General features: G+C 32.6%; 16 protein-coding genes and 1 pseudogene across 19 annotated transcripts in view; 10 read left to right on the top strand and 7 right to left on the bottom strand.

Annotated features, from left to right (window-relative positions):
- Nucleotides 1-17,048: 17,048 nt before the first annotated feature.
- On the bottom strand, nucleotides 17,049-21,900 carry LOC125874357 (protein trichome birefringence-like 10). 2 transcript variants are annotated; one of them, XM_049555234.1, is made up of 5 exons: nucleotides 21,248-21,900; nucleotides 20,388-20,777; nucleotides 19,035-19,193; nucleotides 17,230-17,611; nucleotides 17,101-17,155 (listed from the first exon to the last, which is right to left on the bottom strand). In XM_049555234.1, the coding sequence occupies exons 1-4, from the start codon at nucleotides 21,685-21,687 to the stop codon at nucleotides 17,245-17,247; spliced, it is 1,356 nt and encodes a 451-aa protein (XP_049411191.1). In that variant the 5' UTR covers nucleotides 21,688-21,900; the 3' UTR covers nucleotides 17,101-17,155; nucleotides 17,230-17,244. The 2 variants fall into 2 exon arrangements, with proteins under 2 accessions (XP_049411190.1, XP_049411191.1); XM_049555233.1 differs by having other exon boundaries at nucleotides 17,049-17,611.
- Nucleotides 21,901-25,822: 3,922 nt separating this feature from the next.
- On the bottom strand, nucleotides 25,823-30,366 carry LOC125873181 (small nuclear ribonucleoprotein SmD1b-like). Its single transcript, XM_049554070.1, has 4 exons — nucleotides 30,353-30,366; nucleotides 30,232-30,255; nucleotides 29,742-29,794; nucleotides 25,823-26,412 (listed from the first exon to the last, which is right to left on the bottom strand). Exons 1-4 carry the CDS (start codon nucleotides 30,364-30,366, stop codon nucleotides 26,135-26,137), a joined length of 369 nt encoding a protein of 122 aa, XP_049410027.1. The 3' UTR covers nucleotides 25,823-26,134.
- Nucleotides 30,367-34,597: 4,231 nt separating this feature from the next.
- LOC125872267 (adenylate isopentenyltransferase 3, chloroplastic-like) lies at nucleotides 34,598-35,918 on the top strand (annotated as a pseudogene).
- Nucleotides 35,919-36,556: 638 nt separating this feature from the next.
- LOC125874967 (pectinesterase inhibitor 10-like) lies at nucleotides 36,557-37,387 on the top strand. The gene has a single exon (XM_049556013.1). It carries the CDS (start codon nucleotides 36,567-36,569, stop codon nucleotides 37,089-37,091), a length of 525 nt encoding a protein of 174 aa, XP_049411970.1. The 5' UTR covers nucleotides 36,557-36,566; the 3' UTR covers nucleotides 37,092-37,387.
- A 68-nt stretch (nucleotides 37,388-37,455) lies between these two features.
- On the bottom strand, nucleotides 37,456-42,276 carry LOC125874968 (probable glutathione peroxidase 5). Its single transcript, XM_049556014.1, has 6 exons — nucleotides 42,062-42,276; nucleotides 41,892-41,993; nucleotides 41,516-41,577; nucleotides 41,222-41,340; nucleotides 37,956-38,123; nucleotides 37,456-37,625 (listed from the first exon to the last, which is right to left on the bottom strand). The coding sequence occupies exons 2-6, from the start codon at nucleotides 41,954-41,956 to the stop codon at nucleotides 37,593-37,595; spliced, it is 447 nt and encodes a 148-aa protein (XP_049411971.1). The 5' UTR covers nucleotides 41,957-41,993; nucleotides 42,062-42,276; the 3' UTR covers nucleotides 37,456-37,592.
- A 1,371-nt stretch (nucleotides 42,277-43,647) lies between these two features.
- On the top strand, nucleotides 43,648-44,739 carry LOC125875137 (EID1-like F-box protein 3). Its single transcript, XM_049556229.1, has one exon. It carries the CDS (start codon nucleotides 43,690-43,692, stop codon nucleotides 44,557-44,559), a length of 870 nt encoding a protein of 289 aa, XP_049412186.1. The 5' UTR covers nucleotides 43,648-43,689; the 3' UTR covers nucleotides 44,560-44,739.
- Nucleotides 44,740-45,316: 577 nt separating this feature from the next.
- Nucleotides 45,317-49,959, top strand: LOC125874879 (CSC1-like protein At4g02900). The gene is made up of 12 exons (XM_049555924.1): nucleotides 45,317-45,513; nucleotides 45,899-46,217; nucleotides 46,307-46,459; nucleotides 46,964-47,099; nucleotides 47,177-47,278; nucleotides 47,437-47,556; nucleotides 47,638-47,718; nucleotides 47,854-48,194; nucleotides 48,472-48,717; nucleotides 48,810-49,134; nucleotides 49,204-49,437; nucleotides 49,570-49,959. Exons 2-12 carry the CDS (start codon nucleotides 45,904-45,906, stop codon nucleotides 49,795-49,797), a joined length of 2,280 nt encoding a protein of 759 aa, XP_049411881.1. The 5' UTR covers nucleotides 45,317-45,513; nucleotides 45,899-45,903; the 3' UTR covers nucleotides 49,798-49,959.
- A 356-nt stretch (nucleotides 49,960-50,315) lies between these two features.
- On the bottom strand, nucleotides 50,316-51,711 carry LOC125872265 (heavy metal-associated isoprenylated plant protein 35-like). The gene is made up of 5 exons (XM_049552979.1): nucleotides 51,688-51,711; nucleotides 51,504-51,582; nucleotides 51,046-51,204; nucleotides 50,760-51,009; nucleotides 50,316-50,598 (listed from the first exon to the last, which is right to left on the bottom strand). Exons 1-5 carry the CDS (start codon nucleotides 51,709-51,711, stop codon nucleotides 50,316-50,318), a joined length of 795 nt encoding a protein of 264 aa, XP_049408936.1.
- An 843-nt stretch (nucleotides 51,712-52,554) lies between these two features.
- Nucleotides 52,555-56,453, bottom strand: LOC125874880 (sm-like protein LSM2). Its single transcript, XM_049555925.1, has 4 exons — nucleotides 56,362-56,453; nucleotides 55,515-55,581; nucleotides 55,138-55,296; nucleotides 52,555-52,888 (listed from the first exon to the last, which is right to left on the bottom strand). The coding sequence occupies exons 2-4, from the start codon at nucleotides 55,515-55,517 to the stop codon at nucleotides 52,769-52,771; spliced, it is 282 nt and encodes a 93-aa protein (XP_049411882.1). The 5' UTR covers nucleotides 55,518-55,581; nucleotides 56,362-56,453; the 3' UTR covers nucleotides 52,555-52,768.
- Nucleotides 56,454-58,498: 2,045 nt separating this feature from the next.
- On the top strand, nucleotides 58,499-66,459 carry LOC125874342 (E3 ubiquitin-protein ligase SP1). Of its 3 annotated transcripts, none has more exons than XM_049555217.1 (12): nucleotides 58,499-58,741; nucleotides 58,826-58,922; nucleotides 59,038-59,090; nucleotides 60,238-60,362; nucleotides 60,451-60,546; nucleotides 60,669-60,806; nucleotides 61,073-61,138; nucleotides 61,996-62,108; nucleotides 62,439-62,549; nucleotides 64,933-64,976; nucleotides 65,118-65,223; nucleotides 66,062-66,459. In XM_049555217.1, exons 2-12 carry the CDS (start codon nucleotides 58,849-58,851, stop codon nucleotides 66,162-66,164), a joined length of 1,029 nt encoding a protein of 342 aa, XP_049411174.1. In that variant the 5' UTR covers nucleotides 58,499-58,741; nucleotides 58,826-58,848; the 3' UTR covers nucleotides 66,165-66,459. The 3 variants fall into 3 exon arrangements, with proteins under 3 accessions (XP_049411174.1, XP_049411173.1, XP_049411175.1); XM_049555218.1 differs by having other exon boundaries at nucleotides 58,522-58,540; XM_049555216.1 differs by having other exon boundaries at nucleotides 58,499-58,922.
- A 17,882-nt stretch (nucleotides 66,460-84,341) lies between these two features.
- On the top strand, nucleotides 84,342-87,876 carry LOC125875047 (RNA demethylase ALKBH10B-like). The gene is made up of 7 exons (XM_049556113.1): nucleotides 84,342-85,033; nucleotides 85,683-85,810; nucleotides 85,925-86,042; nucleotides 86,499-86,609; nucleotides 86,746-86,861; nucleotides 86,958-87,112; nucleotides 87,304-87,876. Exons 1-7 carry the CDS (start codon nucleotides 84,586-84,588, stop codon nucleotides 87,770-87,772), a joined length of 1,545 nt encoding a protein of 514 aa, XP_049412070.1. The 5' UTR covers nucleotides 84,342-84,585; the 3' UTR covers nucleotides 87,773-87,876.
- Nucleotides 87,877-89,341: 1,465 nt separating this feature from the next.
- LOC125872999 (auxin-binding protein T85) lies at nucleotides 89,342-92,040 on the bottom strand. Its single transcript, XM_049553834.1, has 5 exons — nucleotides 91,809-92,040; nucleotides 91,369-91,475; nucleotides 90,983-91,186; nucleotides 90,471-90,538; nucleotides 89,342-89,836 (listed from the first exon to the last, which is right to left on the bottom strand). The coding sequence occupies exons 1-5, from the start codon at nucleotides 91,927-91,929 to the stop codon at nucleotides 89,728-89,730; spliced, it is 609 nt and encodes a 202-aa protein (XP_049409791.1). The 5' UTR covers nucleotides 91,930-92,040; the 3' UTR covers nucleotides 89,342-89,727.
- Nucleotides 92,041-93,805: 1,765 nt separating this feature from the next.
- Nucleotides 93,806-94,917, top strand: LOC125873392 (methyl-CpG-binding domain-containing protein 4-like). The gene is made up of 2 exons (XM_049554327.1): nucleotides 93,806-93,959; nucleotides 94,189-94,917. Exons 1-2 carry the CDS (start codon nucleotides 93,930-93,932, stop codon nucleotides 94,681-94,683), a joined length of 525 nt encoding a protein of 174 aa, XP_049410284.1. The 5' UTR covers nucleotides 93,806-93,929; the 3' UTR covers nucleotides 94,684-94,917.
- Nucleotides 94,918-97,467: 2,550 nt separating this feature from the next.
- LOC125874699 (histidine-containing phosphotransfer protein 1-like) lies at nucleotides 97,468-101,313 on the top strand. The gene is made up of 6 exons (XM_049555695.1): nucleotides 97,468-97,642; nucleotides 97,749-97,879; nucleotides 97,971-98,039; nucleotides 98,298-98,369; nucleotides 100,364-100,436; nucleotides 101,023-101,313. The coding sequence occupies exons 1-6, from the start codon at nucleotides 97,580-97,582 to the stop codon at nucleotides 101,071-101,073; spliced, it is 459 nt and encodes a 152-aa protein (XP_049411652.1). The 5' UTR covers nucleotides 97,468-97,579; the 3' UTR covers nucleotides 101,074-101,313.
- A 7,663-nt stretch (nucleotides 101,314-108,976) lies between these two features.
- On the top strand, nucleotides 108,977-110,423 carry LOC125875146 (LRR receptor-like serine/threonine-protein kinase SIK1). Its single transcript, XM_049556238.1, has one exon. The coding sequence runs from the start codon at nucleotides 109,169-109,171 to the stop codon at nucleotides 110,387-110,389; it is 1,221 nt and encodes a 406-aa protein (XP_049412195.1). The 5' UTR covers nucleotides 108,977-109,168; the 3' UTR covers nucleotides 110,390-110,423.
- Nucleotides 110,424-118,041: 7,618 nt separating this feature from the next.
- Nucleotides 118,042-118,584, top strand: LOC125873222 (histone H2AX-like). The gene is made up of 2 exons (XM_049554121.1): nucleotides 118,042-118,266; nucleotides 118,330-118,584. The coding sequence occupies exons 1-2, from the start codon at nucleotides 118,060-118,062 to the stop codon at nucleotides 118,549-118,551; spliced, it is 429 nt and encodes a 142-aa protein (XP_049410078.1). The 5' UTR covers nucleotides 118,042-118,059; the 3' UTR covers nucleotides 118,552-118,584.
- A 1,249-nt stretch (nucleotides 118,585-119,833) lies between these two features.
- The window catches only part of LOC125873165 (NPL4-like protein 1), a 3,945-nt gene continuing 604 nt past the window's right edge, over nucleotides 119,834-123,174 (bottom strand). Inside the window, exons 1-2 of the mRNA XM_049554052.1 lie at nucleotides 122,619-123,174; nucleotides 119,834-120,310 (exon numbers count right to left, since the gene is read on the bottom strand). The exon at nucleotides 122,619-123,174 is cut by the window's right edge and continues 604 nt beyond it. Coding sequence (XP_049410009.1) covers nucleotides 120,056-120,310; nucleotides 122,619-123,174 — 811 coding nt within the window. The 3' untranslated portion in view covers nucleotides 119,834-120,055. The remainder of the gene's footprint in view (nucleotides 120,311-122,618) is intronic.

The raw sequence follows: 123,174 nt of genomic DNA, 5'->3' as shown, positions 1-123,174 counted from the left end.
ATCTCTCAATAAAAAGAAAATGAATCAGCAGCAAATATTTAAAGGACAGATTATGGTCCTTTTTTAAAAAAAGCAAATATTTAAAGGACAGATTACAAAAGCAAGAAAGTAGAATGGATTATTAGTCTAACAATATTACATATATAAGCTGGTAATAATCAAGTTAATAAGGTCAAATAAAGGCTTTAGGGAAATTTACGAAAGAATGCTAATTGCTGCTAAAAATACATAGTTAACGATAATTTAGTTGTTGTCATTAATTAATAGACAGTTTAATTTCCACTCCTCCTTTTTGAATTATTTTCCTTCATTTTTTTAGCAGGGATGTATATTTAATTTTAATCTAAACCTTGAAGTAACATAATTTATTGTCATAGTGAGTGCGCGCGGATGCATATTCGCTTTCCACTAAAACTATATATATATATATATATATATATATTCTTCCGTACTATTTAGTTTTAACTTGACACAAAATTTAAAAAATTAAAGTAAAAAAGTCTTGAATCTTGTTATTTTATACTAAAGATATGTGGAATGCATTATAATGCCTTTTAATTTTGTCATGTGAAAAGTTGAAATTAAAGAATCTTTTGACAGGTACAGTGTAGTGGAGAAAAAGGTTAAGGAAAAATAAGAAACAAACATTGAATGAGAGATAAAGGAATTAAGTTGTTTGCTTCTTAGTGGTTAAATACTGCATATTAATGAGCCAACCAGATAACGCGTACATATTAATCAGATACTTATATCATCCTTTAATTTGTTGCACCTACCTACTAACTTTAAAAATAATCTTAATCACAATCATAACAGTCTTTTGACAAATGTTGATTTACGAATAAATTTTAATCACTCATTCGACAATTGTCGATTTTTTTCGAGCTGATGCACGATTCTATATTTTTTTAGATTATAGATGGACCAATAGCAAAAGCTTCAAACTAATTAAAAAGCATTTTATGTTGTTTTTGTTTGTGTGTGCCCCAGACAGGGCACAAATCAAACTTCTGCACGTCTTAAATTCTTCTTTTTAAAAAATTAATAGGAGAAAATGAAAAGAAGATTAATATTATATGGTCCATTTCTTCAGTAATTTGGTATATGTTTGTGCAGTTGGTAATTTAAATGTTTGACAATATTATCATAATATTCAAGAAAAGTGGTTGTCTTATATTTTTTTACGCATTAGAAAGAAGAAATATGTATATAATTTGTCTAAACAAAATAATCCACAATTATTTTTTAAATGATTTGATCATATAAACATTTCTACTTTATATCATTAGTCGAAGTTAAACTCTTAAAAACACAAACTATTGAGAAATCCTTTGTTTTGGAACATTTTGTTGGCTTACTAAGGAAGGACAGAAATATTTTTTCATTCTCTTTTAGTCTAAAAGTTCTACATCAATTCCTAATCTAACCAATCCGAATTTATCAATTATAAATAAGTTAAACTAAAGAGTCAAATAAAGTTTATGAGTTCAAGAATTTTTTAAAAAAAATTATTGAGTTTTAAATTAATAATTTATATACGTTCAAGAACTTCTTAAAATAAATGAAATTTAAATCAAAGTTATTAAGTTCAGTCAAATTTATTACCAATATCAATGCTAAAGAGTACCAAGGAAGCAATGACCAATTAGCTTCGTTCTATTTCGAATTATTCTTACATCCCACTTTCTTCGACTTTTCCTCGTCCGTATATTTTGTACATTAGTAGAGTAGTAACAACTGTAATAATCAGTATTTTGTCCGTTTAGAGACTCAAACTATCTTATTCATATTGTGATTTTTCCATACGTCTTTTAAATATTTTGAATTATCAATTATCGTGATTAATAATATTTTGTATACTTTCTAAAAATGTAAATATTACTAAAAAAAACTTGAGGATTCCATGTTCAAATTTATAATTGAAATTTAAAAATTTAACTCGAATTATGCTACGAAGTTAAATTGATGATGTAAAAATTCTTAAATTCAGTGGCATCAAAAGTTGTGGTCCTGCACTTTGCATCATCCAATAAATCCGCCTCTCACAACTCTAGCCAAATCTTTTTCTATTTTGCTTTTTCATAGTTAGGACTTGGGAGTATAGACAATTTAAAAGGAAAACCATGATCATGACACTATTATAATTGGTATTTGGAACTCATTATCACAATTTAATTACTCTTTCTGTTTCATTTTTACATGACTTTAGTTTTTTATTATTAATTAATCCATTCTCAATATGTCTGGAAATAATTTAGTATATATTTTGATAAGTGACATGTTTAATAATACTACAAATCCTAAAAGTTTTACTTTTTCTCTTAAATCTTAGACGAATCAAACACCTTGACAATTGAGGAAGTAGGATGTTACTCATTGTTTCATAATGTATTGTATTCTATTGTATGGTAGATACAATATTTGGCTAGACTGTATTGTTTGTTGTTGTTTAATAACATTTTTATAGTATTTGGTTTGACTGTATCGTATTGTATTGTAATTTATAAATTTACTAAAATATCATTTATTATTCTAGGGTAGGAGGTTTGACTAGAATTAAATAAGGAGTATAGGGTAAAGGGTAAAATAGTATTATGAAATATTATGTAAAGAGAAAAAGAAATTAAGTAACAATAGAAACACATCAAATTGTTTCATTATTAGAGAATTTAACAATACAATATATTTTAAGTAGCAATCAAAACAAACATTGTAGCGGAGCGTATGATCCAAAGAGAACCACTTGTCTGTTGTATCTGACCAATTCTCAAGTACTTTTTGTTTCTATAAATTGAACCCTTGCCCTTTCACTAATTATCTTATGTATCATTCTATTTCTCTTCCTCCTCATATTTTGGTTTGTGATCAATACCAAAAAATATAACAGAACAAATCCTCTGTTTTGTTAATTTTAAAAAAACAAAATAAAAAAGATGGGGTCAAGCTCAACTGTGCAATCGTGCATGGAGGCAGTTGTGAAAGCATTGTGTAAAAAGGGAGAAGAGAGTGATGATTTGAATGAATTGCAAAAGAAGGGGAACAATAACATTATTGGCGACGGGTGGAGTTTGATACAACATGACCTTTGTAACCCGAAAAAAGATGATGATAACTACGAAAAACAAGTAGTGTACGTTCACCCTCTGGTGAAGCGCCGGTCTAACACCCTTAGCATTAAAAGCTTGGAGATGTGTACTGAGAGCTTAGGGAGCGAAACAGGCAGTGATCATATTAGTAGTGATCATAATAATTATTCACGACCATCAAAATGTGGTGGGAAAAAACATACTACTAACAAAACACTAGTAGTAGCTCATTTTCCTCCTCCTCTCACTTCAATTAATAATGGTCTTCAACTAAGGTCTCATCGCGAAGGTGATCGTTTAATCTTGAAAGCCACCACTATCACTGCCCCCAAGTCTTGCTTCAAAGCAGAACGCCTCGATGGCAGACTTAGGCTTTCTTTCTGGAACAACGTCGTTGATGAAAGTGATAGTAGAAAATTACTAGGATACATAAGACCAAGGAAGTGCAAGAGTGGGATCAAAGGGATACCAACTTGGGAGCCATTTTGGGTCTCCATTTCCTAAATGCTTTCTTTCTACCTATATTGATGTTGCCTTGCTACTACTTAAGTATTATGCTTCCATTTTGTATTTCTAACGTGATTTTGTAAGCATATATATATATATATATGGTTATTATTATAATTAAATTACTGCAATCCATTTACTATATACTCCATTATACTAATTATATTCATTGCATGCTCAAGTTTGTCTATAGAGAATAAGCCATAATATTAAAACTTATTTGAGGAGCAATATTTCAGATGAAATACGTACTAATAGTCTTAAACACCCTCTATATTTCTGTCATTGTCTGTTGAGGTTTCTTTTTGACAATAAAGGAAAGTTATTTTGAAGAAATAGATTGCCTATAAAGGGAAAAGGCCTAACTGGTGGACTGGTTTTCCACTTAACTATTTCCAAAATCCTGTCTCCTTCAAAATAAGACATGTTTCAGCACCTAATAACTCCTCATTAAGCATCCTAATTCATAGGGTGCATGTATTAACAAGAATGTTTGCTTCTAATTAATATAATCTTCCTTACCTACAACTAATATATTACTCTAATGGAGTACCATTTTTATACATAATAAGCCATGCATGCTATTAACAATACCAATACTCAGACACCTTATTCATTGTTATTTTTTATAACACAATGCATGCTAGCTAGCTATTTTTAGTGCACCAGTCGATAAAAAATAATGCTAGCATAATTAATCCAACATATTTATTAGTTGTCTTCGAACCAAATGATCCCCAAGTAAAATCTTAGTTCGTTGCACTTGGCATTCCCATCATAATCCATAGTAGTTACACTGAATCTTTCTTACAAACTTGGGTTTTTTTTTGTTTGTTTTAGGGGACATATCTAAATTCAATTTACGCTGGTTTATTTAAAGTGTCTGCCTCTATTGAGATTGGAACATATGACTTCAACTGTGACTATCACTAGCTAGTAATTACTTCTTTTATTTGGTATATTCAGAGATAACACATACATAATTTAAAATTTATGAGTTAAGAGTTCTGAAGTTTAGAGTTTTAACTGAATTTGTATTATGTAAAAATTCTGCATACATCACTGTCATATGTCATTAGGCAGAGGTATCCATCCTATATCAGAAAAAAATGAAGTGGTCCATCTACATATTACTCTATGAGCGTTACTTCAAATTAACAGAACACAGTCACCAGAAATGAGAAAGGGATCAAAATATGGAAGTTTGATCTTATTTTTGCACATGCTATAATTTGTGCATGGCATGTGAAGGCTGCAAGTATTGGGTGTGTTTCACATGAAATTAATTACCCAATGCATTTGCATTGAGTACCTCAAAGACTCTGCAAACAAATTTCTAAAATTGTACACCCATCACTTCCGTACTTTTGGTTTACAGATAATTTATTGAAAACAATTTATTTTGTCTCATATAAGATAAGAATAAGATTTGTGTATATTTTATTCTTTTCAAGCCCTATTTATAATATCAAAATGGGTTTATTAGTATATTATAATTTTTGAATCATAAGAGAAATTCGCAACCGCTATTCTGTGTGACTACTTTCCATTTGACAGCAAAGAGCAATCGACCCTGTGAAAGTGACTACTGAGAAGGTTGTCAGTGAGGAGAATTGATCCCGGGTCTCCCACGTGGGAAACCACTCATCCAACCCTTGAGGTTTTATTTGTTTTATTATGGCTTAATGATACTTTTGGTTAGTTGGTTATTGATACAATATACTAACGTCTAACTAATGGATTTGAAGAAAAAATAAAATACTAAATGCTTAAATATATTAAAATAAAATTCAGTTTGTCAAAACAATTAATACAGGAAACAAGTGGATCAGTACCAAGTTGTGAAAGATGAGAAAGTTACTTCTTCCGCTCAGTGTTTTACTGGAAATTAATGAAATACTTAAACAAGATGCAGCCACAATTTAAAAGCTGTCGGATCATTAGTTTCCATAATCAAAAGTAAATAAACAATCGAAGGAGAACTTTTACTAATTCCCAGTTGGTCATAGATAAAAAGTCTCACATCAGCAAAATGAATGTTTGATATATAAGTAACCAGACCTTCTAAATTAGTGATGTATTTTAAAATCATGCGGTCTGTCATCAAACTTTAAAGCTACTCATAAAATATCAAAACATGTTCCATCTCAATTCTTAGATTCTAATATAAATTGATCACGCATCAGATATTCTTCCTTTAGTGTGAGGGAAATTGGACTTCCTAATCAGCTTTTGTAATAAAGTTAGAACTAATAAGTTTTACTTATCAGTGGTAATATTACTTGAAATATGATATGAGATGATACACTTTGAAAGTGATAGAAAAAGTTGAATATGTTAGCCCAGCCCTCGTATGTATGTATGTATGTATGTATGTACATAACATAATAATAATATTCCATGAGGAAACAAGTAGAGTAGATAGGTAAAAAGTATAGGATCTGATGATATTATCTAGAGAAAGCTGAAGAAATTTGGAAGTTGATAAACTTTTTCTTTGGCGTTGGCCCATTTCAGGGGATTATGGTCTCAAATCCCCACACACGTGTCGACTTATGGCCCAAAGTTCTCCCACCATTTTCTTTGGGGTTGGCCCATTTCAATTTTCAGGAGATTATGGTCTCAAATCCCCACACACGTGTCGACTTATGCTCCAAACTTCTCCCACCATTTTTTCGGACCCTGCAGTGTGAATCCCCTCCTAAATAAACAAACTTATTTCAATAATGAGTAGCTATTTCTCTAACTATAGTTAAGAAGCAGAACTGAACTCCAGCAAATCAATAATCAAGATAGACCACCTAAAAAAAATCAATTGTTCAAAAACATTTGGAGTTAGTTGGGATGATTGACCTCTCTGTTCGCCAGAAATTTTCCCCATTATCAAAAATCAACAGTCAGTCCCCGTTTATGAAGAAGCAGAAGCCGAAACTTGAAACCCATACAAGGATTTAAGTTATTTTACAACTTGCAACTATGTGATGTTGTAAAACTTAAATCGGAGTCAAAATATTAATTAAAACTTGAACTGGAGTATCGTATCTTAATTTGATCTTCTTTGTTGTTTTAGATTATTATATTTAATTTTTTTTTATCAAAGATACAATAATAATCAACAAGAGAGCATTTTATTGCTTTGCTGGAACACTGCTTCAAATTATCATTTCAAAGACGAGTGAGTGCTCGTCTTCTTCTTTTTGTGAGACTCAAATTCGATGATTCTGTCTGTTTCTTTCATCTTTTTGCATTAGAGAAATCAATTGGTTTCTGCTCTACTGGGTCTTGTCCATGAATTTACCAGTTATGGTTATTGATTTGCTGGAGTTTTGCTTCTTAACTATAGTATAGTTAGAGAAATAGCTACTCATTATTGACCATTCATTAAATAAGTTGACAGGTGTTGTTTATTTAGGAGTGCACTGGAGGGGATTCACAGCCGGTCCCCATTTTTTATACTTTCTATAATTATTAACATACGTATCTTCTTCCTATTGGCCAACTTTCTCTCTCAATATTAAATATGTAATTTCAAATTATTTTAATATTATATGAGACTATTAATTAAGTCTTTAATTGTTGAATTATTTTTTAAGTAAAAAAACATACTATTGATAAGTATACTATTTTCATCCCAAATTAATAATTTTTTTTATAAAAAAATTGTCACTTTAAATATTTAATTTAAAATTATAATTATTTTTCACTATGAAGAATAACACAAAATCTACATGATAATTCAAACAATCTATTTTTATATTATAGTGATAAATTATTAAACTATATTTTTTAATGAGCATGAAAATACTTTTTGCAATGGTTCAAAATGGAATAAGGGAAGTAAATTTGTACACAAAATAATTGGATACAAGATGAAATTGTTAATTTAAACAATTTTTAGCTACACATAAACAAAAATATGCTCATTTTGAACTCCGTAATGCATTAATAGAGCATTATGGGAGCAACGTAATAGTCTTGAAAGTCGAGTATTTATGTAAAATTTAAAATTAAATTTTACGATAATGCATTATTTATTATATAATTGTATTTCATCAATGATTTCACTTTTATTTGAATTGTTTGTTAGTATGTATTATACATAATATTTGTTGTAATTTATTTTATTTAGAATAAAATATAATTTTATATTTAATGAAAATTTTGAAATATAATTGCATCATAAATATAGGATTATCATAAAATTTATTTTAAATTTTACATAAATACTCAACTTTCAAGATTATTACGTTACTCTCATAAATGTTCTATTAATGTATTACGGAGTTCAAAATGAGCATTTTTTCCTTATTTTTTTTGTGTGTAGCTAAAAATTATTTAAATTAACAATTTTATCTTGTATCCAATTATTTAGTGTACTAATTTACTTCCCCTATTCCATTTTGAACTATTGCATCAAATATTTCCATGTTCTTTAAAATTAAAAGTGTTGTTTAATAATTTATCAACATAACATAAAAGTCGATTGTTTGAATTATCATGTAAATTTTGTGCTTACTTCATAATGAAAAATAATTATAATCTAAATTACATATTTAAAATGACAAAAAAAATTAAAATTAAATTAGAAAAAATGTTAATTCGGGATGGAAGTAGTATACTTATCAGTAATATGTTTTAGATGTTATATTACTTAGAAAATAATTACAAATATTTGACTTAATTAATAATCTTATATAATATAAATAATATTAAAATAACTTTAAATTACATATTTAAAGTGACCATTTCTTTTAAAGAATAAAATAGAAAAATTATTAATTTGCGGAAATAGTAACTTATTAATAATATATTTTTATATGTTATATTATATTAGAAAATAATTACAAATGATAAAGACTCAATTAATATAATAAAAATAATATTATAATAATCAAAAAGTAAAATAGAGAGGTAAATAGTAGTTCTTCAATTTTTGACTAGTATAATTGAAGAATAGAGAGTGAAATAGAGAGTGGTTGAAGAACCCATTATCTATTTTACTCTCCAAATATAAAGAATGAAGAGTAAAATAGAGATGGATTAGAGATGGTTTAATTAAGGTTCAATTCTTTTATTTTATTTTATTTTTATCACAAATGCTTCTATCACATCAAATGCTTTGCTCTCTACTACGGTACTAAATTTTCTTTTGTTTTATTTTATTTACTTATACATGAAGAGAGTAATAATTCAAAGGGAAATCCTAGGACAAAGATACGATAGATCTCCAGCACTCACGTCACTTTCGAATGTACTTGACTACAATTGCCACCTTCAACTTGCTTACTTTTTTAGGCCTCATTTGATTCGTCCAATCAAGGATAATAATCTTGAGATAAATATGTCATGGTATATTAATTCAGATTTTGATATATTTTGCTAGAAATGGAACTAACATTCTATGTTTATGGGTTCTAAATTTCAAAAGATGTTATTTACTAAGTTATAGGTAATTTTTTAAACATAAGTATGAGGTTTGATTCAAAATAATTGAGTTCTATTGAATTCAGAAGTCTAGCTCTGCCTCACATTTCAAAATCAGACGGTAGATTATTTTTATATCATACTCAATGTGAAATAATTGATAACAGTCTCGAAATTACAAATCACGTGATATAAAAACACCAAAATAACAGATACTCTCCTAAAGAACTCACCAAAAGTCTTTAAACAATGTAGGCGAAATGGTCTGGGAGGCCGTTGTACTTGGCTCTGTTTGTATGTTGGAACCTTATACTTACGAATTTGCCAACTGAACCCTTAAACTCGCTGAAACACAATATATTAAACACCCCTGACCATTGATTGAACACATGTGGCATTAATATTGCTGACTTTGAATGATGCGTGATTCCACGCGTTTTAAAGCAAGTGTGTATCAAATTTATATGAAAAGTGACGTGGAATCCTACATGTCAATGAGTGTACCACACAAACACACATAGGATGAGGAAAATGTTTAAAATATTGTGTTTCAGTGAGTTTAAGGGTTTAATTGATAAAATTGTATGTATAAGGGTCCAACTTACAAACAGAGTCAAATATAAGGGCCTCCCAGGTCATTCCGCCAAAAATGTACAAACAAAAATTAGAAGTAAAGTAATAGTTTATTAATTTATCTGGTGCAACACACGTTCATATATATATATATATATATATATATATATATATATTAATTATACTTCACTTATCATGTTTTTAGTCTAATGGACTAAAACATAAAGTAAATCACCACTTAATAAACTCGTCATTAAATTTTTTTCTTGTATTATAATCTCGATATTATAGCAACTAGTGAAACTATCCGCGCATCGCGCGGCTATATGAAATATTTATAAGATAATAATATGAAATATGTAATATTTAGGTTAGTATCGAATATATAGATAATATTAATATTTCTCTTCATCTGTGATATCATAGGTTTTTTCATTTTTTAAAACATATAAAATATAATTTTTTTGTGTATATATATAATAGAACAAAATATTCACCTTTGTAAAGTAAATGGAATAAGAGATAATATGTTGAAATAACAATATATTGTATTACGTTGAAAATATTTTTTATGTTTTAATTTTCTCTATCTTTTGTAGGAGTACTAATTTTCTATTCAAACTCTAATTTCGTCAAAACAAAATTGATTTTTTTATTATGTCCTTATTATTATATTTGCTTATTATAATTTTTTAAACATTAATTAAATATTTATAAGATTTATGAAAAATGAAACATACAAAAGTTATGAATAATATTTAATATTAAAAGTTACAAGTAAGATGAAGAGACCTGAGTTATAAATAATTCAAATGTATAATTTTATTAGACATTAAATGTATTACTAATTATGTATTGATTTTATTTGTAAAATAAATAAATAAAAATAAGGGGTGAAAATACAAAAAATGAACAGAGAAAATATAAAAATTGGTGACTACATAAAAATTATAAATACATTTCAAAGCAAAAAGAACAGTGACGAAAACAGATTGTTACATACGCAGAAAATGGCATCATGAAAATAATATTTTATTTTTCAATTACTTTTTTATAATTATAATAAAAATGAAACTCCTAATCATCATAATTTTTTTTGTTGTTGTTAAAATGAGATAATTATATTAATTTTGCTCATAACAAAGAAAAAGTAGAATAATAACGGATCAAATGATTAGCATTGACAATATAATACATTTAGTTAAATTATTTATACAAATCAAAATTCAGAAAATTCTAGCAAAAGTAATTAAGTTGCTAATACAATTCAAAGTAAAAAAAATAATCTCTAATTATGCTTCATTTATTTTCCCTTCCATCATCTTCCTTTGCAAGTAGATCTGCCATCATGTTTTGATCCATATGTCAAACTCTTCATTATATGCAACCAACTGAATAAAAAAAAAATATCATATACCAATTAAAAATAATTATGTCAAAAGAAAGAACGAAATTTAAACGATATGTAATATATTTGTATATTATCTTTTCAATAGTACTAACAATACTAAATAATAATTATTTCTTGAAATCTATAATCAAACTATATTATATCCGGAAAACTAACTATAAGAAAGAGCAATTGCATACAAACAAAACATTGTTAAGAATTACATAGATTTTTTTTAATTATACTTGCTTGATGAATGATAATACAAACATTAAAAAATATTAAGAAAGCATGTCTAAGTACATAAAAATAAAAAGAAAGACTTGAGAATGACTTTGTATGTGAATCTTCATGAAAATAAATATGAATATATAGACAAAATAGAGGAAATGAAAAAATAAGGACTTGAGAATGATATATTTATTAACTTCGTGTACTTTTTTTTTGTTACATGTTAGTTTCATTCACAAACCAAATACGAATTTATATAGACAAAAATAGAGGAAATAAAAAATAATATTTTGCAATGAAATATTTCTTACCTTCATGTACTTCTTTTCTGTTACAAACCAAACCAATATGATGAAAAGAGAAAGGATAATTGTGAATGTGAATCTTCATGAAACTAATATGAATTTATAGGCAAAATAAAGGAATACCATAAGACATCATAAACTTACAAATTTAAGTTTGGAGGTTATGGACAGAAAAATTATGAGAGTTATGAATATTATTAAAAGTAAAAATTAAAGAGGGGCAAGTCATGGGTAATAACTCCTTGTGAATAAATTAAAAAATAAAGATAAAAATACTTAAAATGTAAAAAAAAATTATTATCATTTCATGATTCATGATTTGAAGTGAGATAAAAAATAGAAAAAAAATTGGAGAGTTTTTTGTTGTAAATGTTCCTACATTAATAAAATATTTATTTTCATAAATTAAGTAATATATTTTTACAATACAATAATTAATTTGAATTTAAAAAAAAAGTCAAAAAAAGATAAATTATGTTTCTCCTTTTATTATAAGTGAGACAAATAAAAAAAAAAAAGAATATGAAGAGTTTTTGTTATAAATGTTCCTCCATCAATAAAATATTTATTTGTAATAAATTTAAGTAATTTATTTTTATAATATAATAATTAATAATTTTTTTAAAAAAGCAAAAAAAAAAAAAAAAAACTAAATGCGAATGGAGGCCATAGAGAGGTGCCACATCACCTTGTCTATGGTGGCACGGGCCCAATATTTTATTTGTGGATGATTTCATGGGCACTTGGTAATGAAGAATAGCAATAAAGAATTTATGGATGATTTACATGGGGATATGGTAATGAAGAATAGCAATAAAGAATTAAAAAAGGCACAACACAGCCATGTAAAACATAGAACTAAAATTGCATTATATGAATGACGCAAGTGTAAAAATGGTTGAGCTATGGTTGATAAAGAGCTGCCGAAGTTAGTAATATGCATGTTGACAGATTGAAATGTACAACCAAAGTAATCGGTGCTTCTTATACTTTTGTATAGATTTTATCATATAGATTCTCTATTGTCTTCACAAAGTTTCTTGGCTTAGTCAATTTCTGCTTCTTTCAAAAAAGCTAGTATATCCTCCTTACTTGTACAATTTGTATGTGTATTCTAAAAAGTATACATTAATTATAGAGAAAATAAATTAAGCTCGACAATGAATCACACTTTCACTTTTCTGTTGATTTGAAGAGAACATGTTTATATATTAATTGAATAACTCGTTCAACTTTAAGTGTTGTCATGTTGCTTCTTGCAATGCTAGAAGTCGTAGTTTGAATGACCGTCTTAGAACAACTATTGGATGTTCTTTGCACTTTGCCCTCTTTGCCAAGCTAAAAATCAATTAAAGACTATTTAAATACTCCATATAGAACGGTGATAAAGTAAATAAAATTATCTATAGCATTGGCGAACTTTAGACTAATAAGCCTTAAAATATATTTCACCTTTTAGCTATTCTTCGGCTTCTTCAACATATACGACACGGAGAGTGGAAGTGCTGCATCTATTAAAGAGAAAGCAGAACTCACCAGATCATTTAAGTTCATGCATGTAGAATGAAGGCCAACCTTGTGTGGTTTGTTTTTATTCCATTAAAAAAATCAAAAAATTTATATTCAAAATATCAGTTGTACGCCTTCTCATTTTGATTCCACAGTTGGCAGAAATAAATGGGAATTTCATATGTTAGCAACAGCTTCTAGTGGGAGCATGCAAATTTATTTGAATGTTGCGCATACTCTTCACTTTCGATGCCGCACTCGTGTCAAATTCTCCAAAAATACATTACTTTTGGAGAATTTGATATGCATCCAATTGACATTTTTAAGAGTCAGAACAACATAGATTTGCTCAATAATAAGATGAGAATATTATTTCCATCGTGCACCATGCAAAAACGAAAAGAAGAAGAGATGAAGTCTAATCTGTTTTTGACATGTTTATCTCATCCACGTCCAGGTCTGACATGACATTAGAGCTCTTTCACTTAGTCATGAGTTTGAAACTTAAAAGATCAATCTAATTACCTGTATACAAAAAAGCTAAAATAGTTGTAGGCAAAGGTAATCTTAAAAAAAATGTTATGTTTTCTTCCTACTTTAATTTATGAACTGTTCTACCAACTACTTTTGAAACTCATGTCATATTTCATTGATATTACTCCATATTTGTACTATCTCTTGATGCATTATGAACTAAAAGAGGGCTCCAAATATCTTTCACATTCATCAGATTTTTTATTACCGTCATTAAACTTTCATAGTCATATAAATAATAAGCTATTATTATGCAATCTTAGATTTCTTATTCTCAAACCTCCAACCTTCTTGTGAATCATTACTTTTTGTCATTTAATAATTGTAGTTTTCTCTTATTAATTTGTGTCTTGCCTTTCCAGTTTCCACATGAGATCACTTTTTATGGTATTCAAATTTTCCTCAACATAACCATGCAACTTTAACAAAAACAATAAGTAGGTTGAAATTTTATTAACTGAAGTGAGTCTTCCATCGAAAGACAAATATTTTTTTTTTCAAGAATTCATCTTACTAAGACATCTATCTAATACTTTTGTCATTCTTCTTTGCACCTCAACAAAGTCGAAAATATGTTTAGGTAACTCTTTAACCTTTCATCTGATCCCAATAGAAAATTCCTGAGGTAAATACTCTATACAATGGTCTGCATATATGTTGTACATAATACTCCTATTAAATTTGCTCATTTTAAGTGCTTTTGAATTTAAGCTCATTTTTTGTAGTGTTTGATTGCCAGAAAAGGCAAAAAAAATAAAATCTAAAACTTGCTTATGACTTTTAGCTTTTAGCTTAGAAGTCATCCTATAAAAGCAATCCAAACACCCTCTTAGCCAGATTCACCCTAGAACCAGTTACTATCCCAAAAATTATACTATAAAATATGAGAAATTCTACATGGTGCACCTCCCATTCTATCAACCTGCAACCTCTTTACCCAATCCGAATAAAAAATCTCCGTCTTAGCACTCTAAAAGATTTTAAGATATCTTGAGGGTTCCCATTGATGAGAAATGAATTTTCACTATAGATATGCAGAATTCAATCTATTTCAGTCTTCTGCTTTTTTCAAAATTTAATCTATTTACTTTGTAGTATGCGTAGGAGTGCATCTTGCTTACCTACCCTTAAGTCTATCATATGCCAACATCATCATCATTTTAAGAAAAAAAAATCGAAAGTACATTTTATTGTTTAAAACATACAATTACATATTAAGGTTTTAAACTAAAACTAAAATTCCTTACCCCTATTTACGTCATCAAATGTTTTCGGCATCTTCATACAAATTACTTAACATTTACTCGACAAATAGCATATAAACCTATTTAATAAAATTTATATATAGTAGAGAAACTAACAACAATTAATTTTATCATTGGCCTAGTAGTACTTAATACACATCACTTGAGTTGAAAGATGAATAAATAGCAACTTGTTAATATAATATCTCTATTTATGAAGGTAAATGCTACTTACACTAACCTCACTTAGTTGAAATAAGTGAAAACATATAGGTAGACTTTTTCATGTCCTCCTAACCTGTACACATATACACAACAAAGTTTTAGATTATACATACATTTTTACTCATTTAAGTTATAAAAAGGTGATACATTTTGTTGTAGGAGTATCACCACTTGAACATCAAATATCTAGCTAACAAATATTTATTTAACAAAAATGATATATAATGCATATTATAATTATTGAATAGTTCTTTCTAGTGAATGTCAATACTCAATAATGCATCCTTGGAATTGTTAAATGAAAGATGATTTCCTAATAGAATCCTTAAGGGGGCATTTCATCAAACACCTTGGTGGTGTAAAAGTTCTTCCTTTAAATTCAGATCTCATAAAAGCATTTGAACACACACCCAAAATGCAAGTATAAGTCTTCTAATAAAACATGAAGAGCAAAATCCAATATGAAACAATCTTAAAATGTATAAAGCCTAAGAGAATTTCAGAAGTAAAATAATGGCTCCCAAGATGAAATCGAGCAAAATCAAAGGTCGATAATCTTTCGGCCTCGTTTTTTTTGTGTTTTCAATTGTATCGATCCCACAATTAGTAGATAAAAATCAAGATGGAGACTTCACTTTCTCAGGTGTTCAAATGAATTATTGGCGAAAAACACATGCTCTTAAGAGTATCCAACACACCTGAAATCCAAGAAATGCTACAGTACAAGTACAAGGTGCAAAAAAAATTCAAGCAACATTAGGATTTGGGAATAAGAAAAAGAAAGAACAGTTCAAGTACACCTGTTTTCATATAAAGTACACGTGTTGAAAGAAAAGGACAAATAAATAAATACTAGTACTATTACATTTAGGTACAATTATTTATTTAATGAAATAGGGTATAACTTGTATTACTTTTGGAACCATTCCTTATTGCATTGTTAGTACCATTTCTAAATAAGAGAAAGAAAGAATATAGATAGATATAGATTTCAATAAAATTTGTTGACCATCTTAAGTTGTAAGTAATAATTATATATAATATAATAAATATAATTCTTACACTAAGTATTAATGATTGTAACGGATAATTGCATCTCTTTTTGCTATTATTGTGTACAAGATTAACACTCGGTGTGATGTCAAAGAATTTGAAAGCATTCGGCTCTGGACAACGCATGGAACGAAAATATAAACTATTACTATGTATGTGATTCTTGTCCAGTACTACTACTCCATATTTTATTCTTCTCCGAATAAAAATACTTTCAATAAACTCGATGAATGCCATAAAATGACTCGAACTCATCATATTAGTACAACATTTATGTAACAATAAGACATTCTGAATTTATAGTTTTAAAACAATTTGTGTCCATAAAAACTTGGTAAAAATGCGAAGCTTAAATTTTAAAAAAGGATCATCTTTTTGGTTGTATAACTAAAAAGAATAGAGTAACATGAGTCTCTGTGATTTACAAGCTTAACATCTCTGAAATAGAAACTGATACCACAAAGGTGATTAAAATACTAGATTTATGCTAATGGGAATCTCCAAATGCGGCATAATAATTACAGAGAAGATGGCTCATATATTAGCAACAGAAGGATCACAAAAATAATTGTAGTGAAGTTTTTGATGGAACTTCCACAAGAGATAAATTCATATATATACTATTAATATTCTAGTCTGTAGTAACCTAGCTAAACAAGTATTTTAAATTCCATAGTATGGCCTCCGATCCTATGCATGCCACTTTTTGTGACAGAAAAAGTTGCAACAATTGCCTCTTCGTATTTTCTTATAAATAAAATCTTGTTTGACCTCCCTAAACAAAAAAAGAAGAAGAAAGGAATGAGGTATAAAAACGGGGAATGTACAATATTGGCAACTTGCCATTTTGTATAAAATTAGGTTAATGTTCTCTTCAGCTATACAACACATACATTTCAGTAATTTGGCGAAGAGATTCCAAATAATCCCAGCTGCAAAAATTGTATGTCATCAGCTCAGCAGAGAAAAATTCCCCAAATTTAATCTTGAGAAGGGGCACATTCCACTCACCATTGGCACAAGTTTTCCTAATCGAGTTTCCTTTCCAAGGTACGCGTCTTATAGTCCATGAGACTGCAAGCGTAGTAGGGCATTATGAGGTGTAACATTTGAAATGTTGGAGCAACATGGTTATAAGATCTCTTTACCTGCCACACGGGAGATTAAGAAGTAAGTTTGGAAAATTCCGCACAAGCCAACTCACGTTTGAGGAAGGTGGCATATAGAAGCTCGTTCCATGTATCAGGGACACCGGGGAGGCACCAGTGGCTGCAGTCTTGGCGGTGGAGAGGAGCTGGTCCAACCTTTGGACCTAAGTAATACAAAGATGAGTGACCGTCTCTTCTCTGAAATGTCATCCCTGTTACATTCAATAAATCCAAATTCCATGTTTTTGATTTGTTCTGTTTCTCCGACAGCACATTGATCACGGTGTTATATTCAAATGATGTTTTCAGCGACTCTTGGGATGATCCTATGTTAGGTAGCTTCTCAAGATGACAGTTACCGCCGGTCTTCCAGTCTCCACCTCTATACATTATATTGAAGTGATTCATTAGTTGGTTGTAACTAAGATATGTACTGAAGCAATGAACTAACTAACTAATCTGCATGTCTATTATCATCACAAACAATCTACAAATAACACCAATCTACTAAATCAATTCAACCAATGAAAGCTAGCTCACGAATTGAAAGATGCAAACATGAACTTGCCATCTGATTATTGGAACTAATGTAGTAACAGGCTGTATGTCCATGTTTGAAATTAGAAATTTGAACATAATCAATGCCACAGAATATGCATGTTTAGAGACGAGTTGGGTGAAGAGGAGGTCATGAGTTATGACAAACTAGGGTGGAGGACATTTCACCTATTATTTTCGTAAACTGTCTGTAAAAGCTAAGGAAACATACAATCTCGGGTAGAAATACACCCAAACTTGCATAAACACACTATGCAGTTTGTATGTTATATAATGTGGTGGTTAGACCAAGTATGTTGTATAGGGCGGAGTGTTGGAAGGTCAAGAACTCTTACATCCAACAAATGAGAGTAGTGGAAATGAGATTATTGAGAGGCTGAGATGGATGTGCGGGTATACTAGGAGAGATACATATAGGAACTGAGATATTAGAGATGAGGTAGGAGGGGCTTCCGTGGTAAACAAAATGAGAGAAGCGAAGCGAGATGGTTTGAGCATGTGACAAGAAGTTGCCCCCATATCCTAATGAGAAGGTGTGTAAGGTTGGATATGAGGGGTCTAAGGAAAGGTAGAGGTAGGCCAAAGAAGCACTGGGGAGAGGTGTCCGGACATGACATGACATGACATGACACTCCTGCAACTTACCGAGGACATGACCCTAGATTTAGAGGGGGGGGGGATGGGATGTAGAGGTCGGGGATTAAGGTAGAGGGTTTGTGGAGTCAAACGAAATCTAGTTTTCCAAACCGATATTATCATCACTATTCTTCTATTATCTCTGTAACTTTTATTACCACTACTTGTCTCCTTTGCTTCGTATTATTTGTTGTTGTAATTGTTCTTTTCTCTAGTATTTGCTGCACGGCTTTTTCATCACTGTATTTCTTTTTCAAACTTGCTTTGAATTATTTTACTTGAGCCAAGAGTCTCTCAGAAATAACCTCCATGTCTTCACAAGGCAGGGGTAAGGTTTGCGTACACACCACCCTCCCTAGACCCCATTTGTGGCATTATACAGGTTATGTTATTGTTGTTGACTTGTTGTACACCATGATTTAACCACTAGCAAAAAGCTCTAGGGGTCAACCTTCTCAACTTCTTTTTTAAACTTAAATTACCACTTTGGACTAAATATCTTCCTCACACTTGTAATATGATGTATTCAGCAACAGATCTCAACAAAATTATAGAAGTATGTTTCCTTACGAAAAGTTGCCTTCATTTAACAGATCAAGACCAAGACATACCTAAAGTGAACAGGAGCATAAGTTCGAAATACGACATGTGTCTTGGTCATATTCACTTCATGGCCTATCCAATCAACCAATGTCGATATTGACCTCCTGTATGCAGTCTCAATATTCATGGTCATATCCACTTCTCCACCTTGTTGAAAGTAGCATCCCCTATCATACAAAAATCGATCAGTCACAATTATATTAGGTTATCGATAATCAAGATTATGATTCAAAAAAGCAACAAACATTGATGTCCAAACTTAAAGTGCTTACTATTAATGCACCACTTAGTGGCGGGAAGCAACACATCTAAACAACTTGAGGAATAAAATTTACGTGATGAGGACAATACTTATCTGGAACAATTTTGGCTGTTTTTCTCCTAATAAGAATTCCTCTAAGTACATAATAGTTGTAGCAGTGTTTAGCTAATAGAATCCAACGACAACTACTAATCACTCATACCTCACTAAACCCTTTCAATTTCAGATAGAAGGCCAACCTAAAGACTAAGACAAAAAAGTCCAAATGAAAGAGCTCGAACATATTTTAGAGCTTCAATCTGCGGATATTCAAATTTACCACCTTCGGTTCTACATAGCATGATAATCGTTCGAATTCAAGATCTTATATTTTTCTGCAAAGTAACTGAGTCCACTACTGAACGATTTCTGCCCTGTCAAAACTTACTGTGCTTACATATCCACTACTCAAAGTACCTAGTCTAGATCAATTAGCTTCACTGCAAAATTTAACATCAGGGCATATCTGACAATGAATGAAAGGAAACCCCATTGGTATGCCCTCTCTACCCGCCCATTAGTTCATTTTTCCTTTCACAATGTGCAAAGAGAGCAGAGGAAGAGAAGTGAAGTGCACAGAAGCCGAGGTGCTTGCTAATGATTATCAGTTATTTCGTCTTCTGAGGCATACTATTCTTTTCCATGGAAAATTCTTTCCATAAAGTAGCTCAACAACTTTGAAGTTCTGACAATATGTTGCAAATTGTAAATGCTAGTTTTCTCTATGTACTACATATTTAGCGGTTAACTATTTTCTTTATGTTTTACCAATCTTCGCAGATATAAAATTAGAACAGTTTTTTGAAATACAAAAATCTAGAAGGGAGATATACACAACTATAGACTACAGCAACAATATGTACCTTTGCAACTTTTCGATGTATTGGGATTAAGAAAAGATACTAACAGTAGCAGGCTATAATCTATTTGTAGCCACTTGTGAGGACTTTGAGTTCTTGACACAACTCTAAAATCGCAAGTGTTCATTAGATTCATTCTATCAGTTAACAAGCAAGAAAAGTATGGGCTTAAATTGAAAAAGAAAGAAAAGAGAGCTTACTCTCTAATAGTTTTTTCATAAATCCACCAGTGACCACTGTTGAATACCAAAACATCTGCCCCTTTCCATTGAGCAGAGCTCCAATCCATTTGATCCAGTCTCAAAGTCAATTTAACATTTCGGGGAGCCCCTGAAGGTGGACGACCTTGAAACACTAGGAATGGAGCTCTATAGTACTCAATAGTGCAGTTGAAATCCTTGAACTTAAAAATCAAGAAACCCATGTGCTTTGTGATGGGATTTCCATTAACTTCATATATCTTACTTTTATCAGGAACTGCAGAAGATAACATGCAGAGTAGAGACTCCCACTGGTTTCTTCCAATTGAATCCCCAACAAACACAACGCGTCTGTTTCGCAACTTCTCTAACATAGTTTTTGCATCGAATCTGCTTAAAAGAGTAATTAGAAGACTAAAATTTGCATTCAATAATCATCGAAAAGACTATGAAAAGCTCTCCCCTACTACACAAAGTCTTCTTAAGAATAACAATAAAAAATTTAAGCATCAAGTTAACAACTTTAGACGATGCTCAATGAGAGCCAATATAGTAAGAGTTAAGTTCTATATGTTTTTTTACACACCATTAGATAAAATTGAATGAGAACCTGATGTAACCACTCAAATTGTGCACTGTCAGTGTATATAACTAAGTTCACCTAGTCGTTCAATGATTAAAATCTTAATCAGCTAAAATCAGTAGCAAATGGTATGCAAGAAAAACACATCATATGAAAGCCTAAAGTGTTTAAGTAATTCTTTCACTTTCTCCTCTCTTAATTTCTTTAGTTAAATTACCAGCAGAAACTAAACACAGTATATAGTAGTCACTATCAGAAGAATACAAGTAAAATTAACCTGGGCAAGTTGCAACCTTTAGGTTGCCAACGCCATTTAGTATAGAAATTGTCAGGCCTGCCATTCTCAGAACAACGAAAGCCTTCATCCAAGAAATTACAATCCTTTGATTCATAAAGTGGATAACTTTCATCCCAAACCCAATTTCCATCGAAAATATCACAACTTTCTGCACCTTTTCCCAAAAAATCAACCTTTTCACTCTTGTTATAGGACAAAGACGATCCATTTATCCCAATCCAAGTAGCAAACAAGGATGGCTGATGCAACCGAGGCACTTTGTTTACTGTTCTATAATCCAACAAGAAGAGACACAAGAATAAGCAAACAGTGAAAAAGAAGCAGCCAAGAACACCTGGTGAAGGCTCAAAAGGCTTAAACCCCTTGAGTTTCTTGAAAATCTTCAAGTTGAAGAATCTGGGAGATGGGTTTTCACTCATCTCTGCTTTAGACTAAAGAAGTACTAGTGGGTGTAGTGAAAAATCCAGTCTTGGGATGGAGAAAACAAGACTATCAAAAGCAAGTCTTGGAAAACCATAAAAATTGAATTTTTTTTGGAGGGTTATTGTTTTGAGAAGATGTGAACACACACAAATCATTTAAGTTGAATACAGCTAGGTGGGGCTTTCATTAGAGAGAGAGAGAGAGTAAAAGAGTTGAGGAAGATGTTGATGATGATGAGGTGGGGTCTTGTATGGACAAAATTAAAGACAAACAAGAAGTAGTCTAAAATGGCAAATGGGGACCAGGAGAAAATGCATTTTACACTTACTTATTGCTTCAGTAATAATTAGCGAGTTTTTAATCTTCTCTTCTGCTGAAAGAAAAACAAGTGAGGTTTGCTACTCGTATGTTTTGAGATTTGTGGCGGAGATGTCGGAAAAAGGTACAAGGCCGGTGGAATCGCCGTGAGGCTTAAGAGAGAATATATGGGAACGTGGGCTCAACGTGGGATGTCAACAATTTTCTCTCTAAATTCCCAAATTTCTCGCCTTTACATGCAAATATTATTTTCATTACATTAATACCAGCAGTTAAATGTTGTATTGTTAATTAAATAATTGGTACTGGAGGTTAGAAATGAGTATTGATTAATACACCTAATAAAACGAAGACGTGTGTCACCCTACTTAAATTCACCCCCACAATGCCGTAGATACTGATACCGAATTACTCTCTCCCCTCCGTTCAACCATATTTGTTCACTATATTAAAAATAATTGTCTAACAATAATTATTCAATTTAAAATATTAGACGTAATTTACTTTTTGTGCCTATTTTATCATTGCTATTAAATACTAATATTTTTTATCTAACACGTTTTTCAAAACATTAAATTTAATAAAATCAAAGGATAATATAATAATATTACCCTTATTATTTGTTTTTAAGGAATGTGTCTAGTCAATAGTAGATAACTATGATTGGACAGAGGGAGTATCAAATATCGACACAAAAAGATTTAATATTTGGTGAAAATTGTGCTAGAATGTCTAATGCACGATTCAAATTTAGTCGAGATGTTTCATGTGGTGAGACATCAAAAAATTAAAATAAAATAAATATACACACCAAAAAATTTAATATTGTGATTTTGATATTACGATTTTGAGGTATTCAATATTTAAACACAAAAAGAATATAATTTAATTGTTTGTACTTTCATATAAATCTTTTTATACTATAATGTATTAGTATAATATAATTAAGAGTTTTTAAAAAAATTATAATCATATTTTTTTTAATTATATTATGCGTATATATAAATCAAAGTTAAATAAACTATATTATGATTTACCTCATTATAAAATATCAAAAATCAAATTCGAACTTATAATGTTGAATCATATGAATTATTTTGATATAATAATTTTAAAAATCAAAGTTAACGAACCACAATTTTTAATACTATAACATGTCCACCGCTAAATGGAATATCAGTAGTTAAAGTTACTAGTCTTTAAGGATCGTTTGGTAGGAGGTATTAGGAGAAATAATTCATGTATTATATATGGTATTATTTAGTACTATGTTTGGTAGACTTTTTGGGCCTAAGTATAACTAATTCATGAATTAGTTACACACCCTACACGGTATTATAGGAGGTATTACTAATACCTTCCATGTGATGGTATTAGTAATACATTGGATTTAATACCATGAGATTATCTATGTAAAGACAAAAATATCCCTCAAATCATTTTATTTATTTTTTTGATTTTATGTTTTATATTTGTACTAGTAAATTTATTTAAATAAATTAGCTTACAATTTTTATTATTTAGAGAGAGTTGTTTGTTAATAAATAAATACAATATTTAAAATGTGAGTTGTTTAACATTTACTAATTGAAAAGGCAAATATATCACCACATGACGTTTGTGATCTTAATTGAATATTTTATTTGTTGGTTTATATGTGGTTTCTAATTGTTTGTATTTTGAACAATTTATAAATTGCATACATATTAAAACTACACCTTGCAATTTTTATATGTAAATATAGATGATTTATTCGATTTTACTATTTTTATCGTCTTTTAGATTTTAAAGTAGATGGTCTATCTATTTTAAATTGAAAATTAACATTTTTAAGTGATTAATTTATTAAGAGAACAATTGTTTACCCTAAAAAAATTCAAGTGAGAAAATAACAAACATGACAACAAATTTGTTCTTCTCCTAGCTAGTTAGAAGGCCATAAAAATATAATATTGTTCGACAATTATCTACATTGACCGATTACGTAAAATAGAAAATCTCATAATAATGCAAAGGTATTATTGGAAAGAAGTTTTTTGTAGAATTTTAATCCAAACATAGGATGAGGCTAGAAGCAATGAACCAAACACTTAATAAAAAATACATCTTGCACTATTAATCTATGCACTAGTAATCTCTGCATTACTAATCTTTGCATTACTAATCCCTGCATTATTTATTTTTTTGCCAAACGACCCCTTAATGTTTTGTACTTTGTTAAAAAGAGAGCTAGGCATTGCACCTAATACTATCCCCATTTTGTCGATTTGATCCACATACAGAATTTCAATCTATCTAAGTTGTTTTTTTTTCAACCAACTGTTCATTCACTTTGAAATAAGTACTATTTTCATAACCTAAAGGGGTTGAACATACGTAGAACTTTACTTACAAATAATGTTAGTATCATTTTTTTTTACAAATCAAATCACTCTTTTATCATTCAAACTAGAGATTTGTGGTTGAGGGTTGGAGAAGTGACAACAAACTAACAAAGGGTGATGTTAAGCAAGATTAATTAGTCTTGTGATGTGATTTATGAAGCCCACAAATCATGGTGAGATTATGAGAAATATGGTGTGAAAACATTTAGTCATATTCATATCATAATAATTAGCTAGTCAAATCGAATATAATAACACAATCCCTTCAACCCTATCTCTGGCTGTATTGTCATTCTCATTTGCTGCTATATGCAGTGTATCCACTGTAGATAAATTTTTATATGATAAATAAGTGTCAAAATCTCATTTTGAGTATTCATGTATAAAATACAAATAGAAATTGACCATATATATAAACAAATCATAGAAACAATGGTGCAGTTACTTGTCCTCTATGAAATTGCCTCTTGAATTGAATTATTAAACTTCTACCAATTTTATTTTTTTTTCTTTCACTTTAACCAACAAAATAATAAAATAAAATACAGGGTCATAATTTGATGGCTAGAAACTGAAGAAAAACAGAAATTAACATTCATAGATTATTTATTACCAAGTAAAATTCAAGCATATATATTTGGATTTTGGGGTTTAGAACCCAAATAAATATCAAACCAAACTCTTAAATTAGTTGTTTTTTTGGGGAGGATCAACATCCACATGAGACTTGCCAGCTTCTGAGCTTTGATCGGTTGTGTCATCGTCGGGGTCATGAGATGGGTCAGACTTATCAATGGAGGCTCGGGCCTTATCAAGCCACGGTTTGAAAGCAAGCTCAATCGCCAGCCACCCAAATGCTAGGGCTCCGAATACCACTGCGGTTGATTTCAACGAGTTGTTATTCTTCGCCATTGAGATCACAAGCAGCTACGTGCCGATGAGGGTTTAGTTTGCTACTCTACTTATACTGTGACCAGAAGAGGAATTAAGATATAGAACCAACCTCCCTTTGGGCCCTCCAATTACGGAAAAGTTTCATAAATAGCCATATCAACCTCTCATATCTCATTTAATCACGCTTTTGTTACGAAACACAATTTTGGACAAAAACTAAAACATGGAATAATTTCACAACTTTGATAAGTTCAAGTGTGGAACCCAAAGAATAATGGCATCACCGAAATTTTGCTAGAGTTTCAAGCCCCATAAACAATTTATGAAATTTATACTCTCTTTTTCTTTTTTTATGACAAACAATTTATGAAATTTATACTTTATAAGTTTAAACCCAAAAACGATTCCTTTGATTCAAAAATTTGATGGGAGTTTCGTTCAATCCTCATATCTCTGATCATCAAACTTAATATTTATTTCAATTCCCAATAGTATGCCACTCTATTCTGAGTAGATGCAAAAGTGACCAATATAGTTGAGTAACTTGACAAAGCAGAACAAAATTGAACGCCATACGAAAGTAATGTTAGCAGACAATATGATGCAACGACATAACATGCTCCTGACTTCAAAGATCCAAAATAAATTGTTGTATGAGATCTATCTTTTTTCCTACTAGAAAAACTAAGAGCAAATCTCTCAATCCGTACACATGTTTACATCAAAAAATTAGAGCAGCTGGAATGCATTTAGCGGCCTCGACCACGTCCACGCCCACGCCCACGACCGCGCCTACGACCACGTCCCATAGGCTTTCCTGAAGAGGAACAATCAAAGGAAGATGTTATTAGAAGGATGTCCAAGCAATAAGGAAATTTAACCATACACCCACAAGGCACAAAAACATCTGAACGTAGGTAGTCCTTAACAATATGACAATACCAGCTGTTGGCTTCACCCTAGGTGTTTCTTCCACCAGCAGCGTCTCAAGATTTAAGTTGTCAGGGAGGATGTAATAACGGATGTTGTTACCACTCACACTTAGGTGATCCAACGTCACTGGATTCTTCCCTTTTAGCGTAATTTTGACAGCCTTCAGATGTGTGTTCATGCTAACATCCACACCTGTAAAAATGTAACTGCCTTCAGAAACTTTTAACTCACAGCTCTCAATTTAGCAACTTCAATAAGGAGATGGATTTAATAGCCACTGTGCCTAGTTAATTTCAAAACACACTGATATGCTTGAATACATATTTCTATATCCCGAATATATCTAGCAATTTTCTGTAAGTATAAGCAACCCCTCAAGGAATAAAAGTCTAAAGCATTGAAAGGACAACCAACAGAGAAAGGTAAATGCTATAGGTCTCAAAATATGAGAACAGGACAAATATTTACTTCTGACTACTATCGTTATCTAGACCAGAGATAAACTCTTCAATACATAGATGGCTATTTTCCATGCAAATTTGACATTTTCAATGCAACCAGCACAAGCCCTGGCACTTGCCATAAAAAGCCTATCTAAGTTTGCTAAGGCATCTCTACTGCCGGACAAAGAAGCTACAGTATGATGATTTTTTCAGAGGATAAAGTAATTATTCTTTATAAAAATGTTTAGGTACAAAGCACACCTGTATATGTATACCAAAAAGCAGAAAGCCTACCTAAAGATATGATGTTCTATCATTCTATGAATGACACCCTATCTTCAACGCATAGAGGTAAATCATAGGAGCACCAAAAAGAAATAAGGGATAAATGGCTACTCCTCAATTGTAAAAAATCTACAGTACAATGAATTACATAGAGAATTCACAACAAGATTACAACAACAGATAAGAATTATAAATGCAACACTAGGTGTTGTTGTCATAAAACTTGGGTACAACAAAATAACTTGTAAGTTGATTGCAAGCCCGCTTAAGCTCAAGCATTCATGCATAGTGAATAACAGTAGTTCGACACAACTTTAGCTCCTCGTCTAGCTGAATTTAAGATTAGTTAACACTGCAGAGAAAAAGTGACTGTCGGAGTACACAACATCATATATGCCACTTACTTCTCACTCTTTGCGCTAGTTCTACATGCTCAAATATCAAATGCAACCAGCCTATAGTACTCCACTTGATGTGTCTACTCTTTCTGACCTAAGTACCTGGAACTTTAACCTCAAGCAGGGAAATAAGAACTTACTCACGCCTCACATAGACAATGACAATCCACAAACAAGTGGAGGCATCATGGTTTTTGCTTATATAATCAAAACAAGTGTTATAAGTTACGGGTATAGCAACAACTAGGTAATCAATACATTTAATATTGAACATAGGTTTTGAAGACAACAGGATTTTGCATAGAAAATAAAAGAGCTCTTGGACCAAATGATTCCAGCATAGAATATTTCACTTGTAGGGACCTGAGATGTGAGAACAATGGTGGCATAATGATCTGGAACCATGTGGAGATGACTTAAATTTCTGAAAAGCACTATGTTATCGACCTATTCTATCGACAAAATGATAGTGAAGGTCTTACAACAACAACAAAAGAAACAACACCACAGTTTCAAACAAGTTTAGTCCGGCTAAATGAATCCTTATTGACCATGTTACTCTGTTTAAACTTATCTCAAGCTAATATTACACAACACTGAAATAATAATAGCAGTATAAAAAGTACCAAAAATTCTTTATACTTTCTACTGATGTATCAAAATTAATGGTGACAGTTATCCGTGAAAATTTAGAAGTATTAGAAAATACTACTATCTCAATAGGAAGTCAAGAGAGATTCTACTGATCCATCTCCCTTAAGTGAATCATTGGTCACTGATTTACTCCCCCCTGATGTGGAGTATTTGTTATTCAGCAATTTTCCTCCCTTAAGTGGATAGAAGCAATGTAGTTCAGGTTGTTTGGTATGGTTGGAACAGAAGTAAGACAAATACATTTCCTTTTTCCATCAAAATTCAGATACACTGAAAAATCCACATAAAAGAATGCACAACCCATCTACTTTTGCTTTCTATCCCTTTTTTACTCACAAGGAAATTAACTTTTAACCTCTTACTTTCATTCCTCTTAAGCTTCTTTTTTCCACCCCAACCAAACATAGTTTTAAGTTTTAAAGCAAAGAATATATGAATGGGGTTAACTTATGAAAAATATTAAGAAAATGACAAAAAGATGATAAGAATCCCATGTTCACTCACATAATTTCTTAGTTTTTTGTTTTGTTTTTTAATATAGAGATTTGTATTTTCAGTATACGAACTGTGAATTAATGAAATGATCCGAATAAAGCAGAACAAATATAGGACACTCATATAGACAAACCAACTAGTTTGGGATGGAGACATCATAGCTGTATTTAAATGCATACAAAGTCATTGTAGGAATTGTTGAGTTATTATAGTGACACTTCAAATTTCTTCGAGTTGTGTAATAATCCAACTTTTAGAGCCACAAAAAAGAGAACGAGAGATGTTATTTTATTGAAGCAGAGTACAATTAACAGAGAGAAATTACAGTTCTCTAGAGTCTAGACATAAATTACAGTGATGATAGGCAGAAATAGCTCTGCACTTGAGAATGAATTCCTATTGATATTTGAAAGGAACTTCATAGTTGGAGAAAGAATGAAGCAGAGATAATATGTGCGATTTAGAGAGGATAAGAAGATAACAAATTCAGAAGGGCAGTGAGAGGAGTAGACAGATTGAGACAGGTTACCTCATATACTTTCTACAGCTTCTCAGCCCTAGTTTCCATGCATTTATGGACATACATAGTGACTCATAGTGGAAGTGAAGCGAACTATTGCAGTTACCATTCATCTGCTATGAACTAACTTAACTTGTGGCATAAACCAAAGTCAGTTTAGCAACTTGCTTTCGTTGTTGTTGTTGCTCCGTTTTTCCACCCCACCCCCAGGAGCCCAGAAGGATCAATAGTGTTCCCACCTATCCTCTGACCCAAACCCTCAACCTACTAGTTGATTGTGGAAGTGCTCAACCACTTGAGCAAAACCTCACTTGTCTGTCATGAGCACTTATTTTTGCATATCCTTTTTAAAATTGTTTGGAAATGCTTTATTTAAGCATGAGAATCTATTGGAAACAACCTCTTTAACTCTACGAGGTAGGGGTAAGAATTGCAAACACTCTGCCTCCCAAGACCTCACCACTTGTGGAATTACATTGGGTATTATGTTGTTGTTGTAGTTCAGCAACTGCCATATACCACCCAACAACTAGACTTTCAGTTAGAGACACTGCCAAATAACTTGTCAACCCAGGAAATCAAATTCATACAAGCACATTCTTTAATTCACATATTGGCGTGAGCAATTCAACAATTACATACGTGCAGATTGTTCATTTTAGACTTGACAGGGAAATACCTAAATATAGCTAAGAAAGAGATAGACAGAAAGATAGGGAGGGTGACCTGTAATGGTTCCATGAACAACGGTGCCGTTTTTGAGCTCAATTGAGACAGTCCCGTTGTTCAGCTTCCATGCATTTATAGAGATACATAGTGACTCACGGTGGAAGTGAAAGAGAATGAAGTAAACTATTGCAGTGACCATTCATCTGCTATGAACCGATTAACTTGTCCTATTTAGCAACTTGCATATCCCACCTAGCAACTACACTTTCAGTAAGCGACACTTCCAAATAACTTCTCTTCCGAATAAAATCAAATTCATACAGCACGTTCTTTAATTTACTTATTGGCGTGAGCAACTCAGCTATTACATAAGTGCAGATTGTTCATTTCAGACTTTACAAAGGTCATACCTAATACGTAAATATAGCAATACAGAATATCTACTGAGAACAAAATAAAAACGAAGAAATTGATAGAAAGGTAGAGAGAGTGATCTGTAATGGTTCCATGAACAACGGTTCCCTTTTTGAGCTCAATTGAGACAGTTTCGTTGTTCAGCTTCATCAAAAATCTGTACAGACAGTTACAGTTAAAGTTAAAGTTAAATCCATGGCTAAGCTCACTAGAAATAACTCACAGAGAATAAAAATTGAAGATGTCGAATGAACCTGACGAGCTTCATTGTGCCGAAGAAATTGAAAACATAGTAGAGTAGGGTTTAGAGCAAGGAGCGCCAGGGGTATTCATCAAAAACACAAGCACGCTCCCATTACAATGGCGTCGTATCGTATTTCATGAGCCCATAGCACATGGACCCGCCTAATCGTGGGTAGAAAACAAGAAAGCCCATTGGACTAAACGCGTGGGCTGTTTCATGTTTTATGAGCAACTTTCACATATAACAAATATAGAATTTATATTTATATGCTATAACAAAGTTTACATAATTGCGCTTTATTGCAAATATATTTATGTATAATTCGCTATACATATACAAAAAAAACAGTTGTATAATTCGTTATACATATACAAAGAAAACAGTTGTATACAAAAGATCAATTGTAATAATTTGTGTATGTATAAAACGAGAAAGAGAGAAAGGCAAAAAAAAATTGGACAGGAAAATATTTGTATTATATAATTATAAGTGTATAGGACAAAGATATATGTATTTGCATGTGTATATACAATTTTCTCTCGCTTTATACAAACAAAAGTGCAATTTATACATTTTGTTTCTGTTTGTATAAAGTGAGAGAGGCGAGTGAGAGAGCGAGATCTGGGAGAGGGGAACGAAGATATATGTATATATTCAATTTTCTCTCGCTTTATACAAACAGAAGTGCAATTTATACATTTCGTTTCTGTTTGTATAAAGTGAGAGACGCGAGTGAGCGAGTGAGATCTGGGAGAGTGGAGAGCGAGATCTGGGAGATGGGAGAGAGGAAAACGAAAATATATGTATATATATAGTTTTCTCTCGCTTTATACAAACACAAACACATTTTATACATTTGCGTTTTTGTATAAAGTGAGAGAGGCGAGCGAGACTGCCACCAAACGAGAGTGGTGAGCGAGATTCCACCAGGGAGAGTGGCGAAAATAGCGATAATTTGTTATAGGGTACAATTAAATCAAATATATTTATAACATTTAATTTGAATTAATAATTTGCTATTATATACAATTTTCCCATGTTTTAATGGTAGGAATTGCACCTGTTAGCCGGTTTCCACCGTGTCCTTGCTATTTAAGTTGTAGCCAATTTGGAAAATTTTAGTTAAAAGTAAGTCACCGAGCACCAATCAAGGATGTGTGCCATATATGAGTTTACAACTTTAATTTAAGCCAATTGGATCTAAAATTTGAAGCTAATGGTAAGATAAGTACACAATGTGTGATGTGCATATTCATATACTTTAATTTGTTGCAAATAAATTATGCCACATAAATTGAAACAGAGAAAGAAAATAAATTCAATTACGTAAAGATAAAAATAAAAGAACAGACCCTCAAAATAATTGATCATCGATCAATTATTAGGATGATCTAAGATGCAAAAGTTGAATCCAATTTTCACTATATTAGTAGTGTATCTTTTTGATAAATTGAAACAGAAAAAGAAAATAAATTTAATTACATAAAGATTAAAAAAAAAAAAAGAATAGACCCTCAAAATAATTGACCATTGATCAATCATCAGGATGATATTATAAAAAATTGTCCTCTTTTTTCGTATGAATAACCGCACTGGCTTCATCAAAACATCGTTGGGTGTCATTAAAACACTATATTTTTCTATTTTATTTTGAGATTCAACCCTTTTTGTTGAAGTGGATTTTTCGATTACATCCATAAAATATAACACATGACATTAGTACTAAATAAAACATATACGACATTTGTTGAAATATTTTTTCTTTATTCAAAATTATAACTCGTCATGGAAGATCATTTCCTCTATACGCTCGAAAAAATAATCCCTTTAGTGCAATGAACTAATTATTTTTGTGTTGTCCCTTCATACTTCAAAAGGCTAATTCGAAACAAGTTACAAAGTATAGTCGATCTAATGAATCTTTCAATTGTACTTCTTGATAGTGTAGATACCTTTATCGATAGGTTTAGTCCAAAATCCATATATAAAATGATCAAATTGTCATCCACCATAATCAAATTGGGGTGGGTGGGGGGTGATCAAGTCTGTTTTCTATGTATATCCAGAATCATTCTTTCCTTTATCTAGACACTAATACTCCTTTGTTTAATTAGCTTGTGAATCCTAAGATCGTGTTTGATTTCATGAATAGGAGAAAGGCATTATATTACTACGTAGAATATTAGATCAGCTTGTGTTTGTATTAATTACCATCAACAAATAAAACGAATGGTAAACAATTGAGATTCTTTTATCTTTAATTTTTTTTTTTCATTCGAGTTAGATAATATTTAGTATGATCGTATCTATGCACCGTTGGTTCAGTTTTCTATATCTTTAATCAGATTTAATAAAATGATGATGTTTTTCTATTTTTAAATCAAGTAACAAAGCGGAGTAGAAAATCACAAGAATTTTAGTCTCCAAAATGGAAATAGAAAATCATGAAGATTTTGGTGTCACACAAGCAGAAAGTAAGATGAATATAAAAATTATTAACATAAAATAAAACTTAATCTCGTACTTAAAGTTTAATATTATTTCATTTCAAGATAGAATGGATGATCTCTAACGAAATAGTCTAGTATCTCAGGCAAAAGCTAAAGCAAATTATTTTAAAAAACAATGTGAAAAAAGAGAGAAGAAGAGAAACTTGAAATTTGAGCGAACTCAGTGTTTTTTCAAAAAAAAAAATATATGGTAGTGCCTATACACAAAAGTCATGTGTCTGTTCGGAAAAATAAAACCTTTATTTTTCATTAATATAAAAAATCAAACATTATTTCAGTTACCAACACAAATTTAAATTAATTTAAATATAGATATTCGAAATACTAGATGCGATTAAAAATAGATCGATTTGTAATGCATCTATATAATTAACACAAGAAATTAGAAAATTGATTTTTCAGGCCACTCACTATTATTATATTCATTCATTAAGTATAAATGTAAAAGGCTATGGAGTGAAATCCTATTTTAAGTAATCAGCCTCCCACTTGGATAAATATATCAGATGTGAAAATATTGCTTTTAATTAGCTAAGATTTGAATATTTTTTTAAAATCAGAATAAATTTTGAATATTAAAATGTCACCGTCCGCATCTGTCTTTTTGTGTGTTTCCCGTGGTCATGGATAAGTTAATTCGGTCAACTTTATTAAGGTTGAAAAAAAAAACAATTAAGGATTATTCGACTTCCATTAGCACTAATTATTTATGATCATATCTCATTTTGTTCCTAAGGTATTTATTCTTATTGGACAATTCCTCATTTAGTATTTTAACCACCGCAAAAATACAGTTGTTTAGAGGCGTGTTTCCGTCCCATATTAGTTTTCATTATTAACTTTACATACTTCTTAGGAACCTATAAATATAAGGTTAATTTTATTATATTATTCTTTTAATATAATAAATACAATGTCTTGAAAAAATGTAATAAGGAAATGACTATAATTAATGATAAAGGGTAAATTAGGAACTAAGTGTAAAATTATCCATTGATTTCATAAAGTGGACAATTATTGTTGGACATTCCAAAATAATACTATAAAGTGGACAATTATTGTTGGACATTCCAAAATAATATAGTGCGGAAAACTATTATTGGACGGAGGGAATAACTTTTACGCGCTCATAATTAGTATTGATTGGTAACTTGAGAAAAGAATAGTAAATACTTACCCTTTATAACATGTTAAATTTACTACTACTCTTTCGATTCACTTTTACTTGTCATTTTTAACTATAAAAAATATTATTTTACTCTCAATATTAATTTATTTATTCGACAAAACGTTTCTCAAAAACTAAGATTATTTATTGAAGATCCATTGAATATTTAATCATATTAATAAACTTCAGAAATTATAACTGTAAAATCAGAAATTTATACTAAATTCATAAATTTAAAATCTAGAATCGGTGTTTTGTTTTTTATTTGAATTAGTGCATACATTTTATACTTCAATGCAATACTATAAGAATAAAAGTATTGGAACCAAATTTGATGGAAATGGTCTATGACACTCCACCATATATAAATACTCAACATATTGGCTGCAGAAAACAAGCTAAGTAGATCCATCATCCATGCATGGTATATCTAGTTGAAATATATCTACAAACATCTAAATTAAAAGAGTAACTTTCTTACAATTTACGTTGTACTCTATATATACAATGAAAATATCAACAAGAATGTGCAACCAAACGTACGTGTCCATTGATACACATTGGGCAACCACCACAAATGGATCATAAGGTTGTGGTGGTGATGGGAGCCACCGGCGCCGGAAAATCAAGACTCTCAATCGACCTAGCCACTCATTTCAAGGGAGAAATAATCAACTCTGACAAAATACAAGTATACAAAAGACTTGACATTGCTACAAACAAAACTACTGAAAACGAACGTCGTTCGATACCTCACCATCTTATGGCTGATCCTTATAAGGAGTTCATAGCCAAGAGCTTCTGTAGCATGGTTTCATTTGCTATCAACTCCATAAGTGGCCGTGAAAAGCTCCCGATCATCGTCGGAGGATCCAATTCGCTCATCGAGGCACTCGTTTATGATAAAACCTACAAGTTATGTACAAGGTACTGTTGAATTGTGTGATATTAATTCCCATTCAAAATATTTAGAGTGCATATGACATTTATAATACGAATGCACTTTTGAGGCCACACTTTAAATTATGTCCCGGCCCCCATTAGTCTAGTGGGCTTAATTTGTCTGGAAAAAAAAATAATAATCTACCAACGATATAGTTTTCATTTAAACGCAAAATCTAGTATTATTCTCCTTCCTTGCCCTTAAAATATGTTTTTAAAAGGGACAAATTTAAAGGTATTCACACAAATATCCAGGGGAATTCATTTGCTTTAATTTAAATCTTCAAATTTTCGAGAATGACCTTAAAAAGGCCATATGGGGCCAATATTCTCTTTTATTAGTATCACAAAACATTTAATTGTTCTTTTAACACAACCCGTTGCATGAAGTTTGATATATAACCCAAACACGTACGGAATCATATTATAACAATGTCACTAGATGGTTAAATTCTTCGAACAAGATATTTATTTAATCATATTTTCAACAGATACGACTTTTATTTCCTCTGGGTCGATATGTCCATGCACATATATACTAAATTCTTTGTTGTCCGAACGAGTGGACAAAATGGTGGATAAAGGAATGGTGAACGAGGTACGTACGGACTATGTTCAATCCTACAAATTCAGATTACTCCAAAGGTATTAGAAAAGCCATTGGTGTTCCAGAATTTGATCGTTATTTTCGAGCAGAATTATCATAGTCCGTCGACGAGGAGACACGTGTTGAGCTACTTGAAGATGCCATTAACGAAGTTAAGATCAACAACTGTAAATTAGCAAGCCAACAGTTGGAGAAAATAAATCGTTTGATAAATGTCAAGGGATGGAATGTACATCGACTGGATGCAACACAAGTTATGTTGAAAAAACGAGGAAAACAGGAGGGAGAGGAAATATGGAAGAATATGGTAATGGAACAAAGCTAGAAAATTGTGACTAATTTCTTGTGTCAAAATAATAATAATAATAATAATAATAATAATAATAATAATAATAATAATAATAAGAGCTCAATGGGTTATTGTAGTACTTACTGATGGGAGAGAGAATTGTTGTCTGTAGCACCAGCATCCTATAAGCTTTGATTTAACAAAAAGAAAAATTGAGGAAGTAATAACCAATAAGTCAAAGCATTATTTGATTGTTTAAATGAAATATCACATGGCCATGTATTAAGCCTACTACTATATACAACTATATATTGACATGTGAGCATAACTTAAGACCCTTAAACCATATTATTATACTAGTCAAATCACAAATGTGATTGAATTTTACGAGCAAATTAAAGAGAAATTCAATTTTAAGCATTTTCTTTTTTAACAAGGTTTGTTTACTAATTAATTACGCCGAAGCTATCGTCAGATAATTAAAGAAGCGTTGTTAACATAAAAAGAAAGAGTCGTCCTCACCCCCTTTTGTCTTCTTTAATTACTCAGATAAAAATAATAATATACCTAACTATGAAAACGTAACATATAAAGATAATGCATGCAACTTTTGTTTTCTTTACGAGTATATAAGACTAACATTGGACGATTAATGCTGAATATGTATATCATCGCTATTAGTAAACAACATCATAATATCAAGCAAAAATGAAGATGATCCAAGCCCAAGGAAAAGTTTCAACTTTGTTACTCCTAATTATAATTTACGTTGGAGGATCAAATAGCCAATTTGCAACTTGGCCCGGCCCTGCTGTCCCTCGTCCACTTTGTCTCTCTCAATTTTCACTTGTGAACAATGCATGTCAATTTTTGCCACTTACTCCTTTGCCTCCACCAGGACCTGCACCAGCACTTCGCCCAGTACCCACGTTCTCTCCAGCACCTGGTCCTGCACCCGCACCTGGCCTAGTACCCACGTTCTCTCCAGCACCTGCACCTCCTACGAGTCTTGGGTATACACAAACTCCAGCAGAAGAGGAATGCTGTAGGTGGATGAAAGCTGTCGATAGCGAATGTGTCTGCTCTCTATTGACTCATTTGCCTACTTTCCTTGCCAGGCCAATCCATCAGTATACTACTTTGGCTCATGCAACTTGCAGTGTAACTTTCACCTGTGGTTCCTCCGCAAGGTACCAAGAAAATGATCATCAGAAGTCACCACACTCTCCATAAGTACCGATTATCTTTAATTAAAACGCACGCTATATATAGTACATGTGGCATGGAGCTTGACGGACTCCTATATATTAATTACCTACTTTATTTACAATAAGTAAAGATTTTTAGGAGGGGATATGGGCCTTTACCTCCTAAAAGTTTAAAGTTTAAATGTACGTAGTATGTATGACTCATTGTATTACGTTTGGTGGTTATATAAGTATTGTATGTCATCATTTGAATATTTTAAGTTATTCTGTTACTTCAATCAACAATCTTAATCAATATTAGCTGCAAAATGTGCCCAAGAATAAACAACACCATGAAACAGACACCATATATTATTGTATGTAAATTACATTGAGGAGATAGGGATGGGGAGCTAGGTAGGAGACGTGCAAAAACTGAAACTTTGTTCCCCAGATAACACTATATATGTACAAGCAGAATATGCAAGAAATCTCCATCCATCCTCTTTTTATTTATGTAACTGAACTCATCAACTGATATAGCCTCTCACACCTTCCCTAGTGCTTTTTGGATATCAGTCTGCAAGTTAATCCAGGGAAAATCACCTCTGTACGTACATGAATCTCATAAAGGGCACTGAATTTGCTACTTGATTTGGAGTCATTAACAAAAATTATATTTCAGAAAATCTATAAGTTTTCCATTAGTACAAGAATTGTGGAGATCTTGCTTATCAAAAAAATAAGAAGAGGGTAAGGTGGTCTGCAATAGACCCTTCCCTGGAGCAGCCCGTACATGGCAGGAGCTTAGTGCACCAGGTTGCCCTATTTTATTATTTTCGCAACAATATTTACTTCTGTGTTACTAAGTTGCTGCCCCGAGACTCTAGAGAGAGAGAGAGAAGCCAACCTCAATTGCCAATGGTGCAGTAGTGGAGCCATAACGCTTGATAGCTTTTCCTTCCTTATCAATCAGAAATTTGGTGAAATTCCATTTGATGCTGGAACCGAGAAAACCACTTTTGCTTGATTTAAGGAATTGGTAAACTGGTGCTGCATCCGGACCATTAATTCGCACCTAGTTTGACTTTCAAGTTTGTTATTAGGTCAACAGAGTTGCAACAAAACGATAAAAGATATTCTCAATAACCAGCTGCAGATAGACTCTTCAAAATCTTGATATACAAGACCAACTAATACATAGAATGCAAAAAGGCCATATATAGCAGGATGATTGCTTCCAACTTCTGGTAAAAGGGCAGAAATATGTTCAAACTTCAATGGTACAACACAATTGAAAAACTAGAATTATTGCCTTTAAATTGAAATAACGAGAAAAAAGGACAAATGGCGGAAAGGTAAAGGTGCAGAGCAACAAAAGCATTTGCCACCTCACACATTCCCATAATACAGTTCCTGCTGATTCGTTAAGTCTACAGAATTAGATCAGGTTACAACAACGGCTATCATTTCCCGATACATTTGATCAGCTTTTTGATCTTTTAACAAGATTTACTCTAGCAAAATAACAAGTTTTCAGTAGGATAACTCTAACAGTCATTTATTTGTTCAACTGAAATACTCACCAGTACAATTAAACACATATACTAAGAACGAACTGATTTCTGAATGCTAAGATGAACATATGGCAAACAAGAAAGGATTCAAACGGAAACAATGTCACATGGTATAGAAACTTATACAAAAGGTAAAAAGTAGACAACAAACACAGATGAGGATTACTTAGCAAACGTTTGGAGACAGATGAAAATCCTTTCTGTAAGGTGGTCTCTGGCCACCAGGCAAATGGGCCACGACTATCCACTAGGTACCTATATCCTCTCACCAGTATATGTAAGTAACTCTTCAATAGGAAGATAGAATGAAATGATGTAACTTTTTTCGCCTTTGCTGGGATTCAAACCCCAGTCTCACGTGGTGTAGAATCCAGCTTAGCATGAAAGTCAGTTTATTACGGCCAGTGCTGTTGTTCCTGTTTCATTTTCTTCATCAAATGTCTCACCACACCCTTGGGCGCATGCAACACAGATGAGACTTATCGAAAATTAAACAAAGGTAAGAAGTAGATAACGAACAAGAAGTAATAACTGGAAATGATGCAATCATATACACTGGAATAATTGGATTCAAAATGCAGCAAGGTTAGACCAAAATGAGCTAAATGCTAAGCTAGCGTTTGGCCATAGATTTCCAAATATTATTTGGGTGAAATTTCACCATGTGTTTGGCCATAGTATTTGAAAAACATATTTCACTTTTTTAGAAAAAATATAATTTATACCCATAAGTTTTAAAAACTATCAAAACTACCATAAGTTTGTATTACAATTCAATTGGATCTTCGTTGCAACAAATAACAAGTAGTGTTTATGACACTGGAGCAATGTGGTAGTTTGGAGTGAGTGCAACAAGCATCATTCCATACATTGTGAAGTAGACAAGCACATGACTTTGTTATCTTGAGTCGGTTTTTCATCAAGAACCATATCATTTTTTTTTTTATGACAAGGGAAACCCGCAGCAGTTATCCTTTGGGTGCGCACAAGGTAAAACCCTCGCTCCTATGCAATAGCTCGCAAACCACATATGAGAGGTAACCCGCACTAGGCAAGCCCAGCACGACCCAGAAGGCAAACCCCCATCAACACTTTCATATTCAATGAATATTTCATCACTACTTTGGTGTTTACGTAAAAAATTATGTAATACAACGCAAACAACTACTATGGAGGATGTTTTTGTAAAAGATAAAAGTTTGGTGTAAAATTTCAATTTTTAAAAGATCCCAAATAATGAGATTTGGCCCAAATACTAGTATTTGGGATATTTGCCAAATAATGGCAAATTGTATGGACAAACACTATTTGCCAAATTTCCCCCCAAATATTACTTGAGAAATCTATTAATTTGTGGTGGAAAGGGGTTAGAGCTTATTGTGCATCCTGCTCGACCGTGTTATACATTTAGATAGTACAACTTATTGTGTGGCAAAAAAAAAAAAACAGGAAAAGCTAATTCTGAAATCCTGTTGATTCTTGCTTGTGGTTAGATAATATATTAATGAGTACTTATTGATGAAGTTTAGTATGTCTTTTAATCCGTGATGGAGGGGGCTGGAGATTAGATTTTATTAGGTGTCCTTTTTGGACTGCTCTACCGTGTTATACATTTAGATAGTTACAACTTATTGTGTGTGGGCCATGTGGCAATAGAACAAAATAGGAAAAGTTGATTTAGTAATTCTGAGTCCTGCTGATTCTTGCTTGTGATAGATAATGTATTAATGAGCAATTGAATGCAGGATCCTATTTATGTGGTTTTACTTATTGATGTAGTTCTTAATTCTTATCATGTATAGAAATAAAATTTGTATTGTATCTGTTGCCAAATTTCCCCCCAAATATTACTTGGGAAATCCCCCAGATACAATACAAATTTTATTTCTATACATTATAAGAATTAGGAACTACATCAATAAGTGAAACCACATAAACAAGATCCTGCATTCAATAGATCAATAATACATTATCTACCACAAGCAAGAATCAGCAGGACTCAGAATTACTAAATCAATTTTTCCTGTTTTGTTCTATTGCCACACACAATAAGTTGTAACTATCTAAATGTATAACACGGTAGAGCAGGCCAAAAAGGACACATAATAAAATCTAATCTCCAACCCCCTCCATCACGGATTAAAAGACATACTAAACTTCATCAATAACTCATTAATATATTATCTACCACAAGCAAGAATCAACAGGATTTCAGAATTAGCTTTTCTTGTTTTGTTTTTTTGCCACACAATAAGTTGTACTATCTAAATGTATAACATGGTCGAGCAGTCCAAAAAGGATGCACAATAACATCTAAGCTCTAACCCCTTTCCACCACAAATCTTGGGACAAACATATATTCTTCAAGTGTCCTGATTTTGCTTCCAGTCTCATGTTTTTTTTACATATATTATGTTCTAGTGGATCTCTGTGCTCTATATGTGTTTACATTTTCAACATCCAATAGGGAAGATTGTGAGCCGCTTCTGTCACCCTTAACGACCACTAAGAGCATAAGCGCAATTCAAACAATAACTAAGTCCATGTCATTAGGTGAAAATGCCTTGATTATCAAAATTTATCATACATGTCATCTTACCTTTTGGAAAATGGGATATTCTGCCTTGAATCTAGAGCAAGCAAATTGTTGTGCTTCCTCACTTGTCCCTGGCTCTTGCTTCAAGAATTGGTTGCAGGGGAAGACCAAGACCTCAAAGCCTGAATTTCAATTAAAATATATACTACATTGTCGTATGTACAGAATCACAAACTTAGTTAAGGGAGTACACACTTGAGAGAAAAATTATGAGTATACGAATATGTCATCATGTATAGTCAGTAACTAATTGTAACAATATGAGGAACAAATTTTGAGAGAAAACGAAAGGATCACCTTCCTCCTTGTATTTGTCGTATAGTTCAGTCAATTGGGTATAGTTTGAGTTTGTGAATGAACTGTTTCAACACACACGCACACCATCACCACATGTCTAAGGGGGTAATATATCATAACAATAATACCCCCACCACACACATTGATGTGACACTTTTCGCTTATTGAGGGTTAATTTAATTAAAAGTCAATTTAACTAATCTTTAGCTAAATTGTAATAGACCAACTCAATAATTTGGATATTAAAGGAACTGTATAGAAGTGCAATTCCTAATAAATACATTTGGACAGAATTCACAATAAAACAAAAGTGTTTGTGATGAAGGGGTCAATAAGTAACCGATACAGATAATAAAGCTTAAAGTTTGGAAATTACTTGCATATAAAAATAATGGAAAAAGGAGGAGTGTAAACCATTTGGAAGAAGAAGCACTTTTTCATTGTAGATGGTGAGGTCTACATCCTTTCCTTTGCTATCCTGCAAATTGGAAACAAAGATATGAGAATGCTAATACACGTTGAAAAGAGATTCTGTAAAAACATAACCTTGACGGTGAATTGGTGGATTCATTTTTGTGGAACTGATGGAGAAGCACCCATTTTGATATGTGTCACAACAACCTCATCAATGGGGTTTAAAAAAAGATGAATAGTTTCCCGCAGATTCTTGGCAACTCACCCAAAGAAAACCTGAGAATTTAAGAAACATCAAGGAAGACTCTACTCCATCATCAGATAATTGTGGTGCGACCCGAAAATGGATCCGACATTTGTCCTATCTCATTTCAACATCAATGCCTTGGTCTTTTAATTTGACATATATATAAACATTAACTCGTATTTATTAGATAAAACAAAATTTGAATTATTAAAAAAGAATTGTAACATAAAATTTCACCCCCTCTTCTTACTAGTCAACTACTTTTAATTTTTACTCTATTATACTTTGAAGAAAAGTAGAAATAATTATTATTATTAAGTTGGATCGGAACTCGCTTTTAATTAATATTTTTCTACCAATAAATCGAGTTTTATAGCATATGAAAAGATTAAATAAAAGCTCATCGTTTGAAATTAAAAATACTTATCTAACATATGTTGGATAGATTGAAATTTGCAAATAAACAAAACAGAATTGTCCACAACAATTACTTTAACTTTTATATATAGTAGCGAAGAATAATGAATTATCGTAAATTGCTACCATTAGTTATTCTTGTTATTGCGCATATTATGGTATCAATGGAACATGGACATAAAAAGGATTAAGTAAAGAATAAAGTTCCATGTCTAACTTCGGTAACAAAAAGTTGTGAGAATATAACCATACTCAAACATGAAGGAACGTCATAAGAATAAGCTCATGAGATAAAAGCAATATAGTACGTTATTAACTAATGAAGGGTAAAATTAGAAGAACATATTAAAATTAGTCTAGAAAATTAAATAATTAAGTTAATTTGAAAAATAAAAAATATTTCAAAAATTCAATTAATTTAAAATGAATGGAGTAACTTTAAACACAAGACAATATTATACGCATACACATATAAATACGTCTTAAATCAATAATTCTATACTATAGTAACTATAATATAAATTCACAAACAAGTGAAATCAAACACTTCCATCTGGCACATGAAAAATATCTTTCTAATGATATAATATAATACTACAAATATCAAAAGTAACGTTTTTTTTTTTTCAAAGTACTCAATCATGCTATATCGATTTGTCTCTTTCTTCCCTACAAAATTACACACTATAACTGTAAACAAGTCAAAAAGATATACGTGTTGGTAGGTTGTTTGAAGAAACACTTGTAAGCACATCACTTGTAGAAAGAAGCACAAACATATATTAAAATCCAAAATATTTATAGCCCTGCCACGTATTACATAAGATATTTTCGAGCCACTAAAAAAAAATGGAGTATGTATTTAATAAAGGACACGTGTCCATGGATCCTTGCTTGCTTGCTTCCATACGATTACATTGACCCGAAGAAATATTATATCCGTATGGTCTCTATCATCCAATCAAAGAGAAGCACGTAGCCAAGTATTTTGCAATGATGTGATGGGCAGGTATTTATTTATCTATACTACTCTTAGCCGTTTATTTAAGTTCCCAAAAACTACTTTACTGACCACATTCTCGTCGGAAAAGTAAGTATGAGTGACAATCGGAGTCAAAGACGGCGGGTCGGAGAGTCGTCCGAATCGGGAATTTACAATGAGAGGATTCTTATCTTGGTGTTTGCGTCAATGAATTGGGATATTCGTACACTATGTCAAACGGCGTCGGTCAATAGGAAACTCCGTGCAGTTGCGAGAAGGATTCTATGGAGAGAGCTATGCGTGTATCGAGCTCCGCAAATGATAACGGCGTTAACTGACGGCTCTCCGAGCGGTAGAATTGGCGGCGGATGGCAGGCGATGGCAAAATTGATGTTTTTCTGCAATGGATGTCAATCGACCCGGCATTTCCAAGTGCGCGAATCGGCATCGGGTCACTTCGTGAAAACATCTCGGTTTTCGAAGACATCCGGTCGGAGTTTTTTGGTGAAGAAATGTAGAAGTGATTTGCTGTACGTGAGTGATCCGTGTGAGCATCCAACTGGGAGCGATGATTTGGGGCTTTTCAGAGGGGTATTTTGGGGATTTATGAAATCTAGGACAAGGGCGAGTTTGATCAGAAGACGAGTGGAGCTTGAAGAAGGAGCCAAGTGTCCATTCTGTCGAGCTCGGGTTTGGAGTATGACGGCGGCTCGGCTCATACCCAAAAGTGCGGCGCGGCGGCTTGGTTCGATGGAGACTGGATTGGAGTACTTTGTATGTGTTAATGGGCACTTATATGGTGCTTGTTGGCTGGTTCCTTTATCGTCTGATGAAGGTGAAGAAAAAGATGGTGATGATGAAGATGAAGATGAAGCTGAAGATAGCAGTGAAGAAGCTGACCAGAGATTTGACGGCGGCTGCTATTTTCGTCGTGGGAATCAGATAGTAATAAATGGGTGTCTGAATTACGGGCTTACTTCTTGATATGACCAAAATGGAATCAAAAGGGACGATGTTCAAGCAGGAAGAAGGGAAGAGGGATCATTTTTGTAGTTCAGCTTGTTGTTAACTTGAGAATATGAACTGAATCAAAATTTTCTGTTTATTTGATGATTTGTATAAGTTTCTATTCTTAAGAAAATCTTTTCTGTTACTATTAGATTTCCAGTGCCTGATTCAATTGTGCAATATACAATCTATTTCCAGAAAGAAGAAAGTAAACATTGTAAGATAGGAAGTTAAAAAATAAAAAGGGCATCCCACATTAATAAAAGGGACACACTTCAAGAGAGGTGTAATGTAGATTAGCTTATCTTAATGCAAATATTAGTTCCACAATATAGATCAAATGGAGGAATTTTTACTTTGTTGGATAAGAAGTTGAAAAGAACAAATTTGGAAGACTCACATAAATACATCAGATGTCAAACAGAAAAAGGTAGCTAAAACTGAAAACAAATAAAAGAAAGCATAATCACAAATTGTTTAGTTTGATATAGTTCACAAATAACTGCATTCCATGCTAACAAACAAATTTGGTTGCCCGCACGATCGATAAATAGTCAACATTTTTCTTCACTAATCTCAACCTACTTTATTGGTAACGACGTCACATTTTCGGATGCTTAATATTGGTTTATATTGATAAGATATTATAGTGTACTTTTCATTTACTTACTCTATTGTATAGTAATATATACTAGGCCAAGTTGAGTGAAATCAAATCAAAACTGTGATATATACATGGTCTCGTTCCTCCAAAAGCCGGCCGTCCCGTTATTGTTGCCGCCCTCCCAGCTACCATCCAGCTAAGAATGTCCTCTCTTTCTAAGCAAACCAAATCTTACTTTCTTCTAACCTCTTATGATCAAAACAAAGCAAACTTACCAATCTTCTTATAGTCGCCTTCCCCTCCCTCTGGCTGTGACAATTTTTCTGGTTAGTTCCTTACTTCAATATTCTTCTGAAGCTTGTCTTCGATCATCTTAATTTCCCCTGTTTCCAACACTAATTATCGGTTTTAGCACCTGATCATTTAAATTAATTAGCATAGTTTAAATATGAATGAAACTGACCTTTCACGTTGATGGTGAGGGTTCGGTAATCCCCTCCCCATAAGTATCACCAATTTTGTTGAAACTTGATAATTTAGAGATCCATTAACATTTCGGGAATAGGAAAGAGCCCTCTTTGTTCATATGCATAATGTCAATGAACTTTATGCTTATCCATTATTACCAGCTCTAATCATATAATTATTATCTGTTACCTGTCAATTCCTTCAGAAATATTCTCATAAATAAAGTTGCACCCCAAATAACAGGTGACATGGCTAGTGTTCAAGATATTTCTGTTTCAGCTGTGATCAACCTTATATCTGCACTTGTTTTCCTTTTGGCCTTTGCAATTGCACGGCTTCAGCCAATCAATGACAGAGTATACTTCCCTAAATGGTATTTGAAGGGTATACGAGCAAGTCCTAGAAGTTCTGGATCATTTGTGAATAAATTTGTCAACTTGGACTGGAGAACATACATTAGGTTCTTGAACTGGATGCCTGCAGCTCTAAAAATGCCTGAACAAGAGCTTGTAGGTCATGCTGGTCTTGATTCTGCAGTCTATATACGGATTTACCTTCTTGGGTGAGTCTTTGGGTTATGATATACTGGAACCTGTTTTGCAAATTTTTGAGTTCCTTGTATATGATCTAACTCTTGAATTATCAATGCAGCTTGAAGATCTTTGTTCCTATCACACTACTTTCTTTTGCGGTTTTAGTGCCTGTTAATTGGACTTCTGGGGAAACATTAGATCACATTGAAGATCTAACGTTCAGTAACATTGATAAACTTTCCATATCCAATATTCCTTCAGGATCAAAGAGGTGTAAGAGAGTACTTACTTCCTTTGTTGGTAGAAAATGATTGACAATTCATTGAACCAAAATGCACATCAGAAATCATCAACATGTGTGTGTGTAATCATAAGTTGCTACACTGAAGGCTTCAAAAATATATCAATATACTGTCTGTAAAGTTATTAATAAGCAAGTATTCACGACACAAAATTGGTTCCTTTATTGTTTTTCTTCAATTCTTAACGCAAAACAGAAAATGTACCAAAAATAGCACTTCATTTAGTATCCTTGGCAGGCGGAGGGACTACACTTGCCTTTATTTGCAATCTCTCCCTCCATATCCACACCTAACCATGATAACCTATTACTGTAGTTTCCACACAGAAGATTATAAGAAATGTTTACCAAGGAATTGGAAGGCTTATGTTTTGCTTTTACAAAACTTTGATGTTTTTTTGTTTCTCATGACTTATGCCGATATGTCATTACAGATTTTTTCCTAATAAAAAACTTAGTTTTATATTCTTTCAGGTTTTGGGCACACGTGGTGATGGCTTATGTATACACATTTTGGACCTTGTATATTCTGTACAAAGAATACAAGAAAATATCAACAATGAGACTAGATTTTCTTGCCTCTGAAAAACGTAGGCCAGATCAGTTCACGGTGAGTGTTCACATATTTTATTGACCACAAATGTTATGAGTGTTTCTAAATACTACAATATCTGATTCTTCTCATAGGTCCTTGTTAGAAATGTCCCACCCGATCCTGATGAATCAGTGAGCAAGCATGTTGAACATTTTTTTCGTGTCAATCATTCAGATCATTATCTTACACAGCAGGTTTGTATTGTATTATAGTACTCCATATTTATGTTTGAAGTATTCAAGTATTTGACAGGATGGATACTGAGTAATTATTGGAAATTTAGGAGTAGAACCCTTTTCATTCTTATGCAGTTACTACAGCAGATGAACCTTAAAATTGATGCTACTTTTAGGTTGTTTACAATGCCAATAAGCTTGCTAAATTGGTGGAGAAGAAAAAGAGTAACCATAATTGGCTTACTTACTACCAAACCAAGTATGAGAGAGACCCTGAGAAGAAACAAAAAATTAAGGTATTATCCTTTGTTTATTGAGAGTTAGTTTCATTTTTCATTTTCCTGTTGTTTCTGATTCTCTTATTCTGTCATTTATAGACAGGATTTTGGGGGCTTTGTGGAAAATCTGTGGACGCCATCGACTATTATACAACTGAAATTGAGAAGTTGACCAAAGAAGTAAGTTATGGTTTACTTTGGTAATATTTGGTCATTATGTTGCCTGAAACTAAGGTATGGAAGCTTGTGTGAGGTGAATGTAGACATTTTCATTAGCAGGAAAAGGTAAATATTGGATTTTCCGTTTTGATGTAGGAAGGTGAAGAAAGAGAAAAGGTTAAAAGTGAGCCCAATGCAATCGTTTCTGCAGCATTTGTCTCGTTTAACTCTCGTTGGGGAGCAGCTGTATGTGCTCAAACACAACAGTCAAGAAACTCAACCATTTGGTTGACAGAATGGGCTCCTGAACCACGTGATGTCTATTGGGATAATCTTTCAATACCATATATTCAACTCTCTGTACGGAGACTGCTAATGGCTGTTGCTTTATTCTTTCTTACTTTCTTTTTTATGATCCCGATTGGATTCGTTCAAGCATTTGCAAGCATTGATGGCATCAGAAAGGTTCTTCCATTCCTGAAGCCATTAATAGATATGTATGTGATCCTTCTATATGTGTGCTTGTAGTATATTTATAGTTATATATTAAAGTTAGACCAGCAATGTTTCTTGGGAAGTAAACAAGTACTCATATAAAATGTTTAAGTTGTTTCACTTAGTAATGTAGGTGTGAATTGTAGCAGCTACATCTTGCATAGAATCACTTCTTCTAAATTGCAATGATAGACTCAATGCTTAGCTTTGACCTTCCTGTATTTTGCAAATTAAATCAATATCTAAAGTTTGTGGTGCATGCTGGAATTTCTGCTGCAGGGATTTTGTAAAATCATTTGTACAAGGTTTTCTACCCGGGATTGTATTAAAGATATTTCTGATTCTTCTTCCTATGATTCTAATGATCATGTCAAAAATAGAAGGCTTTACATCACTATCATCTTTGGACAGAAGATCAGCAGCTAAATATCATTTGTTTGTCATTGTAAATGTCTTCTTTGGAAGTATCATTACTGGTGCTGCATTTGAACAGCTTGACAGGTTTCTCCACCAGTCTCCAACAGAGTGAGTTCCGTTCCGTTCCATTCCGTAAAGGAAAGAAAGGCTAACCAAAAACAATACTTGTATGCAATTCTTAACATTTGCTTGCAATGCAGGATCCCAAAAACCATTGGTGTAACTCTTCCGATGAAAGCTACTTTTTTTATCACTTTCATAATGGTTGATGGCTGGGCTGGAATTGCTGCGGAGATCCTTAGATTGGTTCCTCTAATCATGTTTCACATTAAAAATACATTTCTAGTAAAGACGGAGCACGACAGGGAGGAAGCAATGGACCCTGGTTCATTAAACTTTTCTGTATCAGAACCTCGCTTACAACTCTACTTCCTACTAGGCCTTGTCTACGCAGTGGTCACACCAATATTCCTGCCTTTCATCATTATCTTCTTTGCCTTTTCTTATATGGTTTTCCGCCATCAGGTATGTTTTCCTACTACTTTTTTAACACATAATATAAGAATAATATTAAAACTGCTTCTTTGATGCTAGATCATTAATGTGTACGATCAGAAGTATGAGAGTGGTGCATCATTTTGGCCAGATGTCAATCGTCGTATACTTATAGGTTTGGTCATATCCCACCTTCTTTTAATCGGTCTACTGAGCACCAAAGATGCTTCCCAATCAACCCCATTGCTGATAGTACTTACAGTTTTGACAATCTGGTTCCATAAGTTTTGCAAGGGAAGATTTGAGTCTGTGTTTGTCAAATTCCCATTGCAGGTTAGTGTTCCTTAGATCTTACACTTTGATGTTCATAGTTGTGTTAAGTTAGGATGCTGTTAGCTAGCATGAAGTTACCGTTGGTATACTCAACTATGAATATTAAGATTTTTTGTTCAATGCACTCTGCAGGACGCGGTGGTGAAGGATACAGTTGAACGGACCACAGAACCAAACTTTAACTTGAAAGAATATCTCCAGGATGCTTATTTGCACCCTGTTCTCAAAGGGGTTGATTTTGAAGTATCGAAAGAGCTTGACGATGAGGAGAAAAATTCACTTGTTGCTACCAAGAGGACATCTAGACGGAGTAGTAAGACTGTTTCTAATGGCACTTCTGAAGATCAGAAGACGGTCTGAGAGATTCAGCTCGTATTTTAATTTGTCACCAAATTAAAGCAGTTAAAAAATAGCATTCATTTGTTTTATTTCCTTTATAGCTTGTGTTAGGCCTTCTGTATCAAAAGATGGCAGTGAAAATGTCATGTACGTAGTATATATACTTAAGATCAAAATGAACAGAATGTCTTTCTCATGAAAAGCTGTTCATGTTGGAATATGTCTTTTGTTGAAAAAATAGAAAAAGAATAGGTATACTTTAATATTTTTGACACATTGTTGTGAAGAAAGTAGCAATAAGAGTGAGTGTGAAGGGAAGTTCACGATAGTCTCTCAAAAATACAAGATAAGACTGTGTAGAAGTGGGTCCTTAATTCTTTGGACCCTTCACATACATAACGAGTACTGACCCCCACAAATTCAAAGGCTTTAATGAAAACAAAATGGTGATCATAAGTAGTACTAAAGTAGTTGTGTAAAAACCAAACTAAGATTTTGAACTAAAGCATCTTGACAAAATATAATGAGAGACCTAGGTATTACATAATGGTGCAAGTGCGAGAATCTTGGTCACCAAAATAACGAGTGAAGTCATTTAACCCTGGCATGGGCTGGGCGGGTGGATAAAACCCATAATCCAGGTCCGGACCATAATGCCCATATTGATATGGAGGAAGCATGTAAGTTGCAGCTTCTCCATTGAAAAATCCAGCAGGGTGACCTCCCATTTGCATAAACATAGCATACTTTTTCTGTCTTTCTTCTTGAGTAACATAATCTCGCATGCCTCCACCTCTTCTATGTATTTTGCAGTAGCGATCCCTGCAAATAGAGGCACATTCATTTTATGTGAAAGTATTTGACTCAAAATAGCTAGGGAGGTTGGATCATGATGGATGAGTTTTAGTTGTGAGACACTATTTGACCAATAATCCTGACTCTTTTTAATCCAAGATACTCAAAACTAGTTGGCTCATTCATACCTGCAGATGCTTGGATCAACACCTTGAGGGGCCACATAAGCTTCAGCTGTATGATATTTTTGCTTGTTTTTGGTTGACACAAAATCTTCACACTTTTTGTTCTTTGGTGACACATAATCTTCACAGTACTGATCATCACAAGTCTCATGATCATCACTACTATTCCAACAATGTTCATTTCTTTTCTTGTTGTCATCACCAACTTTAGCTTTGCCCTTATAGTCCTTAGTATGGCAAGCTGTAGCCTCTTCTTTATTGTCAAAGTGATTGTGATTGGAGTTTCTACTTGTGCTATTATTATCATGTGAAAGAGGATTCTTCGAATAAGATATCAGCTCAGCCTTCTTCCCCTTTTTCTTAATGGCTTCAATCAGCATCAAAGGATTAAAATTGCCTCTAATGGTAGCCAAATTTGTTCTTGGATCATAATAAACTTCAAACACACCTACCATAACATTCCAATGTAAACATTTAACTTGTATAGTTTACACTATCAGCATATATAGTTTAATATGTAAGTTGTCAATTTTATCATAGAGATTTTATGTAACTAGCTTATAATAAACCTGATTGTGTAAAAAATGTAACTTCAAAGTTATTTAATTTCTCAAGGAACTTATTATTGCATAAAACTTGGACTAAGAAATTAAAGATAGTACTTCACAATGAGGCATACTTGTACAGTTCTACCTACTTAATTAGTGTAATATTAAAATGTTTATCAAATTAATAAGAATATCATACCATTTATCTTTAATAGAATTTTCCTCAACTTCCTTTGGCATGCTGTACAACAATTGACTTCAACTTTTATGACACAGACCTGAAATGTTTAAAAACAATTTAAAGACATATATAACCTTGTAAATGTTACTACTAAATTAAAACATATATAACACAATTAAAAAAATGAGAGAGCTGAATATACAGGATCATCGGGACTGTGTTCCATCAAGATGACTTGATAAAGAAGACAAAGAACAAGTGATTTCTCCAGTTTGTCACCTACACAACAACATTAACAAGGAATTAATTCATTTGGAAATTTATTGATAAGTGTTACGAATTCAGTAAGAAAATACCAAGATTTTAGAGTATGACTTTGCACTTGACGGACAAATTAAAGAAGAGATGAAAGCTTTAAAAAACTCTATGAAGGTAGTGCAAAAACTTACTAGTATACTATTATGGAGATCCCTACTATTATTAGGATACTTTGACATGTAATGAAAGGTTAGTTACCATTTTTATGATATTACAAATTAATGCTTCCTATATATATAAAGAAAGTTTCTTGTAATTACCTTATAATATTGTGCAAATATCTTTTTAATTCATGCACGATCTAAGTAAAATATCTCGCCCCACAATACGGGATTTGAGTACAAAAATAGTGATTTTATTTCCACTCTTGGCAACTTATTTTAAGGAGCTCATTTAATTAATTAATTGCAAGAGTCAATAGCTATCTTAACGGGGTTCGACCCTCATGTCTTTCTTCTTCTTTTTTTAATTCGATCCTCAATCATATCATATTTATTCCTCTCCACATCACACGCATATTATAGTGTATTGGCGAAGGGGTTCAATAATGGTTTTCCGCCTTGTACGTTGGAGTGTGTGACTATTTCATCTAACACACTTATAAAAACTAAAAAAAATCCAAGTGTACCATCGTACAACCTTTTTTTTAAATCCCATTCATAAATTTCTGGCTCTTCTACGAGCAGTAGGCAAGGGAAGACAGGGAATACGAGTCCCACGCGAGGGAGTCGACAAAGAACAAGTGTTCAACTTTTTCATAAATTGTACAACTTTTTTTAAAATCCCATCCAAGGCTTTCACACCACACAGTTAGGTAAATATGGAGAGGAGGAACAGCAGAATACAAAGCACTGCATGCAATAGCATCTAAAAATACATTTAACAAAGAAAATCAGTACATGCTGATTTACACACTCAAAAGTTTAAAAGTACATCCACTTTTGAAGGTCTCAGATTTTAGGCTTTTAGCCACCACGAGCTTCTCTCCTCGTAGCATCATGAAGAAGCTCTATGTCGACTCCATCTGGAGGTAACTGGACGTATCTCACCACTGATCCTCTGATGAAGCAGTTCCTCACCGAACGCTATTACATCAAAGTAACATGAAAAATGTAAATGGTAATACCAACGAAAAACATATCACATGATAAAATATAAACAATATCAGGAAAAGGCAGGAAAGGCGGAAGCAAAGTGAACCAAGTAAAAAAAGAGAGGGTGAAACTGCTAAATACACCAGTGTCAACCAGTAAACATACTATATTTGCATATTTTTTTTAGTACTTGTAATTTTCTGGAACTTTGCATGTCTTGTGCACCAGCAAAAGGCATGTGAGTAGTTGCTTAAAGGCTACTTTTGCATTGTTTTTCCGGATTCTGTAAGGCAGAAACTGTAAGCTATCTACTCTCTGTGCAACAACAACAACATACCCTTGCATACTTGGGAGATTGATCTTATATAAGAATCTTCTGACAATCGTTTCTCCAGTTCCAGTTGCACAACAAAAACACCAAACCTAGTGTGAGTCAGAGATAGAGAGGTTGTGTGATGCAGACCTTACCCCTACCTTGTGTGAGGTAAAGAAGTTGTTTCAGAAAGACTGCCGATATTTTGTGTTGTCACAAAAATAAAGATGGTCAAGGTCAATGATATAGTGTGATCCAGCGATAGCTGCAGTTTTGTTTTTTTTTTTGATGACAAAGGGAAACCCGCAGCCGCTACCCTTTGGGTGTGCACAGGGTAAAACCCCCACTCCTACGTCTTGGTACTGTTTTTTAATTAAACTACTTACTGAAAAAAGAGTTGATATGGAAAGAGCAACACACTGGAGACCAACCTTGCCACATAATTTTTGTTCTGAATTTGCACGACCACTAACTACAGAAAACCAATATGTTAAGATACTAAGTTTTCATAAGAGAGAATCAAAAGAAACAGAAAATAAAGTGATCTATTTGGAATGGGGATCATTTTTAATTTTTTTGAAACTGGTAAATCACTATCTCTTACTATATCCACAGGCTCATAGCAGGTACTACCCAGTCCTTGTAATAATACAGAAAGCATATGCTAACACATATTATCTTGACCGTTCAATCTAATATTTTTGAGGTATAACACCACATTTGCATGCTCGGTACCCTTTTTAACAAGTTAATTTAATAATTTAAGCCCATTTGATGAAGCACCTACTAAAATGATCCACTGATTGGAATTGGCATTAGATTCATGTATCCATAACAGGCAATTCCAGGCTGGAAATAACTTAAATAGAACCTTGGAATAATAGCTAACATATTTAACCATGAATACTAGATAATCGATACACAGGAAAATTGCGAGAAATAACATAACTCCACTCAAGCTAATACAATCCACTCAGAAACTTGTGACTAGAGATAGTGTAATGTACTCATTTCACATTTCAGGCATTAGATCTGCAAGATCACATAACTTAAAGAAAAACCTATATAACATTAATAGTTTATCATTTTGATAACTAATAGTTGTCGTATGTGGCAATAGTTGATTCAAAGAAATTCTTGACAAATTGCGTAGGAATAACTGTTTTAGACCCTATTGCTTATCATTTCTTAGCCTTGCAATAACGCAATCCTTAGGATGCAAATTTTCAAGGATTCTTTTCTTGCTTTTAAATATGGTAACCTACATGGCTACATCTACCTTCCCACCTAATCCTCCCTCCCCATGTCATAGTGGCCCTTTCCACTTTACTGCCTTGGTGACTAGGACCTCCAAACCTCCAGGATTGAAGCAGCAGGTGCTTTATAAAAGGTTTGATATCATCAAAATCTTACAAAATAATATTCACAAATCCATTATTAACCTTTCCCAGTGCACATATCCAACCAACAGTTAATAGCTTTTAAGAAAACTATTGGTTCGTTGGAACTACAATCACAATATTATGGAACAAATACCATCCTTCCACCTAGTGCATATTGCATACACACAGAAAATAGAATGAACCTCACAGTATAATTAGAGCCGAGTTGGATATCAATTCTTGCATATGTGTGTGTATAGAGAGAGAGAGAGAAGTGAATAACTGAATATCACTTCCTAAAAGAAATCAACAGCAGAAATAAGAAACAAGTATAGTAAAGATATGGAAGAAAGAGCAGTGAACCCTACTGAATTCCCTAGTGATTAACTTACTCACCAAATTTGTCAGAGGCCTACGAAAACTCTAACATGCTTAACAATCCAACCATTGAATATAAAAGTACAGAAGTAAGCATTCCTAATCAAGAAGCAATATTTTATCCACCCACCAAAAACCGTATGAAGGAGAAAAGGGAATGCAATTACCATGTGAGGGTACTTGTCTTCATCAACGACACTTGTGTTTTCGAGCTTAATGTTGAGATACTGATCGACTGAATGGAGTGTGCCTCGGATAGCCAAATCATTCTTCAGTTCCACTGTCACTTCTCTGCCCACCATGTCCTTGAAGTATGAGAAAAACAACTGGAAAGAGTGGGACGGGAGAAAACTCAGTTAGATACAAGTTAAAAATATAAAGCTATGAAAAGGATTGATTTTCTTGAAGGAATCGGAATTTCCAATCTACAACAATCAGAAGATTTCTTTTTTTCATAGAAAACTTAAATGGAGATAGATACTAAAGGGATTAGACTAAACAGTGAGGAATGAACATCAAGAGGAAAAGGATAGAGTAACATTACCATTTTCTATTTCTATGGGAAAATCTCGTTAGTTCGCACGTCTTTCGGGGCTTCAGCTGCCAGAAATCTGACATTTCGTACCGTATATGTTAAGTAACAAAAATGTTACTTTCATCATTCCAATTTATATCATAATATTCCATTTCTACACAAAATCTAACAGGTTTCAATAATTCAAATTCATTAATACATTCAAAGTTCAAACTTAACTTTTCAACCATCACTTATTCACTTTAAAGTTTTCTTCCTTAATAACATACATAATATATGAGTCAAATAAACTGCTTAAACTCCATACTTATCAAACACCGTCACATTTTAAAATGCAATGGAGGGAGTATCTTTATTTGAATATTAAAACTCGAGAGCAGCATCACTTATTCTCTAACATATTAATATTAAAACTCGAGAGCAGCATGTTTGAATATCTTTATTTGAATTGAAGGAGCAATTTGAATCAATTGAGAAACGGAATTGGTAAATGACTTGAAAGTCAAATGCTCTCATCCCAAATTCTGGCAATAGCTGATTAAAACAAATCATCTTTCAAGCTTTATTAATCCAACTTTGTTTTCATAATAGAAATAACCACAAAGGAACACCTCAAATGGAAAGCAAACTAGAATCACATAAAACAATGATAAATTGAAGCTAAGGCTATATTTATACATACATTTGGAGCAAACACAAAGCATTACAACAACAACAAATAATAGTAAAAATCGTACTCTTAACATAAAGCTCTTTGAAAAGAAGGACTAGGGTTTTGGTGTGAACAGAGATGCAGGTGAAACAAGCGTCGGCAACAGGAGAAAAGAGAATGCGAGAAAGGAAAAGGGTAACTTACAACTCCAATTCACCGGAGAAAACAAATATCCGCCGAACGAGAATGGTGCCTACTGCCTTTAGTTTCAAATTGAAGGCCAAAAATAATATGCCATCAATTCTCAACTCAACTAATTATTATTTCAAATTTAAAAAAATAGACAAATTTCTTAATTTCAATTTTATTTGTTTATTAAAAAAAAATCAATATAATAATTACTAATTGAGTAACTAGGTAAGAAATTAATTTTTGAATCTCATTGATAGCATCTATTTCATTCATTATTAAATTAAATAAATTTATTTTATTTTTATTGAGATTTTTGAATAATAGTTTGATAATTAATAAATTATCACTTATTTATCTAGTATTATAATAAAAATAAAATTTAAGTGTGAATTGATAAGATTCATATGTCAATTTAGTTTTTTGAAAGAAGTTTAAAATTGAGCTTTGTATTAAGTTTTTCCTATTATTTTATTTATCAGTATACATATATAAAAAGATTCTTTGTAGGTATTTGTGCGTATAATTTTATATCGCGATATAAAATTATTAGATGAAATTAGTGTTTGGACAAATAATTTCACGTTGATTTAATCTCATGAGTTTATATCAATGAAATTCATATTCTTCAAAAAAATCATGATTTGAGATTTTTCAAATACAAAAATTGACCCATTAATTTATATCTCATCTTTTGTGTTTTGTAAAAGCAACCTTACATTTATATCTACTAACTATTTATTTCATATAGGGGTGTTTACGGGTCTGTTTGGATCGATTGGTCAAAACCAAAATTAAACCAACTTAATTGGTTTTAAAATTATCAAAATCAAACCAAACCAAATATAATAGACATTTATCGGTTTGGTGGTTATCGGTTTCGGTTTGATTTGGTTCAGTTATTAACCATACACAAAAATAAAAGAAACAATTCAGTTAAAATGTTAAAAAAGTGACAACAATTCATTCAAAATGTTAAAAAAGTGACAACAATTCATTCAAAATGTTAAAAAAAGTGACGACAATTCATTCAAAATGTTAAAAAGGTGACAACAATTCATTCAAAATGTTAAAAAAGTGACAACAGCCCATTCAAAACGAAAAATAAGTTAGAATGACTTAAATTATTGAACTTTCGATCACTAAATTTACTATCAATAAAGCTTTAAAATTCACTATATTGGCCTAGAAGGAAGAGACAATAACATTTTCAGTCTCACAAATAATTGTCATAGACACTCATTTACAATCAATAAGATAAATGTTTCATCTTGGAATTTTTTGCTTTCAATAAGTAAATTATAAAGAAATTTTAATGAAAATATGTATAAGATCTTTAAAATTGTTTATAAAAACAATATATTAAGTATGTATATTAATTAAATATATGTATATAATTCATCGGTTCGATTCGGTTATTTCTTTAATTTTTTCGAATAAAACCATAACCAAACCAAATACTATCGGTTTTCAAAAATCTAAAACCAAACCAAACCAAACCCAAATAAATAGGTTTGATTTGGTTTTTCGGTTTGAATCGATTTTTATCAAAATCGTGAACACCCCTAATTTTCATATAATATTATTACTTTATAAACCATTTACATCTCATATAATGATTATTTTCACTAACAATGGAATTTATTATTACTTCAAATGAATTTCTACTCTACCAATTATATTCATAAAATTCATTATTTACCAAACAATTGACCAACAAATAGCTCAAAGTAACAATGTTGGTTTGTCTTTTCAGTTATATGAACGATAAATACAAGTTTAACGTGAGATAATTGTTTGTACTATGTGGGTGGACTATATTAAAGGCTATTACATCACAACTTATATATGTTTAATATTTTTTTTTATTGAATTAAAGTTTGATCAATAAAAAATATATTTTTTAATAATATGTTTGTGATAGTGTATTATGAGATTTTATAAACTTTTACTTACTTATTTGATAAGATTGTATAAAGAATCGGGATAATTGTACAACTTATACAATTTTTATGTTTATAAAAAAATATACAATAAAAAAATTCAAATCACGTATCCAAACAAAACTTGTAATTTCATATAATTTCAAATCATGATTTTATATGCATGACCAAACTGACCCAAATTGTAACCCAATGAGAAAAAACACGAAGAAGAAGAAGAAGTGGATGGATTATAGAGTGTTGTAGGAGAGGTAGATAAAGAGCATGAATGGATCAACATAACTGCACTCTCAAGTTTCCTCTCAACCACTCTTAGCATCTTATGGAGTGTCGTCGTCTTCAAATTCCTTTTGTTTTTTTAATCCCAATTTAAACTAGCAGTACCTTTTTTTCATATAAATTTTGTCTCTTCAGTTTTACTGTCATCAATCCACATATTGCTGTGCCCTTTTGTAATTGCTCTCTCCTATTTTTGTTCTTCTATGATTGCTTCTCGCCTTGAACTTGTGTTGCTTAGTCATAATTTCATTCGTTAGGTCTAGGTTTTATTATCCCGGAAATGGTTCCATGGGGCGGACTCTCTTGCTGTTTGAGTGCAGCTGCTCTTTACCTTCTCGGCAGGAGCAGTGGAAGGTTTGAACTTCTCTTCTTCCAATTGTTTTCTTTTTCTTTTCTGGTTCTTGAATTTCATTACTCTACTAGGTATATTTATGTCCATGAATTTAGATGGGTTTGTTTTCTAATGCAGAGATGCTGAAGTGCTTAAATCCGTTACAAGGGTTAATCAATTGAAGGATCTTGGTAAGTAAATTTGTTTTTTCATATGGATGGCTTAGTCTCTTCAGTAATTACTTTCAGTAGACGTCTTAATTACCAGTAGAAAGAGGTTACATTATATCTGTACAGCAGGCCTTTACTGCATCCCTCATTCATAGGAAAACTCAGCCACTTTATTTAAAGAACTAACTTTGTATTCATTGGGAAAACAGAAGAGGGGCAGATAGATTTTTAGTTTAAGTGTGTGGTACCATGCTACACTTGTAACTCATTTGAGGTAGTATGTTCAACCATAGGGAAAATTTATATTTGGGGGCTCCCACTACATCTGCCATTAAATGACCAGGGTAAGGTTCGGAGAATTTAGCTTTTTGTGCCAAAATTGTTTTTGATGCAGCTTAGCTTACTAATTTAAACTGGAAAAATAGAGGTTCAAATTTATGTGGATCTCAATATGCATGTTGAGTGAGCACCAAATGAGAGTCAAGGCAGTGTTAGATAATATACTTAGGCGCGTCAGTCCCAGCGGCGTAGCCACCCATTGGACACTTCGTCGGAAAATTATACCGTATATACAAGTAAAATGATAAACAAAGTGGCTAAATAACATATTTTGGACACCCTTGACACAACAATATGATATAGCCTAGTAGTTTCAGACGCCTTGAAAGAGTAAAGACACAAAATTAATGTGTTCGTGTGTTCGAATCTCACTAGTAGCAATTTTTTTTCCACTTTTTAAGAAGAGCAAGTTCACTTTTGGACACCCTTCGTGAAATTTTGCCACTGGTCAGTCCCATGGTAAGTTTGAGTAAATTGGGGATACTATACAAAGAGGATGGAGGAAACGTGCGTGACCATGCAAATTGAGTTTCCTCTTTTAACATTGATGGATCTCCTTTTGGTTTCTTTACAAGTAGTAGAGGCATTAGACAAGGATATCCTCTTCTCCCTGTGTTCCTTTTAGTTATGAAGGTGCTCAGCAAATTATTGGAGTAGCTGAGAACATGAGGGTGTTCATGATATTTGAAAGAGGAATATCTGTTTGCTCCGCGGCATTACGAATTCTATAATTTAGAACTCAATATTGGATAGTTATATATGTCTTATTGTGCCTTTTGGTAGTGAATTTTCTCAACCTTGAATGATCTTTGTACTCCTTTTATTTTAGCACAACTACTAGATACTGCATCCAAGGTGTTGCCTCTGGTGGTTACTATTTCTGGAAGGGTTGGATCAGATACACCAATTAACTGTGAGTACAGTGGTCTACGAGGCGTGATTGTGGAAGAAACTGTATGCTATCTCGTTCTTTAAATAATAGCATAGAATGTTTGTTTACTTTTCAATGATGTTTTGTTAAATGTTCTTGATATTATTACAGGCCGAACAACATTTTCTGAAACACAATGATGCAGGCTCTTGGATACAGGATTCTGCTTTGATGCTCTCAATGTGTAAAGAAGTTCCGTGGTACCTGGTTGGAATGACTTCCTTTTGTCTTTTTATCTTAATAATCCTGTAGGCTGTTTAAATGAATTCATAGGAATTTTGTGTTACTTTGATGTATGAATTTTTAATAGTTTTTGACTTGTGTACCAGGATGATGGCACAGGTCGCACTTTTGTAGTTGGTGGCCGTGGTGCCACGGGTTTGGTACTGACAGTTGGAAGTGAAGTCTTTGAGGAAGCAGGGCGATCATTTGTGCGAGGGACATTGGATTATCTTCAAGGTCTTAAGGTCTGTTTTGTCATATAACTGCTGTTGTTGCAGGTTGTAATTGTATTTTCATAACTCTGTGTGTAAAAAAATTTTGACGGTAACTTTGACTCTAACCTATTATTTTCATAAGTAGGAGGCCAACGGCATTTTTAACTAGCATCGTAAGTGTAGAACATAGTGCATTGCAGGAACCCTCTCTCACCAGTCAGTTGCATATCTGCTCATGTATGACCATGCTTTTATGTATTTTGGTGAAGTTAATTAACTGATGATTACTTTTGAAGATGCTTGGAGTGAAGAGGATTGAACGTGTGCTGCCAGTTGGTACTCCTTTGACTGTTGTTGGCGAGGTATGATATGCCTTTTGAGCAGAAAAAGTTGCAACATCTTCATAGAAGTAACACAAATTAACAGAATTCAGATGATACTAATAGCAACTCTCTGTCAGCTTATTTTTTAGTCGCTCACTATGTATTCTCAACACCGATGTCATAAAAAAAATGTATTCCTAACACTAACTGTAAATAGAATTGATGACAGCTTAGAAGAATGATAGTGAAACAAAACACCTTCTAATTAATTCTCAACACCTTCTATATAGTTCTTTATTTTCTGTAAGGTAACTCTTAGTACTAGTTTCCAGAGATCTTTGTTGCATCACGTATTGTGGATCTTGGAAGGAAAGAAGAACAAGAACAAGAGGTGACTTCCAGAGAGGATTCAACTATAGAACAAACTCAAAATGATCCAAGAGTTACAGAAATTCAACTAACTGGTTAAATGGTGCACATCCTTGAATTACATAAAATACATATCAAGACCTATGGACATCCTCAATATATATAAAATGACTCAGTTGTTTTGTCACAGTTGAGTGGAAGCAAGCATCCAGAGTTTAGACTTGCTTTTAATTTGTCATTCCTTGTGTTTTTCATGGTCATCATGACCTGATTGGTAGGGAATAGTTTTAAAGGGAAATAATAAAAATAGCAAATAGAAATAGCTATCAAGGAAATAAGAGGATCAAAATGCATCCAATATTACAAGTATACTCTAGTTATACTTGAGCATTCATTGTTCACTTCTACTGCATTACACTGCTTGAACACTAGTCGACCCTTCTTTGTGTGCACCAAGGGGGCTAAATGCATATAAGAGCTGTCTGTATATAGTGTATCAACTTCATTTTCCTTTGTGATTGTATCAGGCTGTCAAAGATGACATTGGGACAGTTCGGATCCAGCGACCACACAAAGGCCCGTTTTATATCTCTCATAAAACTATTGACCAGCTCATTGCAAATCTTGGGAGATGGGCAAGGTTGATATGCTTTACTTTCCTACTGTAATCAACCCTATATTCCCCTAGTAATTTTACATACTTCTTCCCATGCCTATATCCAATCTTATGTTCAAACTCATAGACATGAGTACGTTCTACTTCAATTAGGTTGGTAGTATATTTTGTAGGACCTGTATCAAGTACCCTTACCACTATCATATCTGTTCAACGAAGATATGTCTAGAAAAATAGAAGTTCATGAAATAACTTGCATGAACATATCAATTCCCCCATGAGTATGTCAAGGCGCCCCCAGGATTTGTTGGTTTTAGCCTCGTACATTGTATTGATAAGTTCTTTTACTTTCAGGTGGTACAAGTATGCTTCAATGGGTTTTACTGCCGTCGGTGTATATCTACTTGTGAAGCATACTTTTCATTATATGATGGAAAGAAAGCGCCACTGGGAATTGCGCAGGAGGTATGTTTAAACCAAGACTTTTAAACTGCAGTCTTTTATCTCTTTTTTCCTTTTCCCCCTTACTAATCCTTTCTTCTGAGTTTTATATCTATTAAAGCACTTCATAAATGTTTGGGTACATTAGAGATGCTTGTACAAATTACTATAGAGTAGAGCTGTAACTTGTACCTCACTATGCTTTCTGCTCATGATTGATTTCAAGGATAAGCTAAGATGAAACAGTTTAAGATGTCTCTTTCTTCTTTGCCTGCGTCCCTTGCTCAATTGGGGCATAACATGGGTTACTGGGAAAGATGCTTTGGGAGATGTCGAGGTGCCCGCAAGCTGGTCCAAGCACCACAATTGTTAAAAAAAAATGCTTTTAGAGACGGTAAAGCCAGATTTATAGTAGCTTAGAGATGAGGGTTTGATGCAGTACTAAAAAGAGGACAGAGGGACGAGATAGAGGATATAAATTAGCAAGGGGAGACAGAGGGAAAGTTAACAAGAGAGCAAGAGAAAGGACAGAATCTATTACATAGAGTTATTCACGAAGTGTTTGTTCATAAACTGCATTAGAGTTTAGTGACAAGAAATGAGAAAATACCTATAATGACAAAATACTAGGAGCTTTCAATGCATATAAACAAAGGGTGTGCATATTCCATTTTCATGCACAAAATGTACTTTGCGTGTTTAGAAAGGAGGCATAATTTGAAGATACCACCAGTAGGGACCTGAAAAACCTTTAGACTTTACCTATTATCAGGTTCTTACACATAAATGCACCCTTCTCAAAAAAGAAAGAACCCTATTTTGGATTCTACTAAAAAGTTGAGGAAGACATGTTGTATTGAATTGTAATAGAAAATGAGGAAGATCTTTATATGCATGCCCTTTTCCACATGGGAGAGATGGACTATTTTTCTGAGGGGAGCAACAATGATGAGGTTTGTGCCCAAGAATAGTCTATACATGTGTATCTTGTTTGGATGTTGTCAGTCCATTGATGTACTCACCCTTCCTGAGAATGAATGGAGTAAATTAATATTTGATGAATGCCACAAACACCAAACTGCAGGACCCAATTCTTAGATAAGCAAAGTAGTAGCAGGCTAAGGTGAACGTTAGCCCCTTAAAATATTTGTGACCTGGTATTTTTCAGCTTAAGGTAACTTTTTTGGTATTTACCTCCTACCAACTTTGCGAAGAGCTTGATATTTAGCCTCCATGGCACTTATGTGAGTATTTTGGTGGAACAGAATAGGAGAGTTTTTGAAGGGGTGGAATATGACTTTGCATCGCTTAGGCTTGCCTTTTATTATTGATTAACTTTTGGTGCACCCACGAGGTCCCTGTTAGTATAGATGAATCATTATCTTATCATATAGAAGTGTTATTTTATGGGCGTTGTCTACTTTTTGGTACACTTATTGTGTACATGTTTTCTTCTCATAACATCAGTAAACTGTTACTTTATTTTTTTAATTTTTTTTATTTTAGAAAGCTTTGTGTTGGAGGTTCTTCAGTTATGGAGCTTGTTAAACCAAACAAAAAATGTCGGTGATTGTTTTTGATACATATATGATAATGGTACTGACAATGATGAGCAACACCAAGAAGGTGCAAGAGCAAACTTATAAAAATGACAAGTGTTGCATTCACATCCATTCTCAAAATAATTGAACTTCATCTCTATTTTACCTACAAATATAATTAAATTCCCACCTAATTACCGTGCCGCCACATAATTAGGAAAGATAAAGCAGTATGGCATACTTTGTACATTTTTTTCATGTTAGTAGATTTATTACAAATCTAGCACTTTTGTATAAGGTCCTTTTAGGGAATGTTATTCCTTAGTTTATCCAGGCTAGTATAGGATAAAGACATATGACTTGCATATGTAAGTCCTTTCATGGGCTTTCTCTCTAGTTTTGGTGAATTCTTGATTCTATTAGTGTGAACTTCATTTTGGCTAGTATGATGCTTGTTTTTATGAGGTTGAGATTGATTAGGTTGGTCAATCCAATTAACATCAACTTAAAACACTCCTGAGTAGCATAACTTTGCTCCTCTGTTTTTCCCCTTAAAATTTCCAATCCTGCAAGGTTGGCTCATCTGGTTTAGGAAGTGAGCTTGCCAAAAGTTCTGGTGTTATCTTTTCTGGTGGTCTAGATTTCTCAACTTTTATGGCTTTAAACTTCTTGAAATATATTTGTACAGCAATTTCTTTTGGAGTGGGATAGATTGTGTTCCTTTCATTCTTGTGTTTGTATGTTACTGGATTTTTTCCATTGATGTTGTTACAACACTGTACATTTCAAGTGACAGTTTTGGCTTTTCCTTTATTTTACCTTTTTTGAGTGATAATCCTAACTTTGAGAAACACTTGCATGTGCAGAGTTCTTGCTGCTGCTGCTAAAAGAGCAGGACATGAGGATGAAGGTAAGCTTGCCTGGTTTACATACTTCCACCTTATTGTCTCAACCTTTTGGCTGCTTTGCAGTCAAATTGTTTTGTTTTGCTTTCTTTTCTATTTTTAGGTTCTAACAAATTATTTTATTTTGCTTCCTTTTCTATTTTTAGGTTCTAATGCTACAACTGAGAATGGAGTGGATAATAAAAAGGACCTCTTAATGCCAAATCTATGCGTTATATGTCTGGAGCAGGAATACAACTCAGTTTTTGTCCCGTAAGACCCTTTAGTGAAAGCTTTTAGTTCACTTCATGTTCGAATGTTCAGATTTTTGGGACATTGCTATGCTGCAAAATTGCGAAAATTTTAGGAACTGTATGCCAATCCCAACTTGTTTGGTGTTGTATGACTAACCAAGCACAATAGAAGTAGAGTTCATATAAGCAATACCAACTAATTCAAGATAAAACTACTGTTTTAAAATTAACTAATTCAGATATAACTAGTTTACAACGAAGATCTTAAATGGCAAATTGTGTAGTATAGGAACGGAGTGTCTAAATAGAGTGAAGTGGATACGGAGAACTCATGCAGCTTCTCAACTTATTTTGGATTGAGGGATATTTGAGTTCATTTGATTTGATTAATGATGGATCAGCTTCCTTTTTGTCCATGTTTAGGCTGCTGAATGAGATTCTGAAAAAATAAGCATCTCCCAGACTTGTCGTCAGATTTTCCTATTTTTCAATTCTGTTCAAGTGTTTTTCTGTTGGGTTGATCCAAGGGTCTTTCCTAAACAGTGTTCTCTACCTTCACAAGGTAGGGGTAAGGTCTGTACATAACACCCTCCCAGACTCCACTTGTGGGATTACACTGGGTATGTTGTTGTTTAACATTGTAGTAGTATTGCCCATAAGAGCGGGCTGGCAACACTCTGTTACTTGGAACAGGAGATAGGATACTGAAGGTGTAGTGTCCTCACCGTCTAATATATTTACATTATTGGTGGATGTTAATTTGACATCCCAGCGCTTTATGTTTGGTTTTTGTGTATACGTATTGTGCTTAAAATTTTGATACATTTGGTGCACTTACCTGTTTGTTTGTTTCGCAGGTGTGGTCATATGTGCTGTTGCATGACGTGCTCTTCACACTTGACAAACTGCCCACTTTGTAGGAGACGGATCGAGCAGGTTGTGAAAACTTTTCGCCATTAGGTAACAGCAGAGATGGACGAGCAGAAATCTGATTCTCTCGCTGCCTTGTTGAAATCGTCTGATAAAATGTCATTTTCTCACTCATAAAATCAAATTTCAAAGGTTTATACAAGTGTTGTCCTTCTTAGGAACTTGGATATTAACTTGTAGATATATAGTATTGAGAGCTGGATTTTGTCATAAATTGAAGACATTATGATGTATAGCCTCCATCTCAACGGTTAAACTTGTGCTCTTTTTGTTTCACTCACATACTCGGTTGGGCTATTATCATTTTATTATATGGAGATCAAATTTTCAAAATCTGATCAAATGCTAGCGTCTACATTTTCTAAGAAAGCTGGAGGAAGTTATTTGGAAAGAATAAAAAATTCTTAAATTTTAATCTAAAGAACGTAATGTTATCATAGATTTTAGGTTAATTCTGTTACAACAGAAGTCTTTTTTTGGTTAAGAAAGCGGATTTTAGATCAAACACACAACTTTTGAACCAACTCATGAGGTGAGGTGAGGTGATGAATTATTAAAAGGCTGTGTAAAGAAATTATAACTCATTCCTCCAATTAACAAGCAAATATATTTCAATAGGCTTAAAGGTTGTATATATGGAGCATGGACACAAGTTTATTATTGGATTAAACAAAAAATAATGGTAGAATCTAAGTTGTGCAAATGAAGAGTGAGCTTAATTCAATCTAACACCATTAGTTCGAAGCGTTCTCATGAAAATGTTTTTTTTTTCTTTCGACGCCTTAGACTAATGTCTATAATCAACTGTTAAAATTATTCTCATTCTATATCAATATGGCTGGTGGGGTAAAACTTCATATATATACTACTGCTAATACTTTTTTCTAATTTTAAGACCGCATGTTGTATTCATTATACTTTTTCTAATATGAAGACCGCATATTTGTATTCGTTAGTAGGTAACAATCCAACAAAACAATGCGGTAATGATACTATCTTTTTTTTTTATTATTATTATTATTATTAGATAGAAAAGAAACAGAAACGATAATGATAGAAATTTATGCTTAAATAGTTAACTAATTAATCCAGCCAAACAAATTTTGGAATGACGGCTGCACTTTATTATAGTACTACTTAATTACTCCTACTATTCTTTAACCTTATGATTCGACATTTGATGTCTTCCATTTTTCTTCTTCTTGCCCAACGCAATATATACCTTGTTCGCCTTCTACTTAGCCGTTGATTTTGAATACAAATAATGGACCTATTTATATAGCTGGAAATTAATGATATCCACTTTTACTATTTTCTAAATTATTATGTATTTATTGAGTTCGATTAATTTAGATTTGTTGATCTATTTAAAATAAAGTTTTCTTTTTTCTCAATTCTCCTTAGAGCTTGAACACAAATCTCTAACCAAGATATATGATAATGATGTCTCTCGTCTATTTAACTTCAATTATTTTAAATTTACAGCGAATAAGATTTGTTTAAGGAAATCATTTTTTCTATAAAATTTCTCAATTCTCAAAGCTTGGATTGAAAATCTTAGAAAATAATATTGTCTCTCCTACTTTCAACACGCAAAATGTGATTCTTACAACCAACAATCTGCTGTTTTTTTTTTTTCCTACTAATTGTATGTCCAAGTCTTGCTATACTTTTGAGACTTTGAAACGTATAGAAACATCCCTCCCCTTTCGAATCTGATGCCATCACCTTTATGCTCATGTTTTTAGTTACTTGTGCACTATTGTTTTGCAGAGAATTTCATTTTATATGCATACTAATATTTCTTGATAAATACGTATATATTGACACCGCTAAAAAATAAAAAATAAAGTAACTAACAAAAATAAAATTGTGATAAGAAATTGACACCATTTGTACAAAAAAAACCGTAGGACACGATTTAGTGAGTTTTTGCCCTATCGATGTAGAAGCTTGTATATAGGTTTGTGAGAATTCAAATCATTTTTAGCCGTTGTTATTAACTTGAGATTGCGTTAAGAACATCAAATAATGTCAAAATGTGTTTTTAGCTAATTAATAATGAGTGCATTTTTGCAAAAAAGGCAAAGTATGGGAAAGTGGTGAGGAATATGATCCCGATTGAGAATCATACTAAGCATGGCCCATGAGGAATATGTTGTGGAAATTTCAGCTTAATTTATCCTTTTCACATCATATATAGACTGACTACTCCTAGCTAATGATTAGGGATTAATTAGTACTAACATTATATAAATATCCTTAATCCCTGCCTCTTGTTTACAACCGAAGAAAAACATCCTTTGTTCTTTTTCTCATAGAAAAAACAAACAAACTAGCTAGTTGTGAAATGGCCAAATCAGAAACCCAGTCCCAAGGAACATTTCGACAGTTTTTCAGGGCCTTTAAACGCCGAGTTTCTCCGACCCGCCCACTGGCAACAGAGAGCCCCATTTCTGCTAATGCAGCGCCTTCAAACAAGATACCTATTTATTATAATCACAGCAACAATGCTCAAAGGCCCGAGCCCATGAAGCCCGGCCCGAAAAACATTCATCAACAAAATAAGCCAGGCGTCAAATTTCAAGATGAAAAGTTTACTAATTTTATAGATGAGACAAAGAAGAAGATGAAGGCAAATTCAAGTTTTGTTGCTGACGAAAATGGGCCAACTAAACGGGCCACCACAAGAAGGGACAGTTTCAATGATAGAGTTTCTCACTTCATCAATCGGGCCAAACTCAAAATACGAACTACTACCATTGTTGATCATGCTGATGGAACCCGTTAAAAAATAATATTTTATTTTAATCGGTGAGAGTGCTCTAAATTAAATATTGGTTGGATAAGAATTAAGATACGAGTGGAGGAGAAAGGAGATGAACTTTTACGGTTGCGTGTATTATTAAATTTTATATATGATGATGAGTTGTATGATTTATTTTATTCTGCATAAATATTTTAATGTCCTAAAAGTTATGCTTATGTTGACATTGACGGTAGATATTCTTCAAGTTAATGGATAATGCCAAAAAAAATGAACTTTTTTGTAAAAATTGTGGTTTTGATTTATGTGAAAGTGAATATCAATGAATTCCATCATTGTAATCGCTCACATATTGTTTTCAGTATTATTATTATTGTAAGAAACATGAATCGTTTATTAGGGAAATTAAAGATGATAAGTAAATTTGTATAAACAATCTTTGTATTGTACGTAGCTTAAACCCATTAAAATTTTGGTCTTTTTCCAGCATATATCAAGTTTCAATATATACATGACATTAAATAAGAGAGAGAAATGGAACTTATAATAATGTATATGCAGACATACATATTTTTATTACATATAATAATAAGAATCATAAAATAGAGAGGAAGATTTTATAATAATTTCATGAAAGTATAATTTTTATATTCATAATGTTAATTGTTAGTGAACTGAAACTAAAATTTACAATAAGATATACCATTATTCAAGCCATAGGTAAAATCCAATTAGGTAAAAATGAAATAGCAATATTTTCTTCTTGTCTTATGATTTACTATCAAGTTAAAGGGGGATCGAGGGAGACCAAGAGAGTGGATTGTTGATTTATTTCCGTCAAGTATAGTTGAGAATTCAGTTTTTAAATATGAGTCTGGAGTCTAAAGGGCAAAAAAAAAAAAAAAATTGACAAAAGGCACATCAAATTTTTTTCAAACCAAAAGGGCAAAATAGCTACAGACGTAGTGATTTTATTTGACACCGTTAACAGATCAAAATCGCTGTCCATGTAGCGTTTTTGCGATTTTTTTTTTTTTTTAAAAAATAAATCACTGCTATGGCAGCCTTTTTATAAGAACAAATTTATTTTATTTTTTCGGATGCAGCGATTTTCGTTAATGTTTTTTTTTTAAATCGTTGTTGTTGCAGCGTTATTATAAATTTTGTGTATTTTTTTTAGAAATCCTGCCTTGGCAGTGATTTTGGTGGAACTATTTTAAAAAAAAAAAAACTCGCGATTTTGGTAGAATTTTTTTTTTTTGAAATTTCTATCAACTAGTCAACATCAAATTTTATTTTATTTTAAGAAAATTGCTGTCCGTGCAGCATTTTTGCGATTTTTTTTTAAAATAAAATAAAATTGCTGCTATGCAGCATTTTTATAAAAATAAATTTATTTTATTTTTTTGGAAATCAAGATTCTCCTCTTTATTTTCAACATTCGCAGGAAGTTTCTATTTCTTTAAGTTATGTCAAATCAACACTTTTTAAGTTAGTCAAATCAATTGTATAATTATAATATAAATGTAGTGAACTTATAAAATATTAAATTATCTTTTTCCTTTTTAACTCACTTGAAAAATTAGTTTAATCAATATATTTAAAATGCAACAAGACAAATTAAATTCATGTCAACAAGTATTTAAAAATGATATATTATAATATTAAAAAAAAATCAAAAGAAAAAAATATTCTACCAAGGCATCGATTTATTTTTTTTAAAAAAATAGGTCTACCAAAATCACTGCCAAGGCAGCGATTTCTAAAAAAAAAATAAAATAAAATTCCACAAAATTAATAATAACGCTGCAGAAGCAGCGATTTTAATTTTTTTAAAAAAAAAAATCGCAAAAACGCTGCATGGGCAGCGATTTTGATATGTTAACGGCGTCAAACGTCAGTAGCGATTTTGCCCTTTTGGTTAGAAAAAAATTTGATGTGCCCTTTTGGAATTTTTGTCAAAATTTTTTTTGCTCTTTAGGCTCCGGATTCTTTTAAATATCCAGCTTTATTCATCCAATTTATATAAATAGAGTCAATCTTTACTTTCCATTTCTCAATCATAAGTATAATTTATAAATCAATTAATAAAAAGATAAAAGAAGCTTTTACTAAGAAGGTGTTATGTACTCTGAATTGTTTTGGCCCAGTTGTAGAATTTGATCAGCTGGAGCTGATTAGGTAGAAACATAAAGACCCAAATGAACTTCATTTCCATTACCATTTAAAGCATGATCATATTTATTTGGTTTAGCAGTTATGTAAAAACTAGGTCTTCTTTTCAACATTATTTTCTGTGACCAAATTTGTTTCTCTCTTTGTTTTATGGGTGGAATTCTGGAGAAGCCCATTGTTTTTGGGTCCAACAACTTCTTTTTTTTTTTTTCACTTTCAGACACTCATTTCTTAAAAATAAGAACCCATTGTTATGGTGACTTCTCTTTTTTGAAAAAACTTCAAAATATGACAAACATCCATATATATTCAAGAAAAATAGCTATATTTTATCTTTTTCATGTTATATGGATATAATTAGGTTATAAATAGCAAACTTAATTATATACAAATAAATTAAAAAAAATTATATATATTTAATATAATAAATAAATATTAAATAAAAAAGTAATTATTGAATGCCTAATTAATTATGGCAGGCACATTTGTGATCTTTTCCCATGTTTACCATTATCAAAATTTTCTCTTTCATCAATATTCATACATCACATACTTTTTGATTTTTTCCCCCCCAAATTCATTCAAATTCAAGATCATTTACATCACTGCAAGAGCAATTTTTGTAATTTTGTATCCATCAGATATCTTCTAATTGCATATTTATCTCGTTTTTATGAACATTATATATCTACACATCTACACTTTCTTCTATTTTCATAGGGTTTTGATTCAAGAATTTGTTTATCCATTTCAATGGCTGAAATTGATACTCTGAGGAGGGTTACGAGAGATATACATTTATTTGACAAATTGTTGGATGAACTACCTTCTTTTGATTTGTGTATTACTCAACAAGAAGTCAAAATTTCAGGCTCTACTGCTGCAATGGAGAACGAAAGAAGAACAAAAAAGGTTAATGATCATATACCCTTAAATCTGCTTGAAAAAATCGAACATGCAAAATTAATAAAGAAGAAAAAAGGTTCAAAAGTGAAAACTAATCTTGAAAAAAAAGGAGAAAAGTCAACAATATTGATTCAAGTGGGTGTGAAAAAAGAGCAGTCGAGCAGGAACAAGAGGAAAATGAAATTGGGATTTGTATGCTTTATTTTTTTTAGTTTAATGTCATTTACTTATATATCTCAACACATGTATTGTGTGCCATTGTCATTATATTATGGATTGTCCTCTTGTATTAAAATTGTTAGAAAACTTGATTTCGTATGCATGTGTATAGTTGTTAAAAAATGAGTACAAGAAGAACATGAACAAAAAAGAGATTGAGGGTTCTTTGATTGTCAATTTTGTATATAGTAAAATACTTATATACATAGACATTTGTATCATTATAAAACCACAAGTTGAATTGTTGATTTGTGAATACAATTATATTTGAATACATAAGTACTCTGTCAAATTTAAAAGTTGATTAGGGAATTCAAGTATAGTTGGATACATCAATATAATATTGTTGGCCTTTTCAAAAATTTATTTACAAGAATACTTATACAGTTTGATACCCACAAATTATATCTTTTTTTGCTCGTGTGTTTAATGTATCCATACTTACACAGTTTGATACCCACAAATTGTATCTTTTTTTCTCGTTTGTCTAATGTATCCATATTTTTGCTTATCAACAGTGTTGAATGTATCCATATTTATATACATAGATACTTGTATTATTATATAAGCACAAGTTGAAATGTTGATTTGCGAATACAATTATATCTAGATAGATAAGTACTATATCCAAGATAAAAAGTTGATTTGGGAATACAAGTATAGTTGTATCCAACGTATTCATTTTTTTGTTTAACAACAACGTATTCATTGTATTCTATATTGGTGCATTCATTTTTTGTTTAACAACTAGTGTATCTATTGCCATGTAGTTCACCTATTCAAAATCGAAATACTTAACCTTCATTCACAAATTCAACAATTTGCTTACATACAATAACTTGAATTAACAAAAAAAAATATCAATACCTTTACGACGCCAAAATAAGAATTATGGAGACAACAAGAAAATTGAGTATGATGTATCACAATTTTTGTTAAACTGATAAAAAATATAATATGATATGTCTTTAAATGAGTAATTTTCAGTTATAAAGTTAATTATGGGAAGTTGCTCATTGTATGGACGTAATGTAAGGATAGTGGGTTATATTTAGAGTCAATTCCTTATTTAGTTTGTTGTACTTAAAAATGTATTAATGTATAAATAAAATAAATAAAAAACTATACAAAAATACAGCGAAAAAGTGATATAAATTGTAGTCATTTATTGTAAATAACATACTTATAACTATTGGTATTCATTAACCCTATAAATATAGTTATTTTTGTAAGTTACTCTTTTTTTTTTTTTGCCAATTGAACAACTAAAAATCTTAGGACAAATTACTTAACTACACTCCTTTACTTACCTTAATATCCATTTATCCCTACTTATTTCAAAAATTGCAAAAATCCCTTATTTACCTATGTACCCCGCATGTATCCCGTGCACAACGCTATGTATCCCGCTATGTGAAATGTATTAAACGCTATGTATCCCGTGCATAACGCTATGTATTCTGCATGTATCCTGTGCACAATGCTATGTATCCTGCTATGTGAAATGTATCAAACCTAATGTATCACGTGCACAACGCTATGTATCCTGCTATGTGGAATGTATCAAACCTAATGTATCCCGTGCACAACGCTATGTATCCCGCAAACATCATTTTTAAGGGATTTTTGATAAATAGAAAACTAGAAGGGATAGAATGTTATTTAGTACTTATAATATGTGGTTCCTATAATTTATACAAAATCTTATGAGAAAATATTAGACGTGGATCAAAATTTGACAACTTACTACAAATGGTAAATCACAATCTAATACTTTATACCTATTCGCACAATTTATAAAAATAGAAACAAAATTTAAATGACGACTTAAAAAAAGGAATTTATATAGATCAACTTGTCTAAAAATTGTCTTATCGTGATAATACTTGGGAAAAAAACATAAGTAGACACTTTTATACAAATAATTACATATATATGACCATATTCAGTGAATAACATTTATGGCAATTTAATATTTACTTCCTTAGCCTTTTTGCATTCTGAATAGATCGTGTTAAAATATGAGAGAAATTTAAGGCACCATGAACTCTTCAGTTCCTTTTTTTAAGATAAAAATAACTGTCATTCATAAGAATTCTACTACACATCTACATCAATGGTATCTTCCTTCTACAAACGACTGTTATTTGGGAGATTATATTTTTTTCCTTAGATTGAAAATTATACTGTATAACCTATACTAAGTATGCATGATGATGCGAGCTGCTGCAATGTACTATCTGAAGAATTTGTGAATCAAATTAAACCTTAAGAGTGAACATACATCTCGACATGTCACACCTATTAATTTGGATATCAAATATAGTCATGTTTTCATTGAAATCAAATTTCTGACTATGAACCTAGTTCAAAAAATAATGTCAGCATATCAACATCTATATATTGTCAAAAATATAGGATTTTATCTATTTACATTAACAATACAAAAATTTTTGCGCATGATTAATATATAGATTGATTGTACAATACCTGATTGTATTAGGCACTTTTTCTCCTCCGTGAATAAAACTTAAACTCTAAAAATAATTAATTAGTGACTAATTTGTGTATTATACTTTGAGAATGAACATGGAAAGGTAAAGTTATTGTATAATTGTTCATTTAGCATCATATGGTAGCCAAGTTATCGAGTGGGCAGCATATTAACTATCACAATCAGTATTGCAGAAGCCTTAGGCCAATGAAGTAGGAGGCACAACAAGTTAATACAACGAGCAAGTATATATTATGCTACAACAACCAGTGCTTTGTTTCGAGATGATGTAAAAGAAAGTTTACAAGACAATCAACCGATCTCTTATTGTGACGAACGTTTTCTTGTCCATAACATGTAATTGTTTTAGCCATAAGATCCTCACATTTCTACAAATGGAATATACTTTATACCAACTATTATACGAGTCATTAACTCGTTGAAGACTTATTTAGGAAATAACAAATCACTCCTCACCAATTGATCACCTCACAAACGTAAATAAATTTGGCATAAGCAATAAATTTTCTCCTTTTGACGTTGACACTCCGACCTTGATCTTCAGGATCAAATGCAATAGATTTTCCTTTTTTGATCTCCTCCAACTTTCTCCTTCTTGGGTACTCCTTTGACCTCTCTTCCTTCTGTCGATCAACAACACTATGATCAACTGTCGGTAATGGCAAAACACTATCACTTTGAATGTTACAACAGTTTGAATTAGACACAGGTATTGGAGACAACAAATGAAAGTTAGGCTCACCAACGAGTGTTACCATCTCGACAAATTCATCGTGTAGTTCCATTTCAGTTGATGAATCTTCCTTCACCATTTTCTAACTACTGTGTATAAAAGAAACAATGTACATCAATTACTACCAAATATGAAGCTTACCGGAACAACGTACAAAAATAATCGAATGAAACTCAGCAACATTGTATAAAATTCCTACCTGAACTATGTGAAAAAACAATAACGTAAGCTTATATCAGAAGAAATGCAAAATTTGATACCCAATAGTGGAAACCAACCGTACAAAATTTGATAACTACCCAATAGTGGGAATCAACCGTTAACTTTTTGATTTAATAATTAATACATCTATATATATTAATAATTATTATTATTATTATTATCTTTAAACTGCTATATATGTAAAAAAAACATTCATATTTGTTATACTAAAAAAATACTATTATTTATGTAGTTAAGTCTTAAGGATGGTCTTTCCATGTAATTTTCCCATAATACTTAGTGTTGACACCCAATTTTGACCCTCCTTTCTTTCCATTTATTATTTCTAAGCTTCTAAATTATAACGCATCAAAATAACCTTTTCACAACTATTTTTCACTACTATGACTTTTATGGCTATGTTATTATTATTATCATTTAAACTATATGCTTATTATCGAAATTATCATTATCGTTTTTTATACCTCTTTTCTTAAATATTGAATTTGTTGTCACTTTATTTCAAGTTTTATACATATTTAATTAACTATAAATCCCTACTTTTGTATCTATCTTATATTAGCATAGAATCGTAATAGTGATATTTTTATTTTATAAATTATTAATTTTCATCAAAATACATATATATATATATATATATATAGTAGTGATTGTTAAGTTAGAGGGCCAAAATAGTTTAGGAAAAGAAAGGAAAAGCCCAGTATATTCACACAGCCCATTATTCTTTTAAAATTTGGTCTGAAACCCAGCCTTTCAATGGCCCATTTTCGCCCCCATTTTCAGTAGCCCAAATTCCTCCTCCCAAATAAACATAATACCATTAAAAGCTAGGGTTTGTCTTGTGTTGCTGCACAGCTAGTCACTGTTTCCTCTTCCAGCAAGCATTTGGTTTCTTTTGCCATTGCCAGACGTTGGTTGCACCATTTCCGTGCAAAGATTGCTTTATCAGACGTGTCTCCATCTATTTTTTCCCGTTTGGTGCTTCAAGGATATCAATGTCCGAAGGGCAGTAAAAGATTTCCCGTTTCAAGTATAGTCTATCTTGTTTTCTCTGATTCAAATCACGTGAAGAACTCTGATTTGCAACGTTTAAATTTGAACTTTTGTTTTGACCAAGTTCAAATACATTTCCCGCTCAAGATTTCAACCCTAGAAAGTCTCTATAAATATCAATGTTTGGAATAGGGGTTTTTGGGGAGAGTTTTTTTTTTTAGCCGCCTCTTATCTCTTAAAAGTATTCAACCATTTCACCTCTGTTTGTGTCTCTCCATTTTCGCCTTTGGTGTTAAGTTGTTGTCTGCTTCTTTACTTCCACCATTTAAGACCTTTCGAGATAGCGAGTAGATCCGAGTTCAAACACGTCCAGTTCGCTGCCCCGAAATAGGTCAGTGAGCTTTATCCTTTTTTTCACAAGATATGGATGAATTTATGTTTTAACATGTTGTGAGCTTGCTGTTAGTTCCATTTAAGTTAGTTTTATATTTTTGGCATTGTAAATAGGTATATAGCTTGACCTCAGTTAATAATAATGTTCAAACTTTGTATATAGGAACAAGTGTTAAAATCTATTTGTGCATAGGATTTAAGAATGGTGTATAATGATTTTAAAAATCTGTTTCATTTGGCAAAATTATGCATTCTGTTCAAATAGATTTAAGCAAAAAAAAAACATACTAGACCGAGTACTACCAATAATTAAATTTTTATATTTTGGCATATTAAGTATTGTTTCAGTCCAATCTTGCATTATATGTTGTCTGTATTTTTCATCTTTGCATTTTAAAACCTAGTAACTAAGTAGTCATAAACCCTTTTTTAAAGGTTGAATATTCAGCTATGTTTCAAGTGTTCTTTCTATTAACCTAGCTATTATATTCATATCTAAGATCAAATGTGTAATATGTTCAACTATTCCAAATATATGTTCTATCTGAATGGAAGGTCCATCGTTTGTATCCATGTGAATATATCGTTTGTCTAAGCTAAAATCATGGCATATACCTTCAAACATTATTTTAGAGACTATGAGTTAGTTTAGATCAACTTCCCAAAGAAAGAGTTATACAGTGATTCCTTTTGCCCTCTCTAAGTTTTAATTTGTTAATTGTATCAAGTTTTCATGTATGTTTTCTCTTTGCAACTAGTTACATCTCTAATATGTTATGCTGAGGAATTTATTTTTGTCTTTCCTATATTTTTACTTGCTAAATATGTTCTTCTAATTCCCTATATATATTTTTTTTCATGACAATGGAGCATAAAGTGTCGTTTTGAGACTCAACCTCATCATCGCTATACCCGAAGATGGCATCTTTCTCTTCGTTTGTCATTCATCAACTGCTCTTGTTCCTTTATATTACTTCTGAGTTGAAGTGGAAGTGATAACAAAGAGCTTCTGGAGTCTTAGCCGTTTCTTCCACTCTCTCCCATCTAAAAAAATAAAGCGAGAGTGGAGGAGATGCTTCTATATCTTACTTCTATCTCTTATTCCTTTATTTTGTTTGCCATTAATTATGTTATGAAGTTTGCCATACCTATCTGTTTTTATTATATTCTTATTTTAATTTCTTATGATTTCATCGATAAAGAATTAGGCCTAGAATACTCGAACCTTAGAAAAGGGTAGTTTGTGATATATAGTTTCCTATCTTGAGTAGATAATGCATAGGTGACTACTAATCAATCGTTTTTATCTTTGTTTCTTATTTTTAATCTATTCTAAAGAGTAAAGTTAAAATACGGTTTTGTTTAGCATAAAAAATGTAATTTTCAGCAAGTTCAAAAGTGCAGATTTTTTTTTATGTGTGCAAAGAAAGACAACTTTTTCAATGGCAAAAATTACAGATTTTTGGTGAAAATATATAGCTTTCCAAAAGTGTAAAAAAATCATATTCAAAGTCCAAATGTACATATTTTGAACCCTTAAAAAATGCAGATTTTTTGAGAATTAAAATATCGTTTTAATAGTTTTATATGCAGATTTTTTTTTAGCCCTCAAATGCACCCCCTTTTATCATTTTTTATGGTTTAAATTTATTTGAAAAATGCAGCATCTGTTGAGACTTAAACATAGTCTTTTGTGAACTTTGGAGTGCATATTTTCATGGTAAAAATACAACTTTTCAAGAACTTGAGAGTGCATTCATACCCCCTTAATAACCTTTTTCCTTCTCAAGCAAATAAGGTGTTTATTTATTTTAATCCAAACATGCTTTCTTTATTTTCTACTAGTCCTTCATTTTTATATGCAACATTCTTGTACATTCTCATACCACATTTTAATCATAATACTTCATCTCATAAGCATATACTAATTTTATATACAACGCACATATGCATTTGTCACGTATTATTCTAAAATGCTTTTCTTATCATTTTTATCAAAATGTAATTTATTTTTTACACCCTTAAAAATCACTTAAATTTGAAATAGATAATCTTTTGTTATAAACCTAAGTTTGGCCGGTTAATAGTTTTAAAACTAATCTTAAAGGATGCCTTACCCCTTCCCTTTAGGATAAATTAGAACTCTTACCTAGAATCACATAAGTTAGTAGACCTTAATTGAAGTCAATTTTAGTATTACTTACTTAATAATTTAGGTATCCTAATTTACCTTAAAATAATTAGGTGGCGACTTCTTAAGTTAATTAATTTGGAAATCACCAATATGTTGTACACTAATTTGACCTTGGTTAAAATGGGGTATAACACTTAGGTAGAAGATAAAGAATGAAATGAGGGGTATAAATTTTAATAGAACTGGCGTGTATATATATATATATATATACACACAATAACTTGATGAATGAATTTTTTTATTTATTATTTACCTATTTGGTGCTTTGAAATTGAATTAATCAAAATTTGTGTTTGAAAACGTTTCATTTTTAGAGCTCAAACTAAATCACGATCATAATGAAAGAAGATCAACTTTCACATATAGCAAACACAAAAATCATATTTGTATATTATAGATATAGTTTGCATAATTGCGCTCCATAGCAAACATAAATATGTATATTTCGCTATACATATACAAAAGAAAGCAGTTGTTCGCTATACATGTACAAAAGAAAGCAGTTGTATAATCTGCTTTGGTATACATATACAAAAGATCAATTGTATAATCTGTGTTTGTATAGAGCAAGAAAGAGAGAAAGACAAAAGAAAACTGGGCAGGGGAAGATCGTATTTGTATAATCATAAGTGTATAGGACAAAAATATATGCATTTGTATTTGTATATACAATTTTCTCTTGCTTTATACAAGCACAAACACAATGTATACATTTGTGTTTGTATAAAGTGAGAGAGGCGAGTGAGCGAGCGAGATCTGGGAGAGTGGCGAGCGAGATCTGGGAGAGGGGAACGAAAATATATGTATATATACAATTTTCTCTCGCTTTATACAAACACAAATGCATTTTATACATTTGTGTTTGTATAAAAAGCGAGAGAGGCGAGGGAGAGAACGAGAGTGGCGAGCGAGATTCACCAGGAGAGAGGCGAAATAACAATAGTTTGCTATGGGGTACAATTAAATCAAACTATATTTATATTATTTAATTTGAATTAATAGTTTGCTAATATATACAATTTTCCCATGAAAGAATGTAGCAAGTAAGATGGTAAAGAATCCCCCGGGCCCTATGGGCTATGCGCCTTTGCTTTCATGAAGACGACTATGTTTGACATTTTGAGTTTTGGGAAGTTCCCAACTTTTATTATATAGTACTATTCAGATTCTATTTTAGATCAAATCATAGAGAAGTGCCTAAGAAATCACCCAATCTTCATTCATTTTATAATATTCCCACTGAACTTTACTTGAAGAAATAGCACAAATTAATTAAACATTGTTCTACCATAAAAACAAAAACAATTAATTAAGAGATCTCCTCTATCGTTATTATTTGGTAGAAACTTGGAAAATATATTAATTAAACATTATTCTAGCATTAACTAGCACAGGGAACAATCTATTCTCCATCTGAATCTGTAACTCCATAAAGCAATTTTTTAATGAAGAAAAGTTCAAATAGCTCATTATTTTTGTTATTTATTTCAACAACTTATTAAAATTAAAAAGGGAAATTTTGAAAGAAAAAGAATCCCAAGTCAACTGGTTATGTGGCTTCTCGTATGCGTTGAAGTATATGAGGCAACTATAGAGTCATGCAAGGAGCCAATTAGGACTCACATTTATTTTTACTTTCTCAAAAATGTCAACACCTTTAATTTGTCGTTACATTAATTGCAGACCATACAAATTACTAGTATAATAAAATTAAAATTGTCCATCACATTAAAAATAAACATAACTAGGGAAACATCGGTCATTAACGCTTTAATATGAGTATTTTGTTTTATATAATTAGAGCCATATCCAATTAATCATCCTTCGTCGACATTAGGGGTCTATGTCCTTTTTTATTTTATTAATGTTCCATTTCTATGATGGAAAAGTTAGGCATTTTCGATTTTGTAACTAGCTAATCATTTATTGATTTCCAAAAGCCAAGTATATATACTTATGATTCCTCCATGACGTTTACCAACAAAAACATTATTTTGGAATAATAATACTCTATTCTTTAGCCTTTTCATTGTTGATAAATTTAAATTGTAATCTCTTAGTGAATATATTTTAAGTTTTAATTAATTGAAATGTACACTTTTAATTGTAAGAGTTTACAAATTATTATAATTACCAATTATTCTATCACTTAATTACCTTCTGATTACACATAGCCATAGTGCATGTCCTTTATTTTATTTTATTTTATTTGAATAGTGTCCTTTGGAGGGACTAAAGGTGGGAATTTCCGAGGGATACGATGATTATTTGGTCACTAATTATTTATGCTCTTGTCATTTTCCTCTTTCATCTATTATTCTGCTTCTGATTCTTAATTTTTAATTTTTTCCTATTTGTCAATTACTCCTAACTAAAAAAGGAAGATATATATATATACTTTTGTCTTTATTTATCAAAACATAGTGTGAAATAGAAATAGATACAGCTAAAACTAGTTGGCATGCAGTGTTCAACATAAGAACATGTATAAACATAATTCACATTTGTAATTAAGGGGACACGAAGATCCTCTAAAAGACATGGTAGAATTATTTAATCATACAAATGGATATCATAAAAGATACGCCCTCCTACTCATTTAATTTAAAAATGTAATTAAATACCTGACGTTAGTTGTCTTCATTAACCTTTACCATTCACAAACTTTGATTTATGCTTTGAAGAATAAAGAATCCAATCATTCAAAGTGAAAAATCTACTTTTTAAAAATGTTTATACTCACAATCGAATACTATTGACGTGTCGTTTTCATTTTTAACACTTGGAAAGAAAATGTTGCAAGTCCAAATCCAACTAGATAGCAAAGATCGAGAGAATATTGTACTCGAACTTAAGCCATTATCATTCAAATTGTTGCATCTTAGCTTAACTCTTGAATAACACCCTTGATATGATGTAGTATTATTACACGATATCATTCAAGTTTACAATTTAAAAATCAGCACATAACATATAAATTATTAATCAAGGTGTGCACAAGTTCTATTAATTTTTTATTTTTATTTTTAAAAAAAGGTGTGCACAAATTGACTCAAACACCTCAGTAACTAGTTGTTTTTTTTTATTAAATGTCACTCGCTTGATTCATCTTACCTCTATCAAAATTTATTATTTCCTTTAATGAACTAAAATGACAATCTCGTACTTTTATAGCAACATTCTTTTTTCCTCTTTTGCTCTTTTTACCATCTATTTTATTCCAACAGTGGTACCACAATGGAAATGACATGACTATAAAAGTGGATATTGAAATATATACATGAAAAATCTTTTATTTTTAAAATTAAACAGGAAAATTGTAGGATTGTTCCTTGATTTTAAAAATGTTCGTTATTTTATGTAAATTTTACTTACAAGTTACATGCGGAAGATATCTACATAGTAAATTATTTAGAATTCTAGTGATCATCACGAGCCAAGTATAGTATTATTATTTGCTTTAATTAATATGAAAAAAAATTTAAGCAGACGAATTAGATCGTTCCAAATTTACACTAATTTTGTTTAGAATATGAACAAGATTTTGTTAATTATGTTTGACCCACGCTGGGGCAGGCATTAGCTTTTCAATTAAACAGATGCTTCACGTGCAATATATATATAATTTTAACTTTTTAATTTCTTCATAATGACATTTCTTATGTTTTTTTTTAAAATGTAAAATAATCACCTTTTTTCCGTCGTAAAACGATGCGGCCAGCCAGCCAGCCTTGCCTTTTGTCTTTTCACATCATTATTTTTTTTTAAAAAAAAAAGGGCTGCCGAATAGTAAAAATGGAAAATGTTAGTGAAAGAAAATGAAGATATTGCGGAGAGATTTCATAAATAGCTGAGAGTTGAAACATAATTAGTCTTTTTAGCTATAATTTATCTAATTACGTAGCTTAGTTATAGTTTTTGTAGCTATTGTATATCTTAGTGAATTTTATACAAATTAGACTTTTAACTTAATTAATGAAGTAGTAATTTAGGTTATTAAAAAGAAAAATAACCTCACAAATCATAGTTATTGTAGCTGATTAGAATTTCTTACCAAATATGACTTCTACCGAATAAAGAAAGATAAATTTAACTTCCTAAATAAACATGTCAAAAAATGACTATGTATATAAACACAATTGATTGAAATATATAAATAAGTAAATGTATACTAATGTTGGAAATATACAAATAAATAGTCAGAACTATACTTTTTGATAATATACAAACACAAAAAAATAATTGTATATAATTAATTAATATTGCTGAAAATATACAAATAAGGTCTAAAAAAGTAAGGTACCGCAATAAACATTGCTATGCTAAATCCATAAAATCGTATACAACATAATGTGAAATGTATTGATAGAAACAAAAATTACAAAAAATATACAAATACCTCAATGATCCTAAAATTATACAAAATAATAGCTTGAACGTATACTTTGTCGATATTTATCGAATATACAAACATGATAACCATATATAATTTCGAAACTTGTACAAATATAATTTTTTCCATAACTTAAACAAACCAAATATCTCAACAAATTGTATAAACAAAACAAATTAATTGACATATGAATCTATTGTATAGATAAAATGTATATCTCGAAAAAATATTGGCTATTAATCTCAAAATCTGTAATGTTATATAGAAATAAGAAGAAGAACTTCAACATAATATACAAATCAATTTGTACAATTTACCTCAATCTCTTCTCTATTTTGTTGGACCATTAAATTATATTTGACATCCTCTTCTTCGAATTATTTTGATTTATTGCTTGTAAATGTAATTTATTTATTTATTACTTTATGCTTGTTTTTTGAAATTAAATTTCATCTGAATTATTTTCTTTCCGTTCATCTCCTTTTTTGAAATTAAAAACATGCTATTTTAATCAATAAATAGGTCTATGTTAAATAATTAAGTAATATAGGTTTGCAATTTTATTTTTTAATGAATAAACATAAAAATTGGTTTTTGACATAGTGACACCTTGGCGCATGCTATGATGTACGGAGTGTAAAAGTCACCATTAACGTCCTTTAAATACTCAAAAACCTCCCCAACAAAGCCCACTCTCATCATCATTCTGTTTTTTTGGTACATTTTGCTTCTTTTGATAAACCGGAAAATACTCGCCGGGAATATCGGCCGACACGTAACAATTTCTCCGATTCCACCGCACCAATTCGAAACATTCAAACTAAATAATCCAACGACTAGCTAAAAGCTTTTGCAAATTATATTTTGAGAGAGAAGAGATTATTACGGAGACTTTAATTAGTTTGGGATTTTGACTAAGTTTATTCATTCATTGTTTCGATATGCCGCCAGCTGCCGCCGTTGTTGGACACCACCATGTAGTACCGTTAGATTCTAAGGTTACGCCGGCGGCCTCCACTCCGACCATGGTATCGGAGACATTTGCTAAGGACGCAATATTAGCGTGGTTCAGGGGAGAGTTTGCTGCTGCAAATGCGATTATAGATGCGCTTTGCAACCATATAACTCAGCTTGAAGGCGGGAGAGCGGAGCATGAATCGGTGTTTGCAGCAATCCACCGCCGGAGGCTTAATTGGATCCCAATTCTACAGATGCAAAAGTACTGTTCCATTGCCGAGGTTACACTCGATCTACGGAAAGTCGCTGAGAGAAAGGTCAAGGAGAGAGAGGAGTTTGCAATCTCCAAACAGTGCGATACACAGGCAATCACGAGCTCCGAAAATGGACGAAACGAAATAGTGGATGGAGATGATTCTCCTGAAAGTGCAGGTAAGTAGCATTAAATTATATACTAGGACTAGTTAATATTCACCAAAAAAGAGCATACATTCCGTACAGAATCTCATGTTTCAATGAAAGAGTTTTGGCTTAATTAACATTTAATTCATCATTACAAGTTTACAGTTTCTTTCAAAATTTTGCGCCTCAAAATATGGAAATTGCAGTAACGAATTTTTTTGTTTCACATCCGATGGTGATGTTTTTCAAAATGGGAAAGGGGATTACAATGTGTAGAATCAAGCCCTAGCCAACATATTGAAACTTCAGGCAATCAACTAAGCTACTAAAATTCCGGATGGTGATATTTAATTGCTCGGGTGTTGAATTTTTTAAATTCTGTTTTCACACCAGTCCAGTTTAAGAAAATCAACAATTTTCCCAGTTTTACCTATGAGTTATGAGAAACTTACTTATACTAGTATTAGAGTCACATCTAACTCCGTTATAATCTGTGCTTCACGAAATAAAATAGGATTGATTATAAATGTTGGTTAAAGAAAAAGGGGTACGATAAGTTGATCGTCACCTAAAAATCTGTCTAGTATAATACTGATGGGCCAAACAAAGTTGACTGATTGATTAAAATTCTCATTTTGTTGAACTCTTTTGTCCTCTTGGAATGATGGCTAATTTACAGGACCCTTAATACAACCGTTAGTAGGAAGTGTTGAATTCTGCTCAAACCATGAGAACTGTGAGGCAAGGCATGCCCACATCAAGATGACAAAGGGGTTTGTGTCGAAAGAGCTAGTCAAAGGGCATATGGTGAGTCCTCAATTGCAATTTGCATGTTTTCTGTGAAGGATGACATTCAATTTTAAATCCAATGTTGATCCATGTTGTGAAGATCTTAAGCTTCCATAATCTGTGACTTGTCAGGTGAACGTAGTGCGAGGTCTGAAGTTATTCGAAGACATATTTACTCCAAATGAAATCTCTAAACTAAATGATTTAGTGAACGAACTTCGTGTTGCTGGCCAGAATGGTGATCTGTCAGGTGGATCCTGTGATTCGTGGCACTTTTATAGTTAGTGTTGTTTCCTTTTTGAGGCGAAGTTTTGCTCGAGCAGGTTTGGGAATTGATTTGCTTTGTGACTCATTATAGCAGCCTTAGCTTACTATATAGGCTTTTCCATGAATTCTCTCTTCTGAGTGAAAATTTTGTACACATGTAATATTCAGGAAACTGTTGTTTTACTCTTGGTGCTTGAGGTTTACGCTGATTACCTCTCTTCTCCTTATATTGTGAACTATACAATCACCAAAAGCTCGACTCAATGTTCTATTAGGTAGTTTTTCTAGACAAGTTGTGCACTGCTCTCATTTAAGACACTATACTTCTTAAGTGGAAGTGAAAGAAGCTCTTTACTACATTAATTGTTTATCATTGTTCTTCAAAATCACCTCTTTATCTTTGATTTCCACCCTGAATTGCTTGTGACTTCCTTTTTAGGTGAAACTTTTATTTTATTCAACCAGCAAGTGAAGGGCAACAAAAGAGAGATGATTCAGCTTGGGACCCCAATTTTCGGACATATAAAAGAGGAGGCCATGTGTCAAAAGAGTAAGGGAAAGCTGTGCCTTAATGCATATCTATGTTTGTTGCAACAATTGGATTCATAAAAAATTCTGAATACTTCTATATTATTATTACCTTTAACACATTCCGTAAAGCTTAATTGGGAGAAATCAACCTTCAGGTAACATTGAACCCATTCCAGCTCTTCTACAAGGTGTCATAGACCACCTGATTCAGTGGAATCTAATATCAGAAAGTAGAAGACCTAACAGCTGTGTCATCAACTACTTTGATGAGGTTCATATTTATTAATGCCAGATTCATATTGGCCTCTGTACATTTTGATTGGTAAAAAGTGGAGCCTATATGGTTTTTTCTTGCTGGCTTTTGTAGGGGGAGTATTCACAGCCTTTCATGAAACCACCACATTTGGACCAGCCGGTGTCTACCCTTCTCCTCTCTGAATCAATGATGGCATTTGGTAGAGCTCTTGTGAGTGACAGTGATGGGAACTACAAAGGATCATTCATGCTTTCTCTTAAACAAGGGTAATGTGTATTCACAAATTCCGATTTTCCTCCTGTAGTAAGTCTTTCTCATTAACATGGGAGATTACAATTCCTCCATTCCCTGATGAAAGAAAGGCCATGCTAGTGTTATTTCAGTCTGTTAAAAATCTCTTTATCAAACGGCGATTTTTCTTATGGTGACATTCTTCATTTCGTCCTATATTTGGCAGGTCTCTTTTAGTCATGAGAGGAAACAGCGCGGATATGGCTAGACATGCTCTGTGCTCATCAGCTAGCAAAAGAGTTGCTATTACATTCTTCAAAGTAAGAACAGAGATGAATAACTTCGTCTCAGATCAACAAATCCCTCCTCTGACTAAAGCAATGACCTTATGGCAACCTGGTGTCCCAACACACTATTCAACTGCAAATGGAGCAGCTAATGGTTATAAGATAATGGATGTGATGCCTAAATGGGGTTTCCTTCGAGCTCCAGAAGTTATGCTAGCTCCTGTGCGTCCGATGGTTCTAAACCCTCGAAGGATTCCAACTGGTGGTACTGGTGTCTTTCTTCCATTGTCAAGAAAACCTGCAAAACATATTCCACCACGTGCCCAGAAAAGGCTGTTTCTTGAGCTACCTTCCCCTAGTGGGTCGCCTAAATCAGCGAGCAGTTCAGAAGCAAGTACAGCAGTTTAGACCGAGTATGATCAGAGACAGTCCCTAAAACACCATTAGTGCTGCATCCAACATCCCTTGTGCGTTGCTTCTTCTCTCCACGATGAGCTCAGTTGTTGAGTATGGATATTGAGCTCAGTTGTTGAGTATGGATATATCTTGTGCGTTTTTTTATTCCCTTCAAAGATTTTCCATCTTTACTTAGGTGTTAGTTGATATACCTTTTACTTATGCTAACCATGAGAGGCTTTAGATATTTTGAGCTTAGTCAGCTGAGTGTATTATCTGCTGAATTTTCCATTGAGTTTTTCCTTTTTCTATCAATCTCTTCAAGGACAGTAGAGGTTGATTTTAATGTGATTATATCCTCTTTCTCTTCTCAAGTACCAATTATTATTATTATTTTCATTCACTTTTCCATCTCCAGTGAAATTGCAGGCCTGCATACCTTGAAATTCCTCCTGGATACAAAAAAGGACATTTTTAGTGAATGATGAGGGATATTGGGTTTCAGTTCTTTCAAGTTCCGTATCTTACCTTGGAGCTATCTGTTTATTAATCTGAGCAAAATTTGTTAACTGAACTAACTCTGTCGATGGCTACTTTAAAATCTAGGAGAGTACTGATAATGGACAACAACAACATACCCAGTGAAATTCCACTAGGTGGGGTCTGGGGAGTACCCAGTGAAATCCCACTATACCCAGTGAAATCCCACTAGGTGGGGTCTGGGGAGGGTAGAGTGTACGCAGACCTTACTACTACCTCGTGGAGGTAGAGAGGCTGTTTCCGGGAGACCCTCAGCTCAAGAACATCAAATCTAAGTTACAGGAGAGCTATAAATAAAACATAACAACCAATCCAAAAGATAGTGTATAATCAACAAATGATACAATAACAACAAGAAAGTAATGTGAGGAGTGAAACGCAGTAAACAGCAAAACGGCTAGGACTACTCCAAACGCTAACAACCCATACCCTCGCGAGGGACGGCAACACGCCAACCCTACTAACCATCCACCTTAATACGCGACCTCCACTCCTTCCTATCTAGAGTCATGTCCTCGGTAATGTGAAGCCTAGCCAAGTCTTGTCTAATCACCTCTTCCCAATACTTCTTGGGCCTACCTCTACCCCTCCGCGTACCCTCTACCACCATTTCCTCGCACCTCCTCACTGGGGCGTCTGCGCTCCGTCTCTTCACATGTCCAAACCATCTCAATCTTGCTTCCCTCAGCTTGTCCACCACAGAGGCCACTCCCACCTTCTCCCGGATAACCTCATTCCTAATCTTGTCGCTCCTAGTGTGCCCACACATCCATCTCAACATCCTCATCTCCGCAACATGCATTTTTTGGACATGTGCGCTCTTGACTGGCCAACACTTCGCTCCATACAACAAGGCCGGTCTAACTACCACTCTGTAGAACTTACCTTTAAGTTTTGGTGGAATTTTCTTATCACACAATACTCCAGAGGCGAGCCTCCATTTCATCCAAACAACCCCAATGCGATAATCATTGACGAAAATGTTAAATTAGTACGTTTGTATTTACACAATTGCAATAATCAGAACAAAAGAAAACATTATTTGATGACCTATTTATATTTTTATTCAGATAATCTGATATACAGAGGATGATGGAGTACGTTGCACTAATCTTCATTACACTCACAACAAGAATAAGCTCCCCGTCAGAGTCGAAATGCAATAACAGCAACACAGAAACCGCACAAACTACTGTTTCTCCATTAAAGAAATCATGTATTAGTAGCTAGGGAGTACAACTAATGTGGTGACTGGATACACTGTAAGACCTGTAAAAGCATCTCATAAGTTCCACCCGAAACCAGTTACATTGCTCTTGTATTAGTCAATCATTGACTCGTTCGCCAAATAAGCTAGACCCCAGTATAATACAGAAACATATCAAACACTAGCTAAATGTAGGTAACTGCATAGCCTACTTTTCTGACTAAAGCTCGTCTTTCCACATTGATGTCTGATAATATTTCTCATCCCAGTAATACGGGAACTTCAATTTGGAAGCTGTGTGTGGCATCGACCAGTCATCGTACATAAACCTGAAAACAAGTGCGAGAAAGCAAAGCTCGGTTAAGTAACAACTAGAGCGTGCATGCACAATGTGGGATTGTAGAAAACTTATCAGTCAATCATGACAGGCCAACCACACAAGGAAAGATGAATAACAACATTCCTAGGCATGTTTGTATTTTCAGAAATCTCTTGCGCCCCTTTACGCAGCTAGTACCATCATGAACTTAGAAACACAAGCTGCTTCCAATGCACAAGGCAGGCTGATCTCAAGTCTTTCAAATGGCCAAATTAGTTAGTAGTTGTTTTGGTCCATGGTGAACTATTCTTGTTTATTGTTTTCCTGGAAGACGGGTTACACAATGGGATACATGTTGACAAGAACAAACATCAAAGTTTAAAAACTTATGGTAAATCATAGAGGAAACACAAAAGGGTGTAACTGCATCAGAACAACTCCCAATTCAACTCTTATGAAGTCCAACTGTCCAAGTACTGATCCTTATCAGGAGATACGGAGTCTTTCATCATGGGGAAAGTATAGAAACAAAAATATAAAAGTAACAAGGTTAACAAAAAATATTAAGCATAGACAAACTGATGGTACATGATAATCTGTGCAATGGTGGACTGGAAGTTTATTGTTCAACACATGTTACTTACACTTTCACTGGAGGACGAGATATAACAACTAAAACTTGTAGATCTTCATGTTTACCAGTGTTCCATACCTGTAATTACAAAAATAAAAGCATACTTCCGGTCACACGTGCATAGAGAAGAAGCCTAATTTAAAAAGTTGTAATATGATTAACCTATGAGCTCAGTTGAGGTTTTGTGACTGCAAAAGCAGCACTGGTATAGGTCTTTAAACACGCTATATTAACAATTGTGTCTTAATCCACCACAAACAGAAACCTAGTAAAATATTGACCGACTTAATTCTTAAATCTTAAATCCTTTCAACAATTACTTTGTCAACTGATTGATTATGATTCAAGAAGTAAAATTTAGAAACCCCTGTAAGTGTTTTTATCTACAAAACTAGATGCAACATTAAGAATGTATCAGCTCAAAGTGTTCTTTATGAAGTTATTGAACTCTATTTACATCTTGCAGGAATAATTTTAAGCACAAGTATGATAGAGAAAAAAGAGTTCAAGGCAGATTGATACCTGGTGAACATCATTAACAGGGATATGAAAAGTGCTATTAGGGAATATATGAAACTCCTGTGGGTTTCCTGGGTACTTTGAATGCGAACTAGGAGCAAGATAGAGAGTGCCTTGACCCTTCAAGACGACAAAAACTTGTTCACATGAGTGCCTGTGGATTGGTGTGCGAGATCCAGGGGCAAATGTTTGAAGCCACACCTCTATCTATTCATGAAACAATAGTGTGATGAAACCAAAGTAAATTGCAACAGTCAAAAACCAAATAGTCAATATTAACTATCAATCAACTTCATTTCAATCTCAAATTAGATAGAACTGGCTATATAAATCCTTTCTATCTACATTCTACTCAGGTCAAAATTAAGAAACTGCAAGCAGAATAGCACCTCTTTCATGCCGTGAAAGACTGAACCTGCAATTGTAGTGTGAGATAAACCTGACCTCCCGTAGTTGTGTTGTGGAAGCTCGCTAGTATTCTTCACGAGTGGTAGTCCTGCAAAATGAGGAAAATCACAGCTTCTATACTCTAAACCAGGATAGAAAATTTTGCTCATAATAACAACCAAATGAAAACGTTAATTAATTTCTTTACAGTTCAAAATAATTCAGCATATTATCAATCAATCATTGGAATTTCAGTCAAAGAAACCAATAACTTGTTTCTTCTAGAATTAAAAGGGCCACAACTAAATCAAATCAGCTTCTAAGCTCCCCAGAATTTCCTCCAATAGGAAATTTTCCCTAACTTGAAGGCAGAAGCATGATTTTAAATAAGTGAGAACAGAATATCAGTGCATTGAGCAGAAGAAATGATGAGAAGACTTGCCATTAATTGAGCAAGGAGAAGCTTCGGCTGTGGCGAACCACAAAAGAGAAACTAGTATGACGACGCCATGGCGGATCATAATCGCGCCATCAGTCTGAAAACTGGAAACTCCACTTTTCATCACCGTACCGTCGTTTCGAGAAAACGTCCAGAAAGATCCACTAGGGATGAACGGTGAACTGGAGCTTTTTACATTTTAGTTTATAAAAGATTCGATAACTGATTTTACTGAAATGTCCCCATTTAGGTTTTAGTTGGAGTGTTTTTTTAAGTGGAAAAAGGGTTATATTTACTTTTTCAATCAAAAGGTTACTTATAATATTAAAGATTAATGGGTTCTCCGCCCGCGGACAATGATAGGTAATTATTACTCCCTCCGTCCCATTTTATGTGGCAACATTTGACCGGGCACGGAGTTTAAGAAATAAATGAAGACTTTGAAATGTTTACCAAATTGCCCTTTAAAAAGTAGACTTTTTTTCTCTCTCCTCATAAATGTATTGGAGTATTATTTTAAGATTAAGTGGGACCAACAAGAATAAAAGAGGAATTGTACTTTTATAAACTTGTCATATAAGGAAATGTGACATTCTTTTTGGGACTGACCAAAAAGGAAATGTTGCCACATAAAATGGGACAGAGGGAGTACTAATTTGTGTCACAGTTCGATCCTGGATAATACAAAAAGGTTCATTACTAACCCTAGTAAAGTTAGTTCCTAGTACATTCGCATTTACTTTCTTATTGTAGTCAAAATGTTGGGTTGGTCAAAAACTTCATTCTTCACTTCTTCCTTTGAAAGCCTATTTGTCACTTCATTTTATTAACGAAACTCATGCTCCGTTTTTATGATTTCTAACTTTGCCATCAAGAACCTGCATTCAACAATAAGATCATCATAGAGCAGGTTATTATTGGTTAGCATTTTAATAGCTTCAGATGAGCCAAAATTTATTTCTATAAGGCTAAGGTTGTGCTCTATTGGTAGTGTCATGCCCTTTCGCATGGCTTGGAGTTCAGCTCTAAAGGTTATATTGTAAGTGGCGTATGTTCAGTAAAGTCTATCATCCAATTCGAAAAAAGGTTATATTTATGGTTACTTCTTACACTCTCACAAAAAAGTTTATATATATATATATATTCTTTTTAGCTTTAGTTGTAGTTTTTTTTTTTTTTTTATATTTGGCTCCAATTTTAGATACATACTTATCGTTAAATAGTTAAGCTTCAAGTTCTCACTGTGGCACCTACATGTATTTTTTTTTTTCCAATAAAAATTGCTCTTAATTTAATTCTTCTATCCATTTAAGTTTTTATCCTACCAATCTAACCCATTAATTCAACTCCTAATATCATTTTTCATCGTCACTTTAAAGAAGAAGAACCATTGATACACGATAGAGAGAGCTAGTACTGTGTCATTTTCAAGATTCACAAAAATGCATCCGTCCAGTGATAACAAAATTTGATAATGGACGTTGTTAAAACCATCAATTTCAAATTTTTTTATGGTTACATGAATTCTCAATCATTATAATTTGTATGTATGTAACGATCAAGTTGATGTTCAGTGCACCACTTATAATATAACTTATAGTCCTATACAATGCATGAATATTAAGAATAATAACGAGGCAAATATTCGAGAGAGAAAAAAACGTGAGAAAATTTCAAAACGTTAAATATAAAATAGGTGCAAAATCAATATTATAGTTACTATAGCGAAGAGGGCTATAAAATTTTAAAAAATAGGGCGAAATTCATTGTTGACAAAACAATCACATTCGATTAAATAATTTCAAGACACTTATAGTAAGCCCAAAACAACAGCTATATAATAATCATTTGCAAAGCTATGTATGAAGATTGATTAAAAAAAAGGGATTAAATTAGAGAATCCTAAATTAGTAAGGACCAAGAACAACTATATTTAGTGCAATAATAATCATTTGCAAAGCGCATGATTGGAAAAAAGGGATTAAATTAGAAAATCCTAAATTAGTAAGGACCCTACTCTGTAAATTTCATACGTCTGGGCGACAGATGCTATGTAAAACCAAAGCAGGTGTCCATTTTGGATAGTTACACAGTCAGTTGCTCGTCGATTGATTGCTCTCAGAAATGGCGAAAGATTCTCCAAAAACTCCCAAGGTAAATTTTCTTCGAATGAACAATTAATCTTTATACTTGTCTGTTGATTTACTGTTTTGAAATTACTTCTAGAAAAAGATACGGCTACTTGTAGTTTTTGCAGTAAAAAAAAATAGAGATCTGGAATGTCATGTCGCCTGAATTTTTTGGTAGAAAAAATTCTGCTTTGTAGAATGATTCCGATGGCTATTCTAGGTTTTGATTAGAGAGGTACTTTATTTTGTGACAGACGTCGTCGTCGAGGTCCGCAACGAATCCATCAGTGAGCGTGTGGGCAGCACAATGTGAAAAATGCTTGAAATGGAGGAGGATTGCGACACAGGAAGAATTTGAGGAAATCAGAAGTAGGTTTACTGAAGAACCCTTTAACTGCCACAACCAAACCAATGCTTCTTGTGATGACCCTACAGATATTGAGTACGATTCTTCTCGAACTTGGGCTATTGACAAGCCCAATCTGCCTAAAACCCCATCTGGGTTTAAGAGGGAATTGTACCTGAGGAGAGATTACTCTAAGATGGATGCTTATTATTTCACTCCTTCAGGGAAGAAACTCAGATCCTTTACTGAAGTAACTACTTTTCTTCAACAAAATCCCGAGTTCAGTGACGTTAAACCCTCAGATTTCAGCTTTACCAGCCCCAAAGTTATGATTGATACCATACCCTCTACCGCTCTTCTTGCCAACTCTCACAAGAAGGGTGCAGCTAGTAGCACTAAATGAGTGCGGTGCGTCCATGGATGGAGCTGGAGTTGTTCATATGCTTAGTAGATGCTGTGTTTAGACTTTAGAGTCTTGGTAATCTTAAAGGCTCAACTTATTCGCCATGTATTTTTGTTATTTTCCATCTCTTTTTTATGCAAAATACATCTCAACTGCTCAATTCACTTTTTGTGGTGATGGATTTGATTTGACCTTAAAGCTGTGAAGAAAGGAAAATTTGTTAGCCTTCTTTACTTTGATTTAGCTGCTAACTTGACTTCCCTTTCCTCCCATTCGATTCTAACATAGGATAGCAGCTTTGAAGTTTTGCTTCTTTCCTTTCTATATATGCTTGCCCCGTATAAAAAGTATATCTTTGGTTGACCAAAAGAGAATGCACATTCATTTGATCCTGATCCTTGTGGATCAAATGGCAAACTGGACAGGACCTGCATGACTGGTCTATATGCCAAAGTACCAGTGAAATAGCGCCCAATAATATGAATTGCCTCATGTTGTTGTAAAATAGAAACTATGCGTGCTTGTTTAGCTGTTCATACCGATGTATAACCTAAAGAGGATGGATTTGGGTTGGGGAGTTGGTTTTTGAGTTGCATAAATGGGTATTGCTTCGGGGGTCAATCCATTCACATGGAATAAAAGAATGTGTCGGAATATGAGGTTGTGTTAGTTATGATTCATTGTTAACCTACCAATATAGGGTTTATATTTTGTTTGTGGCTGGGGTGAATGAGGTTACCTGGGTAAGAAGAGGATGAGGTGATTTTCTCTTCCACGTTGGCATTTATAGAATTTAAATTATTATTATTAATCGTTATATAATTAGAAGGGTCAATTATCTTATGATTTGATAGTGGAATGGCCCCTATGCTATGTTGTGTGGACTCTTCACTTTTGATATTGCACCCGTGTTGGATTATCCAAAAATACACTACTTTTGGAGAATCCGACACGTACCTGCAGACATTTTTGAAGAGTTGAGCAACATAGCCCCTATGTTAGTAGATAAAATTGTAGGGTTCATATATGAATTACATACTAAAATATTTCAGGCAGTTTTTTGTTCTATTGTATGTAGAGTAGGGGTATCTGAGGTTCCAGTAAGGGCCAAGATAGGTTTAGTAGGGTCTGGGTAGGCTTTTGGCCCACTGCCATTAGAGATAACAGATCAGAAGAGTTTTTTAAAATAATGATGTCATTCTGGTGTTATCATCGCTGTGCAAGGTCTTGTTCTGAGGTTTTGGAGAATCAGTAGTAGTAGATTGATATGTGTTTGTTTGCTTACATATGTTAAGATTTTAGTTTCTAATAACTTACATATGGTAGCATGAAAAAGTTTGACGTTTATATCTCCAATTTTCTGAGAGTTGATATTTGTTTCCGATTTATGGTATCTCCTTTTGGTGGTATGTCACATTGTTCTGTTCTTCTTGTTAAAGGTGACTGTCTGCCAGTCCTCCTTCAGATTCTGCATTTCTTGTTGGTCCATGGACCTGGCTTTTTGGTCTCTATATTTTCTCTATATGTGCAGTTATGCTGAGTATGTCCAATTTTGAAGGGTTTTAACATGTAGTATTAGTATGATTTCCACAAAACAGTCAATCGTCTTTTTAGATAGATATTCATGGCTCATCATTAATTTGATAATGATCGAAAGTCCCGTGACTTTTGGATTCTGGCTATCTTATCATTATATTAGACAATAAATAGGAGTATTAAGCTGCTTTCCTCTGTGATGTGTAAATCGGTATCTGTTGCTTTCCATGGTGATTACCCAATGGCAGCAAATCAGAAAAGGTAGGCAGGCAGGCATATTTGTATACAGTAAATGGTAGAGTATTTTTTCTGTCTGGGTTAGAATTTCGGTAGTTATTTGATCTATGATCATATATATTATCTAGTGAATTTCGGTGTTGACTGATTGATACTATTAATCTTGTTTGATCAAGACGGAGATGACCCATTTTTAATAGAATAGATATACATCTTTTAAGTAAGAAACTTTTTATAATTATATAGTAACTTTTGTTATTTTATTTTAATTTAAAATACTTCTTCATCTCAAATACAAATTGAAAAACAATTGTAGTATCCTTTTAGTTTACAAAGATATAATGAGTCTAATGCAAATCTTACAACTACTTGTACAAAAACATAAGCATGTTACAATACGTTATATTATGTTATGGTGAAGAGAAACATATAGCATGACAATATGATATTAAAATTGGCCTAACATTGAAACGAGTTTGAATTCATAGTCTATGTATTATTTGCTAGGATATTATTCCTAACTAATTTCCAAAATTGTTTGAATGGACTATGATTTTTACAGTCAATCATGAGTTTACAAAATCTGCCACTTACTTCCAACACTAATATTTGACCAAAAGTTATAGAGAAATTTCCATATATAACGATAATTTATGTATTTACTAAATGTAATAATGATTAGTTCAAAAATACAGTGGGATACATTGTATTCAAAGGCAAACGAAATATATTATATCTATATCATTAGCTACAATATTCCCAATTAAAAATCACTTCTTCTTTTTTTGGTCAATCACTTGTATATAGGTTATTGTCTTTAACTCCATATATTTATTCTAATAAAATAAAGTTAATTATCCAATTTTAGTTTCAATTTGATTGATTCTAGCGAAAAAGGAATTAAAGTAACTCATACAGTAGTTATTATTAGGACAAAAATGGAATTTCATTAATTTATATTTTCGTAATATATTAACCATAATTTTTAAGAAAAGTCAATTCGATGAGCATTGATTTGGTACATACTTACTAAAGTTGCTTGTTTATTGCAATTTAAAATTAGTATATGAAATCTGTAGATCTGCAATAAAGTTTTGAGTTTTTGAGAAGACAACCCCACATCATGGAAATAGTAGCCAAGTTGCAGAAACAGTTTATGGACTTCATTTCAGCTTTGTACCGTGAGGTGGTTTTCTTTCTTTCTTTTTTTTACTGATTAGGGGATTTTTCTGATGTGAGTTTCGTTTTGCTTGCTCGTAAAACTCTTTTTTTTCTTTTTTCCTTTTGAAAAGAGATTCTTGGATGATCAGTTTCTTCAGCTTCAGAAATTGCAAGATGAGAGCAACCCAGACTTTGTTTTTGAAGTAGTTTCACTTTTCTTTGAAGATTCAGAAAAACTTATCAACAATCTGGCAGCAGCTCTGTGAGAAATAAATGTCTTTTTTTACTTTATTTTGTTGTTTACCTGAAATTGAAATATTGGATCATTAGTTTTTTTTTTTGGTCAATTGTAGTCAACAACAGGTTGTAGATTTTAAGCAAGTTGATTCCCATATCCATCAGTTCAAGGGTAGCAGTTCCAGGTATCCAATTTTCCTTTTTAGGTTTTTGTCATTGACTAAACTACTTTAATTGATGCTTGAAGTTGTATCTTTTTTGGACTTTTTTTTTTTTGGATATTTTGTACACAAGTGATACATCTTGAGTGAATTTATTGTGATCAAAGATTTAACCTACTTATCTTTTATGCTATTCGAATTTAGGTAATTGAATGGAAGTCCTTTAGGAGTTAGTAGTATCCCGATTAATTGGTTGATCAGAATCTCTGTTATATTTTGCAGCATAGGTGCACACAGAGTAAAGAATGCTTGTATGGCTTTCAAAACCTTCTGCGAAGAGAAGAACATTGAAGGGTGGGTATAGCTTGATGCTTTTACAATATTTGCCTTACTCTATCTATCTGTATAAGGTTTTGGGGTTTTCAGAAGATTTACATAAAAAGATTTGACTTTGTAGACATTTAGAAAAAATGTTGTTGGAAATTTTGTTTTCTACCATGTAAATCATATGTAATTGTGTTTTTGTTAATTCATTGGTATATTGCGCATAGTGATAAAGTGGTTAATAGGTATCAATGCGTAGAAACATGATATTAGATTTACCTATGATCATGTGGTATATTCTTGGTCGCACACAAAATACATCTATAGGGCATTTTCTAAGTCGGACATTATTTGATGCTAATATGGCTCTTCATTTACGAAGGTACATGTCTAGGACCTTCCACTTTTATCTTTTTCACACATTTCTATTACGTTATAATTGCAATACAAATGTTGTCGTGTCTTGGTGGCCCCACCTCAAGCCTCCTGATCTCTTTGTGTTTCTGGCTCTCTTTTGGGACACCATTTACATAGTTCCAGTAACTAAACAAAACAAATCACGCCTTCTTGGAGTTCTATGTAAACAGTCACTGCAGAATAAAGAACAGCGGGATTTGAGCAGAGATGTTTCTGGTTGGTAAAAAAGATAAATTGGAGTCTAACATGCCACTCCATTCCTGTTCAACTCTTATGCTTGATGTTATCAGATCACAATAATAGACGAGCTTCACTAGTGAGTCTCTAAATCTTCACAAAATTATTGTTGCCCCTTAGGAGGACACCAGTATGAACTGCCTCTGTGCAGCGATCTTTTCAAGTAGCATTTACCCTTTTTTCTGCCTCAAATCTGCTTAAGTCTGCGTTGTTTTCCTTAGTATTTTGACTTCTCTTTCTTCACAGTTTGAACATGAAAGGCCAATTTAATTGAAGCATCTCTTAGTAAAATCTGGGTTCATTTTTTTAAAGACCTCATTTAATTAGCTAGAAAAGGTCTGCCCTAACACTTAAAGATGACGTGGATTACCATACCTGCTGGCATATGGTGGAGTATTTGGAAGGATATGAATAGAAGATGTTTTGATGGACACAAGACCTCAATCTTGAAAGTCAAATCTGATTGTATTTTTACAGTTTCTTCCTAGTGTAAAATGGATATAATTGAGGATGATGAAATCCTGTTGGCTGTTCATATATACTTTTGTGTAAATAGCAGCCAGGGATAACCTTTCTATTGCTCTTTTATGGATGTAACCACAGCACTTCCTTAGTGCTAGTTTTGATATCAGTTATACTTTAACATTTCTCAGTGTTTATTACTATTTGTTGCTTCGTTTGTTTTGTATCCTGTTATTTTGCAATCTTATATACTTACACTCTGCTGCACTTTTTTTTTTTTGAGCCGAGTCTTTATCGGAAACAACCTCCCTACCCCGTAAAGGTAGGAGTAAGGTCTGCATACATCATATCCTTCCCATACCCCACTTGTGGGATTACACTAGTATGTTGTTGTTGTATTTCTCCAAAAAAAAATAAAAAAAAATCTAGCATTTCCAGTTGTGTTATAGTATTATATTGGACAAATTATTGTTCTTTTATACTTGCTATTCTCAGCCAAAGAAAAAGTATATTGGAGAAACTATTGAAAATACATGCATCAACTGTTGTGTAAATACATACGGAAGTAACATAAGTCAGCTAGTAAGACCATATAGCTGTGGCGTGGGTATCTAGAATAGTAATAGGTATTACTTTTTGATTAACTTTCCTCATAGGAACTTTCAAACTCTATGAGATAACATAAAAGCTAAAGCCTTTAATTTATTAATTGCTTTCAAACATGGAATATATAATCAGAAAATGGTAGTAAGAAACAACGAGCCCCATATTGTAACCTTGGTTAATTTGGGATTCAAGCCTTCATACTGTCTTGTTATTGTGTGGTGCATCTAAGTTTGATTTTTGAGTTGTACCCATGAGACTCTACTCTTATTTATCTTTGTACATTATTTTATCTCCTTGTGCAGGTGTGTGCAATGTCTGCAGCAGGTGAAACATGAATATTTTCTTGTGAAGAACAAACTTGAAACCTTGATGAGGGTAAGTACTCTTCTACAAATGCTTGGGATTTCCAGGTCTAAGTACCATACTGTTGAAGAAAATGCTACTTAGTACATGATGCTTAAATTTCAATGAGTCAAGTGTGGGGATTCTGATGCTCAACCAATTTAGATCTTTCACAAATTATTTCGCGATAAAGTTTGACAGGATATGTGTTATAGGTCATAGTCATAGTATTTGACAAGCAATACCTAGAGGCTAGTGTTTGATAATGAAACAGCCCTCTCAGCATCTCCTCATTTGATTTAACCTTTTCCACTCAAGTAATGTTTGGAGTCCTTAATTTCCTAGCAAGAGATTTTTTTATGTTTTCTGCTCATAACTACTTTAAAAAATAAGTTTTCTTGTCACTTCCTTTTACCTGTTTAAAGCCAGGTTTCTGACATTGAATTCTCTTCCATGATTAGTCTTCACTAAAAACTTTTGATTCTCTGAAGTCTTACATTTTTACCAAAGATGTTGCGACTATGTCCAATACATCAATAGTTATTTAATGAAAAGATTTTTCTTTTTCTTCCAAAGTCTGTAAAATCAGCTAAATTGCAGCTTGTTTATAAAATTGCAGCTGGAGAAGCAAATCTTGGCGGCTGGTGGTAGGATTCCTGACCTGTCATAGGTGCTAATGATTTGAACTCCACATTCTGAGACAAAGAGAGTAGAAAGAAAAGTTGGCAGTACAGATGAGTTTCAAGATTTCATGAGCTACTTTGATTGTTGGATTCTAATAGTTGTAGATGCAAAGAATTTCCATGTGAATAACACATCTCCTACATCAAAATTCCTTTCACCTTTTAGGTGTTGAACTATTTATACTATTCTAGTTGCTGAACTTTTTTACCCTTCAATAGTTTATCTCAATTCACTTGGTATGCACTACTGTAGCCAGCCATTATTAAGTAGTAGAACTTTTCACCTTGTTAAGTAGTAGTATTATATTGTAAATGACACATGGAAGTTTGTTTGACTGATGTGTGTAGGTAGTTTCAATAAATCAGCTTTCATAAACAAGTTGTCAGAAAATAGGTCGAGTGTCCAAAGGCGGAACCAGAATCTAGAACTAGCAGATTCAGAATGAATGATATTTTATTAGATGTATAAAATTTAAAATCTTTTCGTATACATATACGTGGTTTGAGTGGGAAAACATCAGAATTCCCCACATTGGTTCTCATCTTGGTGAGTCATCCATCTTTTGAAATCGAGTTAAGCTCAAGGTCCATTATCACTCATTTTAGTTCTTGGTTTTGGACCTCCATGCTATGTTATGTTATGTTAGTACGAGTGTGCAAGAGATGTCGATCAGAGCTTTCAACATCTATTATCAATTTGATTTTGAATAATGTTGACTGATTTTTGAGATTGAGTTAAGATGTGTTGAGTAATGAATTCGGTTGAGCTCGCGGTGCCGTATAGTTGGATGAAAGAGACGTGAGATGTGTAAGTTCCATAAATGCGCACATTCTGTTTTGTCTTGCTTTACACTCTGTTTGTTGTCTGTACATAGTAGTAGTAGTAGGCAGAATTGGTCATCTTAAATTTAATTTACTGCAAAAACGCCCACGGTTGTTGGGGTTGGTGCAATCTTAATTCTTAACACACATTATATATTTTGAAAATGAATGAAGGGTGTGGTAACATGAATCATCATATAATATAATATGCAACTTTTCGATACGAGTCAAACATCTCTTTTAACAATCATTCTCTATAATAACACTTCAATAAAGGGCCAAGTTTTTTTATTTTCTAAAATATATTTTCAAAGTCATGTTCTCTATATCAATATATATTCACTATGTTAATTAGGAGCTCTGAATATACTAAGCATGGGTATAAGTACCCAACTTTCATTTGTTCATTTAGGTAACACCATTATGTAATGATGGGGAAATTAAGTGGGTGGCCTTCGTATATAATACTCCACTACATTATATTTGTTGAAACTTAAAGATGACTACTCCATCGATAACACAACATTTTCTGGTAGAAATACTCATTCACAATCGACCAAATGATTTCCTATACCTAAAATCATCATACAAAATATTAGAATGTGTTTTATTCAAAGTTAGCACCTCAGATGGTCACTTAACTATGCACTATTCTCTCAGAAAGTCACTCAACTTTCAATTTTAACTCAAAAGTCACTCAACTATGCATTTCTCTTTCAGAAAGTCACAAAACTTTGAATTTTAACTCAAAAGTCACTCAATTATCCACTCTTCTCTCAGAAAGTCACTCAATCTATTTAATTGTTTTATTAATTAAAATTTGCTGATATTAATTGTTTATATAACAAACCAAAATTTTTAAAAAATAAAAAATACCATTTAGTGATCCACACACCTAACCCGACCTATTAAAAAATATAATATAACCAATTTTATTTTACCCTTAATCCTAAATTATTCCCTCTCTTTCTCCTCAGCATAAATTATTTACCCTTCTTTTATTTATTTTTGAAAAATAAAAATTAGAAATAAGGCAAAGAAACACATCTAAGTTATGATGAAATTATCGGCTACACACTTGAATTATGAAGGTGGTCTATAATCCGTTGAACTTATTATTTTTCGTATTTTTTTACCTCTTCAATTAATTACCTTAGTAAAGAAAAAAAGGGTACGGCACAATTAGTGTAACACACACTTACGATTTTATTGTTTGGTGCAATCTTAATAGAAATGTATTTGATCATCTCCAGAAATGTGTAAACCTTACAGATATTCATGCTCTAGTTGCTGAACTTGTTATTTAACTGCTCATAAAATAGAGGGAATAATTTAGGATTAAGGGCAAAATAAAATGGGTCATATTATATTTTTTAATGGGTCAGATTAGGTGGGTGGATCAATAAATGATTTAAATGATATTTTTTATTTTTTAAAAGTTTGGTTGTTATATAAACAATTAATATCAGCAAATTTTAATTAAAAAAGCAATTATATAGATTGAGTGACTTTCTGAGGAAAGAGTGGATAGTTGAGTGACTTTTGGGTTAAAATTCAAAGTTGAGTGACTTTCTGAGAAAGAAGCGCATAGTTGAGTGACTTTTGAGTTAAAATTGAAAGTTGAGTGACTTTCTAAGAGAATAGTGCATAGTTGAGCGACCATCTGAGGTATTAACTCGTTTTATTCATGTATTCATTTTAGGGTTCAGTTTTATAGGACAAAGAAATTAAGTAATTTGTAATTAATGGACTATTAAATCATATATTCCATTTATGTACTATATATTAATTCTCTTAGCTTTTTCATGCATGTGTTTTTAATTCTTCTTAATGAAAATCCTAATTTTGTCATGTTGTTTGATGAGGACATTAATATTATGTGAAATACACTCTCTTTACGATACAAATAAAAATAGGAGGGTTGATCATCAAAGAAAATAAATTTGGTAAAGGTAATAATCTCTTTGCGATCAACAAAAGGAAATGCAATATTGTGTACGTTACGTATTTCTTTTTCTTTTTTTCTTGTAAAGCATAAGCAATATATATATATATATATATATATATATATATATATATATATATATATNGTAATGGATGTTTTAGATTGAAGGAGAATGGAAATATTCGTGAGTAGTGTCCATTCTTTTTCCCTTCCTTTATTTCAGTGTGAGTTATCTGCAAATCTTGGGCATCTTTTGGCTTTTGTTAAAAGCAAATGTCTGATAATCTCAATAATTGTAGAATTAGGCATCAATTATTATTATTATTCAATGACATATATAGTTGCAAATTGGGACATATTCATCATGTAATTCTATGTATCAGCCACCATTTGTTAGCGACCTTTATACTTTCTTCGTTTTTTTGGGGAAGAAAAAGAGGCTTTTGTTTAATTTAAGAATATTGGAACAAGACGTTTTTACTCTTTTTGTGATACAAAAAAGAATCATTTTGTAACTACTACTACTACTACTTTGCTTTGGCTTTAAACATAACTTAAAAGGAAATGGTGGGGAATGGGAACCAATAATATCATAACAACTTCTACTCACTGGAGTATTATGAAGAGTGAAAGTATCATGTCTTGTGAAAAGCAAATATGATTACTCTATATATAATAATATATGTATATATAATTAACTCATTATTAGCCACTTCATAATCTTTTTGTTGTCACTCTCAACCTATCAACATTACTCTTTATCAAAGAAGATGGATCCCAAATTTATATTTAATCATAATTTATTTGATTTAAGATCTATTATTTATATTAATTTAACAAATTATTTAATGCATAATGTTATTGAGTTCAGATGAATCTACAATTTTAATACTAACCGTCCATGTTTGTTAATTATTGAACTATGACTTCCCAGTCTACCAATCTACATGTTTGTATTACCTAAATGGATTTTGAAACTCTCTTTAACAATCAACATAATTCAGCACAAAATAATATTGAAATCACAGTGACTATTAATATTAATATCAAGAGTGAAATGACATCCAATATAAAGTGATATTGAGTTTATTATGTTTGAACGAATCTAATGTATGTACGTAAATAAATTTTTTTAAAGAATTGTATAAATATAGCGTGTGAGATAGGTAGATAAAAGATTAGATTATTACATACAAAATTTTAAATATTTGTCAAATGAGAGTTCTAGATGGTAATATAGAAAATAAAATGATAGGCAAAGAGCAGGATCTGACGTGGAAGGCCGTAGGGCCCATTTGGGATTGGGCCCCAAAGAGTAGAGTCCATACATATAACAAAGAAAATAGGAAGAAGATGATTGGCAACACGCACTGTATTTTGCTTTTTCCTCCCACTGTATTATGTATCTATTGATTTGATGAAAATTTAGGCTTGGTGGAGACATGGAATATTAGTTTCATCTAATTTGGGTAAACATCCCAACTAAAGATATATCCTTTACTTTTATGGCCACTATCACTAGAAAAATAAATATGTCTCTTTTTCAACTTTAAGTATGACGATAAGAGCGCAACTAAATACTTATTTGGAGGATAGTGATAATATTATCATAAATCAAGTAAGCTTAAGTTGGACAAATACGTAAAATCAAATAGTTCCCAAATTAAAGTTGACTACACATGTAACATTTTGCTAAACAAAGAATTAATATGAAAACTTCTGGAAAGCTAGTCATTCCGCATAAATTTAAGACATCAAAATACTCAATTGACTAAAATAAATTGTATCTCGCTAGTCCACAAATTTATTTAAATTTCAATTTTGTTTATTGAAAACAAATAAACATTTCGTTAATAGTAAACTTTGTACAAGGAGGTTAAAGATAAATGAGTTAAAATTGAGTAATTTCATTTACACTAGAGGGATGAATCAATATAGAAATATAATCTACTAGAAGGGAAGGGCAAGAGGATAAGTTGGATCTTCGAAGAGCCTTTTTTTTATAGGCCACAAAGGTAAATTGTCGCCTCAATGTGAAATAACGGTATATTTTGGAATTGAAAAGACTATGTTATAATATGTGCATATGCTCTAATACTCTGATTGAAGTAGGTGCATGTGCAACTCAAGATTGATTGTTGAACTCCTAAGGATTATTATGGACGTTTCTAGGTGTAAGAAAATATTCTCTCTGATGAAGCCCCTACAAAATGTATGATTGTGTGATAAACAAGCGTCGAGGCACCTCATGACCTACCGAGGGTGATTTCTCCCAATTTCCCATGATTATAGGAAGTATCTTCATTGATTTCTGTCACGCCCCAAACTCGAGGGGCGCAACTGGCTCCTAATGTCAAAACTCAAGCCCGAGCCGACCCTGCTGAACAATTTTCTACTAGCGCATGGTAGCCACATGCAATCAAGAAAACAAACAAGTATATCTCGGCTTAAAACTAAGACCTCAGCCAACAAAGCCCCTGTCAACTGATCTACAAAAAAAACAGCTACTCCGAGGAGATCATATTAATAAATAGCCAACTAGCACAGAAGTCCTGATTGGGCCGTCGAGGCCACCATGATATCTATACCAAAACTAAAAGCAGGTATATATCAATACAATACATCAAACAGCTCACAAGCTTCAGCAAACCAACAACATAGGCCAGTATGGCCATAACATAGCTATACACCCCACACACTAGTCTGCAAGTCTCTAAGAGTAGTAAAGATTAGCGGGACAGGGCTCCAGCCTACCCATAAAGATATATACAACAAAAGGTAACAAACCTCCCAACTCTGGCAACTCCGGAGGAAAGGGGCTAGCCAACCGGATAAAATTCAATCCTACTGCTGAGGAGGTTTACTCGGTCGTCTGTCAGGACCTGCATGCATGAATGCAACGCCCACAAGGCAATGGGGCATCAGAACAAAATAATGTACAGAGTATGAAAGACAATAGACTATGATGAGGTATCCTGATATACTAGAATAATCTGATAAATAAATCAAGGATAAGATATGTGTACTGACTTGCTCCTAAATCTAAACTTATCAAAAATAATAAAACAACAACCTAACCAAGCCCCCATAAGTTCGGCAGGTACAAACAGCACACAAGACCACCTACTCAGGCCCCCATAAGCCCGAAAGGTGCCAATCAGCCTATATACCCCTATCGGTAGTCCCCTAGCCCTCTTAGGCATTAATATAACCCCGTAGGTAGCACATAGTTCTCTTAGGCATCAACATAGCTTATAGACAACTCCTAGCCCTCTTAGGCAATAACATGGCCCTGTAGGAAACACATAGCCTTCTTAGGCGTCAATATAGCCCTGTAAGCAACTTATAGCCCTTCTGGGCATCAATATAGCCCCGTAGGTAACTCATAGCCCTTTTAGGCATCTATATAGCCCTATAGGCAGAACATAGCCCTTTTAGGCATAGATAACATTCCTGCAGCTAACCACAATAGCCCCAAGGGCAACAATAACAATTCAATCACTCACTTTTAGTTAGAAGCAACCTATACAAATAGCCTCTAAGTTGTGTCCAACATAGGGATGCTACTAACTGAATAAGAATCCTGACAAGGAAGGATTATATCAACTCGAGCAGCCAACAATCAACAATCACGATTACAAGTATATAAAGGACAACAACTCAAATACATTGCTTCTAAGCTTTAAGGAAACATGTTGTAAGTAGGGGATAGCCTTACCATACATTTTTCGATGAATTCACGTGTCCTAATAACTTTAATCACAACCCCCTTGATATTACAACAAGGCAAGATCATAATCAACACAAAAGAATAGAAGATACAACGAAAATCTGATAAAAGATATGTATTTCTGTTGCAAATTGCTATTTACGACTTATAAAAGGTAAAGTCGATGAAAGAAGGGTCTTACCTTGATTATAATACACCTCAAAACTTTAAAATATTCCCATACCCCTGATGTCCACACACCAAAGTACGATATGCTAGGAAATTGATAAAACAAATTATACTGTGTTGACAAGCTCAAGGCGTAGAACAACTTTTGTCAAGGACTTAAGTCACGAAAATCAGTAACTTGGCTTATCCTAGAAGTGGGTTTTGTAGGTTTTGTAGGTTTTGTAGGTTTTGTGAGTTTTCTGGTTCTTCACTAAGGAAAATGAAGGAAAAATGAAAGAAAAGTCGAAGAAGATGATATATATAAAGTTTCACCGACCTAGGGGACCCACCTCACCTGCCTGCTTGCGTAGTCTTGTGAAAACACGAATATCTCTCCATTCTGAAGTCGTATGAACAAATGGGTTGATGCGTTGGAAACTAGACTCGTAGACCTTCAATTTCATCGGTCGCGGGGACCATAACTCTTAATATTGGGAGAAAACGTCCGAGACATTTGACCCAAATTTTAGACAAATCTTTAAAAAGGAATTTACGGTAACTTTTGCCACTTACCTAACTTCAAAACTTGAGATACAACACTTGAACACTTAAAATATCACATAACACATCATTCTTAATTTATTACCCACCCTCCTAGTTTTTCCACGAAGATACAAGTCAATTTATACGTTTTGAAAATTCGGGGTGTTACAATTTCACCACGTGTTGGTTAGTTGTGATGATTCGACTAGTTCCTTTTACTAGCTTGATCCCATTTTCCACCATAGAAATTTCAAATATTTTTATTTTACTTTAATCCAATTATTGTCCAAACGCATAGAGTTGAGAAATGTTTTAACTATATTATTAGAGAAAACTATATTAATTAATACAAAGACACAAGAAATTAAAAACATACACTAATAAAGAGAGTAGAAAATAGAGATTGATGATTGTGCAAGCTCAAAAGTCACGTGGAGCTGGTCTGAATCAGCTCAATGCCCCGAACCTGCTGATCTGCCACTCCAAAGTTAAGGCTCGTGATATCCAGGTAGGCTCGTACAACCGTTTGGCCTTACGAACCTGTTCCCGATAAACAAATAAAACACAACATTAAGTATAACCAAAAAACAATAACTCTGTACCTCCTGTCTTGTAAAGAGAAGAAAGTGACCGTAGAACTATCTGCTACTCACTCAATCAATTCATCCATCTTCTTCTTCTTCTCTCCTAAACCATTAATTTGTTTCAGCCATAACCAAAAAAGCTTTTGCTTTCTTGTGAAGCTACTTTTTTTTTGCCTTTGCTTTTGGTTTCCATTAAAGACCCCATTTGATGACCTGTTGCTTCTCACGGAAAAGAAAACCCAAAAAAGTTCCATTTTTTTTACCTTATATAAGCCTTTTCTATCATTCTTCTCTTCAGCTATACGGTAATTATGATACCATTCTTTGTATTCTTTTTTCTTCTTCTGCAGAATAGTTTCGCCATTTTAGACCCAATTGATTTCTTAGCTTTACAAGCGATTCGAAAAGGCTTGGATGATTTGCCCGGTTCCAACTATTTTGCTTCCTGGGATTTCACTTCTGAGCCGTGTAACTTCGCCGGAGTTTACTGCGATGGAGATAAAGTGATCGCCTTGAATCTCGGTGATCCCAGAGCTGGATCACCGGGTTTGACCGGAAACTTGGATCCTTCTATTGGGAAACTCTCTGCTCTTGCTGAGTTCACGGTGGTTCCGGGTCGGATAACCGGTGCATTGCCGGAAAGTTTTTCTCAGTTGAAGAACCTGAGATTTCTAGGAGTTAGCCGGAACTTTCTCTCCGGTGATATTCCGGCGTCATTAGGCCTGCTCCGGGAGCTACAAACTCTTGATCTTAGTTTCAATCAGCTGACTGGGAGTATCCCTTGGGCAATTGGAGCTCTTCCGGCATTGTCCAACATTATACTCTGTCACAACCATTTGTCCGGTTCGATCCCACCATTCGTATCCCAAAGATTGACCCGTTTAGACCTTAAACACAACTCACTTTCAGGTACCCTTTTGCCTAATTCACTTCCTTCATCGCTTCAATACTTGTCATTGTCATGGAACCAGTTAACCGGTCCAGTAGATTATCAGTTGAGTCGGCTGAACCAGTTGAATTACCTCGATCTTAGCTTGAACCGGTTCACCGGCTGCATTCCGGGAATCTTATTTACTTTCCCACTCACAAATCTTCAGCTACAAAGGAATCTATTTTCGGGTCCGGTTTTACCCATTTCAGAGGTGACAATTCCGACGGTGGACATTAGCTTTAACAGGTTTTTCGGTGAGATATCTCCATTGTTGTGTAATGTGGAAAATTTGTATCTGAACAACAACCGGTTCACGGGTAAGGTGCCGGCGGTGTTGGTGGACCGATTATTATCTGCCGGAATACAAGTTTTATATTTACAGCATAATTTTCTGACGGGGATAGAGATAAATCCGAGGGTGGAAATTCCGGTGAGCAGTTCATTGTGTTTGCAGTATAATTGCATGATTCCGCCGGTTGAGACGGCTTGTCCGTTGAAAGCCGGGAAGCAGAAGAGTAGGCCTACAAATCAGTGTGTGGAGTGGAAGGGGCAAAAGAGTGAAAAAACAAACAATAATAATATTACTACTATTATGGCTTAATTTTTCTAGATTCTTTCATTTCATTTTCCTTCCTGATTTATGGGCTAAGTAATAGTAGTAAAAAAGAGTAAATGTGCATAATAAAGGAGAGAAAAATAGAGTAAAAGGGATGGGTGGCCATCCTAACTCTCATTGTATTAAGCCAAAACAATTTTGGCATTTCTTTTTGTAATTAGGTACTATTCAATTACTTCGGATTTACGGATGTCAAGTTGAAAGAAATTATTATGCCTTTCTGTCCTTTTTAGTTTTGTTGATGACATACATTCTCACCCATGACCCATACAATGCTGCTAGCGCTGTCAATACTGATTGTCTTTTGTGTACTCTCATTGCTTTGAAGAATTGTCTTTTATATGATTCAAGTTACAAACAACAAAACAAGCTAAGATGGGATAGATATTATGTAGATTTTCTCTGATTTTGCATGAATTTGAAGCTTGGTGCCTGAGGTACTGTTATCTAACGTTGAAGATGTCACCTTTTTCCTGTTTAGAGCAGCAACAAGGATGGATGCTTTTTCTGGACTTATGTTTGTTTGGGATGATGCTCTCTCTGTCAACTGACACACAGACAAAGTAAAGTATACGTTACAAGTCTACATACTAAAAACATTATTTATTTATTTCCCCTTCTTCCCGTTTGGGTGAAGTTAGAGTTTGACGGATTAGTATAACTTACAAATACATTTAAAAGGCATCATTAATACATTACACCCTCATGATAGGAATTAATCAGAGTCACGCAAAGCCATAAATGCACCAACTTGAGCTGTAAATTCCATTAACTATCTATCTTTTCAACAATTATATATGTCACTCAATTTCAATTGGAAAAATAATAATAATAATGATCCGATCTTAATTATTACTCTATCTGATACAAGATTATTAGCTGGATGCTTTCTTCTTTTATCGATATCCAAATTAAAACTAAGTGGATTGGTTTTTTCTTCAAAGAACAAGTTTGGGACATGAGTGTGTTCAGATTTTATGAATGGGCTTTGGTAGTAGTAATACTTACATTAATATAAGATAAAACCACAGAATATGACCAGGGGCGGCTCAACGTAATAGGAGGCCTAAAGCAAAATCTTAATAGAGGCCTAAAATCTAAATAAACTTCACATGCATTTATTTAAAATTTATTTCTCTTACATTTTTAAATGCAAAGTATTACCTAATATTTTTTATATATATAAATGATTTATTCGATTTCTTTTTCAATTATTAGTTTTAAATAAGATTTTATTAATTCAACGTTGAAAAATATTATTTTACTCGGGCAATCATTATATGAATTGTTAACATAGTTCTACAAGTAATAAGTTGACAAATTTCAAATAAATATAAGAGTTAGAACCATAGCTATGATGAAGTTGATAATTTGGTTACCCCACATTTTACTATGGTTGTTGTAATGCTTGAAAATCTAAGAAGAAATGGAAAAATAATTTACAATTCAATTTATTCAACACTTTTTTACTATTAATTGATAGTTTTGACAGAATATTACTCTAACTTATCAACAATTTAAAGAAGAGAGTGTAAAAGGAGTTAAAAAGAAAATAATTTGAGTATTAGTAGAGAGAGTGTAAGAAAATAAAACAATATTTTCTTGAATTCTTCTATTTGAATGGGGTTGAAGAGAATAAAATAATAATTTTAAATATATACTTTTTATCATAAATAATTAATGTTTTTCTTTAAAAAATTAACACATAATTTATTCTTGGTAAAAATTTGAGGCCCCCTAAAATTGGGGGCCTAAGGCCAATGCCTTATTTTTGTATACATAGAGCCGGCCCTGAATATGACAAACATGAATATACATTTAGAAGGCGTTTGGCCATGCGATATCATATCATGATATGGTGTCGTGAGATGAAATCAACGTTTGGACATGCGATTTTACGCTGATTTCATCTCATGATTCCATATCATGAGAGGTGATATCATATTCTCCAAAAACCATGATATGGAATCACCATGTGATTTCATATCATGATTTGAGATATTTTAATACAATAATTGGTTTTTTCTTCAAAGAACAAGTTTGGGACATGAGTGTGTTCAGATTTTATGAATGGGCTTTGGTAGTAGTAATACTTACATTAATATAAGGAAAAACTACAGAATGACAAACATCAATATACATTTAAAATAAATAGATATAGTTTATTTTTATTATGTTATACGAATATAACTATACAATAAATAGCAAAGTTAATTATATACCAATAATCAATTTTTCTTATATATATATTTAATATAAATAAATATTAAATAGGAAAGTTATTATTACACACATAATTAATTATGTCTTCATCAATACTCTCTTTCATCAATATCCCTATATCACAGATTTTTTGTTTTTTCCCCCAAATTTCTTCCAATTCAAGATCATTTTGTATGATTCTAGGAGCGATTTTTGTGATTTGAATTCATTAGGTTTTTTCTAATTGATTTTTTCCTCCTTTTTATGAAAATTTAACTTGTATACATTTATTTTCATCTATTTTTATAGGGTTTTGATTGAAGAATTTGCTTTTCATGAAAATTATTTTGCTTTTATACTTTTCTTTCCATGGCGAAATTGCATATCTCCTTGCGTTAAGTGTCACCTCTACTGCTGGAGCCATCTTCTTTTTCCGGCGCACCGATGAGAGACCCCCTGGTGGCTCTATGAGATGGAGCGTGGGGGATACCTGCAGTTCAGTGGAGCCGTTAGGTTACCGTTGTTAGCAGAGAGTGTAGAGAGAGAATTTTGTTGTTTGTCAAATTTGTATATAGTATAATACTTACATACATAGATAATTGTATTGTAATATTAACACAAATTGAAATAGTGATTTGTGAATACAAGTATATTTGGATTCATAAGTAATATATCCAATTTGAAAGGTTGATTAGGCAATACAAGTATAGTTGGATACATTAATACTATATTTTTATAAATAAATAAATACCTAAGTTAACACCAAGCTTCAAGTATTATAGGAAAATTTTGACCAAAAAGAGATTGACGTTTTATTGGCTTTTTCAATTTTTTATACAGTCAAACACTTACACACTTTGATACCTACACATTCTATTGTTTTTCCATTTTTCTTATTTAACAAAATGTATTCATATGTATACTGTATTGGTGTATTCATTTTTGGTTTAACAATAGTGTATCCATGCATTTTTCAAATTGTTGTGTTCATATGCTAAAATTGTATTACTTTACCTTGTTTGATGTATTAATACATTAAATTTTTATAAATACTTGTATACTTGATATATTAATACTTTAAGTTTTATAAATAGAAACACCAATTTGAATTCAAAGTATTCATATGCTAATTGTACAAGTAATATATTTTTCCTTATTTAGTTATTGTAATTACAACTGTATTAGTATATAAATAGAAAAATAAAAAGCATATACAAAAATACAGCGATAAAAAGACATAAATACTCTTTTATATTTAAAATTTTATGAATACCTTTATAATTAATATTTTGTGAATATATTGTATTTATGAATATAAATACAACTTACTATTGTATTGTGTGAATGAATCGGGATATGCATTCAATATGTAAATAGTAATTGTTATTTTAATAATGGAAATTTGAGTGATTTAGGGACATAATAAAAGGTTGGCAGTTATGGTAACATAACATACCTTATTTAGTACATTGTAAGATCATTGTATAAATAATAATAATAAAAAAAAATTAATACAAACATGCGGCTAGAAATTGACATAAAGTGTAGTCATTTTTAGTAAATAACATATTTATAGCTATTGAACTTCAATAACACTATAAATATAGTTATTTCTGTAAGTTGCTCTTAAATTAGCTAACTAGTCAAACTTCCTAACATAATTATTAAAAACATCTACACTTTAAAATAATTATTAAAAATGTCAAAATATCAATATTTTAACAAATAAAATGTATCCTAATATAATTCATTTACCTTCCTTTTATTTCTCAAATTGGCCCACTTTTTGACTCTTTTATAAGTAAAAGAAAGAATAAAAAATTTCATTACCCACTTTCCACTCTCTAAATTTCTTACCCAAATTCTATCCTTTCTCTTTCACTCTCAAAATTTCTTTCATTATTTCATATCCTCAAATAACTTAAACCTCAACTTCAATTTCTCCAAAAATAATATTCTATCATCGAGGTTATATATGTAGAGATATTTATCACAAATGTATACCAGAGATATTCTTTCAATCTTTTTAACTTGAACAATAAATACAGTTGAATACTTTTCATGTTAAAGACATAAGAAAATCCAAACTTGTGAAATGATATATTCGGACAAGCAAAATAATCCCATTTTGTCAAAATTAATACTAAACAAAAACACCTTTTCATGACAATGACTTCTCAGTTTCTTTAAACATCCAGGCTCCAGCTGTTAATTATATCCCTCACAAGTCACAAGTCACAAGTCACAACAATATTGAACCATGTCTCACACCCTACATTTTCTTTTTCCAACAAGAATAATTATAATTAGCATGCTCATCTATTCATTATTTTCCATTTTATACTGCTATCTTGTTTTCTACCTTCATTTTTTATTTTCATTTGAACTTCAGCAACATATCTTATTACATGACAATGCCATGTTTAAACTCCGTTCTATGCTAGCTCTAAACATTTTTTCAAACTAGCTAGATACTAATAAATTTTAAATCGCAACACATATTTTATTAGATCAATCCTTAGGTTTCAAAATATTTTTTTCATACAAAATGATATAGAGCATTAGTGATTCCAAAATTTTTACTAACGAAAATCAAAATGCATAAAAGTAAAAATAATAATTTATTTCTCATCTTTAATTTAAAATCATAAGATTTTAAACTTTTTTTTTTATACTTTTTTAAACTCGATATCAAGACGAAATAAGACAAACAAATTGAGTATTAATGTGAGATCAGTGGCGAAGTCAGGATCTCCATAAAGGGGGTTGGAAGTATAAAGTAGTAAATTTTTTATGTATATGGAATACATGAGATCAAAATTAGATGTAACTTGTTTAAGATACATTGTATCAAGGTGGATTCACATGTATTTGGATACAAAGAAAATCTCGCTCACCTCGTTCACCACTCTCCCATGTACCTAGTATCCCATAAACATGCGAACCACTCCGGATATATACAAATACATGTATCTAATATGTATTTAGTGTGATTCACATGTATTTAAGATACATACGAATCTTGTTCGTCTCTCTCCCTAATTTTCACATTGGGTTTTCGTGTTTAAGGAATTTGAAATTAGTAAACTAGTCAAAAACAATAACATAATTAGTAAAAATATCCATACTTTATAAATATTAGTAAAAATGTCAAAAATGTCATTATTTTTAAAAACTTTATGTATCCTAATTTTCTTCCTACTTTTTCTCCCATTGACACATTTTCAATCAATTATCTCTCCTATTTTTTTTTTAAAAAAAACTCTTCTCTCTCATATTTATCTTTTCAGATTCTTAATTCTCTCTCTTATTTAAAAAAAATATTCCCTCTCTCATCTTTATCTTTTCAAATTATCCTCCAACATTCAAGTTGCCCATATATCTCTTCCGTAAATTTTGGTTGTTTTTTTTCATAAATTAAATCAACAACAATCACTTTGATTAAGGTATTAATCTTTATCCTATTTTTAGATTTTTTTTCTGATTTTATTTTTGTTTAAATCTTTAAAGATTGTTGTTTGTAGTTGAAATTTCGGTTAGGGTTCACTCTCCAATGGCTGAATCCAAGAGGCTTACTAGATCCTTGGGTAGATCTTTGCAGGCAAAAGCATTTTCCTGAGTAAATTAGATTTGTAAGAAAAAATATTTAACTTGGCAAGCATATAAATATATAAATTATGCCATAATGTAACTTATAAACTACATCACATAAAAACAAATTTATACAATAATATAACTTATAAATCAAACCTGACATATACAATAATTATTATGATTTAATGAATACACCAAATATGGAGTAATGAATACAAAATAATGAAACAAAAGTGCATGAATACAATGAATACATTTAATATGTATCTTTACTTTAACTTAAAAAAAAAATTAAATGGCATTACTATTTGTTAAAAAACAAATACTCCCCATATTTTCTTTGTATTCAAACTAAAAAAAAATTAAATACCCAAGTCATTAACAAATACAAAATTATAAATGTTAATAGATTTTTGTATCCAAGTTTAAAATGTATGTATTTACACTAGTCCTTGCATCAAGTAAAAAATAAATATTGAAACATTAAAAATAAATTCGAACAAAACTGTATTATGCATATTTCAATGAAGTCTGCCAACATATATGTATACAAAACAAATTTTGAACCATTAAAAACAAACAGCCAATCAAAAAATCTTCAAACAATCCATTAACATTTTTCGTAATCAACAACCACAAAAAATTAAACAAATCCACCAAAACTATTTTTTCTTACGTTGTTCATAGTACATACAATTTACAATGAAAACAGATAAAGTTTACAATTATTTACAAATTTTCATATCAAAATTTTATAATCACTTAGAAAAAGATTAAGGATGAAACAATTAACTAATACATAATCCAATTTGTATTCAACCAATTTGATTGAACTCCCAGTAAAAAAATCCTTCCTTCTCCACAGTTGTTTGTCAATGATTTTGTTGTACTGTTTCGTTAAAATAATTCTCAACAAACAGAAAAAAGAAAAGATTTCAATCAAAATATATTGAAAATCGATAATGATAGAACTCATCAGCTATGGAGAAGACCAATTAATATTTAGTTTTGAAATTTTGTAAGTGCGGAGACTTTAAGTAATTGTTCCTTTTTAAAAAACTTCTCCTTTTTGTTATCTAACAATTGTATTATTTCAATTAAAATAAATAATAAAAACTTAAATAAGATACATAATAAATTAAATTTTGACATTTTTACTAAATATTGAAAATGTTGACATTGGATCCTATTAAATTTCTCTTATGTACAATTAATTAATTTTCTATAAACACATAGTATATTTTTAAGAAAATAACAATAGAGTATATCTTTGTTGTGTACAACTATAACCAAACCAGACTATTCAAATGTAACAGATTTGTAATTTCTCTGCATGTCGGTCCGACTTATTTTTCTGTGTTTAGAAACATAGTCCAGTCCTACTTGGAAAAATACTTACCCGCACAACTATTTTTCATCAAGCAAAAAAAAACAAAGATTGTGCCTTTTATATCACTTAATAGCTATGTATACTGTTTGATGTTAATAATGAATTTTTACCAGCATATTTGATTTTTTAATGGCATTTTTAGACGTATCATTTGCCTTTGACACATATTAGTATTTTTTTTGTTCGTATTAATCTACTTGTACTGCCATACATAAAAAATACGGTTACATCGTTTATTCAAATTCTAAAGTAGTGATATTTTGGCGGCAATGAAATGAAAAGAGAAGCGGCAAAACTAAAATAGCGCAAATTTCACGATCCCAGTGAAAGTGAATATCCAATAGAATAACAACACGTTGGCGATCCGCGTGAAGCCGAAATGGACTCACCCATTTCTATATAAACCAATTTTATTTTTCAATATAAACACTAATTCGAATTCAAATTCAAATTCAAATTCATAGAAAAAATGAGTTCTACAGTTGAAGTAAAGTCCGCTGGTGGTCGAGGAAAGGCCAAAGGTTCAAAAAAATCAGTGTCCAGATCTCAAAAGGCAGGTCTCCAATTCCCTGTTGGCCGTATTGCTAGGTATCTGAAGAAGGGTCGTTATGCTCAGCGTCTTGGCTCTGGTTCACCTATCTATCTCTCTGCAGTTCTTGAATATCTTGCAGCTGAGGTTAGTTTTTGTTAATTAGTACCCTTCTCGTCTCGTGCATGGCTGATGTTTCGAAATTTCCAGGTTCTAGAGCTTGCTGGGAATGCAGCTAGAGATAATAAGAAGAACAGGATTATTCCAAGGCATATACAATTGGCTGTCAGGAATGATGAGGAACTTAGCAAGCTGTTGGGGTCGGTGACAATTGCTAATGGTGGAGTTCTGCCTAATATTCACTCAAATTTGTTGCCCAAGAAGAATGGCAAGGGGAAAGTGGAATCTGCATCTCAATCTCAAGAGTTTTAAATTAGCAGAGTCAGGAGGATTTGGTTGGATGTGGTGTTGTTTTTTGATATATGTGAATGACATGTTTGCTTCATTTATATTGATTTGCTATTCGATCTTACATCAACAATGAATTATGACTTGATCTAAAAGACTATTGAAGACGTGGCTGAGCATTTTCAATATTATAATTTATAAAATTGACATTTCAAATCTAAGTTGTTACTAAATCGGAAACATTGAATGCATTTCCACCATATCCCCCTTGCATTTGGTAGTGGTGTATTTTGCCCTGGTATCCATTTTTCTTTCTTCTGTGAGTGTCTATTGGAATTTGGAACAAATACTTCTTATTGCGTATTTTAGGTGAATGGACATTGTTAACCGCAAAGTAGGAAAAGGATTGTCTTTTAGACCGTCTCGTGTTTTTGTTGCCATAGATTAGAGATTATTTGAGGTAAATCATGTTATCCTATATTACTATTAACCACGCAAATGCACACCATATTTTGTGATTTGTATATAAGCAAGTGATTCATATGTATCTATCTGACACATTAGTTCATAGTAAAGTTAGCAATGAGTTCAACAAAGGCTCCAAATGGACATCCAGAACTCACAAGGCATGCCTCCAATTCCCCGTTTGGGCCCAACGTGTTGGTGCTGGTCCCCTGGTTTATCTCGCTGCTGTAGTAGAATATTGGTAATTCCTGGAGTGATTTAAAAGGTATAATCAAATGGAGGAGTAGTAGTGTTTATATAGGTTTTGCAAGAGACATACAACTTGCGGTGAGAAATGTCACCATTGCAGATGGAGGTGTTTTACCCTACATTCACCAGACTTTGTTACCAAACCCAGAGATGACATGGCTTTTTAGTTTTCTTTTTCAAACTTAATTTACCATTACATATTCTAGTGCAAAGCTTGTTATTGAATGATCAAATTACATCATCTGTTTTTTCCATTCACCAGTTTGCATTTTTGCACAAACAAATAGATGTTTAAGAAGAACAATCATTTGTGCATTTATCATTCTTGACCCTAATTTTCTTAGAAGGGTTTCCAATGATACTGCCAGTCGCGACTTGTCAATTAATTATTTTTCCCCAATGTACAATAGAAATGTCTTTTAACCGATTCTACATACAACAAATTCTGGTATTAACATCATAGAGTACTACTGTGAGCGAGCTTCAAAAGACTGCAACTTTTAATTAGAATTATAAATGGTTTCTTCAGTCGAAAATTTATGATAAGACGATAGAATAAAATAATATCCCACCAAATCAAAACTAAAACATCTTTATGAGAGTCATACCGGTAAACAAACATAACATATGAAGAATTTAACTTCAATCAATTATATTAAAGCAAGTATAATTTAACAAAAGTATCCAAACAACACATTGGTGGTAAATATAACATTAGGAGGATTTCTGCACTGCAACTCATGTAATGTCATCACTGGATCCTTTGTTGATGCAGTACCTGATGACTGTTGGTCTCATTAAACGGCGATGTTGCTCAAGAGGCACTAGCCATGGATTCTATAAGGAGCTTGTAACCTTCTGGGACAGCTGACTGTGTAAGCACGCATTCTGCCAATGCAGGAACATCTGCATTAATGTCCAGAAACTTGGCCAGCAACAGTAGCAGATGGAAATCTGAGATTCGCTTCACAAAAGAAAGACTCTTTGTTCGATTGAAATGATCCTTCAATGCATTCATGCTCACTGGAATAATCCTGTTTTCAATGGGAAATGATGAAGAAAGTGGACCCTGCACATGAGATGAGACCAAATAAGAACAAGTGCTCCAAATAAATATCACCAGTATGAAAGCAAACGACACAAGACAAAGGGAGAAAGGGGTCGAAGGAACCTCTTAAGCATCCATCCAACAATTTATAATGATAGCACGCACATATGTGCCAAAAAAATATCAAAAAGGAAAGGAAAATAAAAATGATAAAATAACAGGTATCTTCATGAAACTGTCAAGGACATTCAGCAAGGATTGATCTATTCCAAAACCACTAGGCAGGAACCTATTCCTAAGCCTTTTTGCATCTCTTCCAGCTCCAGTTTTACATTAATATATATATATATATCAAAACTGAAAACTTCCACCAAGTCCTAGACTTTGAAAACTGGTAAAGCTGCCCTATTCCAAATCTCGTCGACATTGGATGTCACATACTAGAATTCTCTTTCAAAATTATTTTGGCTTCAAGACAGAAAAGAGAAACAAAAGGACAGCACTACTGCTTCATCCTAACTCAAATTAGGTTGCATATTGTTTCTCTCACTAACTAAATCTTATCATAGTTCATCCATCAATTATATCAGGTGATAAAGCGAAGTGACTATTTTTCTCACTATATCCTAAAAGAAACTGAGGATCACTCAGGCACTCAAATTCCACTGAAGTCAACGATTGATGCAACATTAACAAACACAAACTCCACTGAAGTCAACGATTGATGCAACTTTAACAAACACAAACTCCACTGAAGTCAACGATTGATGCAACATTAACAAGAGGTCATTTGAACAAACAGAGGAAGAAATTTGGAATATTTTGAATTACAGTTTGGAATACATCAAATTATGCAAGTTTCATGTTGAGCACATACTACCACACCTCAAAGCAAGTGTACTACTCCCTCTGTCCCAATTAATGTGGTACCACTTTCCTTTTTAGTCCATCCCAAAAAGAATGTAATATTTCTATAATAATAGAGATAATTTAGACTACAAATTTCAAATGTCTTCCTTTTTTCTTAAAATTCATGTCAAGTTAAACGGTGCAACATAAATTGAGACAGGGTGTATAAGCATATTGTAATCTCTGTCCAAAGTCTTATGGCAAGACACTTGAAGTAATTTTACGAAGAACCTCTCACTTGAAAATATATCCCGACCGGTTAGAACCACAGTCAATAGCAACAACAGCTAGCACACTGCTGTACTCCATCACCCACGCTATGGGTGACATCAATACCTCAACCAACTTATTTATCACATGATTGACATCAAACGAGAGGGGATATAATTAGTGAATGAAAACTGAATGAAGAAGAATGTAGAATAACTCCTCAATGGAAAGATTTGATGCTATTGTTCCGTGGTAATTTTCCAGGTCAATCATGCTCAAGCCTAAACATTGAACAGTCCAATGACCTTAGGGTAAGTTCCCTAATTTCACACTTGAACCTATCCCTAGAAATATTCTTTTGACATTACAAAAATAAGCATAGATAAATGAGTTCATGTCTGCAGAACCATGCTTCATGTGAAGCAAAGAAAGTGGAAAAAAGAAAACAAAGCAGAGTTCTCCCACTGGGGTAACTAATACAGCTAACAGTATGATGACAAGCTGAAAGCAAATAAGAGAAAAATATATGATGAAACATGCTAAATCACCTACTGAGGGGGAAGGCAAACTACATTACCCAAAAATCTTCAAAAGGTTTGCAACTTTAGGAAGTGAACCACCAAAAAAGGTTACGAATCAAAAAGGATGTGTTAGATAATCTAAAAGATGAGGAAAGTGATTAGGTCAATTGAGCTTCAGGATCCTTCTGATCTGCCTACTTCTTATGATGTTCTCAAACTACACAAGAAACCATAGAGTATTAGGTTCTATCATCACCGCCTAACAGGTTCTAATTGTAGGATGAAGCATATGGCAACAAATGTCTACTTGGGGGCTTTGACCAACAGCCTATTTGCTAGAACTACCTAAAACATACAGCTACTGAAATTAAGCATGTGTTTTAATGCCGTAGTAAGGTTTCTCTATTCTCAGCAGTTCCAACCAGAGACCATTAAAAAGGCATCTTTTAATCAATACTTAGATGTTTTACCGCCAATTCTTACCAATAGTGTAGTATTTCTTCTGTTCAGTTCTTTTTGTCACTGCCTTCATTTTTCTCCTCATAGTATGATTATAAAGTTACTCACTTCATGCAATTTAAGGAAAGCACACAATTGTAATTCATAATTAAATTCAAGCAACTAATGGACACAATATGCAGCACACAAAAAAGATTCAAAGAAAAAGATATGCAATAAATCCAACACACCTGGTGATCAGCAATCTTGACAACAACCAAGAAGAAGTCGTTATCAACTTCTCTTGTGTCCTTGACTCCTACCACCACATCTTTCTTCATCTTAGAAAGCTTTGGATCAATCTCATCCTTAGCATCTGTCTCAAACCACCCTTCCTTGAACAATCTAACACACATATCACTCATCTGAAAAGCCTCAAAATGTACATCGGCAGCGCCATCCTCATTCACCTCAAGCTTCACTATAGCGGTCACCCACTCCTTCAAATCACCCTCTGAATGTAACTCAGCTGCCTGTAAGACTTCTGCAGTTGACATTGTGTAATCCTTCTTATCCTGACTAATTGTCTGAGTAAATATAAACCCTACTTTCCTCATCCCTAATCCAATAGCTATAGCATCCACCAATTTCTCCTCATCAGGATCGCGTAAAAGTAACAAATTTTCCTCGGTCCCTTGCTGGGGCGGCTCATAAATAAAATCGACTTCCACTTTGCCCTCAGGCGATACTGTACCATACATAAAACCACCCCTTTTGACAGCAAAGGCGAGTGTTTCATTGACATAA

This window comes from Solanum stenotomum, chromosome 8 (genome assembly GCF_019186545.1).
Source record: "Solanum stenotomum isolate F172 chromosome 8, ASM1918654v1, whole genome shotgun sequence".
Lineage (NCBI taxonomy): Eukaryota > Viridiplantae > Streptophyta > Magnoliopsida > Solanales > Solanaceae > Solanum > Solanum stenotomum.
This window is presented reverse-complemented; position numbering and strand designations above follow the sequence as displayed.

Bases quoted from the DNA above. Each gene is read 5' to 3' on its own strand.
- LOC125874357 (XM_049555233.1), bottom strand. From the start codon at position 21,687: ATGAGTGAAAACCCATCTCCCAGATTCTTCAACTTGAAGATTTTCAAG. The intron at 19,194-20,387 runs GTAAGCTCTCTT...TTTGTATGATAG, and splicing joins TATGAAAAAACTATTAGAGA to GGGATGCTACTTTCAACAAG. The intron at 17,612-19,034 runs GTATGTCTTGGT...TATAATGTATAG, and splicing joins TATGCTCCTGTTCACTTTAG to AGGTGGAGACTGGAAGACCG.
- LOC125873181 (XM_049554070.1), bottom strand. The intron at 29,795-30,231 runs AACTGTCTCAAT...GCTGAACAACGG, and splicing joins TTGATGAAGCTGAACAACGA to GACTGTCTCAATTGAGCTCA. The intron at 26,413-29,741 runs GTCACCCTCCCT...ACATTTTTACAG, and splicing joins TGTTCATGGAACCATTACAG to GTGTGGATGTTAGCATGAAC.
- LOC125874967 (XM_049556013.1), top strand. From the start codon at position 36,567: ATGAAGATGATCCAAGCCCAAGGAAAAGTTTCAACTTTGTTACTCCTA.
- LOC125874968 (XM_049556014.1), bottom strand. From the start codon at position 41,956: ATGAAAAAGTGCTTCTTCTTCCAAATGGTTTACACTCCTCCTTTTTCC. The intron at 41,578-41,891 runs GTAATTTCCAAA...GTGTTGAAACAG, and splicing joins TCCATTATTTTTATATGCAA to TTCATTCACAAACTCAAACT. The intron at 41,341-41,515 runs GTGATCCTTTCG...ATTGAAATTCAG, and splicing joins CGACAAATACAAGGAGGAAG to GCTTTGAGGTCTTGGTCTTC.
- LOC125875137 (XM_049556229.1), top strand. From the start codon at position 43,690: ATGAGTGACAATCGGAGTCAAAGACGGCGGGTCGGAGAGTCGTCCGAA.
- LOC125874879 (XM_049555924.1), top strand. From the start codon at position 45,904: ATGGCTAGTGTTCAAGATATTTCTGTTTCAGCTGTGATCAACCTTATA. The intron at 46,218-46,306 runs GTGAGTCTTTGG...TTATCAATGCAG, and splicing joins ATACGGATTTACCTTCTTGG to CTTGAAGATCTTTGTTCCTA. The intron at 49,438-49,569 runs GTTAGTGTTCCT...TGCACTCTGCAG, and splicing joins TTGTCAAATTCCCATTGCAG to GACGCGGTGGTGAAGGATAC.
- LOC125872265 (XM_049552979.1), bottom strand. From the start codon at position 51,711: ATGGAACACAGTCCCGATGATCCT. The intron at 51,010-51,045 runs GTAGAAACTCCA...TTGACAATAAAG, and splicing joins ACATGATAATAATAGCACAA to AAGAGGCTACAGCTTGCCAT. The intron at 50,599-50,759 runs GTATGAATGAGC...CTCTATTTGCAG, and splicing joins GTTGATCCAAGCATCTGCAG to GGATCGCTACTGCAAAATAC.
- LOC125874880 (XM_049555925.1), bottom strand. The intron at 52,889-55,137 runs GTAATTGCATTC...TTGATGTAATAG, and splicing joins AAGACAAGTACCCTCACATG to CGTTCGGTGAGGAACTGCTT.
- LOC125874342 (XM_049555217.1), top strand. From the start codon at position 58,849: ATGGTTCCATGGGGCGGACTCTCTTGCTGTTTGAGTGCAGCTGCTCTT. The intron at 60,807-61,072 runs GTCTGTTTTGTC...TTACTTTTGAAG, and splicing joins ATTATCTTCAAGGTCTTAAG to ATGCTTGGAGTGAAGAGGAT. The intron at 64,977-65,117 runs GTAAGCTTGCCT...TTCTATTTTTAG, and splicing joins AGCAGGACATGAGGATGAAG to GTTCTAATGCTACAACTGAG.
- LOC125875047 (XM_049556113.1), top strand. From the start codon at position 84,586: ATGCCGCCAGCTGCCGCCGTTGTTGGACACCACCATGTAGTACCGTTA. The intron at 86,043-86,498 runs GTGGATCCTGTG...CTTCCTTTTTAG, and splicing joins CCAGAATGGTGATCTGTCAG to GTGAAACTTTTATTTTATTC. The intron at 86,610-86,745 runs GTAAGGGAAAGC...ATCAACCTTCAG, and splicing joins GGAGGCCATGTGTCAAAAGA to GTAACATTGAACCCATTCCA.
- LOC125872999 (XM_049553834.1), bottom strand. From the start codon at position 91,929: ATGAAAAGTGGAGTTTCCAGTTTTCAGACTGATGGCGCGATTATGATC. The intron at 91,187-91,368 runs GTGCTATTCTGC...TTTCATGAATAG, and splicing joins TCTTTCACGGCATGAAAGAG to ATAGAGGTGTGGCTTCAAAC. The intron at 90,539-90,982 runs GTATCAATCTGC...TTGTAATTACAG, and splicing joins CTGTTAATGATGTTCACCAG to GTATGGAACACTGGTAAACA.
- LOC125873392 (XM_049554327.1), top strand. From the start codon at position 93,930: ATGGCGAAAGATTCTCCAAAAACTCCCAAG. The intron at 93,960-94,188 runs GTAAATTTTCTT...ATTTTGTGACAG, and splicing joins ATTCTCCAAAAACTCCCAAG to ACGTCGTCGTCGAGGTCCGC.
- LOC125874699 (XM_049555695.1), top strand. From the start codon at position 97,580: ATGGAAATAGTAGCCAAGTTGCAGAAACAGTTTATGGACTTCATTTCA. The intron at 97,643-97,748 runs GTGGTTTTCTTT...CCTTTTGAAAAG, and splicing joins TTTCAGCTTTGTACCGTGAG to AGATTCTTGGATGATCAGTT. The intron at 98,040-98,297 runs GTATCCAATTTT...TATATTTTGCAG, and splicing joins TTCAAGGGTAGCAGTTCCAG to CATAGGTGCACACAGAGTAA.
- LOC125875146 (XM_049556238.1), top strand. From the start codon at position 109,169: ATGATACCATTCTTTGTATTCTTTTTTCTTCTTCTGCAGAATAGTTTC.
- LOC125873222 (XM_049554121.1), top strand. From the start codon at position 118,060: ATGAGTTCTACAGTTGAAGTAAAGTCCGCTGGTGGTCGAGGAAAGGCC. The intron at 118,267-118,329 runs GTTAGTTTTTGT...CGAAATTTCCAG, and splicing joins TTGAATATCTTGCAGCTGAG to GTTCTAGAGCTTGCTGGGAA.